General features: G+C 39.6%; 6 protein-coding genes across 11 annotated transcripts; 3 read left to right on the top strand and 3 right to left on the bottom strand.

Annotated features, from left to right (window-relative positions):
* Positions 1 to 5,044: 5,044 nt before the first annotated feature.
* LOC116331915 (N-acetyllactosaminide beta-1,3-N-acetylglucosaminyltransferase 3-like) lies at positions 5,045 to 8,801 on the bottom strand. The gene is made up of 2 exons (XM_039618732.1): positions 8,770 to 8,801; positions 5,045 to 6,317 (listed from the first exon to the last, which is right to left on the bottom strand). Exons 1-2 carry the CDS (start codon positions 8,775 to 8,777, stop codon positions 5,183 to 5,185), a joined length of 1,143 nt encoding a protein of 380 aa, XP_039474666.1. The 5' UTR covers positions 8,778 to 8,801; the 3' UTR covers positions 5,045 to 5,182.
* A 23,446-nt stretch (positions 8,802 to 32,247) lies between these two features.
* Positions 32,248 to 67,778, top strand: LOC116331906 (androgen receptor). The gene is made up of 8 exons (XM_031754735.2): positions 32,248 to 33,404; positions 41,284 to 41,435; positions 41,608 to 41,724; positions 53,377 to 53,655; positions 62,624 to 62,768; positions 66,253 to 66,383; positions 66,491 to 66,642; positions 67,131 to 67,778. The coding sequence occupies exons 1-8, from the start codon at positions 32,248 to 32,250 to the stop codon at positions 67,287 to 67,289; spliced, it is 2,292 nt and encodes a 763-aa protein (XP_031610595.1). The 3' UTR covers positions 67,290 to 67,778.
* A 7,133-nt stretch (positions 67,779 to 74,911) lies between these two features.
* On the bottom strand, positions 74,912 to 104,707 carry LOC116331905 (oligophrenin-1). The gene is made up of 24 exons (XM_031754734.2): positions 104,023 to 104,707; positions 102,727 to 102,822; positions 102,243 to 102,304; positions 101,505 to 101,576; positions 99,067 to 99,168; positions 98,847 to 98,957; positions 98,622 to 98,726; positions 98,405 to 98,531; positions 98,223 to 98,323; positions 98,021 to 98,112; positions 95,626 to 95,704; positions 92,673 to 92,706; positions 92,431 to 92,493; positions 91,797 to 91,871; positions 86,415 to 86,499; positions 85,937 to 85,995; positions 85,207 to 85,312; positions 84,917 to 85,076; positions 83,705 to 83,852; positions 82,726 to 82,953; positions 81,662 to 81,809; positions 80,868 to 80,918; positions 77,699 to 77,747; positions 74,912 to 75,907 (listed from the first exon to the last, which is right to left on the bottom strand). The coding sequence occupies exons 1-24, from the start codon at positions 104,174 to 104,176 to the stop codon at positions 75,896 to 75,898; spliced, it is 2,319 nt and encodes a 772-aa protein (XP_031610594.1). The 5' UTR covers positions 104,177 to 104,707; the 3' UTR covers positions 74,912 to 75,895.
* Positions 103,458 to 111,551, top strand: gjb1a (gap junction protein beta 1a). 3 transcript variants are annotated; one of them, XM_039618292.1, is made up of 2 exons: positions 103,458 to 103,543; positions 110,222 to 111,551. In XM_039618292.1, the coding sequence occupies exon 2, from the start codon at positions 110,236 to 110,238 to the stop codon at positions 110,956 to 110,958; it is 723 nt and encodes a 240-aa protein (XP_039474226.1). In that variant the 5' UTR covers positions 103,458 to 103,543; positions 110,222 to 110,235; the 3' UTR covers positions 110,959 to 111,551. The 3 variants fall into 3 exon arrangements, with proteins under 3 accessions (XP_039474226.1, XP_039474227.1, XP_031610610.1); XM_039618293.1 differs by lacking the exon at positions 103,458 to 103,543 and adding an exon at positions 108,086 to 108,178; XM_031754750.2 differs by lacking the exon at positions 103,458 to 103,543 and adding an exon at positions 108,783 to 108,821.
* Positions 111,552 to 112,336: 785 nt separating this feature from the next.
* gja2 (gap junction protein, alpha 2) lies at positions 112,337 to 116,980 on the top strand. The gene is made up of 2 exons (XM_031754749.2): positions 112,337 to 112,631; positions 115,045 to 116,980. Exon 2 carries the CDS (start codon positions 115,096 to 115,098, stop codon positions 116,152 to 116,154), a length of 1,059 nt encoding a protein of 352 aa, XP_031610609.1. The 5' UTR covers positions 112,337 to 112,631; positions 115,045 to 115,095; the 3' UTR covers positions 116,155 to 116,980.
* A 3,324-nt stretch (positions 116,981 to 120,304) lies between these two features.
* Positions 120,305 to 143,306, bottom strand: tbc1d8b (TBC1 domain family member 8B). 4 transcript variants are annotated; one of them, XM_039618288.1, is made up of 21 exons: positions 143,174 to 143,306; positions 133,714 to 133,824; positions 133,481 to 133,599; positions 133,138 to 133,363; positions 132,634 to 132,874; positions 132,039 to 132,246; positions 131,760 to 131,927; positions 131,488 to 131,649; positions 128,910 to 129,060; positions 128,550 to 128,764; positions 128,307 to 128,424; positions 127,926 to 128,211; positions 127,702 to 127,831; positions 127,503 to 127,601; positions 126,640 to 126,708; positions 126,290 to 126,530; positions 126,124 to 126,189; positions 123,876 to 123,968; positions 123,684 to 123,731; positions 123,479 to 123,576; positions 120,305 to 123,346 (listed from the first exon to the last, which is right to left on the bottom strand). In XM_039618288.1, the coding sequence occupies exons 3-21, from the start codon at positions 133,544 to 133,546 to the stop codon at positions 122,930 to 122,932; spliced, it is 3,102 nt and encodes a 1,033-aa protein (XP_039474222.1). In that variant the 5' UTR covers positions 133,547 to 133,599; positions 133,714 to 133,824; positions 143,174 to 143,306; the 3' UTR covers positions 120,305 to 122,929. The 4 variants fall into 4 exon arrangements, with proteins under 4 accessions (XP_039474222.1, XP_031610586.1, XP_031610587.1 ...); XM_031754726.2 differs by lacking the exon at positions 143,174 to 143,306 and adding an exon at positions 135,515 to 135,752; XM_031754727.2 differs by lacking the exons at positions 123,876 to 123,968; positions 143,174 to 143,306 and adding an exon at positions 135,515 to 135,752.
* Positions 143,307 to 144,179: the final 873 nt, after the last annotated feature.

Raw genomic sequence — 144,179 nt, 5'->3', positions numbered from 1 at the left:
GTGAGGTGCATGTCTGTGTGCGTGTGTATGGAGCCATTGGGTGCAGTCACTATATTCAATTCAATTCAATTTTATTTATATAGCGCCAAATCACAACAAAAGTCGCCTCAAGGCGCTTTATATTGTACAGTAGATAGCACAATAATAAATACAGAGAAAACCCAACAATCATATGACCCCCTATGAGCAAGCACTTTGGCGACAGTGGGAAGGAAAACTCCCTTTAACAGGAAGAAACCTCCGCAGAACCAGGCTCAGGGAGGGGCGGCCATCTGCTGCGACCGGTTGGGGTGAAAGAAGAAAAACAGGATAAAGACATGCTGTGGAAGAGAGACAGAGATTAATAACAGATATGATTCGATGCAGAGAGGTGTATTAACACATAGTGAGTGAGAAAGGTGACTGGAAGGGAAAAACTCAATGCATCATGGGAATCCCCGGCAGCTCACGTCTATTGCAGCATAACTAAGGGAGGATTCAGGGTCACCTGGTCCAGCCCTAACTATATGCTTTAGCAAAAAGGAAAGTTTTAAGCCTAATCTTGAAAGTAGAGATAGTGTCTGTCTCCCGAATCCAAACTGGAAGCTGGTTCCACAGAAGAGGGGCCTGAAAACTGAAGGCTCTGCCTCCCATTCTACTTTTAAATACTCTAGGAACAACAAGTAAGCCTGCAGAGCGAGAGCGAAGTGCTCTAATGGGGTGATATGGTACTACAAGGTCATTAAGATAAGATGGGGCCTGATTATTTAAGACCTTGTATGTGAGGAGCAGGATTTTGAATTCAATTCTGGATTTAACAGGAAGCCAATGAAGGAAGCCAAAACAGGAGAAATATGCTCTCTCTTTCTAGTCCCTGTCAGTACCCTTGCTGCAGCATTTTGGATCAGCTGAAGGCTTTTCAGTGAGTTTTTAGACATCCTGATAATAAAGAATTACAGTAGTCCAGCCTGGAAGTAATAAATGCATGAACTAGTTTTTCAGCATCACTCTGAGACAGGATATTTCTAATTTTAGAGATGTTGCGCAAATGGAAGAAAGCAGTCTTACATATTTGTTTAATATGTGCATTGAAGGACATGTCCTGGTCAAAAATGACTCAAGTTCCTCACAGCATTACTGGAGGCCAAGGTAATGCCATCCAGAGTAAGAATCTGCTTAGATACCATATTTCTAAGATTTTCAGGGCCGAGTACAATAACCTCAGTTTTATCTGAATTAAGAAGCAGAAAGTTAGCGGCCATCCAGGTCTTTATGTCTTTAAGACATTCCTGCAGTTTAACTAATTGGTGTGTGTTACCTGGCTTCATGGATAGATAGAGCTGCGTGTCATCTGCATAGCAGTGAAAATTTATGCTATGTCTTCTAATGATGCTGCCTAAGGGAAGCATGTACAATGTAAATAGAATTGGTCCTAGCACTGAACCCTGTGGAACACCATAATTGACCTTAGTGGGTGAAGAGGACTCTCCATTTACTTGAACAAATTGGAGTCTATTAGATAGATATGATACAAACCACTGCAGTGCAGTACCTGTAATACCTACAGCATGTTCTAATCACTCTAATAGGATATTATGGTCAACAGTATCGAACGCAGCACTGAGGTCTAGCAGGACAAGCACAGAGATGAGTCCACTGTCAGAGGCCATAAGAAGATCATTTGTAACCTTCACTAAAGCTGTTTCTGTGCTGTGATGAGCTCTGAAACCTGACTGAAACGCTTCAAATAAGCCATTCCTCTGCAGATGATCTGTTAGCTGTTTGACAACTACTCTTTCAAGGATTTTTGATATGAAAGGAAGGTTGGAGATTGGCCTATAATTAGCTAAGACAGCTGGGTCTAGAGATGGCTTTTTAAGTAAAGGTTTAACTACAGCCACCTTGAAGGCCTGTGGTACATAGCCAATTATTAGAGATAGGTTGATCATATTTAAGATCGAAGAATTAATTAATGGCAGGACTTCTTTGAGCAGTTTTGTAGGAATGGGGTCTAAAAGACACGTTGATGAGGAATTAATTATTGAAGTTAACTCAGAAAGATCAATTGGAGAAAAAGAGTTTAACTTAACATTGATGGTACTAAAAGTAGCTGTAGATAATATTACATCTGTGGGATGATTATTGGTAATTTTTTCTCTAATGATAAAAATTTTATTTGTGAAGAAGTTCATGAAGTCATTACTAGTTAACGTTAAAGGGATTGTTGGCTCAGTAGAGCTCTGACTTTTGTCAGCCTGGCTACAGTGCTGAAGAGAAACCTGGGGTTGTTCTTATTTTCTTCAATCAGTGACGAATAGTAAGATGTTCTGGCTTTATGGAGGGCTTTCTTATAAAGTAGCAAACTATTTCTCCAGGCTAAATGATGATCCTCTAAATTTGTGACACACCATTTCCTCTCCAGCTTACGAGTTATCTGCTTTAGGCTACGTGTTTGAGAATTATACCACAGAGTCAGGTACTTCGGATTTGAGGCCTTAGTTTTCACAGGAGCTACAGTATCCAGAGTCGCACGCGTAGTGAGGAGGTAAAATTATTAACAAGATAATCGACCTCTGTTGGAGTAGCGTTCAGATAGCTGCTCTGCTCTATGTTGGTACAGGGCATTGAAGATGATAACAGTGGGTGGATTATATTCTTAAACTTAGTTACAGCACTTTCAGAAAGACATCTACTTTGATAAAGTCTACTCTCCGCTGCTGTGTAATCAATTATTGTAAATGTAAATAGCAACCAGGCTCACACCTGCCTGCCTAACGAGCTCTGTCTCTCACTCTGCCAAGATTCATCTTAAACACTTCTCTTTCAACTGCTGCTGTGTCCACAGTGTTTGCTCTACAGCCATCATTTTACCCTCAAAACGTCGCCATCGTTGTTCTCTTTCCAACACTGTGTCTTTCAAAGCTCAGAGATGTAAAGTTTTTAAACTGTGTGGATCCAAGTGGCGGGATCACATTTTAGTCATTCAGTGATTCAAAGAATATGAACTTTTAATATTCATTCAGATGTTTTCTGACTCTAAATTTTCTTTTCTCATTACTTAGGTTTTTCTAATTTACAATTAAAACATTTTCAGCTATTTTCCAACTTCTTCTCTGTGCTTGTCAGCTTTTAGCAGTTCAGCTTTTTTGTTTTCAGGTGCAAATTTCTGTATTTGTCATCTCATTCAACATTTTTAACTTAAAATTACGCAATTAATTCATTTCAGTGAATACATTCAGATTCAAGCATTCACACTGCAGTTTCTTCAGAAAATGCACTTTCTAGTTTTCTTTTCCGTACGTTTTTTGGCATCTAACTCCTTCAAAACCATTCAACTTAGAAAAACCATTCAAACACCGTTAGATTCCTCTTCTTTTAGACATGACTGCTTCTACTTTTCTCATTTTTAACATTTATATTTTTAAAATTATTCAACTTTTTTCAACAAAAATTTCCCATGTATTTCAATGGGGAGACCCTTCAAATTCTCCTTCAACTTACTCCTCTTTCAACTCTAACTACTTCCACATACGTTGACATAGAGCCACCATTCAAACTTTAAAACGAAGCCAAGACATTGAACTATTCAACTTGTATTTATCTTTTCAATATCTATTATACTTTTTCTTCAGTTCCAGTTTAAGTTTCATCCTTTTTTTCAGCCATTTCAGAGTTTATAATGGGTGTGTATGGGACGGAATGTTGCTGCTAGAGTGAAACAGCTCAACTGCTAGAGTGAGAGGAGGGGGGGGGGATTAATCTTGAAATCTTCTCTTTAAACTGCTGCTGTGTCCACAGCGTTTGCTCTACAGGTATGATTTTACCCTCAAAACGTAGCCATCGCTGTCCTCTTTCATCAAATGTGTTTATTATTGCAATAGGTGTTATGGTTCTTTCATAAATGTCACCAATGCACAGCCTCGTCCCTCCAACTCTTCCATAGACTCTAATGTTAAAATGGCTCAGAAAGTTTGTCTGAAAATCAGAAGTACAGGCTGTCTTTACACTGTCACCACATCCATATAATAAACTCCACAGGCATGAAAACTGAGAATTTGGTAGACTAGACATTGCTGTCGCTCATGGTGAAAGAATTTTGTCAATACGACTTGTACTTTTCATTTGGGAACGATTTGTTTCGGGCTGACTTTTCTGTTCATTTTAAGCAGCAAAAGTGAGGTGCATGTCTGTGTGCGTGTGTATGGAGCCACTGGGTGCAGTCACTATAGCAACCAGGCTCACATCTGCCTGCCTAACGAGCTCTCTCTCACTCTGCCAAGATTCATCTTAAACACTTCTCTTTCAACTGCTGCTGTGTCCACAGTGTTTGCTCTACAACCATCATTTTACCCTCAAAACGTCGCCATCGTTGTTCTCTTTCCAACAGTGTGTCTTTAAAAGCTCAGAGATGTAAACTTTGCAAACTGTGTGGATCCAAGTGGAGGGATCACATTTTAGTCATTCAGTGACTCAAAGAATATGAACTTTTAATATTCATTCAGATGTTTTCTGACTCTAAATTGTATTTTCTCATTTCTTAGGTTTTTCTAATTTACATTTAAAACATTTTCAGCTATTTTCCAATTTCTTCTGTGTGAATGTCAGCTATCATAAGTTCTGCACTTTTGTTTTCAGGTTAAAATTTCTGTATTTTCATCTCATTCAAAATTTACAATTTCCACAATGTGCACAAAATAACTTCATAACTGAAGGATACAGTGATTTTGAAATATTTGTAAGTATATGCAGTTTTACTGTCCCGTTACCAAGCATTATGTTAATTATATAATGTAATTTTTCATTCACTCACTTTAAAGCACACACTTATTAACTTTAATTTGTAAATTTTCTCTTCTTGCCACTTGTAACCAGGAAGTATTTGATTAAACCCTGTATGCAGTGAATAATTACCCTCTTGTTTATGAGTTATATTCAGATACATCATAAGGCTTTGAGTGTAACAGACTATTGCACCTTGCCACATAAGTCCACACAATTATGTACAACCCCAGTTTAAAAAACTCAATAACACTTAAAGAAATGACAAAAAACTTTGTAGGTTTTAAAAGGGATCATTGAAGCAAAATAGTTTCTTTTGGTTGAGCCTGTATTATCCACACTGACATTTTATTGTATATGTATAGCAAATAAAGTAGAAATGAGTCATCAGCATCAATGAGTACAGAGAAAGTCATGATTTTTTTTAGCCACTAGCAAAGCATTTCAGATTAGGGTCATGTATCTTGTTCCACATGTAGTACATTTTTGCTGAAAGGAATCTGTGAACAAGTAGAGTTCCTCTATAATAACAAGGGTCATAGTCATCAGCTGTAGTGGAAGGAACGTGAAGTCCATTTATCCTCACTGCACCATGTGACTCTGGGGAAAGTCCTGCTTTGGCCAAACACATTCCTAAGTAAACATCATCAATGGGAAGAACAGTGATAGAGTGGGACATATTGTATATAACCAAAGCTGTGTAGCCAGATAAAATGTAACCCCCACCACTACAGTAAGGAGGATATGAGTTTGACTCATACACCTGAACTGGAACATAATATTTACTCCAGCTTTCTCGAATAGGGCCAACATATCGGATCACCCAGCCAGTAAAGAGGTGTTTCCGTCCATCATTGTCCTTAAGTTGTAGTAGATAGTCAACCATGTTGTCTGTGTTGACAAAGACATCATCATCGCCGTTTAGCAGGAAGCGAACATGTGGACAGTTTCTCTCCATCCATTCAAGAAAGAGTATTTGCTTCAAGGTGAGGTTGAAGAATGAGTCATTAAAGTCCCACTGAAGAATATCATTGTTCTCACGTTGCTCTAGTTTAAGGAGTGTGTTCAGTCTCTTTTTCTCAAAACCAACACCCGTTGTTCCTGAGATAAAAAACCTTCGGATCCACACACCATTGTGCAATCTCTCCTTAGCCCAGGTTTTGCGCAGTACTTCTCGGCGGTCGTAGTTCACAGGAGAGCTTTTAATGACCAGCAAAAGAAAAACATCCGAGGACCCTTCAGCTCCTCCACACTTATCAGGAATGTCCAGCAGCATGGGGAAATGTCGACAGTGGCGATAGTACAGAAAGTCTTTTATATGATCAGGAAGAGCACTGAAGTTCTTAATGCTAGCAACAGACATGTTTTGTTGACATCTTGACCAGGAAAAATGATGAGTTGGAGTGATTTGGGGTGGCTTAATGACATGATCTCTCCTGATTTCTTCAAGAAGTGAATCTTGGGAGTCTGCCATATTTTTACAGAAAATAGCAACGGTCAGGAGAAAGCCAGTCACCACCAGCAAGCTGCTTGCTCCTAAGATGGTCTGTTTTAAAAATCTGTAATCACAAAATATTTCTTATTAGAAATAACATTAAAAAGATAAGAGTGCATTAAATGTGTGTATTATATTACTATCTATTACTTTGTAGACACTTAGGTTGTAAGAATCTGAATCTAAATGGAGAGATGCCAAACTGTTTCGTTGATCTATTCTATTCTATTCTATTCTATTCTATTCTATTCTATTCTATTCTAAAAGATTTGAGCTGGAGCTATAATTTGCATGGAAAGCAAAGTTTTGAAATGTTTAAAAATCAGCATTGTATTTGTCTTTTTCAAAGTTCTAAAGCTTTCCATTAACAAGTTTTCTTAATTTTCAGTGTTTTGTCACTTCACAGGTATTCTAAACAAAAGAAAGATGGTTAGAGATTGTTTTAGCACACACAAAAAAGACTAAACAGAAGTAAAACTTTGTTGTATGCAAAAAAACAAGAAAAGGAGACAAAATATTTTCTTGCAAAAACCTTACAAGTAGGCGCGGTTTCTTGGAACCAAATTATCTACAGAATAACCGAAAGATGCCACTGGCAGCGGTGTTCTAAATAACACACACACACACACACACACACACACATACAGAGACACTCCCAGTCATGCTCAATTACTGGAGAAAGAAGGTTTCTGTTGAGAAATATTTCAAAACTGCATGCTTTGGTTCTACTGTTGAATCAAATCAGGTTTTACTTGCTTGACATTTGTGCTAGTCCTTTCCAAATTAAGGTAATGGGTAATGGCAGGTTAAGCGGAACACAGCTCAGGCAAAAAGCAAGCAAAAACTCAGTTGTAGGAGGAGTTTGGTGAGGCCATGGAAAATATGTAAATTCTTTTACATACACTCATCATACACACGTCATGGTAATTTGGGTAGGTGGTGGTTAATTATTTCTTTGAAATGTTTGTTTTCCACTGTACAGCATGTATATTTAAGAAAACTAGAATTGGGTCAACAAGTTTGAATCTATTTTGGATTGTCTCCAGTTTATTTAGGGTTTAAAATTGTACATATCTCATATTTGACCACTCTTTTTTGCAGAATTGGTGTAGTTCACTTTAACTTGTCTAGGATGGACCTAACTTTTAAAGCGGTTCAAAAAGGGGTGAAATCAGCGTTTCAGGAAGAGCATTCAAGAAGCCTAATGTTTGCCTATTTTAACCATTCCAAAACCAGTTCTTATGTGTCTTGGATCATGGAACACCTTGTTGGAACCACATTTCAACCGTCTAATGGTTGACTTCAAATGAAATTAAAGAGCTTGGAGGAAGTCCTCCTTTTTTGTTGTTCCTTCCACTGTACAATTTACAAAAATGACCAGCAGTTAAGCCCCAGAGTATGATGCCACCACCACCATGCGTGACAGCTGGTAAAAAGAGAAAAGACATTTGTGTACCTACAGCAAATAGAATGAGAAACTATTAACATTTTAAAAGAATAAAATCCTTCCTATTTTGCATTTCTAGTTCCAGTTTTTGTTTTACTTTTAGCAGCTATAATAACATAACTATATCAGCTGAAACCAAACAATTAACTACCCCAAGAACCTCAGACTAAAAGCATTTAAACAAATAAATATTAAATAAAAAAAACACTAAAGCAAAAAGAAGATTATATAACAGAGCTTCTAAAATTCCTAACACCCCTGACTCACTGTGCTGCCATTTCACCTTCTAATGCTCTGACTTTTCAGAGCCTTTCAAATGATCAAGCATTTAAGTTTTTACCTTTCAGATTAAACACAAAACTCTGCACACTTCAAACAAATGACACGAGTCATATTAGCTATTTACTCCATAAGCTGTTTCCTTGTTTGCCTTGAAATCACCCTATAATTATAGAAAGTATACAGGCATTTAAGACTCAGCGACGGAATGTGACACGATATCTTTGTCGTTACAAGGAATGTTCTCTTTTTGTTCTATGGACAAATATGTCTATGAATCACATATATATGTACATATATGTATCAACAAATGAGTAAAAACTTGTTTGTACACTATCACATAATGTGAAGTAGTGTTAAAAATATTTAAGAAAAACAATGGACTTAGCTGACTTCTTAAACAAAGAAAGGTATCATAAATGATATCTCAAGCACAAACCAGCTTTTCTGATTTCTTACAGAGTAGTTTGAGGTTGTTTTTTCTTTTATGTGTGTGCAAAAAGACTGAAAATGACATCACCTAATTATTAGAATATTAAAAGGAGTATTAATAAATATTCTTGTGATAAAATTTGAAACAAAATGAACAATATAAAATTGTTTTTAGTTTGTTTTGTTTTTACTTATTCTTAAATTTTCTCTTTTACTCTCTCTTTCGCTTTTTTGCTGTGTGTGTGTGTGTGTGTGTGTGTGTGTGTGTGTGTGTGTGTGTGTGTGTGTGTGTGTGTGTGTGTGTGTGTGTGTGTGTGTGTGTGTGTGTGTGTGTGAATGTGTAGAAGACAGCAGTTACCTTAACATACTGGTAGATGAGCTCACTTGGTAAGTATCCCTCAGGTAGTCAACAGAAAATGTGTGCAGATAAGAAACAGCTCCTAACTGAAGCCTGCAAGTATTTAGACTGGGTGTAGTCTTTGAGACCAACCCTAAACCCAAGTAAAACCATTCTTCTAAAATATATTTTTGTTATTATTTGATGTAGAATAAAATATATTTAAATAATACAAAGACACCTGTCATACCTTGGTGGTATTATAAAGCTAAAAGTTTGTGTTAGAGAGACGCAATCCAGGTAGCATTCTACAGCTTCTACGCAGAGACTGTCCAAGGTAAAACAAAAAGAGATCTCTCAATTTTAACACATGGCTTGCTTGTGTTTCAGCTTAAATTTCTACGTTTTAACTGGGATGGGATTGGGAACTACAATATTAATGTGATCAATATAACCACTATTCAACCATATAAAGAAATCCCCTTTCTCATGAAAAAGGCTTGTTTGTCCTATTAGGTCTCTTCAAACAGGACACACATTTTTTTAAGGTCTAAAAATCACAAATGTAAAAATCATATGTATTATGAAAATACAGTATGTGTTTTATTCCATGACACCAAGTTACCTTTCAATAAGTTCTTTCACAATAACTTAAACTGAATGTCGCTTAAAAGAATCGAAATGAAACTACTCCGTGTGAGGCATTCTTATGCCTTCTCTTATCTGGCTCATTTCCCTTGCTAAACAGCTATCCTCACATTGTCCTGCAAGCAACAAAGTGTGAAATCGTTCACTTGTTTGAACAAGCAAAGTCTTGATCCTTTTTGAATCATAGATAACATACTCAAGGAACTTAAAGTTGATATTTAATATGAATTAACAATTAATGATAACAAATCAGTCATCTGAAAATATTAAATACACCCCTGCATCTATCTCAAGATGAAATGATAGATTGCACTCAACCTGAAACTTCTAAGGAATAGAACTTTCTCAGCGAGTCACAGGCAAGTCTCTCCTATTTTTTGCCTTTGGCATTTGTAGAGTCTGGAAAATTTTATTGTTTAATATCCACCTGCTCACCAGTCTAAGGTTAGACTTACTAAATTAGACTAAATTGAGAGATCTCTGGTTTTTGAATCTATCAAGTAAATGACTACAAAGTTGTTCAAGTTCTGTCTTTCTTTCTTTCTTTCTTGGAAAATGGTCTGCCCTCAGTAAATTCAGAGTACTTGCTGCTAAAGGCAGACATATGCGTTAGGCCAAAGAATAATACTGCCTCAGGTGATATTTTTGCTAAATAAAATTCTGTAAAAAGAAAATTAGGTCTTATGGTAATGTCTAATTTAACTGTAGCCACTGTTTCAAAGAGGATGTTTATTTATTCAGAGAATGTGGAATATGTCCAAAACTTGAATAATATGTTGTGAAAAAAATCAGCACTCTCAAAGGGATGCAATTAATTATTCCTTGTTTTTTTTTTGTTCTGTTTTTATTTTTAGCAGTGAAACATAAGAAAAATAAATGCATTGAAGGGAAGCAAAGTTTGAAAAGTTGAAAGCAACTGACCAAAGAAAGAAAAAAACATCTGAGGAGCACAAGCTCGTGTTACAGACCGAATAACAAAAGGAAAAAAAAAACCCCTCTCTTCTTCACATTCCAAAAAGGGCTGAAATCAGCGTTTCAGGAAGAGCATTCAAGAAGCCTAATGTTTGCCTATTTTAACCATTCCAAAACCAGTTCTTATGTGTCTTGGATCATGGAACACCTTGTTGGAACCACGTTTCAACCGTCTAATGGTTGACTTCAAATGAAATTAAAGAGCTTGGAGGAAGTCCTCCTTTTTTGTTGTTCCTTCCACTGTACAATTTACAAAAATGACCAGCAGTTAAGCCCCAGAGTATGATGCCACCACCACCATGCGTGACAGCTGGTAAAAAGAGAAAAGACATTTGTGTACCTACAGCAAATAGAATGAGAAACTATTAACATTTTAAAAGAATAAAATCCTTCCTATTTTGCGTTTCTAGTTCCAGTTTTTGTTTTACTTTTAGCAGCTATAATAACATAACTATATCAGCTGAAACCACACAATTAACTACCCCAAGAACCTCAAACTAAAAGCATTTAAACAAATAAATGTTAAATAAAAAAAACACTAAAGCAAAAAGAAGATTATATAACAGAGCTTCTAAAATTCCTAACACCCCTGACTCACTGTGCTGCCATTTCACCTTCTAATGCTCTGACTTTTCAGAGCCTTTCAAATGATCAAGCATTTAAGTTTTTACCTTTCAGATTAAACACAAAACTCTGCACACTTCAAACAAATGACACGAGTCATATTAGCTATTTACTCCATAAGCTGTTTCCTTGTTTGCCTTGAAATCACCCTATACTTATAGAAAGTATACAGGCATTTAAGACTCAGCGACGGAATGTGAGACGATATCTTTGTCGTTACAAGGAATGTTCTCTTTTTGTTCTATGGACAAATATGTCTATGAAGCACATATATATGTACATATATGTATCAACAAATGAGTAAAAACTTGTTTGTACACTATCACATAATGTGAAGTAGTGTTAAAAATATTTAAGAAAAACAATGGACTTAGCTGACTTCTTAAACAAAGAAAGGTATCATAAATGATATCTCAAGCACAAACCAGCTTTTCTGATTTCTTACAGAGTAGTTTGAGTTTGTTTTTTCTTTTATGTGTGTGCAAAAAGACTGAAAATGACATCACCTAATTATTAGAGTAGTAAAAGGAGTATTAATAAATATTCTTGTGATAAATTTTGAAACAAAATGAACAATATAAAATTGTTTTTAGTTTGTTTTGTTTTTACTTATTCTTAAATTTTCTCTTTTACTCTCTCTCTTTCGCTTTTTTGCTATGTGTTTGTGTGTGTGTGTGTGTGTGTGTGTGTGTGTGTGTGTGTGTGTGTGAATGTGTAGAAGACAGCAGTTACCTTAACATACTGGTAGATGAGCTCACTTGGTAAGTATCCCTCAGGTAGTCAACAGAAAATGTGTGCAGATAAGAAACAGCTCCTAACTGAAGCCTGCAAGTATTTAGACTGGGTGTAGTCTTTGAGACCAACCCTAAACCCAAGTAAAACCATTCTTCTAAAATATATTTTTGTTATTATTTGATGTAGAATAAAATATATTTAAATAATACAAAGACACCTGTCATACCTTGGTGGTATTATAAAGCTAAAAGTTTGTGTTAGAGAGACGCAATCCAGGTAGCATTCTACAGCTTCTACGCAGAGACTGTCCAAGGTAAAACAAAAAGAGATCTCTCAATTTTAAAACATGGCTTGCTTGTGTTTCAGCTTAAATTTCTATGTTTTAACTGGGATGGGATTGGGAACTACAATATTAATGTGATCAATATAACCACTATTCAACCATATAAAGAAATCCCCTTTCTCATGAAAAAGGCTTGTTTGTCCTATTAGGTCTCTTCAAACAGGACACACATTTTTTTAAGGTCTAAAAATCACAAATGTAAAAATCATATGTATTATGAAAATACAGTATGTGTTTTATTCCATGACACCAAGTTACCTTTCAATAAGTTCTTTCACAATAACTTAAACTGAATGTCGCATAAAAGAATCGAAATGAAACTACTCCGTGTGAGGCATTCTTATGCCTTCTCTTATCTGACTTATTTCCCTTGCTAAACAGCTATCCTCACATTGTCCTGCAAGCAACAAAGTGTGAAATCGTTCACTTGTTTGAACAAGCAAAGTCTTGATCCTTTTTGAATCATAGATAACATACTCAAGGAACTTAAAGTTGATATTTAATATGAATTAACAATTAATGATAACAGATCAGTCATGAAAATATTAAATACACCCCTGCATCTATCTCAAGATGAAATGATAGATTGCACTCAACCTGAAACTTCTAAGGAATAGAACTTTCTCAGCGAGTCACAGGCTAGTCTCTCCTATTTTTTGCCTCTGGCATAGAGTCTGGAAAATTTTATTGTTTAATATCCACCTGCTCACCAGTCTAAGGTTAGACTTACTAAATTAGACTTGAGAGATCTCTGGTTTTTGAATCTATCAAGTAAATGACTACAAAGTTGTTCTCTTTCTTTCTCTCTTTCTCTCTCTCTTTCTCTCTTCCTCTCTTTCTTTCTTTCTTTCTTTCTTGGAAAACGCTCTGCCCTCAGTAAATTCAGAGTACTTGCTTGTTTTTTTTGGCAGTGAAACATAAGAAGGATAAATGCATTGAAAGCAACTGACCAAAGAAAGAAAAAAAACATCTGAGGAGCACAAGCTTGTGTTACAGACCGATCCTGAAGCAGCAATTTACTAAACAACAAAAGGAAAAAAAAACCCTCTCTTCTTCACCTTCATGCAGGACATCATTATGATTTAGGATTAAGTTGCACTCTTGCACAACTGTAGAAGTACTGGTGAATCACATTCTCTTTTACCTATTGCAGTGTTTCAGAAAATTTTAAATGAAAAGTAATTTGCCATATAAGTTGGTGCTCCTCAAAAAGTAGGCTCCCCACTGTAAGTACTGCCTTTGCCTACTCAGTGTGGTGCAGTGTGACCCTGTTCATTGTGGGTGTTGCACTCTCAGTGTCACTCTGACTTGTGCTTGGAGGAGCAGAGCATCCTTTTGGAAGAGACTGTTAATTGAGGTGGAAAGATGCTTGAAGGAGGATTACATGTTCCGTGTGTACGACGAAAAAGGTCCTTCAAATAAAAACATCACAGAGCTCAGTGAGCTCATTAATATGTCCATTCATTTTAAATGCAGCCATACTTAACTGAGGAAGAGACACTCATTACAGTGAGTGTTTTTGGTGGGTAAGGTATGTCAGTAAGCAATAAATAAGACAATGGAGAAAGGGTTTGTTTAAGGAAGGGGTGCACAAAATGCTGCGTCAAAATTTTGGACAGCACTCTTTTTTTTCTCAGGACATGTGTTGGCAGAGTGGAGAGGGACGAGAAAGCACACGGTATGAATTCACAGTGCAGATCATAAAGTTGTGGCCCCCACACACACACACACCCAAGCCTGACAAGAGGCGACTTCTTCTGGCTTCATCAACTGCTTCGGCAACAAAGAAAGAATTCTCTGATAGGACTGCCGAAATACAACTTTGTTTAAATTTTCACCAGTGGGACATTCAGACAAATGCAGGTTTGACTCTTTGGATCATTGCCTTTCTGACTCCTTCTAGTTCTAACATCAAGTTAATTCTCCCTGTCTGGATTTCACGATGTATACCAGTGGGCAGGGCTGGACTGGGACAAAAAATCGGCCCGGGCATTTTGACTAGAGACCGGCCCACCAGGTATTATAGGAAAAACCATAAAGCCTTTGAATGAAAACAAACACTGTTGTCACAGTGATGTATACTGTCTTGTTGGTACATACAGTGTTGGTCAAGTTACTTGAAAAAAGTAATCAGTTACTAATTACTGATTACTTCCCCAAAAAAGTAATCCCGTTACTTTACTGATTACTTATTTTCAAAAGTAATCAATTACTTAGTTACTTAGTTACTTTTAAAAAAGATGATTTACAACCTGAATAGGTGATAAAGCGATAGATCTTTCAGCCCAATTCTACTTTTTCTGCATAATCCATGATACAAAATGTAATCAAATGGAAACGTCTCTTTTTAAAACTTTAAACTTTAAATCTTTTAACATTATGCATCAAGCAAAAACTTAATTATATGCAACATTCTCTGACTGGAAGAAATTTGTTTAACAATTAAACCTATTTTCTGCACATTCCAGCATATAAAATAAAATATTTTTTTGTGTTTACACTCACTCTTTCAAATAGATGAAAGTAAAACACAGCAGAAAATAAATAAAATCAAAGACTAGCGGTCCTGTTGCTCTATTTTCACCTGTAAAGCAGGACTGGGTTAGGCGGAGGTTTACCCTGGTGCAGGTGTGCCGCAGCGGTCAGTGGAAGAATCATGCGAGTTTCTCTGTGAATTTCCCATTACAGTCGTGGCGCACTCGGTGCTTGCTTGGAAGTTTAGGGTTTTTTCGCTGTAAAAGAAGTTTTCTTCCCACGCACAACGGACACTAATGTTTTTGTCACTTTTTATGGAATCAAACTCAAAATAAGGTCAGTACTTCCACGCTTTGAACGCTGCATGCTCATACTCTCTCGCACTTGATATATTATGATCTGCACACAGCTGTTGTCACGAACGTCGCACTCGCTTACGTCACTGTCATGAGACATTCTCGCAAAAAATCACGGTTTTAGTAACGCAGTAACGCAGCGTTCCCTACGCGAAAAGTAACGGTAATCTAATTACCGTTTTTGCAATAGTAATCCCTTACATTACTCGTTACTTGAAAAAAGTAATCAGATTACAGTAACGCGTTACAAGTAACGGTGTAAGATCTCCACCAGGGACAGCCTCGCATCAAAACTGGACAATCGCTTATCGATTGACTCCAGGATGCCGACGATATCTTTGCCGGCAGGCGATGTTGTGCCGGGGGAGTCTGCCGGGCGATATCTTTTAGATGATGGCGTCTCAGTTTTGGCCGGGGAAGACATGCTCTGGGCCTTCTTCATTACTAAATCTTCGAAGCACCGGTCGATGTATTCTTGGAGAGCGTCTAAACTCTCCTCGTTGTTCTCCAGGGTGTTAGAGATGATAGGGCAGATGTTGTTAGTTATATGACAGTTGGTTAGTTTATTTGACAATACTGAAGATTAAAGAAACTTTGTTAAATTCTAGGCTACCATTCGTTTGTTTTGTTTTTTTCCGCCAAATCTCCGGCGTCTGACGTCACCTACAACATGGGTCCTTACCTTACCGCCGTTCAAATAAATTCTAACAACAGCTGATCAAGCTTAAACGTGCTGCTGTTGTTTAGTGCGACATCCGCTGGTTTCTTCTTTCTGGCGCAAAGTGGGAGATAAACAAGAGAGAAAAGCCGATCAGTTGATCATTGATCAGTTTCATGATTGAAGTAGAAACAGGAGAGGGAGGGGGAGAGAATGAGAGAAGAAGAGGCAGCTGTGCAGCAAAGACAGAATAATTCCAGCTGTGTGTCTTTTTCATTGTAGCTGAAGTCCGGGACAAACTGTGTTCCTTTTCACCTCACTACGAAACTAAATACGAGACCATTCCGTTTTTACAGGATGGTTGGCAACTCTAATAACTAACCTTATAAATAAAATAAGATAAAACAAGTTCAACATCAATAACATCATAGCACCCTGCGTCATGCTAGCTAGTACGCAGTACGAGTTATTGTAACTGACTGTAAAAAGTCAGCATAACGTAAATAAACTCCACCTAAACTTGGTTTATATCTGACCCAGATAGACTGCAGGTCATAACTTCTTACCTGAAGTTCAGTTCACCGCCTCGGGTCTCTGCTCCTCCTGCCTTTCCGTCATCCGCCTGCCAGCGTGTTGCATCTGCTGGCCTCCACCACTTGTTAATGTTACTGAATCTGTGGAAGCTCCGCAATAGCCACCACCAAACAACTGAGTTATTTTTACACATCTTCCAGCATCTGGACAATCCACCACCTTTCAGTGTTTATACCGTTATGGGGGGAAAAAAACGGGAAAAAAAATCCCATGGGCCCATAAAAACGAAAAATCACCATCGGCCCACCAGGCAAATGCCCGGTATGCCCGATGGCCAGTCCTGCTATGCCCGTGGGCCAATTCACTAGACAAACCTGTTCAGCTGCTTTTTAACGTAAATATGGAATCAGCCAATCACATGACAGCAACTCACTGCAATGGTGACTGTAAACCTGAAGCAGAAAGGTGATTGGCATCAACTAATAATAATAATAATAATAATGGATTGGATTTATATAGCGCTTTTCAAGGCACCCAAAACGCTTTACAATGCCATTATTCATTCACGCTCACATTCATACACTGGTGGAGGCAAGCTACGGTTGTAGCCACAGCTGCCCTGGGGCGGACTGACAGTTGACTTGTTTTACATGTTAATTGTTTTTAATCATCATAATGAGAACTGTCACCATGATGACAACTCTCATATACTGTGATGTCCTCATAAACAAACTGGAATGTAGAAAATAGCACTTAGCCCAGGTCAAAGTGCCCGAGGGCAAGAGAGAGACTGAGATGGTAAGAGTAGAGAAGAACAGAAAGAAAACAACAACAAGCTGCGCTACAGCCATGGCAGGACCTACTGTAATTTTTAAAAGACAGGGATAAATTTACTTACTCCACTATCTTATATTTGGCAAATTTCTGAGTGTGCTGAGTCATACTAGCTGCAAGTGAAATGTGTTAGCTAGGTTTTGGACGGGATAAAACATTCTAAACTGTGCATGTCTGAAGAGTTTCTTCTGTTTCAAGAGTCGACAGGTGCATAAAACTGAAAATCTAGAATAATGAAAGGCAAAGGAGAGGCTGATGGGTATGCGCCAAGATGCCCGCATAGCAGATATCTGCAAAATTATTACAGTGCTTTGTTGTTCAGAGCCCAAAGTTTTTAGTTGTGATTAAAATGTGTTTTTTAATTTGTCTTTAGGTTTGAAATATCACATTTGAATCTGACTTATTATATTTCTACTGAGAATTTGCCATTTTAAAGAAACGATACATTTGTTGACTGCACATCACATGACTCTCCTATTACGTGACATACCAAAGGTGCTATACTGGTTCGAGGACTGGGGACTGTACAGTTTGAGTACAGTGCCGTGTTGTTATGTTTAAGACTATCTGAGCTCAGCCACAAGAGGATGGGTACACTGTGGTTATAAAGAGATGGAAATAGTCAGCAACAAGGTAGACTGGTGTTTAAACCATGTTTATTTGGTATTGAGGGGCCCGAAGCTTGACAAGAAAATAGCCCCTATACCATTCCACCATCAGCAGCAGCCTGAGCTGTTAATACAATTTATGCATGCTTCTTTATACCAAATTCTGACCCTACCACCTGAGCACGAACAGAGACTCATCAGCGTCCTGTTCTTTGCTGAAAGGAGTGGCACCCAGTGTGGTGTTCTGCTGCTGTAAGCAATGTTCACGTTTTTATGCATTGTGGATTCAGACATGTTTTTCTGCATACCTTGGTTGTAACAAATTTGAGTAACTGTTACCTCCCTGTCAGGTTGAAGCAGTCTGACCATTCTTCGCCGACCTCTGGCATCAACAATGCATTTTTTATCCACAGAGAACTGCCAGTCATTGAAACCCTTCTCCTTTTTGCACTATTCTCTATAAACCCTAGAGATGGTAATGTTTGAAAATGCCAGAAGATAAATGTGATCTACTCAAACCAGCCCATCTGGCACCAACAAATATGCCAAATTCACTTAAATCACCTTTCTCTCCAGTTCTGGTACTTGGTTTGAAATTAAGCCGGTGGGCTTGACCATGTCTAAATCCACTGAGTTGCTGCCATGTGATTAGAAATTAGTGTTAATAAACAGCTGAACAGGTGTTGCAAAATAAGTGGCCAGTGCATGTTTATATTAAAACACATGAAAAATACAAATTATATTTTCATTATTTTTATTGTTTTAGGGCCATGCAACAATGTATTTTTGTTTGCTGTCAACCTAATCTGATGCGCTCTAAAATGGATCTGTGCAGAAAAGAACATATTCACAACCCCTTCACATCAAGATTCATTATGAAAAGACATAGCTGTGTAATCATCTTTTGGAGGAGAACCAAATCCATGTTTAAGTGTCTGGGTCCGGAAGTCCACTAACCAAATTATTGAAAATTTTAAAAGCTACTTTCCACTTGTTTTATAAAATTTTAAAATATAACAACACTTTGGAAAAGCTCCATTACATGTCATCTTACACTATTTGCTCCTTTTCTTCCTCACCTCCCTGTCATCTCCTCTTCCTGCCCTGTCACCATCCTTGTGATCTCTATTTCCCACTTCCTCTTTACTCTGAACAGCACACAGTGAACATGGTGTTTCTTACCATGATCCCTAAGGATGGATTATTAGTTTTTTGTGAGTGGCAGTGACTATTATATCAAGACACACTGACTCATCTCTGTACACTTCCACTATCTGACTGGCACTCATTTTCTTACTTCTATAGACTTAATTTTCCTCTTTTCTGAGGCAGCCCAAAAACTGACCAATGTTACCATCAGGTTTCCTGTGACTCACTGTGAATGAAACACTAATAAAGCTTACTACCACAAGCAATTCATGCTGTACACTATACAAAAACACTGCTGAACAAAAGGCTTGAGTAAACCCTTATTTCTTTATATTTTTCTTTCAGAGAGACAGATTTTCTTGATTTCTTTAAAGTGGTTTTTATCAGACTTTCTGGAGGTCTTTCCACGTTTTTTTTGTTTTTGTTTTTGTTTTTGTTTTTTGTGGACATGGGCTGCTTTTTTCAGTGATTTTCAGTGACTAATCCCATAGGAATGTTTTTATTATTGTTTGTTGCACCATGTAATACTGACCTATGAGCTATTCAAGCATAAAAAAGGCATCTGAATCAAGTGATAAACCAGTTTTATGTCTACACATAACAGACAACTTAACAAAGGACCAATTTTAGGTTGCATCTTAAAGTACATTGTTACTTGCAGTCGGTTGGAAAGACTCATCATTTGTTCCCATTTCTTTAGCACAGTTTGACAGACATACAGTATAAATTTTTTCATCACAAGGTGATTTTCAAAGAGCAATTAGCTGAAACTTGACATGCCCTGCATGGTATGCCCTTAAAAAATTTGAGGAGACTGGACCTTAAAATAATATCTATCTACAGTGGATGAATAGCATCTGAAAAATCATGTCCTTGAGAAGTAGGACACAGGACCAGAGACACCTGGCTCTTCAGCTGATCCATCTATGTTTTTCTGAAGCCTTACCGGACATCTTTGATATCAAAAATGTCAAAAATGATCTCACTGGAAAGGTGGCTATCAAGAATCTATTATTAAAGAAAGAAAACAGGGAAATATTATACAGGAACTGAACTGAACAGGTCTTAAGGAATTATTAATCCAAATTTGAAATGCTTGGGGCTACGTTTTAGCCAGTGGTATTGGAAACAGAAACATAACATCAGGTTTTCGATCCATCACACAATACCATGCAATATTATTTGGAAGGTATCTGAGTGGCAATGAAATCATATTTCAGCATGGCAATCATCCCAAACTACAAATGCATACCTGGTTAGAAAAATACAAAATTAAACACTATCAGTCATGGATTGGCCCTCCTTGAGAGAGCAAAACAAAAAAAGGCAGCCAACATCCAAGGAAGAGCACCAAATGTCCTTCAGGAAGACTGATAAAGTGTTCCTAAAGACTAGTTTAAAAAATCTACAAGAAAGCTTGCCTGCGAGATTTCAGGCTGTGTTAATGAATAAAGGTGGTCATACCAAATTACTGACTTTAAGACTTGTTGTAAAAGAAACAGGACGCACATTATATATTATATATTATATATTATTGCTAATATATATTGTAATATATCTATATCATGGCTAAAGCACTTCTGGATGGATGCAAACTGCATTTCGTTGTCCTGTACCTGTGACATGTGCAATGACAATAAAGTTGAATTCTATTCTATTCTATTCTATTCTATTATCTAACCAAAACTGCAGCAGCTTTTTTTGTTGTTGTTTGTTATAAATGTCTTTTAATATTAATTAAATTTACCACATTTCAACATTGCCAGGGTATACACTGGCTGATATGATTCTTTATATTTATGGATACAATTTAAAATAATTTTTAACACAAAAAGCTTACAATTAACCCGTTTGGGATTAGGGGTAGGGTTATATTTATGTGGCTATATTATTTGAATTTTGTCATTTTGGCACATCAAAAGGGGGAAAAGACAGAAGAACTATTAGGAACTATCAGAAATGCATGTTTGAGTTTTGGTTTGTTTTTATGATTAATTTAATTTTTTTTTGATTGTGTGTGATTAATAGTTTACAAAATTAATGCATTGTTGTTTGTAAAATTTATAACATTTAAGGTCTTCTTCCCAGAACAACTAATGCATTATGACTTTTATGGAATTAACAAAGAAGATAAACTTCATGTTTGTCTGGCAATACTCAGCCTTTAAAGTTTAAACAATGGAAACAAATTCAGAAGAGCTGATGGTAAAATGACACTGCAACAGTGACACCTGCAGGAGGGTTGAGTATCTTTCAACATGCTCAAAAAAATAAAGGGAACACTTAAACAACACAGTGTAACTCCAAGTCAATCACACTGTCCACTTAGGAAGCAACACTGATTGACAATCAGTTTCACATCCTGTTGTGCAAATGGAAATTATAGGCAATTAGCAAGACATCACCAATAAAGGAGTGGTTCTGCAAGTGGTGACCACAGACCACTTCTCAATACCTATGCTTCCTGGCTGATGGTTTGGTCACTTTTGTATGGTGGCGGTGATTTCACCCTAGTTGTAGCGAGATGGAGTCTACAAACCACACAAGTGTCTCAGGTAGTGCAACTCATCCAGGATGGCACATTAATGCGAGCTGTGGTAAGAAGGTTTGCTGTGTCTGTCAGCGTAGTGTCCAGAGCATGGAGGCACTACCAGGAAACAGGCCAGTACATCAGGAGACGTGGAGGAGGCCGTAGGAGGGCAACAATCCAGCAGCAGGCCTTTGTGCAAGCAGGAACAGAAGGAGCACTGTCAGAGCCCTGCAAAATGACCTCCAGCAGGCCACAAATGTGCATGTTTCTGCTCAAAATGTCAGAAACGGACTCCATTAGGATGGCATGAGGGCCCGACATCCACAGGGTGGAGTTGTGCAACACGGTGCAGGACGTTTGGCGTTTGCCAGAGAACACCAAGATTGGCAACTTCACCACTGGCACCCTGTGCTCTTCACAGATGAAAGCAAGTTCACACTGAGCACATGTGACAGACGTGACAGAGTATGGAGATGCTGTGGAGAACGTTCTGCTGCCTACAACATCCTCCAGCATGACAGGTTTTGCCAGTGGGTCAGTATTGGTATTCTTTGGGGGGCTGCACAGCCCTCCGGTGTGCTCACCAGAGGTAGCTTGACTGCCATTAGGTACTGAGATGAGATCCTCAGACCCCTTGCGAGACCATATGCTGGTGCGGTTGGCCCTGGGTTCATCCTAATCCAAGACAATGCTAGACCTCATGCGGCTGGAGATTGTCAGCAGTTCCTGCAAGATGATGGACTGGCCAGCCCGTTCCCCAGACCTAAATCCAATTGAGCACATCTGGGACATCATGTCTCTCTCCATCCACCAACGCCACGTTGCACCAGAAAATGTCCAGCAGTTGGCGGATGCTTTAGGCCATGTCTGGGAGGAGATCCCGCAGGAGACCATCCGCCACCTCATCAGAAGCATGCCCAGGCGTTGTAGGGAGGTCATACATGCATGTGGAGGCCACAGACACTACTGAGCCTCATTTTGACTTATTTTAAGGACATTACATCTAAATTGGATCAGACAATTTTTGTGTGATTCTGTTGTCAGCACATTCAACTATATAAAGAACAAAGTATTTAAAAAGAATATTTCATTCATTCAGATCTGGGATGTCTTATTTTTGTGTTCCCTATATGATTCTGTCTACACTGAGTCATCATCTAAGGCTGCAGGTCCATGCAGCTGCAAAATCAATCAAAAAACTATTTTTGATTATTAAATTATTTAAATTATTTAAAAATTATTAAATTATTTCATTGCTAAAATAATAAACCAGGCTAAGACTTCACTTTACATCCACTTAGCTAATGTACATATTCTTACAAAATTATGAACCAAAGAATTACATTGTTTGCATTTTACAGTAATGAAACAGGGACAGCAAAGTTGATGACATGGGTTATACCTGTTCCTGCTCAAGCGCATGCTTTCACTGATGCATGACAGCACTTGAACCAATCACCAACTGAACTGCAGTACACTGGAAGAACTGAGAGGACAATGTCTCAGTGTTTTATTCACTTCTGTTACATCACCTCCTGATATTTGAACACAAGTGTATCTGTTTGCATTCGTGTCACTGCTTTTGTGTTTATTTTTAATCACTTTTCAGTCAGATTATGTCTAAGAGAATTATTTTTCCCCATCCATTAAAGGTAATAATTTAACTGAAAAACCCCCCAGAAATACATCAAGCTTTTGTCTAAATTGTAAAAATCGGAGCATCGGGAAGCTGTCCACATACATCACAGGGAGGTATTGGTTTGGTAAGTGTCCGTTTCATTATTGACCACTAGATGGCGTCTACTAGGAAAAGTCAGACTCCCACTGAAGTCACTGTGGTCTTAATAAATGTAAGACTATCCATGACACAGAAAGACTTTATTTTACATGAATAAATAACACACATAGTCAGACATAATAATAAATTACTGTCCAGAACTGCACGGCCAAAAGAGGATAAATGTGACTGATTTTGTATAATATTGCTTAAAGATAGGCAGACTGTAATGTCTGCTGTGAAATCACATAGTTAAATAAAAACAAAAATCAAGCTGGAGAGAAAGGAGTGAAAAAGTGGCTATGATAGTAGCTGGAGAACAGATGACAGCAATGCAACTTTTTGGTTTCTTTCTCTGTTTTGACTGCCACACAGGTGCTACCATGTGCCGCTAGACTTGGGAACATGAAGTCAGCGACTGCTATATGATGCCTGTAATGTAATATAAACTTCTCTGCTATACAGAATTAAATATCTTGTAACAACTGCCAAGAACACTAAGCCAAAAAAAAAGAGAAGGTATTTAACAAATTCAAAGAGAGCTTTTGTCGTGTAAATATTCAAACCATATCTCTGTTGTTAATTTCATTCCAAGCGATGTCAAACTGACCTGATTAGGCTTCAGCTTTATTCAGATTGCTTTCTGTTTCCAATACACCAGTGCAGTGCAACTTTGCATTTTGTTCCCAGTGAAACCGCAATGTTCAAATCAAGACTGAGCACAGTGAAAAATCAAACTGGACTTGAGTCGCCCTCATCAGATCGCTATCTCTGAGGCAATCACCAGTGATCTGATGTCTACCGTCACGGTTGCATTAATTTTTCCATATGCATTTATTTATGCGTTACTGTTTCGGTGGCTGCATGTTGTAAGACCAGGCATTACAAAACAGATGTAGTCAGCAAAAAACTGATTCAGTGCGGGAAGGAAAAGCATCTGGGAAAATGAGTGTGTATTTGATTAAAATGAAAAAGCTCTGCAGCTAACTATGGAAAGCTGAACCTGGAATGATGTGGCAGCAAACCACATGAACTCAAAAGTGGGCAATGTACACGGTCCGGTTCAAAACATTTCTACTGTGATGTTAGGAAGGGTATATTTTGATTGCTCAGGGACTTTTCTTTTTGCAGAACCTTCTAGGATGTTGTTTTGCTGCGGAAACCGATGAAACACTGATATCAGTGAACTCCAGTGCATGAGATCTGGATGTGAGCATGTTTGAACCCATGTGCTTAGCACAAGTCGAGGAACATGTGTTCCAACATGATACTTTTTAGGTTACTTTTCCTTTTTTTCTTTTTTTCTTTTTTTTTGTCCATCCACTTGAAGAACTGAATTTTGTTCCAACAAAAGAGCAAGAACTATGAAGGCCGTGAATGAATGCCAGACGAAAACGTCCTCGATTAAAGAAAACACAGACAGCAACATTTAACACCTGCAAGTCGTAGTTTTTCCCCCTTGTCCAAGAGCAGCCTTGCTTGAGTCACCTAGCAAAAATTATATTTTGTGAGAGATTTCACATCTTGTGCTCAATTAAACTGACTTACCCATATTGTTACACTGATATTTTATTGTTACCTGACGTGTTTGCCCTGGCTTCACAATTGCTGGCTTTGGAGTGAGAAAATTGGGAGCCAGTTTCTTTCTTACAGTCTTTCTTCTTTTTTCTTAGCTTAAACATTTGGAAAGAACTGTCAAAGTCAAATTACTATTATTATTTTTCTACCGTCAGCAATGTATTAATCCTAATATTACCCTCAGTGTGGGGCTTAAAGAGGGTGCGGATAAAGGCATGAATGTGTGGGAGAGCGAGAAAGCAAGGTTTCTAAGAGGCAAAATGCCAAGGCTGAGATATTAGACCTTCTCCCGAAAAACTGAGAAATCTGGGAAAGTGGAATATTCAAGGTCACAAACAAACAGCATGTGAGTTCCTGGATTAAAAAAGAAAGAAAGAAAACACCCTGCTAAAAGAGCTTTAGCAAGGTGTTAAAGAGGTTGTTCCTGGCATTACTTGTAGAATAGCAGTAACACTTTAATGTTTTAACTCCTTTCAAGCCAAGATGTGAATTCCTTTTTTTGTAAGGATATTCAAAATGAGCAATAACTGTCTGTGGGTATGTGAGGGGAGACGTGCTGTCAGCATGGTGGTAACTGATGATAGGAGCACATGTATGGCCTTATACACAAAGACAAGGTAAGTCTAGACACCTGCCTGTGTCTGCAGTGATACACCTCTATGCACATATATGTAAGTATTTTAGTTATTATACCACAATCACTCTCAGCTAATAAAGAAATAACTAACTAAATAAATTAACTTTTACTTATTGCTATTTCAGCTCTGATGTAAGTAACAGGCTCATGTGGGAGTCCCAGCATTTTATCTCTCAGGCTGCACTGTAGAGGTGGTTGTCCCAGACAACATCAAGGTAAACACGGATCAAAAGAAGAGAGCCTTGGCAGACATGCTCTCTTTAGTAGCAAGCCAAGGCTTAGTCCCAAGGCCAAGGGCTTTTAATACTGTACTTAAACACTTAGTCGGCCTGAATGTTTTACATATAATATAATCTGAAAAATAAACTTTAGTCATTCATTCATACAATACTGTGGCATGATGTGTTTTTTTTTTTCATCTTGGTTCTTATTCATTGGCTTGGAACTACAATGTGCACTGCTCAAAATCCAGTTTCTGTGTGGGTCTAAGAGCAGGCTTTTGGCGGTTTGTTGGACAGTAGAAAGCTCAGCACAGCAGGAAACATAATGAGACAGTGAAAGCTGACTTGCAGGAACTGGAGTCTTTATCTGATTGAATGTGGGATAATCATTCCCTCTGATGTTTTTTCCGTTTGATTACATGATTACACTCAACAGCTGACAATAGCTCGTGTTATTAGATAATACCGCTACATTTTACACTTAATTTAAAACAATATTGTGACTGTTTGTTTGTTGGAAATCTTAAAAGTTGCTCATACAGCTATGTCACATTTCATCTTATCATCATGGCTAAAACTAAAAGATAATGTTGACAGCATATTCTAAAGCATAAACTGAAGTTAAAAGAGCCTCAATTTGCTCTGCTATTACAGAATTATGCTTAGCTAAAATGTTCTTTTTTTTAGCCGATGCATTTGAACAAGTTTCTGTTTATTTGTATGAAACAGCATTGTAACTCTTGTAACTTTCTTTGTACTCCCTTCACATTCGTTTCAGTTTTTTCCTTTTAATTTTGTACTTCATTGATGATCTTATGATTTAACCATAATTATTTGCCCTGAACATGCCTAAAAGCTGTGATTCCTGTTGTGCTTTGTGTCAGAAAAGCCTTGAGATTGCTCTAAACCCATGACCTACAATATGACATTTGACAAAAGAAAAGAAAAGAAGAGAAGAGAAGAGAAAAGAAGAGAAGAGAAAAGAAAAGAAAAAAGAAAAAAGAAAAGAAGAAAAGAAGAAAAAAGAAAAGGAAAGAAAAGAAAAGAAGTCCAAGGACTGTATACGGACACTCACACAGCAGCTTTTCATGGCGAGAGCTAATTTTATTATTCACTGGTTACTCTACCCAAATGTATCCTAATCAGACAAGAAGTCTGAATGTTGCAAATCATTTGAAGGGTTTCACTAGTGATGAGTAGCCTTGACATTTTAAGAAAGAACTAGAGGGTAAATGTCAGCATATTTCAAGAGACAAAAAGCACCAGCTAAAGCCCTGCTCTTCCAGAAACAGCTCAACAAGAATGGCCACTGTGTCAGAATGACAGAAGGCTGCCTCCCACACTGAGTCTTCAAGCCGGCCATGGGGGAAGTGGTCAAATAAGGAAGATATTTAAAAAAAAAATATTAGTGAAGGCCGCCTTTTGCGAAAAGTTAAGATCAGTACTCAGCCTAAGAAAAAAACTGTCATGATCAGTGTCAAGACAAATTCACAGTGCTGAGGACACAGCTCAAGCAGAAAACATGTCTCCAATGGCTATGTAGAACTGATGCTTTTTTATGTAAATGAGTATAATGGGCTATGAAGGTGTCTTTGGATCTACTCTGCAGTAATACAGCCTAAGTCACAGATGAGCTATTTTACAGCATGCAGTAAAAAGAAAGGAAAAAAAAACACTGGCATTTGCTACAGCAACACCAGAAAAGACAGAAACAAGCTGTTTCCAATCAAATCAATTATTGTGTGAAATCGTAAAACTAACAGACACAGTGAAGTTTACATATCAAAACTGAAACGTTGTACACTAGGGGCACAGTAAATGTGACCTAGATTTGTTCGTATATGTAAAGAGTAAGGACTGTGCGTATGTGGACTGTGATGGGTTGGGGCCAAAGGAGCACTGTGCATCATCAAGGGGTTGCTGCTTTAAAAGCCCCACTAGCTGCTTTTCTGTTTTGATTTATGTGCAACAGAAGAATAGTCCTCAATCATGAAATCTGGCAGCACCACAATTTGGCATGTACTGTTATTACAAGTTACCATTAGGGTTGCTTGCTTTACTATAAGGAATCCTAAATTCCAATTATTTCATCACAAGCAATAATGCATCGAATGCCCTCGTGATTGTGTGGAATGCAATATGTTTAGATCCTAATGTTCTCAGGCAGAGATAGCATCTGAAAGGAGGAGCTTCAGCTCATTCATTCAGGGCCAACCCTGAAGGCACATGGTTCAGCCCTGAATGAATGAGCGTTGGTGGACTCATGGCAACAAAAAGACTTATGGCAGGGGTGTCAAACTCAAATACACAGTGGGCCAAAATTCAAAACTGGAACAAAGTCACGGGCCAACATTAAATCTTCCTCCAGATATAAGAATGAATCTTTTCTTATGGACTCAAACAAGTTTTGCTGAAAAACTGAATATGGAACAAGCAAAGCTTAATACTAAACAATATATATATTAGCTGTATAATACCAGTAGGCCAGCATTAATAGTAATTTGGTATGGCTTCGCGGGCCAAATGTAATTAGGCTGCGGGCCAAATTTGGCCCGCGGGCCAGAGTTTGACACCTATGACTTATGGCAACAAAAAGAATAAGGAATAACTACTCTTACCAATAACATTCTGTTTCAGAATTATTTTTAAAGCTTAGGCTATGCTATATTTTTGTTTACTATTAATGAAGTGACTTCTATTCTGATTTATTTGCACATACACAGGTAGGACTGAAGGTGGCTCGGCATAGCTTTATGGCTTTACTCTGTTTCAAAGTAGAACTAAATATGTTCGGTTTTTTTACACTTCACTGTTGCTCTGTATTTCTGATGACAAAAGTACCAAAAACATAATCTTTTTTGTTGTTGTTATTTTAATAACTATAACTTCATGAATACCAAAAAAAAAACAAAAAACAGGAAAAATGAAAATGCTAGGCTTAAGTTACCAGTTATCATAACTAGCGCACTACAGAGTAGCAACATATCGCGTATTGTTGATTAGACCGAATTATATTTAAACGCAGTTATATTTAAAGTACATTTATACCTCCATTTCAAGTCTCAAATACATTTTTCAGTTTCACTCGGATTGTTTTGGTCAAAAATTACTTAAAAATGTCTGCTTTGATAATAAGGTCTCTATAATAAGATGCAGCCTCTGCAGTGTATTGACATGCTGAATGAAATGTTCCAAAATCTGTTAAAATAATATGAATCCGTAGACTAAAAAGACTATTTGATTCAGAAACAAAGAGCAGTTGAAAAGAGAATTCCATGGAGTTAGTTTTATACTTGCAGAGAAGTGAGGGATTTGCAGGAGATCGGCTTCGTAACAAGAATGGTCTAAACGAGAGGAAAGCAGAAAAATGCTGCATGAGTTTCTGTAATGCACTTCAAAGGTATCTTTTGTTTCTGGTTCAAACATCAGATTCCCCGGTTTGTATGACAGCTTTTCTGTTACTGTCTGAATTGGTATCCTTCAAAGGCATTCCAAAAATCACACCCACCTTTCTATTATCCTGGGAGTAGTAAATGAGCAAACAATGGGGAGATTTTAAAAACACAGTGAGTCGAGGCAGAGATAACCCGAATCGCATCACTGTGACATCGTCTGGGTTATTTTCTGTGTCTGTGTGAAAAGAGTGGAAAATGTTCATTCCCTCCAAGAAGCAAAGCAAACCTGCCTGTTAGCTCTGAGTGCATAATTGGCTTTAGTGTCACTAGTTAGAGCCATGAATTTTATGGAGGCGAAGAGAGTTTTGGACTGAAACTACTGAAATAAATACGCGCTTTAGGGTCAGACAGCTCATACTGTTAATAGGAGTTCAATGCTGTTTAATGACTATAGCTAACATTTGTTGGGCTCAGTTTTTGACACACATTTAGTGCTTTGTTTTGAGAATCAGTGACAGCTGAGAGGCGAACACACTGATAGCTTTGAGTAGAAAATGTATCCAACCGGTGTGCTTAGAATAATTATATGGAAAAAAGAAATTGACAGTAAGTTTTTCAGGAGTAAAGCTTCATCGCTGAAATCATATTTGATCGGACTCACTGCATTAAAAAGAGCCTGCGCATATCCATTGCTGGCTATATCTGGAAAAAAGTGGACCATTTCCAGGCTTATGTTCCAAAAAATGTGAACTGTGCCGTTGTTCTTAGCTGGTGCTGCATGCAATCAGTATTATAAAAGTGATGCTTTTAGAATGACTGTATAGATGTGAGGGATTTTACACATTTCCAAAATATTTTAAAAAGCCTGTTTTCTATTAAAATACTGAAAATATTTATATATATGCCCTATGGCCACTGTGCAATGGGTTTTTTTTTTTTCTTCAACTGCCTGGGCAAGGACTCCTTGAGTTCATGGAAATAATACTTGCCAGACTCAACTGGGCTTAACTTGTCCATTCTTATAAGAGTCTCTGAAGGTTTAAGTTACATTTGGAGGTCCAAACTTTACAAATCATGTGGTGCTTAAATTGAGGATTTAAAATGCCTCAAAACAATGAGTTAAATAGAAGAGAAATAAGCAACTATACCTTGGTTTACACTTGTTTCAGTGTACCATCAAAAAGACAGCATTCCTGTGTGCACTTCTGGCCAAAAGAGCTTACTTGTATTATTTTGGTGTTGGGCTTACCTTCTTTGGTTACACATGGGATATAGCAGCAGTTCTTTCAAAAAGACAGTTATAAAGAAACAAATGAGACATAAATTGCTATTTATTTTGTTAAAAGTTAACACCTGGATTATCTACCCAATGTATAGGTCTTAATGATTAGTTTGTTTGTTTGTTTTTTGAAAAAGGAACAAATAAATAAGTTTTTGATGACTATTATTATAAGTCACAAGACAAAAGGCAGCAAGATCCATGCTGATAAATCATACATAATAAGTGGTTTATGATTTTCAACCATTTTCTTCCTGAGTGGTTCCTGATTACCTCAGAACAGCCCAGTACAGGAAACGGTTCCTCGTTTATTAATAAATACTTTAAAATTAGTTGTTGTCTTCAGCCATCCCAAGCTGTCTTACAGGCTTGCTATTAAGCAATTCATTACTTCATCTTCGTGATTACGTGACTTATTATATGTTCCCTCAAAGTGAAGAGGGGGATCATAATACTGAGTACTCAATCGCAGCTTGTGGACTGTAGTAACTAGTAATTTTGTGCGCTTCAGTATGAAGTGTTACTGCCGTCTATATTAAACACACAGAACTGCTGCTGTTGTCTTTTCCATCTTATTGGGATTAAGTGTTTTTCAGTTATATGAAAATGAACTCACAAGCATGGCACACAATCTATGAAGCAATGTGATTGCCCATTTTGGAGGAGCAGGTTTTGCACCTGTGTCCATCATGTACTTTCTCATTTAAGGCTTTAGTTTGAGACCGTTGGGCTCTGAACCAGCTTTGCGCTGAATCTCACGGGATCCTCTGTCACCATGTTTCTACATTATGGATTACACGCTGTAATTTTAAGGTAACAGGAGCTGCAGCTCTGTTCAGTTTTCTCAGCTTCACGTTTAGATTCATGTGGCTCACAGACCACAGAACGCACAGAGTCACAAGACTTTGTTTCAAATTCATGTCAAGAACAAGACATTTTCAGAGACAGGATAAATTTTAAGGATGTGGGGAATTATTCTTATTTTTTAAATGATATGATCTATAAGAAGAATATTACATCTGAAGAGAAGTTAGGAGGGCAGTCATACTGCAATTGCACATATATTTTGGAGAAATTTGCCCGATATTTTACATATTGAACCTTGATAGACTCAAGTACCAGAGAAGCTCCAGACTTACAGTGATAACTTAAAGACATACATAATTTGCAAATTAAAGAGTATACTGAGGACATTTTGAGCATTCTATTTTGAATTTCTGGTGACTTTTGTCAATTTATGCTGGAAAAAAACATAGTTTTTTAGAATGGGTTGGGTTTGTGTGTCCTTCCTTCTGAAGTCCAGCCCTGTGCAAAGCAAACGTCAAAGTGAAGTTAAAAAAAGTGAAAAAATAAAAAATAAATAGCACTTTGTTAGTTTCTTTTACTCTGTAAGCCACTAAAAAGAGTCCAAGTCTGGATCTGAAGACAGGCCTCTGTGCGAGCTAAATAGTACCAGATCCAGCTTGTAAATCATCTTAAACAATTTGAAGTGGTTTTACAAATCCATAAACTGGACTTATATCTGCACCTGATGTTTGGAGAGCGTTTATTTAAAAGATTAATAATGACGCAAACCTTACCTATCAAAAAGGCTGAAGTCTTTTTTTTAATCCGACAAGACATAAAAAGAAACCCTGTGGAAATTTACTAAAAAAAAGAAGAAGAAGAAAGAAAAAAAGAAAGAAACAAGAAAACGCTGTGGTGGGCCCATAAAAATGTGATGGGCTGCACGCATGCAAGTCTGATGTAAAACAACCAGAGGCAGAAAGGCTAACATTACATAATGGAAGGTTTTTATTGTGTGAAGTCTTCTTAACATGCCTTTTGGCGTGGTGACAAATAGAAGTTTATTATTGAAGTACACCATTTGGCGCCTTGGTTTTATTGTAACCCATTGGAGGGGAAAGTGCCATGTTTGACGGACACAGAGTCCTTCCCTGAATTCCCTTTTAATCAACTACAAGTCGAGCGCCTGACTCTGAACATCTCAGTTTAGGAGGAGTTTGTGACTCCTGCGGCTCACCTAGGACCTTTTACCTAAACGCTTTTCACAACGTGCGAGTTGGGCTGTTGTGCTGCTGAGAACTGCGGAGACTTTTTGAAGTGCAAAGTCCAGTATCCTGGCAAAGCAAACACTTTCTGGGACATGAGCCAAACGACCAGAGAGTTATTTTGTGCCAAAATCTGGCCAGAGGATAGGAAATCATACACAGGCGACGTCGTGAGCGCTGCCAGTATGGCGCAAAAAACTGAAGAAAGTCGCGTCTATTTCACCAAAACCCCGGCTGGAAGCAGTGCCGCGAGTTTGGCAGATTCCGAGAATGCAAACCTGTACGGACACATTATTCCGCTAGCCTGTGACATGGAGAAACGCTGCTGCCAGACAGCTGCTGCTCCTCAGGAGGAGTTAAGCGCTGAGTGCCGAGTGGGCGACAGTCGCTCCTTTTCTGCCTGCGCCACAATCTCAGAAACAGCCAGGGAGCTCTGCAAAGCTGTGTCCGTGTCTCTGGGTCTGGCCATGGAGTCCGGTGACACGAGCGAGACGCACGTTTCTCTCCCCCAGTGTGCCGCAAATGACCAAATGAGCGCAGAGTATTTATTCGGGGTGGAAGCCGTGCCTGCGAACTGTCCCGGAGCCCCGGCTTCTCTCTCCGAGTACAGGTGTCCCGAGCGAGATGAGCGCCCGCCACACGACCACAAGCAACAGGTGAAAATGCTCAAAAGTTCAGAGCCCGCGGCGGCTTTTCATCACCTCAGTTCCACGGCGACATCTGTGAACGCGCAAAACTTCACGCTGTGCGAGGCTGATGACATAAGTCCGAAAGAGATAGATCATCTGGACATAGCGTGCGCTGCCTCTTGCCCTTACGCCCCAGCTGCGCCGGAGCCTTTGGCACAGTTCGGGCCCGCGGCTGCACAGAGACCGTGCAGAGCTTACAACCCCGTGGAGGAAGCGGGAGACGTCGGGGATGCCGGGGAGAATAGGTCCGTGGGGTTTCAGGCAGAACGGTACGGCGTCAAAGTCAAATCTGAGGGAAGTGCATCTGCAGGGGCGTTATGGGTCAGCAGGCCTAATTACAGCTTCGGCGACAAGTACAACTCGCAGTTTTGGGGGTCGAGGCAGTGCATGAACTTGCAGAGTTCGGGAGCGAACTCCGCGTTTATATGCAATCCATATGACGGGACCGTAATGCGCCGTGAACAGTGGTACCCTGGCGGGATGCTGAGGACGCCTTATCCCAACTCCAACTACATGAAGGGTGAGGTCGGCGAATGGCTGGATGTCACTTACAACGACACCAGGTGAGCTTTAGTTGGCTGGTAATAGTAATTTTACGTGATTACAATATAAATATGTATCTCATATCGCGGTATAACCAAAGGTTGAAAGGTTCTAGGTGTAATTGCGAGCCAAAAGGTCTACTTTATATATACATTCAAACTCAGGACCACAGGTTGACCCTCTGTCCCTTAGGGGGCTTGAGGGTCTGTCTCTGACCAGGATTAGATCACCAATCCACAGACTGACAAACAGCAAAAGGCAACTGATACTACAACACATATCAGTTTCTTTACTCCTTGCAGACAGCTGTTTATTGTGTGTGGTGTGTGTGTGTGTGTTTCTTCTTTCTTTGTTGTTGTTTTATTGATGCAGGAAACATTTACCCCACACTTGTTTTTTCCGGTTCCAAGCCAAAGTGGCAAACTGAACAGACTGTTTTAAAAAAAATTCCCTGCTGAGAAAATGTGTAGGCAGAAGTTTCAGGCTCCAATCTACACCTGCTTCACATATTTGGCAATTTTACAGTAACTCAGAGCTGCTGATTTTATACAGTGTGAAAGTCTAATTTTTTTTAAAAAGACAATAATTGAAGTATGCCAAACTCATTATAGCTACAGCAAAACTAGAAAACGACATCAAAGCGATATATGGAAACATTTTACCGACCTTTTTCCTCCAAACATTTGTAATGAATAAAGTGTGATTCTATTTTTAATATTTTTTTTTTCAGAATAAAGTGAATGAGAAGAAAAATCAATGAGATGTGTTGTATGTATTCAGATGATAGTGGATGTGTTCATTTCATAAAGTCAGATGAGGACACAGCATAAACATGGAGAAAAAGGAGAAAAAAAACACTGCTTGACTTTTTCTTCAAGTGAGTGTTGTTTGTTCTTTGACTATTGTAAATGTTAGTGCCCACAATTGTGAATGCTGACAAAAAAGATGAGGCAGTTTATAGACAAACATTTGTATTACCCGACAGTGACCTTGGTGGCTACCATCTGCGTACCTGAAAATAAGATTTAGTTTAACTTAATTTACATGTGCCACTGGGTGATGTTTATGTGTTGTTTCACATCAGCTTGGCTCTGGCTAAACATTCAAAGTTAGTGTGATAAAGAGCTGCAGACAGTCTTGTTTTAGCGAGAAGATTTCTATGTTTCTGTGGCACAAGAGTGGGAATAATTAAGATAAGATAAGATAAGATAACCTTTATTAGTCCCACACATGGGAAATTTGTTTTGTCACAGCAGGAAGTGGACAGTGCAAAAGTTATGAAGCAAAAATTAGAATGAAATAAAATAAGAATAAATACAGTACACAACTGTACAGAATAGAATAAAATAAAATACTATATACAGTAGAATAAAATATACAATACAAATAGAATACAAATGCTATATACAACTGAGTAAAAATACAACGATGCCAGAAAAGATTATTGCACATTAGTGTTATTGCACATTTGTGGATGTGTGTGTTTGATCAGTTAAAGTCTTTGTTGTGGAGTCTGACAGCAGTGGGGAGGAAAGACCTGCGAAATCTCTCCGTCCCACACCGTGGGTGCCGCAGTCTCCCACTGAAGGAGCTGCTCAGTGCTGTCACAGTCTCCTGCATGGGGTTGGAGATGTTGTCCAACAGGGATAACAGCTTAGCCACCATTCTCCTGTCACTCACCACCTCCACTGGGTCCAGAGGGCATCCTAGAACAGAGCTGGCCCTTCGGATCAGCCTGTTCAGTCTCTTCCTGTCCCCAGCAGAGATGCTGCCGCCCCAGCAGACCACACCATAAAAGATGGCTGAGGCCACCACAGAGTCATAGAAGGTCTTCAGGAGTGGGCCCTCCACTCCAAACGACCTGAGTCTCCGCAGCAGGTACAGTCTGCTCTGCCCTTTCCTGTAGAGGGCGTCTGAGTTATGAGTCCAGTCCAGTTTGCTGTTCAGATGAACACCAAGGTACCTGTAGCTGTCCACAGCCTCAATGTCCATACCTTGGATGTTCAGTGGTTGCAGTGGAGGATGCTTGTGCCTGCGGAAGTCTACCACCAGCTCCTTGGTTTTACTGGCGTTGATCTGGAGGTAGTTCAGCTGGCACCAGTCCACAAAGTCCTGAGTCAGTCCTCTGTACTCCTTGTCGTGCCCATCAGTGATGAGGCCGACTATTGCAGAGTCATCAGAGAACTTCTGCAGGAAGTTAACAACTTGTGTTGTTAACAACACAAGTTAACAAAAAACCCCAAGCCACACGCACAGTTGGTGCTTTCCTAGTTTCAAAGGTTTCTGAGTGTGTTAGGTTCTTAAAATCTCTCAACACATTTTAGTTCAGACTATTAAGTGTTAATTCGGCCCCAATGAAAACAAAGCACACAAAGTGGGCATGTTAACTGACCGCCATTGTGTGACGTGCATGCCACACAGAGGTGTTGTCTGCTGGTGTTGTGCAGAGCTTTCTCAAACCGCCTGTGAATTCACCTGGGTGAATGATTGTTAGTGGAGTCAGAAATGGGACACTGTTTCCTTTGGCTGTTAGTGTTCAGTACTGCATAGCTGTCTACATGGTGTAAAGTGAATTTCTGTACGAAGCTGCTGAGAGAAGGTGTAGCAGCGTGGTCTTTATCTACTTATCTACTGAGCAGTCAACCCAGGAAGGTCATTTTTGAAACCATATTATATTTACCCATATTTTTTTTAATCTATAAAAACATTTCCCAGAATTAACTTGTCAGTCTACTTCTCCTTTAACTTTTCATACTTTCACCCAGGAACTGATCCCTGTGTGTAGAGAAGGGTAATGGAAAGTTTTGTGGATCTTTTTCACTTAGACATTACTGGCTTTTACTTTTGTTCCACTTTCTCACTTCTAATGATTACATTGTGTTGCATTATTGTGAAACATGGCTAACAAACCTAGAGTAGCAAGACTGACTGCTGAAGAAGCCTTGAGGCAGATACTTAATGCACTGTGAAAACAGTTCAGTTGACGCCGTTGGGTTAGCTCAGGTTTAAAACAATAATTTACAATACTAGAACATGTGTCATAGATAGATCAAACGTGAGAGTGGTCCTTGTGAGGAAATGACTGCAGGTTATTTTTGATAAACACATTAAAAAAGGAATTCCTGTATAAAATGGAATAAAATGGGGTCATAGATGACCTCACTCCCTCTTTCTAGGCACTAAAACAGCTTGATTGCTCAAGGTTTAAACTGAAAAGACTCCCAGCCCTTGCATGCTTTACCTTCTGGCAGAAGATATATATTATTTTAGTTTTATGGTAATTTGCCTTGACTGAATGTTTACCTGTAGCGGAGGCAGCGTGGAGTGGTGGGAAGGTTATTCTCTAAATGTAACTGGTTACAGATTATTACTTACCATTTAAAAATGTAGCAAGTGTTTGCTTCATTAAAGCAGTGTCATCATTTGCTTTTTGATGACTTTTTACATAAATGATTTAGACTGAAACATCTTCTACAGGGTTTCCTCAGGTTTGATAGCCAGCATTTCACTGTTCATTGTATTTCACTGGTGGTAAACCGGCTTTATTCTGTACAGGGATGTTAGAGCCTTTTATGATTTCAGAAAGGAAATATTGTTGAATTCTAGCACTGAAAGGCATTCTTGGCCACCGGCCTTGTTGAGGTCAGCTCGTTGCAGGCATGGCAGACTCAGGATGTTTAAAGCAATGCACATTGTTTGATTGGCAGGCCTGAAACTGTGTAAACCCAAGCAGCAGAGTGAATCAAAACAACAAAAAGAAAGCACATGACTGTCAGGACATGAATGTCAGATCTGGAAATTGCAGATCAGCTGGTGGAGATGCCTCAGGATTGTGTAGAGGTCTATGAAAAGAATTGGCTATACCTCTTTTGATTTATCACCATAGTCAATATTGTCTTTATATTACTGTGGTCTCAATTGTCAGTTTCTGCTTTAGGTTATGACTACCACACATGCGTGCACACACACACACATACACCCAGTACACCATGGTAACCTTCACCTAGTCTCCCTTAAGTGCAATATTACCAAGTGCAATTGTTCTGATGCAACATAGTTTGTTATTCTGTTTTATATATTGTATTCTATTGTTTTTTTCTTTATTTTTGATGGTCTTAACTTTGTACTGTCCACTCTCTGCCGTGACCAAACAAATTTCCCACGTGTGGGACTAATAAAGGTTTATCATATCTTATCATGACAAGTCACTAACAGATGAGTGCAGTGTTCTCAGGTTCACAGTGAGATGTGGCACTTATGTTTGGTTTAAGAAAAAAACGAGATGGCAGCAGTAAAAATGTTCAGCATGAGGCTTTAAAAATGGACGTCCACAAACCGATTTAAGTTTCCTAATCCTATTTTTATATATAATCTATGACACTGTCAAACGAATGTAGCTTGTCTAGATATAAAGAGAGAGCTCTAAGGTGCGAGCCTTCTTACACTTGATGCCACTGACTTCTAAGGTTATTGACTGGCATTTTTGGAGGAAGATTCCAAAAGTAGGGATTCATGCACGGTGGCAAGATGCAAAGCAAGAACCTGATCACAATGTAGATAGCAAGTTAGAGTAACACAAAACAGAAAATTAGAGAGTGAAAGCAGCTGATCTGTGACAGATCAGTATGTCCTCACACTGGGTTCAGAGAGGTTATGTGGTTTATAGTTTAGACCATGGGGGGGTCAATAGGACACTGAGTGAGCGAGACATTGCTTAATGTCTGAAGCCCTTTCAAAACCCTGCTTATACAGTTTTCCAAGTCAAGCTTGTTTTGTCTTTTTTAGCTATCTATACACAACATAAACACGATTCAAGACTTAAGGTGCAGGATGTTTTGTACAATTGTACCAATACAAAGATGTTTGAGGAGCAGTGAATGGAACACTTTTGGATATTAAAAAAATACAAAAGTAGGAAAGAAAAGTTGAAATAAATAAATAACATAGCCAGTTGTAAACACATTCAGCCTTTGTTTAGCAACCAAAGCAATGATCTGCTGTTCATTTGCAAAAAGCTGATCTCTGCTGAACTCTTTTTCCTGTCACCACATTGCTAAAATCGCTCTTATGCCGTGAGCGAGAGCCTGCTGCTTTACCTTTTGTTGCTGCTTCTTAGATTTGGTTTTAACAGAAAGATTTTGTGCCTCGCTATCATTTAGTTTGGAAAAAATGCATTGCAGTAGTTATGTGCATATGTCGCAGTTTCACCTGCTGTGAGCATGAGTAACATCTGTGTGGTTTTACTGCAAAGCAGAGCTGAGAAAACTCTGGCATGCTTTTACCCATTTGGACCTCGTGGTAGTGAGCTGCACAGCTGGATGGAGTTATTTAGCCAGGCAATTATGTAAAGTTGTAGTTTTGATTAAATTCTGGGACTACGCCTGATGGAAAGTCAAGACATTTTACCTATCATGAGAAAAAATTTTTTTTTAACAAAATGCTTCAATTTTTCACTTTGTAGTTTAAAAGCAGTTAAATACAGTTTAATATTACCATGTGATATTTCTTGTTTACTGCACTTTGTCATTAATCCTTCCAGAGTTCCAATTTTAGACAAAGAGATTATTTATTGAAACCTTCACAGCATTAAAAACTGCATTTCCAGCCCTGTGAATACTGTAGACCTCAATGATTCGCAGCAGTTAAGTTTTCGGAAACAAACCCCAGGGGACATATATGGGATCAGAAGTGTGACGACGACAGCAGTCTGGTAGATGTGTGAAGGGTTCTGGTTAAAATCTTAGGAGTAGCTTTGTGCAGCAATGGTCATCTAGAAAAATAACTTGTGATTGGTTGATACCCTGTGACATCAATTGTACAGAAAGGTAGTGCAGAAAAATCTCATTTAAGCTGTAAAAGTTGTACAAATTGTACTTGTAGCAAAATACTACCTTGAGGTATATGCTTCAAGGTAAAGAGTAAACCTGAATAATAATATCTGTTCATTTAGGAAATATTTAAATGGTCACTATAACAATTATATTCAAATGTAATTATTCAGAAGATGACATCAGTGTGTTTAAAACGTCAAATGCTGAAGGCTATTCTTACACTCTGAGGTTCGTTTTTTGTATTTTAAAATTGCAATAAAGGTCAAATAAAACCATACAGCATGCAGTCAGACACACATAAATGCCACACTCCGCTGTGGTGTGTGAGTGAGCATACGACTGACAACAACAACAACAACCCCATGTGATGTATAAGTTGATATCAGGCATATTTACATGCATCTATTTTTCATCCTTTTGCTGAATTTTGGTCTGCCTAAAATAATTATTTTAATGGGACAGCCTGATTAGGTGGAAATGCCTAAAAAGTGTTTCTAACAATTTCTCTTTTGACTACATCATCTGGCCTGGATGTTAACACGTTCCAGATGATTGGCACGATAGTTTAGGAATTTTTCAAACATGAATCTTTTGTCATTAACTTTGCCCTAAAGCACCCGGGGTCCTAAAACCGTATGTAAACACATAAGTTAAAACAAGTGAGCGCCACACAGGTCAGCACATTTTCAAGGATTCACACAAATCCACAGAGTAACCAACTAGAATAACTTTATACTAGATACAAAATGTGCTCCCCATCAGGCTTTATTCAAGAAAGAATAAAGTCAGTCTCCCTGTTAAAAAAAAATAAAGAAACATGCGTATTGCACTTTTTCTACCAGTGAACCAATCTTGCTAGCTTCCTGTTTTCAATAAAAGAGTTATATGTGGTTAGCCCAGATAATTTGCCTATTACAGTGTCTTTAAGTACAACAAAAAGCTGCATCAGTAAATTATTTTTTAAAAAGGAAAGTACCGCATGCCTTAGGATATACACAATTATGTATAATAGGACTCCACATTTTGGCTGGCTGGGTTAAGAAAAAATTGTCACCTTCTCTGTTAACACATTATGTGCAAATCTGATCAGTTCAAGCTCTCATCTGTCAGTTAAATTGGGATTATTAGCGGCCTCTTTTGTTCTGTGCTCCGAGCATTGGCATATTGACATGCATATTTTTCACATTTATCATCAGCAGATCCTGAGCTACAAAAGAATACTAGGCTGCTCTGTATAATCTCAACTCTCATTGCTCAAACTGTCATCTCATTTTAATCACAACCCAGCCGGACCTACGTGTTGAAGAAATCTACTTAGACTTAGTGTGTTAGTGTTCTGCATTAAATAAATGTGAAGCTTTGAACAAAAGGGCCCTTCTTTAAAACACTTAAGTCTACTGTAACAGAGCTTATATAAAAATGAATTTAAATTAGATTTGCTACATATTATTATAAAGATGTCAAAGCCCAGATGCATGCGTGTCATGCTCGAGTTTTCCCATTCTGATGGAATATTTTATTTATTCTTAAAATCAGTCAGGACACAGTGAGGCTCTTCACTTCATCCTTGTCTCTTTTACACTGAACCTTGATATCTGAGTAGCACGTCACCGAGGCAGCGTTGTGTCTGAGTTGTCTCCAATCTCTCTGTGTTCAAGGTTGCAGCTCACTCAACTCACCCCAGCCCCCCTCCGTACCATAGCCACGGTCATTCAGTCTTTCCCACACTTTCATAAGTCATCATTGCCTGTCCTCTTTTTTATAACGACCTAACTATCTAATTATTAGAGTTTACCATGGGTCTAGGGTATGAGTAAATTAAGTAGCTCACAAAGTATGAGTTTAATTTCAAGATTTATTTTTACCAAATTGGCTATTAGACTAAAAAAAAAAGAAATTTAATAAAATAATAAATAATATAATATTGTCCTACAGCAGAGTTGTACCAAAGTGACAGAAAATCTGTCTAGCAGGAGCTTGTTTTTTTATCCCACATGTGGGATAAAAATGGTTTATGGTTTTATAAATGGCTTGTTTTTCGGGGGGGGGGGTTTGCGTTTGACTGCAGGTTTGAGTCCAGTAGAGAACACATGTTTCCCATGGAGTTCTTCTTTCCCCCACAGAGGACATGCCTCATCTGCTCGGACGAGGCATCTGGCTGTCATTACGGCGCACTCACCTGTGGCAGCTGCAAGGTTTTCTTCAAAAGGGCTGCTGAAGGTAAAGCTTAAAGCATCCAACTGGGCTGTGAGTTTTATGCCAGCCCACTTGAGATTCTAGCTCTTTATTCTACACCTAAACAGTTCCTGAAGAGTTTTATGTTTGCTCATGGTTGTCTTCAGTTTAAGTGATTTACATTTTTTTTTACATTGTCTCACGAATTCTCCTATAGGCAAGCAGAAATACCTGTGTGCAAGCAAGAATGACTGCACTATTGATAAGCTAAGAAGAAAGAACTGCCCCTCCTGTCGCCTGAAGAAGTGCTTTGAAGCTGGGATGACTCTTGGAGGTGGGATGGATTTTTGCAAAGAAGCAGCTAATACTTGTTGACTTGATGCCAAGGTTTATAATGGTTTATAATATATATATGTGTGTATATATATATATGTATATATATATATATATATATATATATATATATATATATATATATATATATATATATATACACATAGAAAGAAAGACTGAAAAAAAGGAGTGAGAGAAAGAGAAATAAAGTACTATACTGATATACTAAACACTGTGCATCGAATACCAGATGAACAAAGCACACTACAAAAAAAAGTGGAGCCCTAAAAGTGAAACTATTAATGGTTTCCTCAGACCAAGTATTTTATTCTTTCTACACTGCACATCTTATCTGGCTCTCTTCAATTGCAGCATCATCACAATAGGGGATGTTACTGATAATCAAGCCCCTGACTGAGCTGCCATGCAATTTAGACCTCTTCCATTCACTTCTTACTGTCACCAAGACCTGCTCGTCATATTAGGCTGTAAAGATTGACATGTAGTGGACTAATTTTAGTCTTGTGTTCAATTTTCACTCTCTTCCATTTTCTCATTCTGTTAACGGTGAAAATTGTACTGGAAGCACAAAGCTGACATGAGACATGTGAATTAAAGCAGCAGACATGCTGGTAATTTTGCCACCAGTCACTGACAAACCCATGGAGGGAAAATGTGATCTAATGCTGTGATTGTTAGTAAAAAGGGACACCTTTTCTGGTTGTGGCTAAAAAGTTCCTTTCACTTACCTTCTAATCACAGACATGTAATTCACTCTTGGCATCTAACAGGGAAATTTATGGCAATAATTCTGTGGAAGTGGAAGCAGAGAAATTATATATTTGGTCCTATTATCCCAGATGGTATTTTACTTGAAATGCTTTAAAGTCCTAAAATGCTTAGAGAATATGATGATTAATGTATTACCAAATGTCAAATCCACTGGCATCTATATGCCTTAAATAATAAGCCTACTACTAGATTTAATCTATTTGTTTCACTTCTTGTAGTTTAGAAGGTCTGCCATATTATGTCTACCATTTACTTTAATCATAATTCTTATGAGTGATTCTTATAATTTAAATTCCATATTTTTTCTGGAATGTTAATTACATCCACAAACAGATAACAAACAGCTACTTTCACCAAAGCATGATGGGAGTTTTATTTTGAGCAGTGACAGGAAAGCTCACTGCACATCTGCTGTCCCAGTGGAAATACATTACATAGAGAACATTAAACTGCCTAACATTCTTTAAAAACTTTGCAGTTTCAGAACCCAACCCCTGACTTCTTTGGACAAGAGTATAAGAGATGTGTATCACAATCTGCAAGTCAGAGTTAAACCTTTTTAAATTAATGGCATTGGGGCCATTCTGTCAAAGTTCCACTGCTTGTTTTAGTAATATTACTTTAGTTTTAAAAAAAATCACAGTCATGAAGTCAGTTTATTCCAGTGGTAAAAGTTATTCAGTTGTACTATACAGGATGATGTGCAGGCTTTATCCCAAAACAGGTAAGTTATTTGAATTGTAGGGTAGGGCTACCACAATGCTACAGTAAATATAATAGTGGTGTTTTATAGTTCTCCGTCTGCCTCAAGGTAAGTCAATCGTTCCCTATCAATTTGTTTTGATTACTGATGCTAGTCTTTACAAGTCAAATAAAGGCCCGAGGACCTGAATATAATAGACGGATGTTAAAATTCACGCTGGCTAGTGCTTCACAGTCAACAAACGAGAGTTAAATCTTCTTCTTTCTTTTTTTTAAAAGTTGAACAATGACAGACTGTTGAAAAAAGTGAATATAATTCATTGAAGTACACATTCTCAGAAGTAAACTATTTTGCTAGTAAATCCCAAAGTAGGTAAAGCATGGCAGAGTGTAGAACCAACCGTGGTAGGACAAAACAATCTTGGAGTCTAGATGCTGGTGATGGTGGAGATGAAGAACTAATATAGTGACTTAGATGGGGTGGAGATGAGTTGGAGCCGTTCATCCTGCCGTTCAGACAAAGAGTCCGAACGGCAGGGTGACAGAAGAGCACAGAGATTTGAAGCATGGACATCTAAAGACTGATTAGCTTGCAAAAGGAAGAAAATGACTAGCCCAGAGTAATGAAGATAGAATTGACATTGAGAGGGTGGGAAAGCAGAAGAAACAAGAAGATCACACAACAGCTCAAATGACCAAGAATTCAGGCAAGCAAGAGAATACAGATTTCATGTCATTACTTTTGTCAGAGTTTTACTTTGCAGCTGTACCATCCATTGGGTTGTATTCCTTTGTTTTGAACACCTAGAATTGGGCTTTGTCCAAAAGCAAGCAGTTCTTGTTATTGTGATTCTAGCACAGCCGTTCCAGAGTTCAAACTATAACATTAGTATTTCACATTTCTCTGTTTGCCTCAAGGTAGAACAACCTTTTCCCCAGCAATTTACCCTAATTCCTCCTGTCAGATTCCAAAGTCTTCCCAAGCCAGGCAGAGGCTCTGATCCCTTAAGAACTGTCATCCAAAATGGTTGAATTCAAGGTTACTTATATCTGCTATTGGAGCAACTTGGATTAGACAAAGACCTGAGGTTAGGGCAGCCAAGTAGTAACCTGTGAGGTGCTGGTTTGTGTCCCTGTTCGCATGCTCTCTCTGATTGATATATGTAACATAAATTCCAAAGATGTAGAATGTAAATCAGCACAGAATGCAATTATTTGCAAACCTCATAAATCCATATTTTATTTAAAAAGAACATATCAGATATTTAAACAGATATTTTACTTTTTCATAAAAAATAATAACTCAATTTAATCTCGGCACTACTAAACTTTGGATGGGGCAATAAAAAGCTGGAACCCCATGTTGCAACTAATTGGGTTAATTGAGAACATGTGAGTAACATGACCATTTCTAAAAAGAATATCATACAGAGTTTCTCGGGCAGAGATTCACCAATCTCCAAAAAAATGCATCTACAAATTGTGGAACAATTTCAGTAAAATGCTCCTCAACATAAAATTGAAGCCTTTGAACATCAAGCACCTATTATACTTATAATATAATATCATCATTGAAAGAGTCTCACAATCTGGAGAAATATCTGTTCGCAATGAACAATGCTGAAAATCAATATTAGATGCCACAATCTGAGTAATGTCCTCAGTAATGTCCTGCAAACCCCAGAAGATCTCAGGCTGCCCAGCACATGAAGCTGACTTTGGCCCCTGTTGCAAAAAGTTTGAGTGTTACATGACCAGTCCAGTTTGCCGTTATAAGGTCAACACCCAGCAATTTGTTCCTGACCCTGATGTTGGGAGTTTTCTCTGGAAGTCAACCACTATCTGCTTCAGATAACTGGTGTTTGAGTTCACACCAGATGACAAAGTCAGTGATGACCTACCTGTTCTCCAGATCATTCCCATCAGATACACAACCACTGATGACTGTATCATAAGAGAAGTTCTTGGAGGTGACATTTAGTGATGTTGTATCTGAAGTCCGATATAAAGAGTTAAAAGGAAGGGCGAGAGCACTGAACCCTGAGGGACCCCCATGCTGCATACCACCATCTCAGACACACCGTCCTGAAGCTTTGCCTCCTGTAGTTAGTTGGTGAGGTAGTTGATTCTCCATGGAGTAACATCATAGTCAACTCCTGCTCCTTCCATCTTCTCCCTCAACAGTACCAGTTGAATTGTATGAAAGCAGTGGAGAAGTCAAAAAAATATGACCCTCACAGTGCTTTCAGTACTCTCCAAGTGTGATCTGTGCAGGAGATAAATGTGTGCATTATCCAGCCCAATGCCAGGATAGTAAGCAAACTCCAAGGAGTCCAACAGCATGCTCACCCAAGGTCAGAGGTGGCTGAGGGGCATTCTCATCAGGTGGGACGTTAAGACCACAAATCTGAAATGGTTAGACTTCCTGTTGCTTTTCTGGTCTCAATCTTTTTTAGCTCCTTCATCAGTCGGAGGGAGAGGTGTAAAGTGAGGTGGGGAGAGACAGGGGTGGGAAGTGGTGTGAGAGACCAGACGTGAGAGTAAGATAAGGAATGGAGGGGTCAGGGTGCCTGGGATGGTGCGTTTGGTGAGAGACGGAAGGTGGGGCGATCGTGGCTCAAGAGTTGGCAGTTCGTCTTGTAATCGGAAGGTTGCCGGTTCGAGCCCCGGCTCCGACAGTCTCAGTCGTTGTGTCCTTGGGTAAGACACTTCACCTGTTGCCTACTGGTGGTGGTCAGAGGGCCTGCTGGCGCCAATGTCCAGCAGCCTCGCCTCTGTCAGTGCCAGGGCAGCTGTGGCTACAATGGCTACATTCACACATGTAGCCATTGTAGTCACCAGTGTGATGGCAAGCTACATGTATGGGTGGATGACTGAATGTAATGTAAAGCGCTGTGGGGTCCTTAGGGACTAAGTAAAGCGCTATACAAATACAGGCCATTTACCATTTACCATAGTGTCAACAGGGGCCAGAGCGTCAGACATCGGTGGAGGGTTCTTGGAGGGTAAACTCAATGAAACTGATACAATCTGCTACTCAGTTGGTCAGACTGTCAATGTAATTCCCATATGGACTGCAGATTACATCCCATTCTGTGGTTTTGAAGTCCCTCAGCCTCTCACTGGCCTCCTCTGACCAGATCTCCACAGATCAGGTAAGATTTTGTCATGGAAATCACCTGAGAAAAACTTCCAGAAATTACTGTCTGAACTTCAACGTGCATTTTGTTGTTCCATCAATAAATGCAGATTAAAGCTCTATCGTGCAGTGAAGAAACCATATGTGAACATAATCCAGAAAGGCTGTTGTCCTCTCTGGGCCAAGGTTCATTTAAAATGGGCTGAGTTAAAGTGGAAAACCATTCAGTGGTTAGACTAACCAAAGTTTGAAATTCTTTTTGGAAAACATGGAAACCTCTGGGCTAAAGAGGAGAGGGACACACTGCATCTCTGACAGTATGGGCATGTTTTAGTGCCTTTGGACTTGGAAGCGTACACATCTGGACAGGCACCAATGCTGAAAGGTATATACAGGTTTTAGAGCAACATATGCTCCTATCCAGACAACTTTTTCAGGCAAGGCTTGGCATATTTCAGCAAGATAATACTAAATCACTTACTGCAGCTATTAAAATAGCATGGCTTTGTAGACGAGTCTGGTTGCTGACCTGGCCTGCCTACAGTCCAGGCCTTTCACCAATGGAAAATATTTGGAGCGTCATGAAACAAAAATGTGACAATGAATACCCAGGACTTTTGAGCAGTTAGAATCCTATATCACACAAAGATAAGATAAGATAAGATAAGATAAGATAACCTTTATTAGTCCCACACGTGGGAAATTTGTTTTGTCACAGCAGGAAGTGGACAGTGCAAAAGTTATGAAGCAAAAATTAGAATAAAATAAAATAAGAATAAATACAGTACACAACTGTACAGAATAGAATAAAATAAAATACTATATACAGTAGAATAAAATATACAATAAGATAAAAATAGAATACAAATGCTATATACAACTGAGTAAAAATACAACGATGCCAGAAAAGATTATTGCACATTAGTGTTATTGCACATGTGTGGATGTGTGTGTTTGATCAGCTGCAAAAGTCTTTATTGTGGAGTCTTACAGCAGTGGGGAGGAAAGACCTGCGAAATCTCTCCGTCCCACACCGTGGGTGCCGCAGTCTCCCACTGAAGGAGCTGCTCAGTGCTGTCACAGTCTCATGCATGGGGTGGGAGATGTTGTCCAACAGGGATGACAGCTTAGCCACCATTCTCCTTTCACTCACCACCTCCACTGGGTCCAGAGGGCATCCTAGAACAGAGCTGGCCCTTCGGATCAGCCTGTTCAGTCTCTTCCTGTCCCCAGCAGAGATGCTGCCGCCCAGCAGACCACACCATAAAAGATGGCTGAGGCCACCACAGAGTCATAGAAGGTCTTCAGGAGGGCCTCTACTCCAAACGACCTGAGTCTCCGCAGCAGGTACAGTCTGCTCTGCCCTTTCCTGTAGAGGGCGTCTGAATTATGAGTCCAGTCCAGTTTGCTGTTCAGATGAACACCAAGGTACCTGTAGCTGTCCACAGCCTCAACGTCCATACCTTGGATGTTCAGTGGTTGCAGTGGAGGATGTTTGTGCCTCATGAAGTCTACCACCAGCTCCTTGGTTTTACTGGCATTGATCTGGAGGTAGTTCAGCTGGCACCAGTCCACAAAGTCCTGAGTCAGTCCTCTGTACTCCTTGTCGTCCCCATCAGTGATGAGGCCGACTATTGCAGAGTCATCAGAGAACTTCTGCAGGAAGCACTGGGTGGAGTTGTGGGAGAAGTCTGCAGTGTAGATGGTGAAGAGGAACGGAGCCAGAACCGCTCCCTGTAGGGCCCCGTGCTGCAGAGCGACCCTGTCCGACACACAGCCCTGAGTCCTCACATACTGTGGTCGGTCGGTGAGGTAGTCCAGAATCCAGGTAGTGAGGTGATGGTCCACCCAGAGTTCTCCAGCTTGTCCTTCAGAACCGAGGGAAGAATAGTGTTGAAGGCACTGGAGAAATCAAAGAACATGATTCTCACAGTGCTCCCAGCGGTCTCCAGGTGAGCGAGGGAACGATGTAGGAGGTGAATGACGGCATCATCCGCTCCAATGCCAGGCTGGTAGGCAAACTGAAGTGGGTCCAGTGATGAGCTCACAAGGCGCCGAAGCTGAGCCAGGACCAACCGCTCCAGGGTCTTCATCAGGTGGGATGTCAGAGCCACCGGCCTGTAGCTGTTGAGGTCCTTGGGGCGTGAAGTCTTTGGCACTGGTACAACACAGGAGGTTTTCCAGAGCTGTGGGACTCGTCCCAGCCTCAGGCTCAGGTTGAAGAGGTGCTCCATCACCCCACACAGTTGGTCCGCGCAGGACCTGACGACCCTCGAGCTGATGCCATCTGGACCCGCTGCCTTCTTGGCTTTAATCCTCCTCAGTTCCCTCCTAACCTGGGTGGTTGAGAGAGACAGGCTGGAGCCTTGTGTTGAGTGTGTATTGGATGCTGTTGTTGGGGGTGGGGAGGGGTGAGCAGGGTGAATAGAGGAGGTGTGAAGTGTCTCAGGTGTCAGAGGTGGAACAGCAGCAGTGGGGGTGGGTGAGTCTGCAGGCGATGTTGGAGACTGCCTCATGGCTGAATCAAGTCTGTTGAAGAAATGATTCAGTTCATTTGCCCACCTCACATCCCTCCCATCCCTCAGATGGGACAATGTTTATCTCCAAAGTCCAGGATCTGGTCTCCAGGCAAATAGAGACTGTTGTTGAAAGAAGAAGGGATACTACACTGTGGTAAAAACACTGCCATTAACTTAGTACATTTCGTTGGTTTAAAGATTTGATAATTTCCAAGTTCCCATGTGAATAAAATATGGGTTTTCAGAGATTCTGTTTTCATTTAGATTTTATACATCGTCCCAAACGTTTTTGGTATTGTCTAATAATTAACAAAGATCTTGATTTAACTAATATTAAAAAAACACTAATTTGTTCCAATTCATATAGCACCTGTACGGTTAAAGAACTGGAGTCATTTAGTCTCTCTAAAACCTCAGAACAACTTTTGTGTGACTGCCAAGATGCTTTTGACAAGTACTGATTTAACTAATCCCTTTATGCTGGCAGCAATAGCAAGATAAAAATCATCAATAAGTAAAGTTCATTTACTTATTTAATTTGATTTAATTTACTAAAATGCTATATAATATCTCACCATCTTCTCTTAAAAGAAAAAATCCTTGCACATTAGATATGGAACTAATTTTTATGTTGTTAGTCTGTTTGTTTAGTGCAGTCTTTTCAGAAAAACACACAAAAAACATTTTAAAACAGTAATTAAAATACTTAATGACAGTTGTAAGCAGTTTCTCTCTTGGTGCTTAGCAGCCAATCAGAAAACTCTCAAACTGATTTAACTGTAAATAACATGCAAAGGAGGGCATTACAACATGTCTTACCAGGATGAAGGGACAAAAACCGGAGAAATAAACTATAAATAATAATCAAATAATTCAAATAATTTTGAGTCTTAGAGAACAAATGAAAAACAAAAATACAAGAAGAGTTACAGCATGTTATATGTTTGTGTATTTGATTTATTTCTTTGTGTTTCCAAGTAGTTGAAACATGCGAATACGTGTTTGATTTATTTCCTTGTACTGAGGCCATAGGTAAACATTAGTACATGCGTGAAGAGACATGATGAACCTTTTCTTCTGACCTCTGTGTATTTGTTCTTCTAATCATGTCAAGAGGGTGTAGAATGGAAGACTTTATTTTTTTACTTTTTCTGCATTAGGTGGGTAAGATGTGCTCTTTGAGTGGGCTACAATAATGAAAAACAAAGAATCTCATTTAAAAATAGGTGACAGTGTGCTCTTGTACGTATTACCTATCCATATCAAAGCCAAATACCAGCAGTATATTCAGTTTCATATCTGAAGCATGTACTCATTCATTTCAGCTAACCGTGAATTCATTCATTCAACATAATTTCCTTAGGGATAAATAAAGTATGCTGATTCTGATTCAGCTCTTTCTTTCTCTTCCTATCAGTTTAAGCATGCATTTATTTCTCTTAGTTAACTGCTGAGCTTTCTCTGCTATATCTGTGTTTCCAAGTAAACACGCTGTGGTGTAAAGTCCAAAACGATCACTGAACAGAAAGTTTTAGATTTTCCCAGCGTTGATTCATTGTTTTAACCCTTCAAAGCTAAGCGTATCAAATCTGATACATGTGTTTTTGTGAGTCTTTGAGAATTATACATCCCATTCTGATTTTTTTTCCCCGTGAAAAAACTAAATAAATTGCATGAAAGAATTTCTCTTTAATTATATTATTTCATGGTTCAGAGTTAACTTCATATCTATTTACAGTTCGCTGGTATTCAAAGTAATACAAACATAAAATAGGAAGATCTAGTAAAGGTTTGATCAGCTTTTATTCTTACAGAAAAATATAAAATATATTTATGGCCAAAATGCTGACTAAGAAATGTTATTAAATGTTTTATTACATTTGTTATGTCAGTGCGCCCCAGGGTGGCTGTGGCTACAACGTAGCTTGCCATCACCAGTGTGTGAATGTGTGCGTGAATGGGTGGATGACTGGATGTGTAAAGCGCTTTGGGGTCCTTAGGGACTAGTAAAGCGCTATACAAATACAGGCCATTTACCATTTACCATTAAATGTTTTTTTAATCTAAATTTGTCACATCACAACAATGTAAAATGTTCAAGGTAATTACACACTTACATCCTAGAAATAAATTAACCTGATTGTAATACATACATTTATCCTGAGCATATTTCCCTCACTGTTTTTTGAATAAATAATTTGAATATATTATATTATTCCATTCAACTGAATTTGGATATTTAAGTTGCATTTTTCCCAAAATTGAAATCAAATGGCGAGTGGATGGATGGATGATATATATGATTCTGATCAAAATATTACATTGCTGTCCTGGTGATTTAATTACCATATATTATCATGGTATACAATGTAAAGAACTTGCATGTTGCATTTACAGTTCTTACGTTTGTATAGAAATGTGAGCATTTCTCTGGCACATGACACTTTGTGACTTGGTTTAATGTTCAGTTTTACCATCCTATCACGCTTTCATAATTTCAGAAACAAAATTTACAACTAATGACAAAACTTGTTTTTTTTTTTTAATTCTAACAAAAGCGATTAATCGACCTGGCAGAAAAAGACTGGTAAAGTTCGCCTGTGCAATTTGATTTGAGAGAAGATGGGTTTGTACTGGATAAGGGAGCAGCTTATTTACTGCCACTTTGAGCTGGAAATATTGACACGGATGCCAAAGCTCAGTATCCTGGTCAACGTATGCAAGTTAATGCAGGTGGTTGTCACTGATTTGACATATTTATTGTTCCTAGGCCAAATCTTTGAGCGTAACAAAGCCTGAATCCACCCTTTGGGTGTCTCTGTCTCTTTATATTGGCTTAAACTCAAGTATGGAGAGTGTCACCTTGGCTCAACCCAAAAATTTACATTGTTCTCTGCAAAGATCAGATGCCTGCCTGTGTCACTGGTTGAGAATCCCAAGGAAAAAATTTTAATAAACCATTTTTACTTGAAATGTTTGTTATTGGATCAGGAGTGGAAATGTGAGACTTACAAATTATCCATCTTATATAATCTGCAATTTTCTTTCAGCTCTGCCACTCCTGAGAGAGACTTAAGTCGTGTCTATAACTGGCAGCTCAATATTTATCAAACTGAAGAGCCAGGCTGCAGTTTTAATTAGACATTCTTTACACACAGAAGCTGCAAGAGGCAATTGCACGACAATTAACAGCTACTTTTTTACTGTCACTCAGCTTTGATAAAACAGATTAAAAATTTAATATGTTCCTCATAGTCTGATTCACCATCTTCTTGTCTTTTTTGTTTCCCCCAGACAATACAACAGATTAACTGTCAGAGAAATACATTGTAAAATTACGCCTGTACGAAAGATCCTTTTGCACTTCAAAAATCGCCAGAGCACACAAGTGTGTGTTCTTCAGTACACTCGTCACATTGTTGCCATTTGTATTTTCCTGTCACTCACTCTTCAGCAGGGCTGACATTCCCAAATGACAGGCTGAGCCGAAGCTTAACTGTTCATAAAACTGTTCTTGGAAAAAAATTATAGGTGATCTTAAATCTGACTGCTAAAGAACTAAATGTATTTGGCAGCTTCTCCTGCTCTAATTTGGTTTGTAAGTGCAGGTTGCCATATGGAGCAGCTGCTGCAGGATTTTCAGCATTTGTGGAGGAAGAAATTACAGCTTTGTTAAGCTCAAGATGGGAAACCAGTATGTTTACTGTAACATATAGTATTTGTTGTTGTTGCTTTTGTTGTCTTTGAATTCTTAAGATACAGACATTGCTCAACGAAACGCAATTGTAAGGTAGAAATGCACAATTTACTGAATTGCATAGTTAAAGGAAACATTTTAGGACTCTGCAAAGCCAAAAAGAAAAAAAAAATATTTTCATGTCCACATTACCAGTAAGGACTCACACATGATGACGACAGGCTTTCCATCAGACGAGACTCATCTGTTCAGTGAGTCTTCTTTCAAATGGAATATGATTCAATATTCTAGTCTATTAGTAGCACAGTATTGAGTGTTGTTGAGACAAGTTTAATATTTCTTTTAAAATAGTTACTTAAAGTCCACAGTTGCAGTATGGGACATTTCTGACATATTATTTGGAAAGTAGGAATGCAGTATTTTAGCAGTACTTGTATGGTCTGTTAATGCTTTGGTTTCCTATAACATATAAAAAAGGGCCATATGTTCCAGATGTCTTAGCCAGGCCTGGCGTGTGGGGATGTAATCAATTAATTTGATTAATTTTTATTGAACTCAACCTATCTGAATTATCATTGTGAAAAATAAATTATGGCATCAGCCAGCTGCTGTTAATAATAACATCATTTTATTCTGCAGATATGATTTAGCCAGAATGGCTGCTGCAGGATAAGAAGAAACCAACCCCTTGTATTGGTCCAGATGCAAATTTGGATTCATAACTTAAAAAAAAAATCTGTCAAACCTAAACTTGGTGAGAACTGTTACCTTTACAGACATGAAATCATTTATTTTTGTTTACAGCACGTAAGCTGAAGAAGATTGGACAACAGAAAAGCCCAGAAGAAGATCATGGTGCTCAGGATCCAGTGGAGGTTATCCCGAACGTCTCTCCTAAAACTGGTGTGCAACTGAACTCCCACCTGGTCTTCCTCAACATCCTGGAGTCCATTGAGCCGGAGGTTGTGAATGCGGGCCACGACTGTGGCCAGCCAGACTCCGCTGACACCCTGCTCACCAGCCTCAATGAATTGGGAGAGAGACAACTTGTCAAAGTGGTCAAATGGGCAAAAGGATTGCCAGGTAGGACAGTGGTTGCAGTGGAGGAGATAAGCTGATCTTTGTTGCATCTAAAAGCTAGTTATGCAGAATTTTAACCTTCATTAACAAAGTAAATGGCCATTTGGGGACAACAGAAATAAGTTTTGAGGCCCACACATAAATATTAGGTTTCTTCTTTGGGCTGCTCCCTTATACACAAGGAGTCATCATTAGCAGATGGATCCAGTTTGATCTTTAAGAGATTAGTACACCTGATGGCCTGTCTTTGTGTCTTTGCCCAGTCTCTAACAGAGGCTATCACTTTTAAATTAAAAGTTAAAACTGTAAGCAATTGGCAGACACAGAGCAGCATTAGTAATTGTGTTTAAGAAATACATGTAAATCTGCTCTCAGCTCTGTTAGGGCCTATACAAACTCCTGACAGAACTGTCTAGCCACTCTCTTTCACTGTGCTCATCCAACTGTATGTCACAGAAATGGCTCCATAATCTAAATTGAACATTTGTGCTGACGCAAACCTAACTATCCAAAAAGTTATTGTCCAAACACAAAACCTGGACTTCGCACCTTTGCGTAATTGGCTGGTGATTTTGTTGCACTGTCATTAACCAGCATGAAACTGGCTCGTCACTGTCTGTATGTGATTTGGTGCTGGCAATGTAAGGTTCTGTGGGTTTATGAGAGCTTTTTCACTGAAAAACAGCTGCCTGCTGATGAGAGCAAAGAGAGTGAATGAAACCAATACAATGAGGGAAAGAATGCCAAAATGCTCCAAAGAGCTCAGGGGAACTGAAGAGTGAGGTGAAGATTGCTATGGCTTTGTAACTACCAGCCTCTCACCACATACAAGTATTATTTGATCAGTCGTTAAGATGAAAAAAAAAAAAAAAAAAACCACGCTAAGACAAATTATTACTTTTTCTTCAAATTCTAAATATGATTCTTGTAAGAGCTGTCCAACCTGTAAGACAATGAAGCGAAAAAAGCTCTCCTGATAGATTTTGAGCTGCAACCTGTGGCCTTTTTTCTTTTGTCTGATAGGAAAAATGTAACAGGAGAAAAGAGGTGTCACTGTGCTCATACACCTGGACACAAAACCCAGATGGACTGTGGTGGTAGAGCTTGATGATTCCCCCCACCAAAAAAAAAAAAAAACCTAAATGGAAAAAGAAATCAGCTATTTTCCAGTCACAGAAAACTATTCTTCTCCTCCTACCCATAATTAAATGTTTGAAAAAAGTTGTTTTAATAATTTGCAAGCACACCCCCATATTAAAACACAACAACGAGGAAATTCAAACATGTGCAGCAGACATTGTTTTAATGACTGTGATTTTGCAGCTATGCCTGTAGGTTATTACATAGATGCTCTTGTGTGTGCACCATTCTGCAGTAGATATCATATGACCATTCATACAGGTACTGATGCCATTCAAAATGTTATACAGATGACTGATAATGAGATCTCAAAACCAGTACATGAAAGAATATTTAAAAGAATTATTAAGAAACTAGACATTCTAATAAAAAAGCCGTATTGACTGGAATGAAAAGAATTGGAATTTGCATTTGATGATTTCAGACCTCATGGGCAGGCTGTCCCACTGGTGTGAAGCATAAAATCTAAAAGCTGCCTCACTAAAAGTTTTTGACCTGCTCTTTGGAACATCAGGCCATGTGCCAGATAACCCGAGAGGCAGTTCTGGTGCAGATATAAGCGAATCACACAAATAGTCCGGTGACTTTCTGAACAAGCAGGAGCATTTTGCAATCTATACAAACACATTTAGTGGCACAGACAAATAACATTCAAGTTCAAAACAGGGATAATTTGTTCCTCACTCTCTGGTTCTATAGTCTACACTCTCAGAAAATTTTCAAACAGATGTCACTTGACCAAGCTGAAATGTTTTCTGATTGCTGAATTAAAGTTGTGTACTCTGGTCTTTGTGTACAGCTCAGAAAGAGAAACAGCCACACAGCCAAGTGTTTTTATTTTTTATTTAATTTATTTTTGCATCGGATTAAAAATAGATTTGGTGTCACGTTATACTTAATTATGAATCAAAGACAACACAAAAGTTTGTTGTTTAGGGGGAATTTTTATAGACTTTAAGATTTGTTGCTGGGGAAGTCCCTAGCCACAGCCTATTCATTCTTTCACCCATTCATGTTTTTTATTTCCCCCGTTGTGTCCTTGGAGAAGGCTGGATGCCTTCCATTCTGAGCAGCTGGAGAGACAAGAAGGGAGGGTATTCACTAACGGTTCACTAATTTCTTTTCTCCTCTTTCTTCCATTTCTCCGCCTTTTCTATAACTGTTTTAAGCCCAAACTGTCTGCATTTGTCCTGGAAAACAACAGACGCAAAATCCTTTACAACATTTCAGCTTCTGCAAAACTTGCTTGTTGAAGTAGAAATATCTGAGATTAAATGATTAAAGATTAAATCTCTTTATTTTTCTACTGTAACTCTGCATTCAAATTAGTTTTTACTACAGGACTCATTCTCCCAGTCACACACACACACACATTCAAGTGTTTTTTCTCTACCTAAGCACCTTCTTAGCATTCACACAAACACTCTGATTGATGCATCGCTTATTTTCAGTTAGTTTCCAGAGTGGATTTTCTTGTCTCTATAGTATGGAGAACATGTGTCAGAAGCAAGATTTAGAAAAGTCAGTAAATAATATTCCAAGTTCACTAAATCATTTCAGTTCAAAAGCCTAGTTTTTATTGTTGTTAACAAAAAATCTTTTCACATCTAATTTACTTTTAGTAGTAGTTTAATTTACTATAATAATAGTGGGGCATTGATCTACTGACCTTTTCTGTCCCATTCTAATTCCCAGCCACATGCGTCCCAGTTTTTTAAAAGATTAAAGAGCATCAGCACATCCTGTGTCATTATCATTGACTTAGTATAAAAGAGAGATGTAGCAATCATGACATCACCTACTGGTTTCTGAATTCTGAATTTTGAAGCCTCACCGTTTTGTTTGGTTGGAGCGACATTATTTGGACAAGAGGGTCTTGCTAGCCAAAACTGGTATGAAAAATTTCTTGGTGCTCTGTCTCCGTTCCCTGTGTACTGCCTCCTGGTCGCCACAATTCCTCCTGGGGAAACGCGCATACAAAAGGCAGCCGTGAGTACAAAACCTAACGGCAGACTGCACTAACCTTGCACATTGACTAAGACTGACGGGAAGTCACTCAACGATCCAGCGTCGAGGAGCTCTCAGCCACACTGTTTTGAAGCTCCTCTGACGAGGCTTGATCGGCGCCAGGTGTGCGTGGATTCCTGGGTGTGACCGGTCAGCTGGCAGGGCCACACCCACCAGGCCTAAAAGTGCCTGCCACGACCGCACCCTCACACACACGCACACACCCATAAACACCTGACAGTACACAAACACGGAACACAGGACAGCAGACACAACCATAATAACAATAATAATAATAACTACAATAGTAGTCCACATTGCTCACGGACCCCGAATCCCTGGAGCTGGGTCCGTGACAGTACCCCCCCTCTAAGGATCGACTCCCGATGACCCCAAAACAAAACAAAACCCACAACACAACCAACCCAGGGCGGGCGGCGGGAGGCACAGGACGGAGGGCCAAAACCAAGACAAGCAAAAACAACCAAAATGACAACCCCCCAGGTCACAGTCCCAAAGTCAGACCGCGCACCCAGCAGCGGCGTGAAAACTGTCCCCATAAAGCAGTTCATGTGGCCGAAAACCATAACCCAAGTGTTCAGGCGGCCTACCTTGGGTCCAGTGGCAGCAGCAATGTGGCTCGGGCGGGTGACCACGGATCCGGCAGCAATGGAGCGGCAGCTCCGGTGGCCTGCCACGAGTCCAGTGGCGGCAACGCTGCTGCATCGGCGGGCGGCCATGGGTCCGGCAGCGGCAGCGAAACAGTTCAGGTGGCCTGCCACGGATTCGGTGATGGTGGCGCTGCTGCATCTCCGGTGAGCGCCAATGTAGCACAACACACAATCCACGATATGCTGGCCGTGCTGCTGGTCGCGGAGGACGTGGCGGCCGTGCTGCTGGTCACGGAGGACGTGGCGGTCCCTCCGACTCACCGAGGTCTTCCTCCGATGGCAGTGCGGGCTCCTCTGGCTCACCGCGCTCCTGCTCCAGCTTGCTGAGCTCCTTATCAGGCGGCGCAGGCCCCTCCGGTGCTCTCTCCTGCCGCGACTCGCCGAGCTCCTCCGGCAGCGGCGCTGGCTCCTCCGGCTCGCCGGGCTCCTCTGCTGGCGGCGCGGGCTCCTCGCACTCGCCGAGCTCCTCTGCAAGCGAGGACGAAGCTGCTGCTGCGGGCGCGGATGACGACACAGAGGCAGGACCAGGCGTGGATGACGACACAGAGGCAGGACCAGACAGCAGCGGGACGGCCGCGGAACCTGACGGCAGCGATGCTGCAGGCGATGATGCGGATGCTGCAGGCGATGATGTAGAAGTCGCGGGGGATGATTCAGCAGGTGATGGCTGAACAGACTTCCCCGGACCATCAGCAGATGTGAGTATGTGCTGGCTGGGTCCTCCAGGACCCTCAGCTAACGAGGCCTGGTGCTGGGTGGGCTCCTCGGAGCCTCCAGCTGACAAAACTTGAGACTGGCTGGGTTCTCCCGAACCCCCAGCAAACGAAACTTGAGGCTGGACAGGCGACTCGGGCCCACCAGCTGGAGTAGATGCAGGGCCAGAGGCAATAGGGACCCCTGACTGAGGGTGAAGATGAGTGGCTGACTGAGCAGATGACAAAGCTAATGATTCCTTTACCAACTGAGCTATTGACTGGGCTATGGATTGTGAGGCTGAATGTGATGGAGCTACGTGCTGGGCAGCTGACGGAGCTACGTGCTGGGCAGCTGACTGAGCTACGTGCTGGGCAGCTGACTGAGCTACGTGCTGGGCAGCTGACTGAGCTACGTGCTGGGCAGCTGACTGAGCTACGTGCTGGGCAGCTGACTGAGCTACGTGCTGGGCAGCTGCAAGGCTACAGGCTGTGGTACGAGGTTAGCGTTCTCACAGTCCAATGAAAAAACAGATGAGGTGAGTGAAGATGAATTGTCCATATGACTCACCACAATCGGCTGAGGTAAAGTCAGGAAATCTGGCAGCGGTGAGGGGCGCCGGCGGCGCGAGCGTCGCTTCTTTGATGATGCCGGGGCCGGCGCGACAGGCTGAGGTTCCACCAATCGGCCGGACAGGAGAGCAGCTGTGTGGTTTTGAGCTGCCGGTCCTTTGTCTGCTGACTCAGCAGATGCCGGGGAGGTGAGTGGAGATGTGATGAGGTGCAGAGGGCGTGTGAACTGTTTCCCCCGCAATGGAGGGTCCAACAAGTGAGCCGCAAACAACGGTGGGGAAGCTATCTGCCTATGAAAAAAGAAATAGGCAGCAAGGGCTCCCAGGGAGGTCGCCACATCCTCCTCGCCCGGACAGCCCAAACCAAAAAGCAGGAACTTGCCCTCAGCATGGTTATAATCGAAATTAGTCTCTTAATGTCCAAAAAGCTCACAGATAAGGTGGTTGATGATAGGAAGGAATCAAAAAATATGACCTGTAAGTGTCTCTGATGAAGATCTGCCCCCTGGAGAATGCTCCGACAGTAGCTCCAGAGCTGGGCAAGCAACTTCTCCTGTGAGACGGTCCTTGAGTCCGCTGGGTCCATAATGGCTGGATCGTTCTGTCACGGTCTGGCAGGCAGACTGTGGGGATGTGAGGAATGAGGACCCAAAATGCAGAACTTGATGATGAAGGCAGTGCGTTTATTTACAGTGGTGAAAATCCAAACAACAATAAATCCCCCGTGCGATCCCGACTTCTGTTCCGTGTCTTCTCCCTTATCCCGTGCTCCGTGCTCTGTCTCCGTTCCCTGTGTACTGCCTCCTGGTCGCCACAATTCCTCCTGGGGAAACGCGCATACAAAAGGCAGCCGTGAGTACAAAACCTAACGGCAGACTGCACTAACCTTGCACATTGACTAAGACTGACGGGAAGTCACTCAACGATCCAGCGTCGAGGAGCTCTCAGCCACACTGTTTTGAAGCTCCTCTGACGAGGCTTGATCGGCGCCAGGTGTGCGTGGATTCCTGGGTGTGACCGGTCAGCTGGCAGGGCCACACCCACCAGGCCTAAAAGTGCCTGCCACGACCGCACCCTCACACACACGCACACACCCATAAACACCTGACAGTACACAAACACGGAACACAGGACAGCAGACACAACCATAATAACAATAATAATAATAAAAATAATAATAACTACAATAGTAGTCCACACTGCTCACGGACCCCGAATCCCTGGAGCTGGGTCCGTGACACTTGGATGGTCAGTGTTAATTTTGACAGCAAATTTTTATTTATTTAGGCATCTAAATGCTTTTAGTTTTAGTCGACTAAATATCATAAGATCATAGTAGACTAAACCTAAAGTTGGTTCAGCGTTCCTCCACACGAAATACAAAACATCTTTTAATGACATCAAATGTCAAATGATTGATAATCCTTCTTCACTGATATTTTTTATCACGTTTTGATGAGAAACAGGAAGTATGGGAGTTACATGAGCGATTACTTTTGATTGGATCTCGTCTCGTTCCAGAATATTTTCATCTCGTTTTTACTTATTGACACGTATGTACATTTTATCATAGTTTTTTTCCTCCTGGATTTTATTTATTTAGCTATCGTCTTGTTTTCTGAAGAAAAAAAAGGTAGTTGACAAAAACTAACAAAACTTATTGATCAATGCGTCTGTACATCATAGCGAAGTCATATTATTTGCCAGATAAAAATGGCAACACTAACATACTCTCGAGGTCCAGCTCAGTTAGTCCGTTTAGCAGTCGTGAAGATTACTAAACAGCGATGGACTAAACTCTGTTTTCTGGGACGTGTGTCTGTCAGATTGCTTACTCCCCTAACTTTAAACCATAACAATATCAAAATTGGATGTGATTTTACCAAATTAAGATGTACAAGTCCTATATGGTAGGAAATTACTTATACAGAATCATTTCTTTTGCTTGTTTCACTGTTCATTCTCTTTTAAGTCTTTTTTTTCAACCCAAGAACCCATTAGAACAAACAGTCACATAAAGCTCTGGCTATGGCAACTCTATAGCTCAATTGTATGGGCTCAAAATGTGGTCATAAATATTTTGTACTTGTAAATCAGGATTTGTATGTGTAAAAAGAATTTGTGCGTGCGTAAAAAAGATTTGTATGTGTAAAAAAGATTTGTGTGTGTGTAAAAAAGATTTGTATGTGTAAAAAGAATTTGTGTGTGCGTAAAAAAGATTTGTATGTGTAAAAAGAATTTGTGCGTGCGTAAAAAAGATTTGTATGTGTAAAAAGAATTTGTGCGTGCGTAAAAAAAGATTTGTATGTGTAAAAAGATTTGTGTGTGGACTTAGCCAAAAACCCCCCTGCAAGTTACAAGTACGAATTTTGACCCTATTTTTCTTCCTGTCATCTGATTGGTCAATGTCATGTCAATCACAAATGTAACAATCCAATCAGAGAACAGATGGGTTTGGCTGTCGGAGGGGCACTTTTTTGAACTGCAGGTCCTTGAAGGGTAATACAGTTTGAAGCTGGAGGATCTCTATATAAATATCCGATAGCAGCTAGGTCCCCTTACTTTCAGCAGCTGTTGAAAGGATAAAGTTGTGGTATGTCAGTGGTTAGAAATACCATTATTACTTTAGGATTAGTTTAACACAAAGTCAGGGCTGACCCGGGACCATTGCTGTGAGTCACAGTGCGCAGCATAAAGGTCCTTTCACATCGGACGCAGGATGTGCTGCTAATGCTAACTGCTAACTAAAAGCAAAGGATCCAGAATTTGTTGCGCTGGCTGCTGAGCTCTGTGGGTTTTGCAGCAGCTCTACCTGTACTAGATGCACCTGCTCCTTGTCGTTTCTATCTCTGACTTTATGTCCTCTACAACAGTTTCTGGTTTTTTGCTAGTTCTTCAAATGTTCAATAAAAACATGTATGCTAATTCATAACGAAGAAAGCTTTGTAATGAAGACTGTCATTTCCAAAACACTGCCCCCCCCCCGCGGTCCGCAGCGCTGTTGAAAAGCCTGTGGAAGTCCCTGTATAAAGCACGTAGACCTGTGACACAAAAATCACCAAACTCGGACGACCACAGACTGTTTTCCTTCGTGGTGATGAAGGAAAACGCTGGGTTAACATGTAAAAGGGCATGTATTCCTTCAAGGACCTGCAGTTCAAAAAGTGCCCTCCGACAGCCAAACCCATCTGTTCTCTGATTGGATTGTTACATTTGTGATTGACATGACATTGACCAATCAGATGACAGGAAGAAAAATAGGGTCAAAATTCGTACTTGTAACTTGCAGGGGGTTTTGGCTAAGTCCACACACAAATCTTTTTACACATACAAATCTTTTTACGCACGCACAAATTCTTTTTACACATACAAATCTTTTTTTTATGCACGCACAAATTCTTTTACAAATACAAATCTTTTTACACACACAAATCTTTTTTACACATACAAATCTTTTTCACACACACACAAATCTTTTTTACACATACAAATCTTTTTTACGCACGCACAAATTCTTTTTACACATACAAATCTTTTTTACGCACGCACAAATTCTTTTTACACATACAAAACTGATTTACAAGTACAAAATATTTATGACCACATTTTGAGCCCATACAATTGGTCGAAGAAGTGAAAGGCTGCCGGTTTCTGCCCATTTGGACAGTTCCCTTCATGTCACTCCCTTTGCTCGTTCGCTGCTCTTCAGTGTGCTCTCTACTACCTGATCAAATAAAGTCTGAAAGGTTCCCTAAAAAATAATTTTAAAAAGTGTATATAAAAATGCTGAGCCCTGGCACAATCTTCAAACTCACATAATCGAACAATGAGTACTTTGATAGAGTTTAGATTATTTCATTTTTGATTGTGGTTGTGTGTGTGTCCCCAGGTTTCAGAAATCTCCACGTGGATGACCAGATGACTATCATTCAGCAGTCATGGATGGGGGTGATGGTGTTTGCCTTGGGATGGAGGTCCTATAAGAATGCCAGTGGCAGGATTCTTTACTTTGCCCCAGACCTTGTGTTCAATGAGTATGTCCAGCTCTGAATTCTAGAATTCAATAATCCTGTGAAAGGATTCCATTAGTGGGTCACTGACATGCTGTGCTCCTCATTATATTAAGAGATCACCACCAGCGAGCAAGCAGCTGCTCTCATTTGCCTTCATCGCTTTATCTTCCCTTCTTTCTCTCATTTTCTTTCCTGTTCACAGACAAACAGAAAAACATATCCAGAGTTAAAAATGTAAAGCAGAAATAGTTTCAGGCTTTTTAAAAGAGCGTGTTCATCCAATTTTCTCCTTAGGTGTTCTTTTGTTGCTGTGAAATTAAAGTAAGGAACATTTTTTAGCATTCAGACTCTCATAACCCCGCAGAGTGCAGATGAATCCGATCTGAATATTTCAGACGTCAACAACAATGGTGATGTCTGTGTAAGAGTTAGTGGGGAATACTAATGTTTACAAGAAATGAATTCTTATTTAGCTTCATCAAATACTGACTGACACAGTCTGCTGGAAATAGAGAATACATTTCCGTTGTTGTCTGGTAAAAACAGTGTAAGCAGGTGATATACAGGATCCTTTTACACAATAGTTTTAAACAAGTGATAACTGTAGATCTTATAGAACAGCATATGTGCAGCAACAGTGCAAGTTTGTTACAGCCTCAAAGAAATGTACAATGTAAATACACCAGCCACTTTATTAGGTACAGTATAGCTGTTCAGTTTCAACAACTCATTACGTGTGTGTGTTACAATTACAGCTGAGACAACCTGCAAAGGTTTAGAAAGGGGAAGAAAGATGATTTAAGTGACTTTAAATTGGTGTGTTTTTTCAAGTGTTTTCCTGCACAGCCATCTCTACAGTAGGATTTACTGAGTTCAGAAAGTGTGAAATATCCAGTGAGTGGCTGTTCTGGGTGAATGTTGATGTCAGTGGGCAGAATGGAAAATGACTCAAACTGCTTTAAACTTATAAGAACGGAAAAATCATTCATAACCACTTGTAAGAACCAAGGTATACAGAAGAGCATTTCTAAACACACAATACGTCCAACTAGCCCAAGTTGGACATATTGTGTGTTCAGATGAGCAGTAACAGTGAAAGAAGGCACTGGATGCCTGAGTGCCACTCCTTTCAGCTAAGTGCAAGAAACTCAGGCTGAAATTTGCATGGACTCATCAAAATTGGACAACAGATAACTGGAATAATGCTGTTTGGTCTGATGAGTCTTGATATGTGCTGTAACATTTGGATGGTAGGATCAGAATTTGGTGTAAATAGCATGAAAGCATGGATCAATCCTGCCTCAAACAATGCAGCCTAATTTTGGTGATGGCTGCTTTTCATCGCACCATGTTACAAACCTCTGATCATCTCACACTGATTTCTTGAATATGATAAGGCGTTCGCTGTGCTCAAATGGCCTCCACAATCACCAGATCTCAATCCAGTAGAACTAATTTAAGATATGGTGAAACAGGAGATTTGTATCATGGGTGCGCAACCGATGAATCTGCAGCAGCTGTGTGATGCTATCAGGTTAATGTGGACCAAAATATCCAAGGAATGTTTCCAGCACCTTGCCATGAAGAATTAATAGTTCTGAAGGCAAAGGGGGGTCTAACCTGATACCAGCGAGGTGCACCTAATAAAGTGGCCAGTGCATGTAAATTTGAAAAATGTTAACTTAATCAGATGCTAGAATACAATGTCAAAATCAGGCTTTTATGCTCATAACCCATATGGAAAAGAAATAGTAAAAACTTATATGATTTACTCATGAAAGTGGCCACTTTCTCATTGCTTTCATATATTGTTTTAGTAAGTATCCAAAATATACAAGTTTCCATCCATCCATCCATCCATTCGCTTCCGCTTATCCTTTTCAGGGTTGCGGGGGGCGTTGGAGCCTATCCCAGCTGTCATAGGGTGAGAGGCGGGGTACACCCTGGACAGGTCGCCAGTCTGTCGCAGGGCTAGTTTTAATTGTAATCAACTCAAATAAGCGTCGCTTCTTTCTAAAAGAAAAAAGGCATATGTACTTTTAAGTATAAAAGAGTGCACGGATTAAAGAATGGAAAAGCATTGCCAAAAACTGGATCAGGGTTTCCAGACATTAAATGAGCTGCCTGTGAAGTAGCTAAACAGACAGGCATCATTTGGGGGGAAAAAAAAATAAAAATCAAAGCTACATTCAACAGCATGCAGAACTGATGTGACTTCAAACTGTCTTTTCAAAAAGTACAGCCGTCTACAGCCAAAATTCAAATCCTGCTAACTCACAGAAACGTGATTGTGACCCTTTGTTCAGTTGTTTTTCAAGGTGTGTCGAACCAGGAGCTCAACTTTTAAGGACAGATTTGGGGCTGGTGGAAACCATAAAAGTCAGAAATGTGGATAATTTAAACTAAGTGAAAGAAACGTGAGCAGCAGTGTTAATGCACTCAAGTACTCCTTGTCATCTTTGAAATTAGCTGCTTACCTCTCCTACTCCTCCCGAGTTGCCTGTCCTTTATGAGGGGGTAAAAACCCTATTACAGCCAACATAATTGGAGAATTAAGTCTCCCAAGAGCATGAATACATTTCCCACAGTCCCAGCACAGTCACATCAGATGTACATTTATCAGGCTTAATTTCATGGATATAATAAAACAGCATTACCACTTCAACATGAGACAGGCTATCAACTGCGATGCTATCAAGATAGAATTAAAGAGCAGTCATTTTCTCTTCAGTATCCTACTATCACCATGAATCGGGGAAAAAAACTTGCTCTAACCTACAATTTATTTTTACCTTGCCTCATAACTCATCATTAGCTTTTCCAGAAAGTCCAGTATAATTGGATTATACACTTCCCGGTTACTATTATTCATATATACCGTCACATATTGGAAACTCTGCATTTATTTCCTGTGAGAAAGTGAAAATTCAGCTCCATTTCATTTCTCTATTTCATGCCATTTTTTTTTCAATTTGAGTTTTTTCCCCCTAACATCTGTATTCTAATTCCCAAAATTTGCTTCATTCTGCCTTTATTTTCTCAGAATAAAAAATGTGAATATGTTCCAAACTGTCTTTTGCCGGCTTCATAATAAGTGCCAAATTGATTTCGTGTTAGAAGAGATGGCAAAGTTTGATAACAAATGTCTTCTTCGCCCATCATTCAGGCACGAACATTAAATTCCCAATCAGCTCTCATCATGAACTTTGAGCTTAGGCTGGATGACTGGATTTTCGTGTAAAAGAGTTTTGTGTGTTTTTAACTTCCTCAGCACTAATGTCAAAGATGACACAGCACAAATCTGTACTGTTATAATGTAATTCAAAGACAGTGTGCCTGATGGAAATGGATTTAACCTCTGACATTCTTTCCTCTTCAGTAGTCACTGATTACTGGAGAAATGTCCAAGGTGTAAAGCAATTTCTCCTTCACCTCTTGCGATTTGAACATTCCCATTAGGTTACATCCCCTCATCCTGACCTTTTTTTCCCCCTAACATTTGCAGACACAGAATGCACGTTTCCACCATGTACGAGCACTGCATACGGATGAGGCATCTCTCTCAGGAGTTTGAGATGTTGCAGATCACCCAGGAAGAGTTTCTCTGCATGAAGGCCTTGCTCCTCTTTAGCATTAGTAAGTACTGTTCTGCGTGCGAAAAATGAAAACATAAAGAAGTGGACATACAGAAGAGTGATTACAGTCAGAAATGAACGTGATTTTTTTTTTTCTATTTTCACCAGTTCCCGTTGAGGGTCTGAAGAGTCAGAAGTACTTTGACGAATTGCGACTCACCTACATCAACGAACTCGACCGCCTCATCAACTTTCAAACGACGACAAACACATCTCAGAGGTTCTACCAGCTCACGCGTCTCATGGACTCTCTCCAGATGGTGAGTTGGTGAGATGTTTCTTCAGGCTAAAAACAAAAAACTTCTTCCAAAAAGATACATTCATACTGTTGTAAACGTTCCTAAAAAGCCTCACTTGTCTGAGCACATGGATGCACTTTTACAAATTTGAGAGAAAAAAAATGGAACAGTGTAAAGCAGGAGCTGTAATTATATTACACTAAAACATTTGCTGGCAACACATCCAGTTAAATCACAGAGGACGGAGTATTTTAATAGCTCATAAAAAAACACATCCTTCATGCTAGTACTAGAAGAATCTGATTACTTAAAAAAAAAAATCTCAGAAGTGGTCTTCAAGGCAGGAAAAGGCCTAATGGATGAGTTTACCATGATTCATATCCTCAGATTTTTATGCCAGAGCGTTAACTGTGTGTATATGTGACTCATGTGCCCCAAGCTGTTGTCCAAATAATATGTGTAGTAAATTTCATCCACATTATGTAATTTTCTTTTCTCCTCTGTTTCAGACCGTAAAGAAGCTCCATCAGTTTACCTTCGACCTTTTTGTCCAGGCTCAGTCACTGCACACCAAGGTCAGCTTTCCAGAGATGATTGGAGAAATAATCTCAGTACATGTACCAAAGATCTTGACAGGTTTGGCTAAACCAATCTTGTTTCATAAGTAGAAGGAGATTTTTTTTAAATCAGAAAATGACTCATCTTGCAGCCTCCGTAAACTTTAACTAAGGCTTTAAACTGTTTCCCCACATCTTCAATCTGACTGCTTTTATTCCTGCCTTGTAATCACAGTTTTATTGCTCAAGGGGTTTGGGGTTTGGAGTGGGGGTTTTTTGTTGGGTTTTTTTTTTTTTTTGCCTTTTTAGCCATAATTGAGATTGTTTATTCAAAACTATTAAAGCTTTTACCTGAAGAGCTGTCTGACATCTTCTTATGACAGCTTTGTGGTTCATGAGATCATAAGAGGATTGTTTGTGTTTTCTGATGGAGGAGAGATTCAGCTTTACATTTGCAGTTAAGTCTGTAAAACATGATCACCTAAACCTAGCAGAGTAAAAACACTGACTGTTCTTTGTGACATTGTTATGTATAATGGACAAAGAAATTACAATATTATAAATAATATTTGGATTACCAAAGTAAATTTTTAGCTGCTGCCTTGCAGTTCACCTATTCATTTCATGTTTGTGAAAATGAGATTCCCGTATGGCTCAGTCACAAAAAAACCCCACATCCTTCATGCTACAGTAGTAAAATTAGGACTTCAACCTCTTTGTGACTTGATAGTTGATAGTTGCCCAATGATTGCATTTTATTTTTTTCACATATCGCGGTTGATTGCAAGTAGTTGTTGCAACCAACTATCCAAAGGTTAAGGGTGTTGCAGGCTCAACCTCTGGACAACCACTTTTGCGATCACAAAACAACTGCACACCTAGTGAGAGGCAACCAGTCTCTAAACAGTTGCAGTCTGACTCATACTGACTGCAATCTCTATCAGACTGGAGAACGTTTCCAAATAACTGCGGTCTAATTTATAAATGCAGACCGACTGCCTGCGTGTCGCCATCCGTCAGTCTATGCTCGCTATTTGTCGAGGAATTTTTGAATTTCTGTTTCAAATCTATCAATGAGGTTCTAGTGGAACTCTAAATGTAAATAGATAATGTGAATTTCTGTTTAATGTGAATTCCATTGTGTGATTTGTAACTCGTGGTAACAGATTTATGAAATGCCGCAGTTAATTGCCGTAACACAAACAGATTGATGCCGTTTTATTGCAGTCACAACAAAGGTACTTTAAAGACAGCAACCGACTGCGAACGGTCGCAGATTTGGTCACTGTATTTGAAGGGACCATTTCAAAGGCAACAAGATCACAATTTCATTGCACATAGCTGCAAAAATCTTTGTTCGTGCTGCAGTCTCCAGCCACTGTTTTCGTTAGTGTGACTAGCATAAAGGACCATAGTGCCATGCAGTAAACGGTTTGCAAGACATAGATTGTCTAAATCATTAATGGCTCAGGAAATCTAAAACATGTAAAAGTCTTTCCTGGGTAAAACGGCTGACCAGTGAACTTGCAGACTTCCGAACTGCCGGAAATTCAAATTCCATATCAATTACCGTCGATTCATTGATGTTTTCTTTGGTGACTAAATTCCAGTCCGGTGAACAGTCATAGGCCTAAACTTCTGCAAGAACTGAAAAAAATCTCACTTTTTGTGCACTGATTAGTGTAACTCTTATATATAATTGTCCATATTCTAGTTATGCCTCAATAAGTATAAAGAAACAAATTACAAAAATTATAAATCCAGTACAGCACTGATTTATTTGAAGCCTCTGACACCACAATACAATCCCTCATAGCTGTATATTCTGCTCATTTGACCCATTGTTAAAGTGTTTCTGACGCGTGATGTATACTCTCAGAAGGAGACAAGAACAGATGTTAAAGACAAGGTGAAAGATTCACATTCATTTCAAGCATTCTGTGAATTTTATTGTCCAGCACTCGAACATGATCAGTACTGTGATTGTTTTGAAACATAGCGTAGTGTGAAATTTCAGCAAAGTCATGAAAAAACTTTGTTTTAAATGAAACATCTGCTCACTTTGAAGTACTTTAATATTTAGACATCTTAAGCAGTACATTGACCTTGTTTGACTTGCAGACCACCACACAGAACCCACTGCTCTTTACAACAGCAAATATGCAGACTGGATATCTTTGTTTTATTTTTGGTTTTTTGTAAGTTAAAAAAAGACAGTCTGTTAAGACGTTTCGTTACCCACAGTCAGCGTAAAATGAACCTCCTTTCTTTAGTGACTTTTCTATCAAATGCAACAATATGATTTGGTTATTGGTGAATGTCTCATGAAAATATTAATTCATTATGCAACTAATGTTACAACAGATACATTGTCTTGTTTTATGCATGCAGAACTCTGTAAATGTAATGGGCAGCACGGTGGCACGGTGGTTAGCACTGTTGCCGCACAGCAAGAAGGTCCTGAGTTCAATTCCAACATCAGGCCGGGGTCTTTCTGTGTGGAGTTTGCATGTTCTCCCCATGTTTGCGTGGGTTCTCTCCGGGTACTCCGGCTTCCTCCCACCGTCCAAAGACATGCAACTTGTGGGGATAGGTTAATTGGATAAACCAAATTGCCACTAGGTGTGAATGTGCGAGCGAATGTGAGTGTGAATGGTTGTCTGTCCTTGTGTGTTGGCCCTGCGACAGACTGGCGACCTGTCCAGGGTGTACCCCGCCTCTCGCCCCATGACAGCTGGGATAGGCTCCAGCGCCCCCCGCGACCCTGAAAAGGAGAAGCGGAAGCGAATGGATGGATGGATGGAACTCTGTAAATATAGTGCCTTTAAAAAGTACCGATGTTTGGCATTGCCATGTACATTATTTTATAAGTTGAATGTGGCGACAAGCATCTTATTTTTCAAGCTAAAACAAAGATGTGACCAATTAGAAGCCTCTCGCAAGTGACTCATGAGAAGCTAACATAAGGTCATCAGCTGTAACAGACAGGGCTGCGTGTAGAATGCACAGCTCTTCGTCTGCACGACAACGCTGTGCTGACTGCTTCGCGCTGTGGCTGTCAGTTTTTACAGCAAGGACTGAAAGTCTTGTAGGGATACAAGCAAAAAAGGATGGCACCAAATACAGGCAAATACTGAATGATATTCGGGGTGCCAGAGATCTTAGATTGCAGCAGTAATGTTTTACAGAGCAACAAATTTCAAATGAAAGCCAAGTCAAAAACTGGAAGGCCCTTGGATGTGGAATGTAAGAATCCTTGACAGGCGCTGCTAAACCTCAGAGATTAAAACTAAGGAAAAAAATCTGTGGAATGCCTTGAAGATAACCGATTGCAGTCACTCAACAGCCGAAAAGCATTCATTTACAGAAATGGATGCAATTATACACATCTACATTTCATTAAAGAAGCGAGTGTTCAAACATAAGGCATTCTTTGCCTACAACATGGCCTATATGATGCAACTGATTGATGTAATTGAGACTCAACTGTAGCACATCCTGCCTTTTCACAATCAAGCTGCTCTGTGCTTACGCAAAAGTAACTTCTGTGGTTTCTTCTGCACCTTTTGACAAATCATTCACTTGATAATGTTTTATAACTCAGCACTTAACGAGTCCACATTCCTTTACAAGATTGTAGATGCATGCATTATGTGTTTGTGTAGTTGTATGGATAACTTTTTGCTTTACAGGAAGCGATGCACAGACATCCGTATATTACCTGTTTATCGTATACTGGCTGGTGGTGTAATTGTTGTTAAGTACACAGGACATTTATCAGAAGGCATGAGAACATTTTGTTGTACAGTGATTGACTGACTGTCATAGTCAGTTTCACAGCTCCTTTGTAGCCTATTCATTCCTAAGCTTTCGTGAAACCCTGTAAAGCATCCAACTTCATCTGCACAAATAAACATATTCATGCTTATAACTTGTCTTCTTGTACACTACTTGTTATGTAGAGTGACTAGGGGAGGAAAGAGAATACAGTGGACAGCTATGGGTTTAGACTGAAGGTGATTTGGCCCTCTGGAAGTTGCACAGAAACCAATTTCAGGCATGATGCAAACAAGACACCTTTCAGCAAACTGAATTTTCACAAAGCACATTGTCTTGAGAAAAAGATATTACATATGTAAGACTGCTGCAGCGGTTAAGAACTCATTAAATTAACTTTGGTTCTAAATATTGTTGTTTTATGCTGGTTTAGCTTTTCTACACATTTCACAGCGGGCACAGCCAACACAACAGTGCATTAATAAGACATAGATGCGTCTGTAAAATTTTGATACTGATTTACTCAAAGAAGGTCATGGTGTTTGTATTATTGCTGAAATAGCTGATATGTGCCCAGTGTACTGCATATTAACAGGGTTCTTTGTACATGCGACAGTAACTGTATATATTGATCAGTTTGATGTCTGTTTTTGTGTCCAAACACTTTTGACTTTCAAAGTTGTTTATTGTATGATTTATATCTTTTGTGATCTCTGTTTTTTCAAAATGTGTGTTTTTCAAAGGTGTCACCTTTTAAAGGCAATTAAAATATTTCTGACTCTGAAAGTGGGATATGTTTTCTTGGAATTTAAACTCTTCAGTCTTTTTACTACGCTCTACTGGAGCCTCAAAACTCAAATACAGATTTGTCTTTAACTAAAAAAAATTGTAATAATAATTTAATAAAAGTCCTATTTGGGTAAGAAAGGTTCAAGTTTTACTCTTTTTTTTAAAATTCAAACTTACAAAAACCTGCATTAAAGAAAGAAAATGGGGCAAATTAAGTTGAAAAGGGCAATTATATAAACTTATAGGCCAAAATCCAACTTTTTTCAATTAGTCCTTTATGCTGGAGTGGTATCACAACATAGACGCTGTGTGTCACATTTTGGCAATTTCCAGCTTTGCGTAATTCAAAATAATATCAAGAAGATGTCATTTCGTTGGACTTGGTGCAGTTGTTTAGTTTACCCTCCTTTTGAGCCATCTTTAGCCAATATTAAAGACATTCCTTCTTGTTGGCATCTGACTGAGACAAGGGTAGAAAAAAAAACTGAAGCAGGGTGTTTAAAGGAGTCAAGATTACTTGCGCAAAACCCAAGATTATTATTTAAAATTATTTTTTCAAATAATAAATGTTATTTTTAATATAAACATTTGTCATTATGACTGCATATATACGAAACAGAAAATAATTAAAAGCATAAGACTCCTTTAAATCTGAAAGTACAGGTGAAAAGTACTTTATATGCAATTCCATGATATCAGTGAGCAGATCTAGTGATGCATCACTGAGAACAGTGAGTAAGCGCTTCATTAAAACGCAGACAAACTAATTCCAAATGCAAGAGTGGAAAATGTTAGCACTGATTTTTCAGTCACAACACACATTCTTTTGTTCTTGTGTGTGCACTCTTCAGTTTGAGAGTCATGCGCTTGGCTGCAATTTAACAAAGCTCAAGGCTAAATAAATTGGCATGAAATCAGAATGGAAATTTCCATTGATGCTCGATGCAGTTCAACCATCCAATCCACTGCAGAGGAATCAAGGTATGGGGCGCAGAGAGATGGCTGGCAGTGTACACTGGAATGCGGAGGGAGGAGTGGACGGCAACATAAATACAATGCAAAAGTGCCTTTGACAGATAACCGCATAGTGCATAATGGTAGGACCCACTGTGCTCTTTCATTCCTAGAATATGTTAGTTCCACAGGAAGAAGAGCCACATGACCAGTTATGCTCTTCAGAGGATGGTTGAGGGTTTACAAAAAAAGATAATGCTAGTAGTCAGATAGTGCTGTGTGGTCACTTTAGGAATTCAGCGCCACAAGGGGAGATGCTTAATCAACATTTTATATGGGCTGAGGATTGGGGCCCCACTTCATTGCTACTGAATATATATTTTAATTGAGCATTTAAAGAAAATACAAAAATTTGTCGGGAATTCAACTTTTCATTTATTTAAAAAGAAAATTTAGCTTTTGAGTGTGTGTGTGTGTGTGTGTGTGTGTGTGTGTGTGTGTGTGTGTGTGTGTGTGTGTGTGTGTGTGTGTGTGTTGGTGGGGGTTCTAACCATACACACACACAGATAGCTTCTGACAGCTGTACAAGTTGCTAATATTCATTCTATTCACCTTTCATTTTATTTTCTGCCTGCGATTTGCTCTGAATGTTAGTGTTGTTGGTGTAAAGGCAGAAATTTCGAACATTTTATTCTATCAAAGTCTAGACAAACAATTATCTGACTTTATTAAGTCTCTCTTAAATGACTAAGAACCCTTTTTTTTTGCTTATCCCTGTGTTTTTGTACATATATTGTTATAATAGTGCAGGGGTCTGCAACCTTTTACACCCAAAGAGCCATTTGGACCCGGTTTCCACGCAAAAGAAAACACTGGGAGCCGCAAATACTTTTTGACATCTAAAATGGAGATAACACTGTATATATTGTGTTTTATCTTTATGCTTTGTGTGAACAACTAAGGTGTGCTGCTTATGAAATCCATGAAATGCTACAGAGAAAATTAAATTATATTTATGTAATCAACACATTTTGAACTCTTAAAGAAATATAACAAAAGGAAAGACACCAACCTGAACTAAAATGATCCATGTAGCAAACAAAAACTGTTGTCAGCCGCCACCCTTATATCGCCTTTGGGCTGTTGGAGCCTTGACCTGACTCTTAGAAAATAATTGGAAAAAAGCACTATGCTGCTGAAAAATGAAAAATAGATATTTGCAAAATTCTGCCTAAATATGTATTTTACCTGGTTAATGCGTGCGGCGGGGCGTGGTTTAAGCGCCGCTGCAGGGGAGGCGGACGCACCTGAGCGACACCCGCAATCACGCCTCGCTGCCTTTACGTCTGCGCTATCTATGCTGTTGTGTTGTCGGGCTGTGAGCTGAAAAGCTACAGCCGGCTGTATGCGTACAGCAACCGTGTGTGAAAAGTGCTCAATAAAGAGATGCTCAAAAGCATGCTCATGGAAACATCGTCGGGTCTGCCGTGATTTGTTTACAATGGGACTTCTGCTCCTGAACCTCTGCGCACAGAGTCCGCAAATCGGGGCTATACGAAGTCAGTTTACGCAGGACTGTCATCTGTCAGGCGTGAACGGTGTTTGTCTTTAACATAGTTCACGGTGGAGAACAGCTGCTGACATAATGTGGATCCGAAGATCCATAATTGGCCTACCTGGGGTTGAAAGTCTCGATAAATGCACGGCGTTTCGGCGGTACACGGTTTCATGAGTGTGACTCTTATTTTGAGCGATGAAAAAAATAATAGAATATAATTTTATTTTTATATTTCAATATCACAATAATCTTCCAATTTAGAACTACAAGTTAAAAAGAACTAACATAAATAAAATACACTTCAGCTAAATACTAATAATTTATTTGCCCAAACCACGCGGAGCCGCACTTTAAGGACTAAAGAGCCGCATGCGGTTCAGGAGCCGCAGGTTGCCGACCCCTGTAATAGTGGATGCTCATATTAAACATGGTTTTAAATAATGAGCAAGTGTATTTACACTCCCAGTGAAGTCAAAAGCCCAGGCTTCAAACACCTCTAAGCACTCAAGCTTCACAGCAACAGTTCTATTATGTTGATTTTGGTTAAATACTGACAAGACAGAGTGTTAACACCACACAAGTGATTAGATGTCATATGGAGGTAAAAGGAAAAAAATTCAGTAATGAATGGAAAACAAACACGTCTTACTCATGAGTCTGGTTTAGAAGTCCTTCAGTTTATTTTTCCTTTTTTAAAAACCAGAAATCAACCTGAATTTTAAAAGCTGGATTAAAAAAATTAAAAATTAAAACAACAGTAACAACAAACACGGAAAACAAGTGTAAAATTTACATAACAATTTTAAGAACACAGAAATGGAAGCAAAAACCCTGGAGTGTTATTTTCACATACTCTAACAGTCAAGTTTGTTTTACGTTTGAGCTGCATTAACGCTACCACTACATTCAGTGTGAATTAAAACTACACTGACAAGATCGGAGGTGACACCATAAATACTTCTCTGTAATGCCTCATAAAAGTGAGTTCGAAAAGGTTAACCGGAGTGTTTGCTTGCCCTTTGTCCAGATTGACAAAAATAGTATTTTTCTGATCAGTGTTTATGTTTTAGCTGGCTCGTCAGCAAAAGCACTTACATGACACACTGTAGTTTATCTTGTCGCAATTGTAATACGTGGGCCACTTCATAATCCTACTCAAAATCTAGCGAGAGTAAAAATTCACATTTACTAATGTACAATGATTAAACTGATTTAGACAGTTTTAAATGAATTAGTTCTCTTTGGAAGATTTGTGTTAGCAATGCAGACAAGTTATAACCAGTACTGCAGTTAACCCCAACAAACACAGTTGGTGTCATGACCAAATCAAACTATTAAACATTGTAAAAGGGCTAAAGAGATTTTATTTACTAAAATAAACAAAGGTAAATGATTTTTATGCCAGCCTATCTTTGGAATGCTAACTGAACACAGAACCAGTAACTTTGGGAGCTCCTTAAAAAGTCAGTCTGCTACGGCTTCGCTTCACAACAAGATTCTTACACGAAGTAATTCAATTAAGAGCTATTTCCTCAGTCTATTTTTACACAGACTGGATCGATTTAAGTTCATTAGTGGTGACTCCCTCCAGCTCGATGTGCTCCCAAAGGTCACATGGTGTCAGTCAGCCACATCTTCCTCACTTAAATTCCTAGAAAAAGGAACACAGACAGCCTGTTTCAAATATGGAAAGAATGTAAGAATATCTTTATCACCTGTGGTACCTGATGCAGTATACCAGTCATTAGATGTTGTTGTTTGAAATCTTAAATGTAAAGTTCATCCACTGCACAGCATACTACACAAATGTCACATGATACACCAGGAAGTGGTGTACAGAAGCCGTACATACTTTTTTGCATATTTGCCGCAGTTACACGTTTCAGATTGTCAAGCAAATTTTAATATTATTATTGCATTTATTGAGGGAATGTGTCCTCATAAACGGAGAATGAATCCATTAAAAATATACAGTATAGGGCTGGGACAGAGCATAGGATAGATCACAACTAGCTCGAGCTATAATGTTAACATTTGTACATATGTTAAATGATCATACGTCATGTATAATGTATATGTATGTGTAATGGCGATGTATTTTCATTATCATTTTATCATCATTTCTTTCTCCTCAAACACCACTGCTCTTGTTCCTCCCTCATCCTCTTCCTCCTCACCTCAAGCCTCTTCTCCTGAACACTCAGGGCTCTAACGCACAAAAACGTGCATAAATATGTTTGTTCATTCCTGAAATTGTCAGCAGATTAGATATGCAACCCTCCCATGTCCAGACAGCTGAGCCGGCTAAACAACAACAGCTGGTAATAAGCTAACATTATACCAGCTAATGTTAGGCTCAAGTGGTTTAAAAAAAAGTGTTAGATATACTTCAAACGCTGGCTAACAGTGGCAAAAACAGCAGTGCTTACTGAGAGAAAAGTTCATGATATCCTCAGCAACAACTGTCAGTGTACAGAAGCAAGTTTTCATTCATCAACTCACACCACACTCCTTTTGGGAAATTTACAGACTCCTCCAAGATAAACAGAAATGGACACATGTTGACATCTGAGATAAACAGTAAGCACTCACAGAAGATGAATAGTGGCCAGTTTTTATATTTGGGTAAAAATTAAAAATCTGAAGTACATAAAGTGTTGATATTATTTAAATATTTCATAATATACTCCATATTATTCAAATATGTTCACATTGAGTGTGTGCAAAAAAGTTTTTATACAGAAATAGTAATAGAAACATGCTGGTGGTCTGGGGTAGTTACAGAGTACAGTCTTAAATTCTGATAAAGGTGTTTGTCCTACAGCAGCCTCCATAGCTAGGGTTATGTGCTTGTATTGGGAGACTTAAGATGCAATTACATTTTCACAGTACTGTGAGAGCATCATGATTTGCTGCCCATCTGTAATGGGTGAGAGTGTAGGTGAGCATGTGGACAATCACAACTAACACACTATAAATTCAAAATACACATTATAATACTCCTGACTTTAACATACTAACGCTTGGTCAGGAACTGTTTCTAATTATATTTTAACACAAGGAGTACCTTCAATGTGTAAAACGGGATTTTAAATCCTATCTAGGATGACTTTTTTTGCACTCATTTTATTTTCAGTTTTATTTTTGGGGGGTTTACGGGGAAAAAGTAATAATATTTTGTGTTTAAATGTACCTTAAATGACACTGAGCACGCATTAAAACGTATTCAATATGAAAGCTTCTCTTCTTCAGCATGTCTGGAGCTGACAGATTCCACCTTACCACATAGAAACTTCAAATGTTAACATAGCATGTTGAGTGGCGCCCAGTGTGTTACAATGTGAAGGCAGGTGTATCCCCCACAAGCATCAGTATGTCAGGTTACTACTTTGGGAAAGACTGAAGAGCATTAAAAATACTGAATACATCTATTTATTTTTACCTCTTTTTTTACCGTCGTTACTGCCGATGTTGATGATGAACCCGCCGGACTAAGATACAAGAGAAAAAAACCCAACAAAAACAAAACATTACAAACACATAGACGGTTTAAAACACTATTTCACCAGCTTTTCAGACCTTATTGCGAATATAATTCTATTAAACAATAATCTGTAACAGAATGTTTACTGTTTTTACAAAACATTTCTTATACTAGGTACTAAGGCATTAGTAGCACGTATCCAAGTTCTGCAAGTTGTGTGCTTTTTTCTTCCCCCAGCACATTCCACAGATATTACATCCGACTGAAATCTGGGCAGTTCAGAAGCCAAATAACAACTTGAGCTCTTGACATGTTTTTCAAACCATTCTCGCTTCATCATGCTCATAGAGATGGCTGCAATAAGGGAATACCTCTGCCATGAACGGGTGTACGCTGTCCCCAACAATTTTAGGAAGTTGTGAAAAAGTTGTGTTAAATTTTACTTCAGCATACATGTCAGGATCCAAGGCTTCCCAGCAGAACGTGGCCAACAGCGTCACAGTGCCTCCCACTGACACCTGCTAATCAGGTAAATGACCAGGACCAGTCATCCATGTCATATGGTAAACATTATCCACCTCCTCCATTATCCACCTTATCCTCCATTGCACCACAGTCTAGCTCAGATGATCAGGTCCTTTAATTATTTCAAAATTGCTCTAACTACTCTACACAGCCACATATACAGGAAATACTATGTTTATGCTCCAGTACTTTCTGTGGGATCAGACAGCCAGCACCAACTGGGTACTAACCACTGCATAGCTGGAATACCCCAAAAGATGTCCTGACAAAGCCATGACATCATCTTCAAAAACTGAATGTTTACGAACTGCTTAGCCTCCCTTTTTGGCGTGTTTATATAAACTGGACATCAAAATCAAAGAGAACACAGTAAAGAACAATGAGGAGATAATCTTTCTTTGATAACACTCCCACAAGTTCTTCCCATTTGGACACTGTTTATTTATAGCAGCTACAGGGTGAACGGCAAGGACCTTAACTTGCAAATCAAAGCGCATGTGTCTTTTTCCACCTCACAAAAGGGCCTGTGAAAGGGGGCAGCCTAAGAGAACCCATAGGAACAGGTTTTCCATCTATCCACGAGTGTGTGTGAGGCTGTTCTATTTCTCACACACTCTCTCTCACACACTCGTAACACACAGTAGTCTGCAAGCTCTAAATGAGAGCAAACCAAGTGAACTTAAATTTATAAATAATTATCCAAAAAGTAGAACACCTGACACACAAAGTGACAGATTTACCAAGTTGGAAAAATCAGAGTGATACGCCAACCAGGAAAAAAAGTAGGAGTGGAAAGTTTTTCTGGTAACCGACTAAAAATGCAGCCACTTACGAACACACATGCATAAATTTGACATATTCAAAGTGTCTGTATTAACAGTGTGTTATTTCAGCACGATCTAAAGAAAACAACTACGACAGAGCAAACTGGCAAGACTGCAAGATACAGACCTGATGAAGCTGACAACTGACCTGACAACGCAGGCGTAGCTTTTAAATAATATTCAGACAAAAAGCTTTTAAACATGTTTCTCTGGGCAAACAACGCGGCAATTCAGAGCAGGAGAAGGAGGACTGTGTGAATTGATATTTTCTGATACAGGAAACACTGGGCGTCAGGACAGCTCCCACAGCTTTGATCAAGTCACCCACAGAAGGACCCCTTTATTAAAAAATAATAACTGTGTTTAACAGCTGATGTTGCGGATGTTTAGAAGTACACAAAACATAGTCAAGCATCAGATCCCAACTGATCTACATAGTAATGCTTCACAAAATTACTTTTCATCTGCATGTTGCATGATGCTTTAGGTATTTATAAAAGTCAAAGGAAAGACTCACACAGAGCTAGCTTTGGGTAATCAGTAATCCCTAATTACATTCAGTGACGCCTGAATAGGAACACTGTGCAACACAAACACTATTCTAGCACATTTCTAATAACAACATTTTAATTCAGTATTCAATTACATTTTATTTATATAGCGCCAAAGTACAACTGTCGCCTCAAGGTATTTTATACTGTAAGGTAAAGACCCTACAATAGTAAAGAGAAAGCCCCAACATTCAGCACTATAAAGCAAGCCCTTGGTGACAGCAGGAATGAAAAACTCCCTTTTAACAGGAACCTCTAGGAGCCATCATCTCTGGGTCAGGGGAAAGAGATGAGAGCAAGGAGACAGAACAGATGCTGGATGCCCTTCCTGATTTGCGTTTCCAGTTGAAATTGTGACCAGTGACCTTTGGCTTACCAAGCCAATGTGTTAACCACAACGCTACCAACATATCTGTTTGCATCATAACAAAAGATCTTCAAGGTAAGGATTCAAAGAAAAAATGAATAATGAAACTGTTTTTTGCACATTAATATAGACCTTTTGAAAAAGTAAAAAATTAAAACTTTGGACCTTGGGGTGCTTTTCACGTGTTACCTTGCCTATTGCAAACAATAGTAAATCATGTTGTGTTTATTTTGTATACTAATAGGGAAACCATTACAGACACATATGCAATTACGTAGATCAGCCTTCAAAATAACTGTGTCCAAACCTTTCCATCTCAAAACTTATCAATATCATATTTTTAACCCTTAACTCTTCTTCTCCATTTGCAAACAACACCTAAAAGCACATATGTTTTTTAATAAAGGGCAATGCATGTTAATTAACATTGCTTAAATGTGTCACATTTAACAATACAGGGTACTATTCTTCTGCAGCTTACAGTACAAAATTTAATCTCAGTGAGTTTAGGAAATCGTATTTAATATTTATTCAAAAATGTAATTAAATTTTGCAATACTGAGTGGGTTTTTGAGAGCCTTCTAGACTATTGATTGTAATTAGCTGCAAGCTGTCTGTGTCCAGCTGTCCAACAGTAGTTCAGAAAATCATGGCATTGTCTTAGGAGTAAAATTGCTATTTATGAACTGACTGTCTTTAATTTTACAGGGAAAACCCCCCACATGTGTACAGTTTTACTGACAATGAGTTGTACGCATGAATTTGTTAATCAGTCTTACCTTCTGCTTTTTTTAAATGAACGTCAGCTGTCATGTAAAAATATATATGCATGGTTACCTGATTAGAAAGCTTTCACATACCTGCCAACTTGCCTGGAGGCGTTTTCAAAAAACTTTGTTTTAGATGCAACGCTGGGGAAAAAAATAGTAGAGATGTTGACACTGTACACAGACAATATGATGCATTTAAAATTTAAAACTGTCATCAGTCATTGCTGTTGCAGCTGTGGTCATTTATTTTAAGCAGAGCCAACATGCTCTGTATTATTATACTCTAACAAGAAAAACAACTTAAATCTGACAAATCTTATTTTGGAGGCAGCAATAGATACTTCAATACTATCTTTATTTAGTAATGTGGCAATTTTTTGAAACAAACAGTTGCTTATTTAGAAACATTAGTGAGCAGCAGTCACGTTCCTTTCACCTGATGAATGGAGCCTAGTTAATAACTATCCTTTTAATTCTGTCTGTGTTCTCTTCTACCTCCAGAGGGAAAAAAAAAATCACAATATGCTTCATTACAGTTCCTAAAGTTAATTCAATCAGCTGTGTAGCTCTATGGCATTAACTAAAGACTTCTGTGCTGTTGCAGTGTGTCTTAAAAAGACATCATGATGACATCACTATCAGTAGTCTGCAGCAATGACAGAGTAGATTTGTGGTTTCATTGTTTTCATTCCAACTTGTGGCCTGTCTCTCAGCGTTAGTGTCATAATAACTATTATTTTGTGGTTTAATTAACATAGCATTGTGCACTGCTGAGTTACTGGAATTTTCATGTCAACCACAATTTAAGCTCAATAATTTTGCACACACAGTAGTTAAATATATAAGCATGTGGTAAGACTTTTGCATGTACGAAGAGTACTTACTAGGATGTGGTTGTGCCCTCACTGCTGGCTGCAGTTGGGGGCTTTTGTGGAGCAGGGCACCTGGACGGTGGCTCAGGAGGCCTAACTGGGGGTCTACAAATCTGCTGTTTCTCCGTGGACCTTGTTCTGGTCAGACCATCAGAATCTCCTGAACAAAATAACCCTTTTTTCAGTAGATTTCAGGAGATTGTGAGTTGGACTAGTTCACATAAAGTACATTTGTGCAGTTATTTATCTGAGATAAACTCCTGATATATTCAGTAAAGACAATAAACTTGACTTCACAAATGAAAGCACGAAATGATGTCATGTAATACTGATATTGTAAACACCACAAGCTGTAGAAAAATAGTGTAATCAATATTTGCTTAAATAGATGTTGTTCTCATAAAATAATCCTTTTATGAGTGCATAAATACTATAAATGGGCCTTCTTATGCCACTGGTAACTAAAATCAACACTTCTTCAATTCATATGATGGGCAGTTAACACATCAGGAAAGGCTTAAAATGTGCAACCAAGTTCATCCAGGCGACTGCAGTGCTTCATTGTCAGCTCTAAATGCTTGCGTAACACTTGCTTCATAAATTAACTCTGGAGATCTTCTACTATAATTGCTTCTTGCCATCGAGTTCTTTTTTAAAAAAAATAAAAAGCTCAGTTTAAACTTGTTTACTTCAAAAGGTTATGGCAGTGTATAATTAAATAATAAATTAACAGACACAGTGGCATCAAAGTTACAGCCGTTGTACACGCTGAAACGTGCAAAGTCGTAAACTAACACAATAGGTATCATTGTTACTATTAGTATAAAAGTAAAAGAAATGTGTTAATGATAAAAGAACAAGTCAATGGGAAAGATTAATGATTTTTAAATGCTACATGTAGCCACATGCTTTGTCTGAGAATGTTGAACATTTTCTTCCAGACTCAACTACCCAGATCTTGGCCAAAATAAACTACAACTTTGCTTTTCATACTCGCTGTATCCCTCTGTCCTCTAAGAGGCCTTTTTTCATTGCTGATGAGCACGTATGAGATAGGGAATTTTCCATTAAATCACCTTCTTTGGTAGTTGCCCCTTTTGCAGGTGTTTTTTTGCCCTGAAAGGATGGAACCCTGCTCACGTAGATCCCAGGCTCCCCGTTCCCTGCTGAAGAAGTATCAGATTCTGGTTGCCTGTCCTGACGGATAGCTCCTCTGGGTACTAATGCTTGTCTCTTTGGACGCTGTATCGGAGTGGGGCTCACTGGGTTTTCACCATCCATGTTGGAATTGTCACTCTGACCATCTGTTACAAAGAAGCAACATTAACAGTTTGGTTGCTGTAAATTAAAAACATTAAGCTTTAAGTTATATGGAAACATTTTAATCTATGACGTTAATCTGGTAAACCTTTATTATTAGAATAACTACAATGCACAGAAATTGATCATTTGAGCTCTGGATTAACCATAAAAAGCGTGTTATTTGGCCACATAACGCACACAATGCAGACATAGCAAGCTGCATGCACCCAAACTTTCTCTGCTACTGTCTATGAGAAGACAAGAGTCACAGCCACTTAGCAAGAGATTCAATAAAGCAGAAAATTGAATGATTTAGCCTGAGGCATTGAAAAAAAAAAATTAACGTGAGATCAAATTGTAGATACATTTATTTGTGCTCAAAATTAATTTTTTAAAAAAGGAAGCACCAAATTATTTTCTAACAACATTTGAAGATGATACAGATAGAGAATTATAATAGAAGAGAAACAGAATAGAATTTAATTTAACAAACAAATTCCACGTTTTGAAGTATGTAATAACTGCTTTGGCTGACGCACACGCACACACATATACACACACTACAATAAATCCTATTTCGAAAATGTCAAGAAATGACCCTGCAGGTACGAGTCTTTTTAAAGAATGAAGTGAATGAATTAATATATTTAAAAACAACATTTAAAAAAAAATCTACTGTATGCTCAGCAAAGACAGCATGGGATAATGATGAGGATGATGGTGACAATCAGGCCAAGAGAGGCTGATAATTACTCTCAGTGTGCTGGTAAAGCTCGTGACTAAGAGCTTGATAAACACGAGCCGGTCGCTTAGAGATTGTGATGGGTTGCCGTTTTCTCGGGTTGATCCGCGGGGGAGGGACAGGTGGGGCAATGCTGTCCTCTGGCATATGACTGAAGATCTGCAACCACATTGAAAAAAGAAAAAGAAAAAAGTCACAGTAACACTTTAGTTCACTTTTTCAGCTCCACAGAGTCTCAGCTGAAAGAAGTAAAATCTTTACATGATAAAGAAAAAAAGAAACTAGAAAAGTAATTTTTTTTTCTTAAGAATGACATTAACAAAGAGAGAGAAAAAAAAGCACAAATACCAAAGTAGAAACTTAATGACTAGACAGGTGACAAACACAAAGCTGCTTGTGCTGCACAAAGTCGCTTTAAAAGCATAGATGTACAGCAACCAGCAGGACAGTCAAATAACCTGGCTCAGTCCTAAGGACTTTTTTAGTTAACTCATATAAAACCCAAACCATAAAAACACCAATTTGCTGTTTTACTGGCAGTTATGTACAGGAAACTTCACAGCCTTCAGCAGCCTTGCCAAGAAAAAAAAAAGAGAAGAGCTTGGAAAGAAATCCTAAGCTGTGTTTTGTAATCCAAAACAAAGGAGGCAACATGTTGATTAGTCGGCTTTAAAGGTGCTGGTGGATTTTATTACCTTTGGACTAAGCCACGTTTTCAGTTTCCCCCTTTTTTCATACTTTACGTTAAGCAAACCACCAACAGTAACATACTTAACCCTTGTATGGTGTTCGTATTTTTGTTACTCAGCCAGTGTTCATGGGTCTGGTGGACCCGCTAGAGTTTTGGCTTTCCAATTAACACTATCAAACAATTTTATGTTAAATTACTCAACAGATGTTTACTTTATCCCAATTGCGAGCCATGTGAACAGCAAACATGGTTAATTTTTTCCTTTTACCTTTGTTCAATCACATTTATGAATTAATGTGCTTCTCGTTTTTTGTCAATAAAATGTTATAAAAAAAAATAAAATCAGTTCTAATCAAGTGTACATATCTTTATACCATATTTTGCAGGTTTTGATGGTATATACTGCCTAAAGGGGCAACGGCCTCTAAATGGCATGGGTCTCACAGACCCAAACACCATACAAGGGTTAACATACCTAAGAATTTTAATGGTCTCACAACTCTCTGGGTGAACTACATCACTTCAGCCGTACCTTTTTGCAGTGCTCTATCAGAATCTCAACCACGATATTTTGGAACTTGATATCCAGCATGGCCGCCACAGTTTCCTCCTTTGCTCTCATGAGTGTGGGCCCAAAGATAACCGCCATGTTTGAAGGAGTCATCAGGTTTTCGTCACTGTGGCTGCACACGCTGTCAACAAATGGAAGGCTGGGTTGAATAAACACTAACTCAAAACAGCCAGTGGCACACGAACAGAGCTCCTTCTAGAACGACAGGAAGAGCTGCTTTGCAAGCCGCATCCGAGTAAGCTCGCACTTACTTCACCAAGTGCTTTATAAGCATCTCCAGCATTTCCCGATTCTTTTCTGGCAGCTTGTAGGTAAGTGAATGGATTTCACTCAGTCGAATGTCCAGATTATCTGACTCTGTCACACAGACAAGAAGTTATAGAAATCATGATCATTTCATTTTCATTTTCTTTTTATGTCATCTCAATAAAATCAAATGTTCTGTGTTAATCACAACCAAAAACAGCATCCCCTTTCGAGAGAGAGTAGACTGGGCGACAGCCTTTCTGCACCGTCGTAAAACTAATAAAAGAGTGTCTCCAGAATGTCAGGCCATATAACGAGAAGCCCCCCATTTCCTATAATGAATGGCATTTCCAGGAACCTGAGGCCACCAGCTGCCTTAATGCAACATCCTGACAGAATGAGGCTGATGCTATTAAAGTCATTGTCTTCTTGGTTTTTACAGTATTGCTGTGTGACAGATAAAAACAAACAGGAGTCTCAGATTTCCTTTAGTGTCCAGAGTGATATAGTGTTGCCTGACATGGCAGTGAACCTCCAACATGCACAGTATTGATGCCTTCTTTTATCCTTTACTGCCCTTTTTCTTGCCTTATATAAATATATATACCATGTTAATATACATAACACAAGCCTTTGGTAAGTCTAGATTCAAGGAAAGATTTTAGAGAGGAGGCACACATTAGAACATAACCTCCCCCGGTCTTAGCAATGGATCACTTCCAAAACATGTCTTACTTGCAGCACACATGAGGTCTCTGTGCAGACTGTAGGTCATTAGAGGTTCAGACAAACTCCTGTGGATAAATAAGGACACACAAGTAAACACAAGGGCAATATAACTCACCACATTAAAAACACAACAAAGCCAAAAAGCAGTAATGAGACAGAGAGCAAGAGAAAGAGAGTGCATCTTCTGTCAAGCCCACATTTGTTACTGTGGTAATAAAAATGTGTTTCAGATGTGCAGATCCACATTTGTACATATTATACAATCAATGCTGGAAAAATACTTTTGGGATTTTACAACCCTGCGAGTATATATTTTGCAAAAGTGCATGTAAAAATAAAACTAAATCTGACTCAGGACCGATTAAAAGGCATTTAATAATAATAAGGAAATAATATAATATAATATAATATAATATAATATAATATAATATAATATAATACAATACAATACAATACAATACAATGTGTAAACACACACACATACCTGAGATAAAACTTCAAAGCACTTGTGACTGTTTTAACATCCCAGTCGCTGCTGTGGAGATCCACGTCTCCTGGGTTTGCAGGGTCTATGAAAGAACAGGAAAAAAGGCTCATGCTACCTTAATTACTCAAAGACACGTACTAGCTATGACATGTGTGGGCCATATTGTATAACAGATAAGCATCATGAGGACATCCGACAAAAAAGAGCAACACAAAATACAAAATACTACATAGAGTGCACTATACAGGTCATCGGATGTTCAAGATGGGCTTTACGTCTACCAACAACTGCTCACACTGCCAAACCAATTCACCGGACAATTATATCCACGCACTTTGGTTCTGTCCACCAGTTCAGAAGTTTTGGCGCGAGATATGTGAAGACTTATCAAAGTGTCTGAAATGTAACATTCCAACTTCCCCTTTAGTATGTTTGTTGGGCAGCTTAGATAATGTCACTCCGGAAAAAAATATAGCCCATATGGTTTTCACTGCCCTATGCATAGCCAAGAAAACAGTCCTCATGAACTGGAAAAATAAAAATAATCTTAATTCTAACCAATATAGAAATGATCTATTAGATCACATTAGTCTTGATACAGCCTCTGCCACCACATCAGATCAATTGCTCTGGGCTCCTTTGATCAGCTCCATCACCTAGTGGGGTGGGGGTCTTAGTTTGGTCCCACCTTCACTGTTATGATTGGTGTGGGGTAGGGACAGGCTTAGGGCATCGGGGGTTCCCCGGGAGCATCTTCCTTGGGGGCTCAACCCGGGTAGCGGTCATGGCCAATTAGGGGCTCTGTTGGCTCTTAGGTGACGGTTTCCTCGTGGCTGCGTGCAGCAGGGCTAGGGGAGGGTCTGTGCTGACGGACGTGGGTTACTGACCTGGTAGCCTGGCTGCCCCTGGGTGGGTCCGGGATGGGCGTGAGGTTCTGGGGGCGCTCCGTCTCTGGGCTGGGGCCCTGGCCAAGCCTCAGGGGCTTGGGTCCTGGTTGGTGTGTTGCGGGGTTGTGGGCGGGTGGGTGTATGGGGCCCAGTCCTGGCGCTGGGTGCCACCTGTGCATCGAACCACCTGGGGGCTCTTCAACTGGTGGGGAGGTTGTCACATCCTGCAGGAGCCTTCCTCTCTTCAGGAACTCTCTCTGCAGGAGGGGGAGATACAGGAGAGGTGGAGGAAGATCTCAGCCTGGGCGTCTATTGTCTTGTGTAGTCTGGAAGATGAGTGGATGATGGGGTGGGTGCAGTTTTCTCTGTGGTGGGGTCGGGTGGACTGTCCCGGGCTCTGTGGGGCCGGGAGGCGCTGCTCCACTGGGCCCCGGTCTGGATGGGCCTGGGCCCCCCTTTCCCTGGCGGGTTGCAGAGTATGGGGGTGCCTACTGGGGTCAGCTGCCTCCCTCTTCCCGCTCCACCACAATCACCCACACATGCAGGGCCTTGGGGTAGGGGTGTGTCACCAGGGTGCAGAGGAGACATCCCCCCCCTCTGTCCCCTTCTGGCTGCCTCTGCCTCAATTTTATCCCACAACTTAGACATTCACATTACTCACACTCTCATTACACATACATATAGGATCTTGGGGGTGGGCACGCTACACGGATTCCAATCACCATCAGGGTGTACACCTCACCCCTGACGTCGCTGCCCACCTCTCAATTTTAAATACACGTAGACATTGAGGGCCAGCAGGAGGGGCTATACGCTTACCTGCTGCTCTGGCAGGTAGCTCCATGCCCTCCTGGGTTTTAAATGCACCTTAGAACACACATACATCAACACTACATATGAGCGGGTGGAGGGAGGTTTGGAGTCTTCCTACACCCCGTTCTCTCGGACCTGCTGGAGCGGGGGGGCTAGGAGGAGGAGTTGGCCGTCCGACTGGGGTCTGGAATGTGGGGCCTCCCTGCTGCTGCGGAGTCGGGCGGTCTGCTTCTCCCCACCGCAGGGAAAAGGGTAACACCACCTGGGTCTGGGCGCAGTTTCCCCCCAGGGCAGGGGTACCTAGACCCGGGGCTTAGAGTGCAGCTTGGGAGAGTGATTGTGTGTACAGTGTCTCTCTGTCTGTCTCCACGTTGGGTGAGTGTTGAGAGCATGAGGGTGGGAATAGATGTTTGTATCTGTGTGTGCCTGTTCGTCTGTGTCTATATGTCAGGTTGGGTATCAGACCCCACCTCTCTGGGGACATCTCAGGCCCTCCAAGGTTTGAGGCCCATCTCCCCACCACTTCCCCTGCCGGTGGCAGACGCCCTCAGACATCGGTGCATTGGTGGTTCTTTGTGTCCGGGGTGGCGCCCAGGTACCCACCGGCTCACTCCTTGGCGGCTGCTTATCGGGACCTGGAGCCTGGGGCTCGCTCGGGCCACTTCGGGGATGGGGTGCCCTCGGCCTCTCGGCCCGGGCTCGGTCACTCAGGCACAGCTGGCTGCCGGTGGAGCTCACGGGCACGTCACTGCAACCCCCTGGCTTCTGCTCCGCGGCTGCTGAGTGACCCCTCATCTGGGACTCTCCTCAGCTCTTTCTGGGATAGTGGCGCGCTGCCCTCTGTTGGTCTTCCTTGGTCTCTTGTGTTCTGGGGGCCTCTGGATGTCTGGAGTTTTGATCTCCTCCATACCTGCTTCATGCCCTGGAGGTCGGGGCAGTGGCCCCCCACACCCTCTAGCAGATCATTACATGAAGGAACCTCTTAAAAACAAGCGCGTTCATGCTCACAGGTGTACACACGGGTGATCACACACACAAACTACACCCTTTTGGGCTCCTACCTCAAAGCATACTGTGCGCTGTCGATCTCACGTGCTGCACCATAAGGTTTAATATTTAGTATTTACTGTCATATTCCCATATATCATTGTGATCTTGTTTATTACTCTTGTCTTCTTCTGCTTGCTTTCTTTTTTCTTTCTCAACAGGTGATCCAGGTGATTGATATGTATTTTTTTTTTTGTCTGCTTATTCTGTTGGTTTTTGTTTTTTGCCCTTTTTCCCCCATCCCTCTTCTCAGGTGTTTTTTTTTTTTTTTTTTTTTTTCTTTCCCTCTTTCTCTCTCCCCTTTCTTTCCACCAGTCAAGTCTGTCCCGTATTCAGCAAGTGAAAATAAAATAAACAATAAAAGGTGAATCAGATGGACCATTACGGCAAGGCTGGGATGGTCCATTTGGTAAAGTAAATCTGTGGGCATCTTTCTTCGCCTTTAGACAATAATTCTGATGGCAAAAGAACCAAACGGGACAGGTTAAAAAAAAAAAAAAAAAAAAAAAAAAAAAAGAAAGAACAGAAAAAAAAAAGGCTCATGCTACCCTAATTACTCAAAGACACGTACTAGCTATGACATGTGTGGGCCATATTGTATAACAGATAAGCATCATGAGGACATCCGACAAAAAAGAGCAACACCAGCATTCCTTCACAGTTATATTTACACACATCTCCCCACACAGCTGGGGGAGAACGCCAGCTCTACAGCAAGCCCAAAGAACCCACTGTCTTCAGGAGCAGAGGGGTTTACTACAAGCAACATTAATGTGTTAGAGAGGTCTGGTGAGCTCAAAGTCAGCGTTTTAAGCATCACGAAGGTGGCTTTCTTTTTACCTGGTTAGTTACTATAGCAACTTGTCCTGACCTGATCCAGGGCAAGTTATGGTTTCAAATTGGCTGGAAGTGCCACTCTTTTTTTTTTTTCTTTCACCAAATTGTCAACTACAGTTACGACAGTGCAAAACATGCCGACTTTGTTTAGCATTCGGCTACTAATGCAGAAATTGATAAATGTTTTCATGCGTGATCCTAATCTGCTGCCAAGTCTATTCGGCACTGCTCGAATTGCAACTAAAAGAACAGAGATTTGAAAATTATTCAGTGGCAGCAGATGGCCAGCCCTCCCTGAGCTCGGTTCTGCCGGCAGTCTCTTCCTGTTAAAAAGGGAGTTCTTCCTTCTTCCCACTGTTGCCAAGCACTTGCTTACAGGGGATTGTCACATTGCTGGGGTCATGTTGGGTTGTTACCTTAAAATATAAAGCACCTGTATTTACAATAAATTCAATTAATTTTTTTTATTTGAATTATTTGTAGGTTGTTTATCACCAAGAATATTAAATCCCAAAAGTTAATTTCACTTTAACCTGACCAAAAATTCTTGGGTAATTTCCACATCTCTGTCATTAGGTTGTGGGAATGCATCAGATCTGAGTGCACTGATGTTTAAATGAATGAAGTTTGGTTTGATCTATTTTCTGTTTGAGCACACACACAAAGCCTGAAGCAGAAAGCCTAGAGTAAACAGAGAAAGTTCACACCACTACTGTGAAACACATTATTGGTGTTGAATCTGAATTGTTCTACCCTAATGAATAGTTTCTGAGCCTGAAAAGCAAAGCCCTAGCCAAGGTGCCTTAAACTAGCGTGGTTGCCCCCAGCTTGAAGTGTCACAACTGATGGACATAGCCACTGTGATTTCACCAACTGGTTTGTGCCATCCTGTAGTGAAGTCTGGAGCTGACCATTTTCATTGTCACCATCTTGCTGAAAGAGAGACAGCCCACAACTTGTGATTGACAAGTCGTTACTCGTTGAGCACATCCTGTTTTATCTTTCTGTCTGACTCTAAAAGGCATCATAATTTACAAAATGAACTTTACGTTCTGAAATCTCCTGAGAACCAGCCTATTCTGTATGTCCTCTGTAATAGACATTTGTTTTTGTTTTTGACTTATTTGAGCTACCTTACCAAGTCCCAGTGTACTAAATAGAGGACATCCTGGGCTTTCCATTGATATGTCATGTGTTTTTTGGGTGGCCTCTTTTAGCTCCAAAGAGGCAGGAAATTACAAAAAAAGTTACATTTGAAGATTCTTTTTTCCTTGGTTGTCAGGAGGATATGGCCTCAACCAATAGCTATGGTCTACTGCAGAACCGCAAGCACTTTACCAACCACATTGGTCGTCCCCTGCTGGATATTTTAAAAAAAAGAAAAAAGAAACAAACCCATCTTTTATGTACAGCCTGTGGCTGCAAAAACATATCCCAGTGGCAGACATATTACAAAATGACCCCTTATGGCTTCAGTGGCTAGTTTGAAGTCTTAAGTTAATTCTGTAAATTATGGTTTATTTAAGTGATGCTAAGTATCACAGTCAGCATTACAAATATGGAAAGGATCTCTTTTAAATAAAACTAACATGGCTAAAATGCTCAGCTACTGGCTACCATGGATAAAGCTTACAGCAATTTTAAGGTTGAGCCTTGCAGAAGCAGGACAATGAGTCAGCAGATGTTTCCCTGTCATGCCCAATCTAAACTTGCAGAACCTGTTGTGCTGTGTTAATGAGTCTAACAGAGTGAAACATTTTAAAAGGACAGATGTAGCAAATTTTCACAAGCTTACCGAAGAAGGCGTTTAAAAGCTTCTGCACTTGGATGTTGCTGCCAACCGTCCTGTACACTCCTTCCTGTGTGGCTCCTAGGAAGAAGACAGGGGGAAGGTTTAAAAAAAAGTGTGTGGACAAAAATAGAGCTGTGGAAATGCCCACATGATTCCCTTTGAGCTGATATTAATTACAGATGCAAAAAAAAAAATAAAATCTTTCTTTCACTAGTGTATTCGGTTTAAAACATAGACACGCTAATGTTTTTGGAGCTTAGCTTCATTCCAGTAAGATGAATCATGACACTGGAGAAAAATACTGTGACTGTAGGTTTTAATCATTAGGGTGTGAGTTTTAGCAACAATGAGCATGAAGGGAAGATGTGAAGAAGAGGTAAAAACCTCTGAATTTAATAGACCCTCACATAACAAGCAAGAGAGAGAGAGCAACGTGATGATTAAAATCCTTTATAATGTGAAAAATACTTCATTTCAGACAACTCTTATTATAAAGACGGACGTTTCTCACAGAGAGCAGCCCGCGGGAGTAGTGTCAATGTATCACACGTGACTCAACTACGCCCCCTTAAGGGAAAGAAGAAAAATTAAAAAGGCAAAAAAAAAGCAAGAACGATCCTTTAACAGAACCATTTACCTTCTGTTTCAATGTAATTGATGCACTTTCGCACAAACTTGAATCCAGTTTCATTCAGTTCCACTGTGGAAACAAAAAAATAAATTTACATTTACGAAAACGCCACAATTATCCAACACATACTTGTCACCGCTAAATGGATGCATTCAATGGCATGAGATGGAAAGCAGGACAGTATAGCATCTGTCCACATAAAATAATGTTACAGGTTTAGACATTGAAGAAACTGATGAGTGACTTACTTTCAGCTTGCTTGTGAATTGGTGAATGATAAATCTGAAATTTAAAAAAAAAAAAAGATGCAGTAAAAGAAAGTGAGGCTTGTGCAGAAAAATCGAACACACAGTGGGATTAATAAAATAAAATAAAAAACTTCTTTAAAATGAGAGGAAACAAACACTTGACAGGCACAGTGAAGGATTTCAGAGGAGTTGATAAGAATATTAACATGATTTTTGAGTTCTGCTTTGAGTTTAACTCATGAGCAGATTTAAGGTGCATGATAACAACAGTAATGAAGAAAAAAAAAAAAAGACACACTTCTACTTTGAATCCTTTTTTTGTGTGATCCTTGCCCTGAAATAGCTCACTGCCCTCCCCCTTAATGAACGTCAGAGGTCAGGGCCAGCTCCAAACCAGCAGAGACACAGACGCTTATGCAGGGCGAGCGTTTGTAACCACAGACAGCTGAAGTGTGAAATATAACAGTCACACACATAGTTCATCTATGACTGTTTATCCATACAAGTTTGTGCAAGGCGTTTTTTTGTTCATTACTTACAAATTCTAGATGTGATTGAAAACCCAATGCTAGAAAAGAACATTAGCTAACAATTAAAATGGACTTTTCCCTCCAACGTTTAGATGCTTGCTTTAATTTCAGTGGCTAGCACGAAACTTGCCAACATTTCTAGTTGCTTAGGAAACTTTGGAGAAGTGCATGCAGACATTTTTCTCCTATTCCTCTGCCAAAGTGAGAGCTGGGTCAGAGGTAGGTTTGCAGTGCTGTTTGTCTAACTGTCAGAAAGATGGCAAAAGCTACCAAGCCAAATTTCAGGAATCTTAGTGGAGAGATGGCATCTTGGAGCTCTTTTGTTTGATTTCATGGAAATCAGAGAAATTACAGAGAGCACTATACTCACTGGCCATTTTTTTTTGGTACGTATTGCTAGTACCAGGATAAACTGTTTTTTGCCATCAGAGCTGCCTTTATTCTTTGTAGCAAAGATTCAACACAATGCTGGAAACATTCCTCAGAAGTTTTGGTCCATATTGCCATGACAGCATCAACCTAACCACGAGGAGGGCCACATGACAGTGAATTCCTAGTGCCTGTCCCAAACCCAGTCAGGTGAGGAGGTTGGCGTCAGTGAGGGCATCCGGCATAAAATCTTGGATCCAGATGATCCAACCCCTAAAGGGAGCAGCTGAAAAAGGAAGATTGCATAGTAGCAGTCACATCCATGATGGAAATCTCCACCACAACTCATCTATTGGATTGAGATCTGGTGACTGGGGAGGCCATTTGAATACAGTGAACTCACTGTCACGGTGAAGAAACCAGTGCGAGATAATCTGAGCTGTGTCACATGGATTGTTATCCTGCTGGAAGCAGTAATCAGAAGATGGGTACAATGTGGTCATAGATGAATTGACACGATCAGCAATGTTCAAAGCTGGTAATACAGGGCTCAAAGTATCCCAAGAAAATATCCTCTGTATCATTACACCACCAGCAGCCTAAAGTGTTGATACAAGGAAGGACAGATCCATACTATGTTATTTATACTAGATACTTCTACTGTCCATTTCTGAGCCTGTGTATTGTAGCCTCAGTGTCCTCTTCTTAGCTGACAGAGGTCACGCCGGTGTGGTCTTCAGCTGCTGTAGTCCAGATGCTTTAAAGTTTGACTTGTTGTGCATTCAGAGATGTTCTTCTGTGTACCTTGATGTAATGAGTGGTTCTCTTAGTTACTTTTGGCCTTCTATGGCACCAACAATAAGCAATACTTAGTCACTCAAATCACCCTTTCTTCTGATGCTTGGTTTATACATTAGCAGATTGACTATGTCTTCATAGTCCTAAAGGGATGCAGTTGCTGTCATGTGATTGGTCAGATATTTGCAATAGTAAGGAGTTGAACAGGCATATCCAGTGGACTGCATAGTCTGCAGTCCACTGGAAGTTCACAGTACCACGTCATATTGGGCAGAAAAGCTCTTGTGCAACTTTCATAATATATAAAGAAGAAAAGGGGGAACTCTGCAGAAAAAAGGGTACTAAAAAGTGCGTTCTGTTATTTTCATATCCCCTGGCAATGACTGTTGTGTTGTGTCTCACACAACACCAATGCATTAAAACATGCGGGCAAGAGATGTGATGTGAGAACTGCAGAGAGCGGGCAATACTGAAAGCAAAAAATCATAACATCTACAAACATAAAGAGGAATTAACACTGGAATTTTGCTAGTAAAGGCACTTTTGTTACTTTGAACAAGTGAAGAGAGATGGTGGAGCAACAAGTTAGCAGCTTTGTTTGGGGGGGGGGGGTTCTGTTTTAAAGGCGGGGCTTCATTAACACTCGAATGTGATTTTAAGAATCAGAAAGCAAGAAAAAAAAAATCAGCACAAATTCAGCAAAAGGCTCTTAACTAACCAGGTGCCATCATTTAGGTGTACGTAGATGTGTGTGTTAATGTGAAAGTCAAACTTCACACAATAGCTCCCACATATGTAATAGAAAAGTTATAATGAGCTACCCGCTGCCTTTTTTCCTGCACTGCTTAACAAATGTCAAATTTGAGCAGCCATGCAAGTTAAATTGGAAAAAAAACAAAAAAAACCCAACAACAATTACGAAAGGGCAGCTTTTTGTTTTTCACATAAAGCATTTAAAATAACACACAGTTCCAGATTGTTTTCGCTGTTTGATGTTGTGAAGATAAAACATGTTTTGTTTTTTTGCGTGCAATCCAAATCTAAACATGCAGTTAACATCAGGCGATGCGGGTTTAGGAACCATCCAAGAAGATTAATTTGACACACAAAAAACAAGCCCCGTGTTAGACTGCACATGGAGGGAAACAGCTCCAGTGCAGTAGCCTTGCTGAAGGCACAAAATTGCTCGGATAATCTTTTTGGCCGTTAAGCTGTTTTCACAGAATAATCCTAAATGAAATGAGAAACAAACTCACAGGCTCTTTTCCATCCATGGCCTCCATCCACAACTTCCTGTCTCCCTCCGAAAGAGCCTGGAAAGTGACTGGCGTGTTTCTATGGAAACAGAAACAAATGACATTAAAAAGGCAAAGGTTGCAATTTAATCCTTCACTTAAAAGGGTGTACTGTTTCAATATCCAGCTCTTGTTTGTTTTTGTTTTTTGGGGGGTTTTTTTAAACACTCTTACACATCATACACATTCTCCTAGCAATTGAGGAGAGACAAAGTGTCTTTAAAGTAGCTGATTAAATCGCATGTGGCAGCGATGGGAACAAATTGAGATAAATAAGATGAGCATAAAGAGATGATGAAAACCCACTGCTGCAATCTGTCCTCTGCAGAAGCAACAAAATCCAGTGCCAGAATTTACAGCTTGCAGGCTACTGAATCAATTGTTAACCAAAACAACTGTGCAATGAGTTTAAAAGCTTGTTCTGCCAATTATGCTAATCCAGCAAACCCAAAAAACTCTTCCAAAATTCAAAATCCATTTTAATGATCATTATTCAACACAAGGCTGTGGAAGGCAGTTCTGAAATAATCCTTTTATTACTTACTACTTAGAATTAAAAATTAATGCATCAATACAGTAACAAAAATGATAATAATAATAATAATAATAATAATAATAATAATAATAACAACAACAATAATAATAATAATGATCCTTAGCATGTAAAAATGAAAGTATAACTTATATATTTTCACAGCTGAGTGGATAAAGGGGACATATAACTTTTAGAAGCAAAGACTCATTGTTGATTTTGACCAGTTTTCCAATATTTTAGTAGGTCAGTAATCTGTATTCAGGTTAGCATTAATAAGGTACTTTTTAGTCTTAATGACCACTCAAAGCACTTTTAAACTACAAGCCACATTCACCCATTGACACTGCAGTTTATTCCACTGCTGGAATTTATAATGGACCATAATTTCATGCGAAATGTGAATTTTTAAACAGTGCTAACCCGGTGCACAGACAGCACACTCACTCTGTTAGTGAGTGCTATTACTTGAGGCTAGGAGCACTGTGAAGAGTTACTCTTGGGTCTAATTATATGATGCAAAGATTAATATAAGACAGCAATTAATAACCTACAACCAACTCTCCTGAGTAGGTTAAACATCACGGCACACAATATTTTGCTCCTGTGCTGGACTTTTGAATGAAGGCGGGGGGCTCTGGCGGCTCCTCTGACAGGAACCGAGTGAGCCAAAGATGAGGCGTTAGATGAGGCTTGCAGGTGTTTTCCTGATGACAGAATAATTTGTGCTAGAAAGTTTGGGAGAATACATCTAAATTGAGATCAAAGCTCTGCTCTTCCGTAGAAACATCAACACGAGTGAGCCAAATGCTGACTTTTCTAAAAAAAACAGATGTAACAGAAATCAGAAGTGCATGAAACCAAAAGCGTAACAGGGACACGGTTGTGCCAAATATTTGATTTTTTTCTCACCAGTGCCTAAGGGGAGATGATTTATTGCCTTGGTATTGTGGTTTTACTTTACTATGAATCCAGAATGTTAACAAAATGCCATGATTTAAATAAGGCTGCAGAGAACTAGTTTAGTCTACACATAAAATTTTAACTCTCTCACACAAACACACACAGTTTGGATGCATCAGGGCCTATTTCGGATTCAGCATCTTGCCCACGTATACTTTGTAATGCACTTCATAGGACCGGGATCAAACCAGGAACCTCTAATATCTGAAACAGAGCCATCCCTAAATCTAAAGCAGCCAATCAAGCAGCAATCTGTAATTTTAACAAACAAACAAGCAGGTGCAAAACTGTCAGAGGATATGAGAGACCTGTAACAGTCTTCACTTTTAATTCACTTCCTCTAAGGTCAAAGGTTAGAGCCGGCTGCCTTTCAGGCACATTTGTGCAGGCTTTTCTTTGCCTGAACTCACAGCATTAGCTCTTACATTAGACAGCACTGCCACCTTGAGTTGCTCAAACAGCCGACTCCTGGTTATATTCAGTTAACAAATTGGTTTAACATTCAGAGCGATGTATTATTCAAGCTGCTTCTAAACCTTTTTTAAAAAAGAAAACCAAAATATTTTTACAGATTTCACGACACAAACCTGTTGTGTGACAGAGATCCCTGTGGCTTACAAGGCTATTAAAATGCATGTTGTCCTGACTGGCCTGCTTATATAAATATGAGCCTGCTGTGTTCCATCCTCGGAAAGTTTGCCATCTGTTTCCAGCGCCAGCCCTTTGCTTAGGGATTGTTTGGGCTACACTCCATTAAGCCTTCACACCATGTCCTTGTAAACCACCTGTTCACCTCGCTGCCTGAATCTGTTTATCCCATAAGGCTTTTGTCTCACAGTTTCTCAGCTTGTTTGCACTAACCTCTCGATAGTTTCCACGTCAAAGCAAAAGCGCTTATCTATGGATTCTGTCTTCCGGCGGATGCAGGATTTCAGTGTGAGCTGTGTAGGGCCCTTCAGGTGAGGACAGAGAGTTGGAAAGTAATCAGTAAACATGATGGAGACAATGACATAAGAGAAAGTCTTCTGAGGAAATTTGGTGTTTGCTGAAGGTGGGTCAGCACCTGTTTAGTCGTAGTCTTCTGTTCACAAGGTACCATGACTAGCACTCTCCCCTCTTTCTGATACTTACAATAATATTTGACCCATGTCATACCCAGAGCCCCTGGAGGAATAGAAAGCAGTTTTTTAAAAAGAGCCTTCAGAAGCAACTAGGTTCCACATAAACATATAGCAACCCACTTACGCTTCTCCTGACAGTACAAATAACCCTCCATTGGAAAATTGTGCATTTTATAGATCTGGGAAGGCCGTTTCATCCTTTTCATTAGCTCCTCCAACTCCTCACAAGTGCTTTCATAGTGGTTTCTTGTCTGCAGGCAAAACCGGAAAGTACTTAAAACAATGTATGTGATTTAAGGAAAGTGAATTTTGCTAATGGCATTGTCGGTAACAGTGCTTACGTTCTGCAAGCTTAGCTGCAGTTCTTGCTTGTAAGGCATGAAGTCCTGAGTCATCTCCACTGTCAGGTTGTTAAGTGTTAATATGCTGTGAAGAAATGCCAGCACCTGTCCAACCAGTGCGTGCATGACATACAACAAGAGTCAAAGCAAACAATTCATGAATGACACCAGGAATATTTCCTCAATGTTTTGTCATGTGCGTGGAAGCACAAAAACAGCACTCACCGGCTCCACCACGTCAAACTTCTTCCTGTCCTGAACCTGGTGTATCTGGTATACGTACTCAACTGAAGATTCATAGAAGTTTGCGCGCTCTTTTTCTAGGAGTTCATCAGCCTATTGGAAATTCAACAAAAACATATATTTTTTTTTTTTTTTTAAATGTTTCTCACCTCTATATTTCACTACCCAACTGATGCAAAGTATTTGTTGTACTTCAACTGACCTCTTGAAGCTGAGTTTCTCTCTTCTTGGCAGAGAGATTCAAGTGTTTGTCTAATTGGGAGTAATATTTTTCACTCTCTTTATCAAACTTCTTTTTCTTTTCCTGCAAAACAGATTGTAGGAAAATATTATTTATTATTAGAGACCACCAAACGCTCCACTGTGCAGGTCAGTACTGCCTTTTGCATTGCATTCACAGTTCCAAAGTCACCTCTACAAGTCACATTGTGTAACAGAGAACTTTTCCAAATCACCTGTTTGCATGTTTCTTTCTTTTTGTTGTAGAATTGTGGCTTATAAATTTGAAAATGCATATAGCTGATAACACACTATCTTGAATCTGCTGCTACTAGCTATCTGCTATCAGTCAGGCTCAGCCTAATGCTAAAACCTGTAGATTATATCTCAATATTAAAATGCCAATACTTGTCAACTGTCAGCTGTAACATCTAAAAATAAATGTGTTTTGACTGTATTTACATGAAAAGTTAGCAAGTGAGCTGAAAATATTAAAAAGTTAGCTAAAATTAGCAAAATACAAAACACACTAGCTAAACTGATAATATACAAATAATAAAATAAACATTATGCAACAGTTTAGGTACAGTAGTAGGAATAAATCCTTAAAAGTTCAAAATCACGAAGCTCAAACAATATAACTTAACCAACATTTGCTAAGTTAGCGAACTAAAAGTAATCAAAAATGGTAAAGGTTTTCTTGTAAGTGCTCACTAAATGACAAATGACCAGACAATAAAAAAGTACAATAAGTAAAAATACAGACAGAACCGTGAAAACATCAAAATGTAAACACTGAAACAGATCAAAGACCAGATTCAATAGCTAAATTGTAACGTTAGTGGATGCAAATTTGATTTGACATACCCTGTGATAAAGTCGCTACAACTAATTGTTCACTGTATTACTTTATCAGTCTCTCATGTCATAGTGGAGGAATTTTGTCCCACCCTTTTTTACAACATTGCTTCGGTTCACTGAGGCGTTTAGGCATTTATTTACGTACAGCTCTCAGCCGCTGCTACACCTCGATTCTTTTCTTTGTGGATTTGCTGCTGTGCTCTAAACCTTTGTCTTGTTGTATGTTGTTACAATTTGGCCCAAGATTTAGCTGCTGGATTGACAGCTGACCATTTGACTCTAGAATACTTGGATATATAGAGAAGTTCATAGTGGAGTCAATAAGTGAAAGTGCCCAGGTCCACAAAGTGAAGATACATCCCTTTGGTCTTGTCTGTCCAAAGGACATTGTTATGGAAGTCTTTTGGTTTCTCCAGATGCAACTTAGCAAACCTATGCTGTGCTACCATGTTCTTTTTAGAAAGAAGAGACTTTCTCCTGAAAAGTCTTTTAAATAAGAAATACTTATTCAGAATTTTTGTAATTGTGCTGCCAAGAACTTTAACATGCTAACTGAGACATGTAGAGACTAACATGTAGTTCCTATTCTTGCTTTTTTTTTTTGAGTTTTTCAAGTTTTCTCTAGAGCAGCAAAGTGCCAAAGTGATGCTCAGTTTGATTAGCAGCACCTGGATTTTACTCATTCATAATTCTTACGGAAACAGTAAAGGTGGGCTTAGTTTTTCTCAGTACTGACTGTAGATAAATGAATATAATTTTTGACCATTTTTTCTGTTTGTATACCTTAAGAATATGTACCCTGATTTTATTAAGCAGTACATCAATTAGGGTGGGGCTTTGCTACATTTAATAATTGGAATCATTAAAGAACTGTAAACAAGAGTTCTGCAATACAACAACTCTGAATGTGTTTTTATTAAAAAAACATATTTTCAGAGTTATCTCAGAAATACATATTTAACTAAATCTAAATACATAAGCAAGATTTACATGAAACAGATGCTTAATGAGAATATTTTAAATATGAGACTCCCAAACATCATTTAGAATAATCACAGTATAAAATCCTAACTTTAATGATATCACCTTAGAATGAAATTAAAAAATTTGTTGACCTGCTCTCAACTACTGAGAGTACGCACTTAAAACATCTGCAATATCCTGTCTTTAAGACAGAAGAGAGCTTATTGTGCTTCAAAAATAGTTCATACACAAATACGGGGAAGTACCTTATAACATCCTGTTTGGTCTTTGTAGGAAGGAGAGGGAGGTTATATATACTTTAATGTCAGTCTGCCCCAGGGCAGCTGTGGCTACAACAGTAGCTTGCCTCCACCAGTGTGTGAATGTGAGAGTGAATGAATAGTGGCATTGTAAAGCGCTTTGGGTGCCTTGAAAAGCGCTATATGAAATCCAATCCATTAATTAATTAATTAATGACCTGATTGTCCATGCAGAGAAGCACATTTTGAAGTACTGAAGTTGATCGAGTGCTTCCAGTGCCATTTACAGGAATGAGCCATGATGTCACTTACAGGACAGGGTAAACAAACAACTTACTTTTGTTACTCCTATTTGCTCCTTTCTGAACTTCTCCAAGGGCTTGATGAGTAGATCTGATGCATTCTGAACCTGGACAGGAAAAAACAAACCATTACTGGACACTCCTAAACATACTGTGTTTGTAGATTCACTTTCTAACATAATGTAAAGAGTTTTGAAAATCAATAAAAATCTATGCACTTTTCAACAAAAAAAAAAAAAAAAAAAAAAAAAAAAAAAAAAAAATCACAGTTCTGAGCACCTGCTTCAAGTTCAATTAGCAAGATGACCTCCGGTTTTACAATTACATCTCTATCTGGAGAATCCAGTTGAACAGGAACTGCTTCTCCCATTGTAATAAGCTGCCTTGTATGATTACTTGGAGAATAATAAAGTGTGTGAATCAGCAAAAACTGAAGTGACAAAACTTGCATCAAAATTTCTACAAACAGCAGGCCAATATGGAACCATTAACCAAAACGAGAAGAAGAAACCCAAGAGGGGAACTGATACCAAAATGATTACCAGCATTACACTTCACAGTGCTTGCATACAGCCACACCTTTACACAACTGACACGTCTTGTGTGACAAAATGAACACATTAAAGATGGCATCACAGCAAAAAAGAGAAACAGAATGCATTATTGGTTTCCTTCAAAGCAGTATCATTTTTAGCACAGGATAAATTATTGCGGTGTCCGATATCCAGTTCAAGCAGCATGCAGAGTCAGCATGGAGGAAGTTGATAACCCACCAGCATCATCCTGTCGTGCTCCACTTCCTGCAGAAGTCCGGCAAACTCCTGGAATGACTGTGCTGGGGAGGAAAGCACCAAAAGAGGATAACTTTGCATGGTGTTATCGAAACTGGCTGAGTCAGAGGACACATTAGGAGCAGCAGCAAGTGTCATCTGCAGCAGCAGATGACACTTGCTCAGAACTTTACAGAACTCATTTTATGATTTATGCTCATAGAATTTCCAGTTATTTTTATGCACTTTTTCCATCAAGCTCCAAGGCAGGATATAGTGGCGCACACAAAGCCTTATGTTTCCTCATATCCAAATTCTGAGGCATTACCAGCCGACAGCCAAAAGTGCTGTGCTTTCCACCGAGTTCAAGCAGGGAAACTCAAACGTAAAAATCTACAATAAATTGGAATATTTCTGGCCACGTATTTACTCTGACTGCTTAAGACCTCGAGCACAATCCAAGGCAGTGCGCCTTTATTACTCTTACCAATGTTAATCTCATCATCGGTCAGTGAGTCGCCGATGAAGTCGAACTGGAACACACTGAGAGTCTGGGAAAACTTCTGTACTGCCAAAGAGTATCCTGAAAAAGAGAGAAAAGAAAAACACGAAGCATAATGTGTAATTAATGACAAGTTACATTTTCACTGCTTTTAAATTCAGTCCAGTTCTCATGAATCTAAGCACAGACCGAGATTATTAGAAGTCGGCGTTTCATTTTTCCCCTGGTAGGAAACCGTAAAGTATGAAAGACATCCTTGGCAGGATTCGGCAGCAGCGTAGCAGCCAGTATGTGGTTGATAATGCAATACATTATCCCTGTCATGCCTGGCTTTTATTATCAAAACAAAACAGAGCCCTTCACATCACTGCTGTAGAGTATTTAGTCCAGGGAACTTGGCTAGCTGTATCTAGCCTCATACTCTAAATCCTTCTTTTTTGCTGTGGAACAATTGTTTAATGTTCTTTCCATTAGCCAATTGTGCTTTCCCTCCCTTTCTTCTTGTGCTTTAGCTCTAAAGAAATCATATTTGATGACAATCAGTGCTGAGGCTGAAAAAGCATTAAAGGACATGAGCATTCTGATGAGCAGGATGACATGAACACTGAAAAATGTTTGGGGGGGTTGTTGGGTTGTGTTGCTTTCCATGGACTTTGTCCCAGCAACTCGTGACCTCTGACTATTATCTGGATTTACTATAGGACCCTCACCGCTCTCCAGCACCACTACAGTACCTACAATGAGGGTTTCTGTTTTCGAGGTGAACAGCTTTGCCATTCAGGATTTCCACAGCAGTATCTTGGTGAGTCAAACAAAACAAATAGTGTCCCCCCCAGTGGGTGCCACGCTGACCCAAATATACACATGTACAGTTCTGCGTCTGCGTGGCGTCCCTGGCTCTGACCCATACGATCAGTGGGATTGGTCCCACCTACAAATGAGCGCACGGAGAAGTGGAGAGGCGACGCACGGACTGATGCAAGCCCTCCAAAAAGGAGACAGCTGTTCGGGAACAATAGTGCTGGTCATCCTGCACATCTGCAGCTCTGTGGCCTCTCAGTTAAAAGCTTGCTTTTTTCCTTCTCCTTTTTTTGTGGCTTTTCCCTGGAGAGCAATAACAACTCCCTGAATGCTCCTCTCCCACATAAATATACACGTTATCCTCCAGGCCTTCGTAAAATAACGGAGGGGCGGGGGGGGACTGATGCTGATCCTTTGGCATCAGAGCCCTAAATCTACATACAAAGCGCAAGAAAGAGCAATCTAACTAAGCATGCTCACCCTTGATTGCAGTGATCACACTATTCCCGTCTTTGATCACTTCTTTGAGGAATTTGTTTGTCCTCTCCAGCTCCAGCTCGTAGCACTTGAGAGTCTCTCTGAAATCCGGACTGTCCAGATAGCAGTCGCTGAACTCCAGCGGAGGATGAACCATCTTGTGCACCGCTCGACTTTATAACACAATAGAAACACTGAGTTCGCTTTCCACAGAGGCGCTGCTTACGCTCGTCCGTGGCACACACCGCTCATTTCTGCTCACTTGAGGCTACTCCATGCATTCCGCTCCGAGGATCGAAAACCATCGTGTCCGTGGGAGCCTCCGGCAACGGATGGTTACAAATAAAGTGATCAAAACAGTGAATGCCCGCAACCTAGGCTCACTTCCCTCTTTTACTCGTCCGCGCTGCTAATGCTTCGGTTTAATTGTATCCTGGTGCCCCGACCACTTTTTTGCTCCTTACCGTGCGATCCCTCTGACCGCGTCCCATTCCAAAATTCCCACTTAAATGACACCTCACTGTTCTTTCTTAAATAAGCTTTCCATCGCTAAAGTTAAAAACCCGCTCTTACTAACCCCTTAATGTGACTTAGTGAGTATATGTTCTTTTTCAAGCGATATTATAAACATATCTGAGTCCCATATCCTGACTAAAAGTCAATGACAAAGCGCAATGGATCGTACCCAGCTGGCAACAGAAACACAAAAAAACTCCCCTTTTCCACACCCAGGAGGTTCTTAAAGGGCTCGCTGCACACTTGGAGTAATTTGTTTGCTATGGATGCTGCGTTTAAGTGCAGTTGGAAAACACATTCACACTTCCAGACAGACGGATTGCTCCTGCATTCAGGTTTAAGTACAGGAATATTGCTTGTACAAGCAGATTCACGGCACTTAGCTTATACTTAGGTGTTTCCTTTACAGCAGTCAGAGAACTTATTTAAATCCCACACTGGGATAAAAAGGACATACTGCCCATTCTGTTTATGGCATACAGAGAGCAACGTGAACCAGAGTCAAATTCCTTGTTTGTGTGCACAAACTTGGCTAAATAAAGACGATTCTGATTCTATAGTAAACACAGTGGAGCGAGTAGATGATATGCCTAAATATGCCCGTCTCAGCATTTCCTTGGTTACTTGTTACTGCAACTGCTCTGAATCACTATAATCACTTTTGTTATATGTGCAGACATGTTTCTGTCAGAGGAGGCCTGAGCTGAGGAGTTAGAGGCTAGAGCGAAATTGCCGCACAAATTTCTTCAAGGGCTCTCTCGCAATCTAGAATGTAACAGTACTGAGCTTATGTACAAATCTTGGGAACTTCTACTTTATTTTTCTCCTGCAGCTTTATTCTTTTACTCCAGCACACGTCAGAGGAAAACACTGAACATTTCATCTCCCTGCTTTAACCTAACAGCCTTAGTTTTGGAACAAATCCATTATTTATTTATTTATTTATTCATTTATTGTAGAGTAAAAATCGGTGAATATTTTAAAATTGATTGGACTTTGATTTTATCTTTGACTGCCTGAGGATAAGAAGAAAAAAAATCAGATGATGATTCTGATGATGATGATTCATAAAAATAAAGAAATCATCCGCAGCTGTCAATGGCAAAGATTTCATACAAAATTGTCTTGTTCCCATTATTCAAACATTCTTTGTAATAATTTTGAAACAAAAAACACTCTGTGAGGCTGTCACGTTACACATAGTATATTGTTTATTTCTCCAGATCAAACGAATTGTCCTGGTGGTTAATCGAACAAATACTCAGCAGATGAATGAGCCTTATACAGTACAGCACACAGTACAATGCTCTGCTTTTTACATTTACTTAAGTAAATGATCCTGCGTCATTGCTTACGTGTTAATTATTAATCCTGTGTATCTCCACATGTGGCCTTTGGCTTTACTGGAATGTTGCACTAACTCTTAAAGACCTGTAGATGTCAGCCTCCAAATTCAACTGAAGTAAGCTTGCTAATGCACACATGCACAAATTCAGTGCTTTGTTTCATTAAACCCACCAGTTGCATTACAAGTACACAGAATTTAGTGTCTGCATCTTTGGGGCTTGATCAGTTTTGCTTGATGTGCAGTTCAGCAGAGTCACAGCCTGTGTTTCTAATGTCAACACCGCGAGTCTTTGTAGAGGTTACAAGACAGTAGAGATCCCCCTGCAGCTGCGTGGAAATGAAAAACCACTTAAATCAACAGTACAGCAGAACAGAGTTATTTATAATAGGTGCAAAGGATCCGTTCATGCTGACTGTCTCCTGCTTTGTGACAGAGCATGTAACATCTGGTTGGAATCAAGGTCCAGGAAATTAATAGTAAGCGTATTGACCCTTTGAGTGTGTGTGTGGTCCGAGCACCAGATTTAGATAACTAAAATGAAAATAAGAACTAGACTTTTGAAGGAAATTTGAAGGATATTTCTAAAACCATTTTGCGAATATATATATATGGTGTCTGCAAAACAGCGAGACAGCTGCTTTCAAAAAGTTGTGTTTTTTAATGTAATACCTCTGCTGATTTTCCTAATTTTGCCTCTGACACATGTCTGTCATACAATAATAATTAAAAAGAACAAAAAAACTAAACTGAAACATGAAAACCCCACCCTGGAAATGAACTGAAACTGAAGTGACTTAAAAACAAAAAGTCAAAAGGAGGTATATATTTCAAGTTTTGCAAGTTTTATGAGTCACAGTACTTTCAACAGTATATTGTAAAAGGAAAAAACTATTACTTATGGGATATATTAATATGCCTAAAAAAACATGTGTCAGAAATTGCACCTTTATAGATTTCCTGACACTAAAAAAGGTCAAATGAAAATTCAGAGTAAAGGTTAGAAGGTAAAGGAGATTTAATGTGATAAAGAAAACATGTTAAATTTGATACAGTTTTAACTGGATGCATGGCACAGGTGGCCATTGGAAAATTGGAAACTACAACCATTCGGGTGACTTTTACTAGAATTCAAGGGTTAAAGTGTATTTTCGTCAGTTTAAGCATCATTTCAACATTTCCAGAGTCCTTTCTCTTATGCCAAGGTTTTTAAAGATGTCACTCACCCACAGTTCGTCTCATACTATGACACAGCAATGCAGATACATGACAATACATTCTTCTTTGTTAGTTTTAGTCATCATAGCCAACTAAACGGCCCTAACACTGACAAATTATGACAACTGATGTCATGAAATATAACAGCTGTCTTAAATTCTCTAAATATTTCATACTTTTTTTCTCTTTTTTTCTCTTTATCATTATTATTACTGCTATTTTCTGTTATTTTCTTCTTAATTGCACACTTCCATATGCTCATGTAAAGCTGAGGAGCACGAGCCAAAGAATTTCATTATGGGTAATTGTGGCTACACTGTTTATCTGTACATGACAATATAAAACTTGAAACTTGATACTAATTATTAGAAAACAACTATAAACTAGTAAAAATGTCTGAATATACTAATGAATAGTTTGTCATATTCAAATCAGCTCTTTTGGATTTTAACTGAGACGAGAAGTGAGCTCAAAAGTTACTCAGTTCGAAAAGTTGCCAGTTTTTTCCCCATCTGTGAAAATGCCTCAAACTGGATTCAGCTTCCACTGAGTACACAGTAAACACAGTCATTGACTGGTTCAATCAGTGGTTTAGCATTAGGATGTAAAGGTCGAGAAGAAACACTAGATGAGAGTCTGATTCTTAGGATAACAAACCCTTGTCCTGTTATCTTTAGATTTTGAGGCTCATTCTTTGTTGAAGACCTTTATGTTACGCTCCATATTACGTCAAAACTGTCCCCCACTTCCTCTGCTCAGCAGCACACTGAGGACAACATGACAGACCACAGTCCCCACACAGATTCTTCAGCTGGGCAGAAATTAAAACGTTTGATCTGAATTCTGAAGCTGTTTGTTTGCGCTGCCTAAATGGGGCTATTGTATGCAAATTCTTTGCACAGAGGCATATGACCTCCCCAGTGCAGGGCAGTGGCTAGTGTGAGGGAAATCATTAGCAATGCAAAGTCATGGTGCTCTGATACTCTTGTTCACAGTCAAAGACTGGAAAAAAAAAACATCTGATCTGGTGATGCCAACTTAAATGTTTCTGGATGCACTTTATTTAAAAGCAGAGCTAAGGTAAGTCCATTTTATTGATGACTTTGTTACTACATCATGTGGCTGCGCAGATGGACAGTTTGAATAGTTTCTTTTCAGCGTATTCATTTATTCTGTGCTCATGGGCAAATCCTGCTTAGCTGTTAATGTCACTTCACACTATATTCACAAGATATGATTAGGATAAAAAAGAAAACGAGACTTTTTTCCAAACATGTTCTTTTTGAGAGTTTGTACAAGAAGTGATAATCAGACAACATTATTTATTTGCAGTCCTTGTTAGTTGTTTCTATCTGCACTTTGCCTGATCAGGGAATTGTGTGAATACCTTCTAAGCTAAGAAGTAGACGAGTCCTTCTCTGTAACTTATCAACATCTTTTAGGAGCACAAATGATTTTCCTGCCCGTGAGTGGTGACTATCACAGAGTCTGTTAATCCAGCTACAGTTGCTCATTTTGCATGCAACACCATAGCTACTGGTGAAAGCATGTCACATGACACATGGTGCCAGACCTCAGTATTGCACTCTTAAGTGGGCTGCCAGCTGCAGAGGGGGGCAGAGAGGCTTTTTTCCTTCTCTGGACTCACATCCATGCCAAACCAGCGGGTCAACATTGTCCTTCACGCTGCCTCCTATGCCTCTTACACCTCCAGCTGAGCCCGGTAACAACTCTGACATTTACTCTAGACTCAGACATTACAGAGCTATCAGTAATGATCAACACCAAGGGGATCAAACACGCTACAAATTAAGCCTAAGAAGAATCATAGGCATAAAAAAAAAGCATTACTATTAAATTTACCAAATCCAACCAAAGTGTGGCTGCACCATGTGCTCTGATTTCAGTCAAGTGTGCAGGTTGCTATTATTTACAGTGAATAAGTAAGACAGTACTGTGTTTGTTAAGTTTTAAGTTTGCTGTTGAAAACTGGAACTGAAGATGTCCTTTGTGTCTGACTTTGACATTCAGGAGAACTTTTAGAGAATTTTTAGAGAGTTATATTTTTTCTTCTTCTGAGTTTGATGCATAGATCATTTTCAAGTGCATAATCTTTTCCATAATATTTCCTGATCATTTTCAAGCAATAGTCTTAACTATTAAGTGTCACTCTAACACCTTCAGGAAGAGCTGATGCAAAATAATTTCTCATAATCCAAATATATTCAGTTTTATGTCACAGAAGGCAATAAGTACAAAAAATCCTCACAGCACAAACTGGGGTGGGGGATTTTCTGCTTTAAAAAAAAGCCTAAACAGCTTTTCCATTCAGAAAATTAACCAAATGATGGATCAACGAATCTTTTAGTCCGTAAAGCTGCTGTTGTGAAGTTTACTTGTACTGAAGGGCCAGTAATTTTGTGCCTGTTATGTCACAAGATGAGATTTGTTAGTGATTTTCTATAAAGCAAATTTTAAGTCTTTTTAGAAACTTCAAAGGGATTTTGGTTCAACATGCAAGAGTCAAGAGTCCTGCAAGTCCTGAGGAGTTAATGTGATGAAGTAATTTATACATCAGGGCGAAAGGAGGATATACCGAACAGAAACACAGGGGGACTGATCCCGGGTAAATTTGCATTGGTCAACTCTCAGACTACAGCATTACACAAGGGATTTACTGTACATCATTTGCATTGCTTCACTTGCTGATTTTTGGTTCTGCTTTTTTGGAAACAAATTGTCTAAGTGAGAGCATGGCAGGCCTTTTTTTTTAGGAAAGATTTAGGAAGCCTTCGTTTTGCCGAATGGGTACATGTGAAGAAGACAGTCTTATTTGAATGTCTAATCTCAAACAGTAAGAATTATCATAAGATCAGATCAGAGAAACTCTTGTCATAGCAGCATACATACAACAGACAACAAAGCAATCATATGAAAAAGCAGAGAAACATAAAAATGAATATAAAAGGGAGATGATTTTTAATCATTTTTGATTAAAAATAATTTTGATTAGGATTTGTGTTACATTATTGTGTTGATTTACAGTAAAATTGTTTTATATTAAAAAAAATGTTTAATTACAAAAAAATGATATCATATGATTTTTGTGTTTGTTTGTTTCAGACCCGGAACCAAAGATGAACTGGGCATCATTTTATGCTGTCATTAGCGGTGTGAACCGCCACTCCACCGGCATCGGTCGCATCTGGCTCTCCGTGCTCTTCATTTTCCGCATCCTGGTCCTCGTGGTTGCAGCCGAGAGCGTGTGGGGCGACGAGAAGTCTGGCTTCACCTGCAACACGCAGCAGCCGGGTTGCAACAGCGTCTGCTACGACCACTTCTTCCCCATCTCCCACATTCGACTCTGGGCACTCCAGCTCATCCTGGTCTCCACTCCTGCCCTGCTGGTAGCCATGCACGTTGCCCATCGGCGTCATGTCGACAAGAGGCTCTACAAACTGTCGGGCCGGTCCAACCCCAAAGACCTGGAGCAGATAAAAACCCAGAAGATGAAAATCACGGGGGCCCTGTGGTGGACATACGTCATCAGCCTTTTATTCCGTATCATCTTTGAGGTCACTTTTATGTATGTGTTTTATATGATCTACCCTGGTTACAAGATGATCCGGCTGGTGAAGTGCGACTCGTACCCTTGTCCCAACACGGTGGACTGCTTTGTGTCGAGACCCACAGAGAAGACTGTCTTCACCGTGTTCATGTTGGCTGTGTCAGGTGTTTGTATTCTACTCAACATTGCCGAGGTGGTCTTCTTGTTGGGGAAGGCTTGCAGCAAGCATTTGCACAATGCTGGAGACTCGACTATGGGGGCTTGGATTCAACAAAAGCTTTCCTCATTCTAACAAAATGCACAGCAGCACAAATGGGACGTATAAGAGACCGTTCAGGTAACAACTACTGATTTAACTTGTGAGGTTTATATCACGACGATGATTCACCGATTCAAATGCAGAAAGCTTGCAGTTCATGTTTCGGCAAACATTTCTAGTTATAATGGACAGCTTGGTGTTTGTCTGACTGCAAATCAGTTAAACAACACTTAATAAACCAATATTCCAACTGACCACATTACAGCCTCCAGCTATCATGGATTTGTTTTAATCTTTCATCTTGAAATGAAACTATAAAAGCTGCCCAAAGCCATAGCAAAACTTCCAGTTGGTTGAGAAAAGTATATTGTGGGCATGGTCATTAATAATATTTTGTTATTTATGTGACACATAATCAAAAACATTGATATGAGTGAAGTTATACTAATACATGCATGTAGTAAACATGTTACACTTCATATGTATTGAATGGGGCAGTCAGATTATTTAATTTGGTGGTTCAATACTTTCACATGGAAAGACAGTAATAGAAAAAAACTTGAATTGCATTTTTTTGTGAAGCTTTTTTAACATGGTGATATTTCTATTTAAATGTATCATTGAGAAAGTGGATGTTTCTATATTGTCCATAAACAACAGAATAAAATCAACCAGACTTTAAACTAACTGTGCCGTTTTTACCTACTCGGTTAAAGGGGATTTGTTCCGACACATAACAGATTGAAGCTATTTAAGCGTACTCTGACAGGACTTCCCGGCTCTGCGGAAATGTGATAGAATAAACGACCAGCGGGCAGCGGTTAACGATGGGTACATATAAAGCTGAGGCCACAGAGGTGCCAGTGTCAGAAGTGTGACTGAGGGAAATAAAACATATGAACAAAACATCCTCAGACATTTAACCCGATCAACCCCACTGTATGTGATATCTTCAAAGCCACCTGCGAAGAACCGTCTCAGGTGAGTGTTATTGGTCTTGGTGTTATCAGTGGACCCACCATGTAGGAGTTTCAGTGAGGAATGAGGGTGGTTCTCTTTTTATGGAAGCCATCACCACACGTCATCTGTACAGATTTGTATTGTACAATTGTACTTGTGTACAGGTGAATAGTTGATGCTGATGCTTTAATAGAGAGAATTAAGTCTAAATAGCATAATTAGGTTATTACACCATCCTCCGTATGCATGCATCATTTTTTTCAGGTATTCCTCCATGCAGTCTTCCTCCATGTAGCACTGAGGGATGGCTCTGCGCCATCTAAAGCTCGTCCACGCAGTCATGGGTCAGATCACCATAAAAGTGGCAACAAAACCACTCCCTTCACCATGAATTATATTTAGAGCACATTGGTATGTAGGCTTAACCTGCTTTCTCACTGGACTCCTCAGCTGCCACTCAGTTCAACAGAAACACCTCTTGACAGAGAGGATTTTAGACTTTTCTTCTCACAGGAATGTTTTCATCTGTGCTGAGACAAGACAAGGGGTTTAGCTGTGGTGGCTTGTTGAGCACTGGGCATTGATAAGGTCAGAGTAGGAGGGAGGGCACTGGGCAGAATCCCAGTGAAAACTGCCTGAGAGAAGTTTATCTTTGGTGCTGCAGTTTCCTCAGTGGCTCAGGAGAACATGGCCTCGCTGTGAAGTGAAGAGGTCACCAAGTGACTGAAAGAAATGAACTTTATCAGGTAGGTCTTTCTTAATCTTTCTGGGATGTTACTATTGCTTCGCTAGCAGAATTGTTAGGAAGAAAAAATATGAAAAGAATTTTGAACAGAGTGAAAGAACTCCACATTCAGCTGTGGAAAAAGAAGTTGATCCATGTGACCATGTCATATGGATTTAAATTTTGTGATTTGTTTTTTGATTTTTTAAATAATCACTCAGGACATTTTTAAGTATTTTTTTCAAGTTTATTTCTTTTCTAAACCGTAACAAATATGCCATGAGATCTAAACTAGACACCTAATTCTGGAGTCGGAGTACTGTGTCACAAGATCTGTGTCGATCCTGAGAGTCTCACCCAGGCCGCTCCGGGGCTTTCTCTCAAACACAGTCATCTGTGTCCCTGCACTTTTTATCAGATCGTTCTGACAAACATTTATGAGTACAAACGGGTGAATTCATGATAAGCATTCTCTGGGAAAGTCGAAAGTGGGATTTCTCAAGTACAATACTAAACGGATTCATCATACTATATAAATTAACTACATATCTAAACAGTCAAGCAATCAAACAGTTTACAATGAATATGTGTTTTGTTTTGTTTTTAAATTAAATGTGTTTAAAATGTAAAAACCTTGAGATTAATCAGTTTTGTTAAAACTGCACTTGACTGATTTTATGTCATGTTCTCACATTTAAATGTGTGGCACACTCCTCGTCATAATTGTAAGAAGGTTCATTAAAAAAGTCTGAACAACACTAATGGCAATGTTATCAGTTAGTTATCCAATATGGTATTGTATACTGAAAAAGTACAAGTATGACAACATAGGGGAATTTTAGATTTACATACAAATTAGACTCATGTACCCATGACCCTGTGCTATGGTGAATTATTGTGCTATATATACAATAACATGAAAAGGAAAGTTCTTATAGGACCCTATGTAGTCCTGCAAAAAAATTAAATGCACCTTCACTATTTCCACAGGAGCTGAGAAGGTAAATACCAGCTAGATACTACTAATAATACGTCTTTAAATTAATAACTAATCAAATAATCATCAGCAAGTGAGACCACCTCTATAAAAGTAGAGGTTTTGGCAGTTTTAACACAGTGCCACAACTTCCCTGGATGCCCCGGTGTCAAATGTGAAATTTTATGATATTTCATTTAGAAAAGGTCCAAACAAGTATGACTTGCTTGGAAGGGTTTCCAGGAAAAAGCCTCTTCTTTCTGCAAAGAACCTGGCAGCATGCCTTAGGTTTGCAAAGTTGCATCTTTGCAAACCTAAGCAAAAACCCCTTATACCAGTTGTCAAGCACAGTGGTGGAGGGGTGATGATTTGTGCTTGTTTTGCAGCCACAGCATCTGAGATCCTTGTAGGCACTGAGATGACCATGAACTTCTCTGTATAGCAAAATATTCTAGTGTCAAATATTCTAGGTCATCTGCCTGACAGCTAAAGCTTAGCTGAAATTGGCTCATGTAACAGGACAATGGCAGTAATTCACTAATGTGCATGGAAACATTCTCACCCTGAGCAAAAAACAAGTGTGCACTCAAAATCTCTATCAGAGTTATGAAAAGTTGGCAATGGAGTATTTTGTTCTTACCCCCATGGATATGTTCTGAACCAAGAGGGGCTGTGCAATGTCCATATTATCTGCGTACTGCCATGCTCCCATTTCTCTATACAGGGAAATATGTTTACCTGAAGGTAAATTAAAGAAAGTGGAGACAATATTGTAAGATAGAAGCCTGAAGCTCTAAGGAAAGAAAGCAGGACAAAGTCTACTGAAGAAACTGAAACAACTGTGAACAGAGAGGAAGCCAGAAAAAGCACAGCTCTGAATAAAGAAAAATGCCAGGCACCGGTTGAGATATGAGAAGTTCTGAAAATCGTTCCCCATCCAGTACTGATGGGATCACTAACTCACTTGGAAACTCTTTGGAAAACTGACTGGCTTCTTCTTTGTACACACTTGTTTCAGTTTCGTCAGTTGACTATCTCCTGCTTCTTTGCTTTCTCTCCTGCAATATCATTGCAATTTTCTCTGCTTCACCTGGAAATACACATATTTCCTCATATAGAGATTTAGAATTCTGATTAACATATAAACTATTGTATGAACAAAACAAGCTGGTGGGAACGTTTCCTAAGCCTGATTCTAATTTTGCATGCACAAATATGAGAGCTAACAAAATCACTTATCACCTTATAAAAGTCCAGTCAGTCAATCAACTAATTAGTAAATATCATCATTTCATTTACTAAAGCTTGTCACGTTACCATATCTAATCAGTGGTTATTAGTAAAGATACCAACTGTTTTTATGGTAATAAGTGGTGTATTATCTTATTTTCACTGAGTTACATGACAGGTGTAGTCTGCCATATTACTTCAAATAAAACATTTCCCCCTCTCCTTACAGGCCTTTCTCCTGGTTTTGCCAATAAAGCTGAGGGGACAGTTGTAAGACGGTATGGCAGACTGGAACTTGTTAGGGAAGCTGCTTGAAAGTGCTCAAGAGCACTCCACTGTAGTGGGCAAAGTCTGGTTGACGGTGCTGTTCATCTTCCGCATCCTGGTGCTGGGGGCTGCTGCTGAGAAGGTGTGGGGCGACGAGCAGTCCAGCTTCACGTGTGACACCAAGCAGCCTGGTTGTCAGAACGTCTGCTATGACACAACCTTCCCCATTTCTCACATCCGCTTCTGGGTGATGCAGATCATCTTTGTCTCCACGCCCACTCTCATTTATCTTGGTCATATCCTTCATTTGGTCCGTATGGAGGAGAAGGAGAAGCAGAAACAAAAGGAGCTTGAAGACCAGCAGCAGGTACTCTGCCATAAGGACAAAAAGCCCTCAGTTAAAGACAAACAGGGCCATGCACGTTTACAAGGTGCGCTGCTGCGGACCTATGTCTTCAACATTATTTTTAAGACCCTGTTTGAGGTAGCGTTTATTGTAGCTCAGTATTTTCTATATGGCTTTGAGCTCAAGGCCATGTACACCTGCGACCGCTGGCCTTGCCCAAACATGGTGAACTGCTACATCTCCCGCCCCACTGAGAAGACAGTCTTCATCCTTTTCATGCTGGCTGTGGCCTGCGTCTCACTGCTGCTCAACCTGGTGGAAATGTACCATCTAGGTTTTACAAAGTGCCACCAGGGTCTTCGTTACAGGAGTTCAAAAGCCGCACGTGAAGGTTCCAAAGCCCTAAGTGAGCCGGCCATGCCCTTTGTCCCAAACTATAACTATTTTGGAGGTCATTCTGCTGTGCCTGAACCTTTCCCTACAGACTCAAAGTACGGCATGCCAGAACCAAACTCTGCTTACAGCCCCTACAACAGCAAGGTGGCCTACAAGCAGAACAGAGATAATATGGCTGTGGAGAGGAAAGGCAAAGCGGAAGAAAATGATACGAAGGGGAGGAAAATCTCCAGTCCTGTCCTTGAGATGTCCATCGAAAATCAGCGCAGAAACAGCCAGTCAAGCAAGCACAGCAACTTTAAGAACAGGATGGATGACCTGAAGATCTAAGAATCTACTGAATATTAATGCAAGAAGACTCAGGAAAAACTGGAGACACCAACATGTAATAATATATAAAATATGAGTGTGAAAGATGTTAGGGGAAAAATTAGGTAAACACAAAGCAGATAAAAGACTGGAAGCCAAGATTTAAGAGTACTCAGGGAGACACGCTGGAGGCAGAGCATGTGTTAAGTAAAGTGTTGTGATTATAATGTGAAAAATAATAACAGCAGGCTTTAGTGAAAACATCTTACAACTTCAACTGGAGCCACTTCTTAGATCAGATAATCTCCTTATGTTAATAGCAAGGAAGCTCATAAGAAAAGAGCAAGTGTTTAGAATGCTGGTTTAACCTCATGACACTATTTTACTTTGTTTCCACTCTGAGTCTGACAGATACATGTGAAAAGAAGGCTTTACTTAAACTACAAATTATATTTTTGTCATTGATGATCTTTCATATTTGTGTGCATATTTTTATGCAGACCAGGTAACTCAAAACATTTTTGTTTACAGCTGTATTACTTAAATGAGTACTGTGAGATGAGAATAGAAGATAAAATAAGCAATACTGGACTAATAAGAATGTTTTACTGAAACAAACTCTGTGTTTTTTTTTTCCATGTTATTGATTGTTGCTGTTATTGCTTAAATTACTGCAAAAATATTTACTTATTGATGAAGATTTAATACAGAAAGTACTTATGCTGGGATACAGGCATCCTTGTAATATATTTGTGATGTACTTTGATTAAAATCCCCAAAACAAACAAGTGTTTTTTCAAAATCCCTGTTTCAGAATATCAGATGTACTCAAGGATCAAAGTGGGATTTCTATGTTTCTTTTAACATAGTGCTTCCGGGTTAATTAGTGCTCTCTATTTCATATTTTAGTATTGAGAAGCACTTTGGTGTACCTCTGGTCTTTAAATGTGGTATATAAATAAAGTATTGATTGATTGATTAACTGATTTGGCAGGTTGCAGAATTTTAAGACTGAATTAAATTTTTCTTTCTTCTTTGTACAGTTTGTGATCAGGTGATACTATACTCATTTCTCTTTGTGAATTTTCACAAGATAGTGGGAAAAATGTTTCATCACTCATTCAACTGACTTCTTCATTCTCAGAAATGAAGTGTCAAATATTTCTCCCATTGAAAACATTACGTCCAGATGAACAGAATCAACCTTTTGGGATTTACTTACCTGGATGATTGAGCATAAATCAAAATATATTTCAATTTGTTTAGCAAGACAGCAAGACATTTCGTAATTTGAAAAAAAAAACAACAACCCAAAAACCTATATAGATGTCACATACACACTTTTGCAGCTTTTTAAGGATGCAGTCAATGATTGTGTGATGCAAATTAAAGTTTTAGCCATACAAAATGTATTATTCATCTCACAGCACAGCAAATGTCACAGTTCCCGAGCCAAACAACAGCAACTTGACATTCATGCAGGCCTCATATGAGATGAGTAATACTACAGGGATTATGAGACCGTTCATTCACTTAATTTGTAATTAATATGTGTAATATGTTTAGATTTCAAGTATCTGGAAAGTGTGATTGGCAAAGTTTGGTTTGGATAGTCATGGCATTGTGAAGGTTTTAGTCTTTCAGTGGATGAAGCCTGAGAAATGGTTTACATACATCCAAGGCAAATCCTTTCAGGATATGGTCAGTGGGGCAGTTTGCTGGTGTACTTAAAGTCTTATTTAGTTTAATCGCTGAATACTATGCTGCTCTGAGTGTTCGAAGTTAGCCTATGATGCAACATTTCAACATTCGAATCCTGATGGGAGCTGGGGTTTTTCTGTCCAAGAGCTGTGTTGCAATGTTAACTCAATCTGCAGTATATCAGTGCAGCCCTGCTATATTTTTTTTTTACAAGAGGCTGTCACATTAGCTGCTCAGTTTTGACCAGCTGCACCAAGACACATACAGATTGAGGACAGTGTGGATGGACCCATTTCCAAAACACATGCCATCATACTGGTGAGAGCTATGCTTCAAAGGCTTCCTGTCTCCGAGCCCAAAATAACTCACAAGCACACTTGGGGGAGGATTGTGGGTGAAACTGTGGGTAGGGAACCAAAATAGCAGTCTGTTGCAAACTAAAATAAATACAGAATAGACAGTTCATCAAATTATGAAGCTGCACATATGCTTGGTAAATCATGATTCATTTAGCCAAACACTGATTGGACTTCAAGGGCAGTCTGTTTATTCATTCATTCATTCATTCATTCATTCATTCATGTATTTGTTCAGGACTGTAAATGAAAAAGTTTTGTAGTTTATTTGATTTTAACTTTTTATCATATGTATTTTATGGTCACAAGTCATACTGAGAGAGATCGCGTTTTAAACACCAGCAGCATCACGCTGGTTTAGCTAAAATGAGGGCATGATCTCTGCTAATGCAAATGTTATAAACCAAAATAAAATATCTCAGATTTCCAAAGCAGGAAAATCTTCCTTGACAGACCCAATGGGAAACTGAACAGGTGATAGGGGTCATTAGGTTATGAACTTTGGGCTAACAACCATATGCAACCAAATCTCTGAGCCAGAATAGTATGCAGAGACCATTCATCATAGAGTGCCACTGTTCCTCATAAATCAGGATGACAGTTCACGCTTTAGGACAAGTGAAGGATGGGATCTTTTACTGCAAAACTGATGACTTATTGTGGGCCTTGTCATATGACCCCATGTTTTTATGAATTCATGCTGTGTTGCAAGTGAGCTGTAAACTTGTAAATGCCCAACACGAGGTCTTTTACAGGCCAGGCTTTTACACACTAATGGAAAAGACTCATATTATGCTTCTCTTTTTGAAAGTCACTAAAAGGTGACCTTTAAAACCCCAACATACTGTACATATCATAGGAGGCCAGAAAGTAGGCAGCTGTTTTGCGTGTACTCTACTGTATAACAGCATTGTATTCCCACAACACGCCAATGCTTTTAAAGCTCTCGTTTACTGTTCAGGAAACTGTGTGCATTATAGCGTTATATTCTTGTAAATAGTTTCCCAGAGACCATACAAGAGGGGAAACCTTTTAGCTTTTTATGACCTCCTGATGTCGAAGGGAAAATGCCAGTAAGTGCAAATATTTCTGTTGTTTGTTGGTGCTGAGGAAGAATACTAAATATATATCTATATACATATATATATATCTATATATATCTATATATATATATATATATATATATATATATATATATATATATATATATATATATATATATATATATACATATATATTTAGTATTCTGACCATATCCTATATATATATATATATATATATATATACATAGTTTTCAAGTCTATCACTTTGAGTTGATCAGAATATTGTTGGGCAATAATTGGATATGTAAATATTTTTGCTGTGATAGTTTGAGCTGCTTTTTATTTGCAGGAATGAAAAGGTTCCATCTACATCTACAGACCTCAGGAGAAAATCTTTCTCCTTGCCAGGAAGTGTGTTTTACACAATTAGATCAACACATCTCCGCCAAATGTTACTGTATGGAAATCTTTAATCCCCTAACGTCTAGTGTACCATATTTGATACATAAATAAATGCACAATTAATTTTCAAAGTATTTTTTTAATGCCAGATGTGCCAAATACAATAAAAATTAAAATCCTATATGGAAATTAAAATGTCATTAAGTTTTTTAACAATTAAAAAAAAAAAAAATTTTTATAATTTTTGATGTTAACAAATATCTTTGTTAAATATTAAAATAAAGTATTTATTCAAGACCTTTCTTTATTCATTTGATGTGACATTTACAGTGTTGTTTATCTGTCCCTCCTCCAACTCCAACTGAAATCACTGGTGCATTGACATCAACAGCAGTGACTGATGATTGTCAAAACCATGTTGCGTTTTGTAGCTTATAGCAATGCTGACCCTTTTTGCTTATGGAGATTCTTAATCAGTTATGATAAAAGACTGTCTTCTATGCTCTTCTGCAAAAATAAACAGAACTATCCCCATATGGTATCACACTGACTAAAATAACCCACACAGGCTGAAGCTTAAGTGTCATGAATATCAATTAATTGCGTGTAAGTCACGTGTGTGTGTGTGTGGAGGGCACATTGTGAGCAAGAAATAACGGTGGTCACGGATGATCATTCATAGAATCTTTACTCTTTATTCTAGTACATCTGTATGAGAATAAAAAATATAATCAAGCAAGTAAACAGAAATATCTCAGCATCAGATATTGTGCAAATCAAACATTCAGTCAAAAGCCATAAACAACAAAAGCTATAGACGATGAGGATATGGTTAACCATACTTATTCAGCAGTAGCAGCTGGAGTATTATCCATGCCAACTGTATACACGCTCATGCTTAATGGGAGAACTGCCAGCATGCCAGAGAAAGACTTCCAACCCTCTGAATTCTTCCTTCCTCCCAATTTGTGTACTTTCTATCATTTTCCCATGAAAAGGAAAACACTGACTATAAAAAAAAAAAAAAAAAAAAAAAAAAAATCATTGACACCATCATTTTTCAGAAGTGACACCTGAATAAATATGGTTAGGAAACTGTGCGCATCAAAAAGTTTCTCTTAATCACTGGTCTAACAAAAAGAACAACAAATGAATCCTTGAAAGCAAACTTGACTTTTTTCTTCACTTATCTTTAATAACTCGTCAAGTAATCAGAAATTGACAAAGCATGCAATAAATCATAATCCATGTAAATCCTTTTACATTAAATTGCAGGCAAACAGTCAGATTGAAGCATCACACCAGGTCAGCGGTGATGTGACCTTTATAAATAATGAACTGAGTGGCTGATTTGAAACATTGCACTATTATCAGTTATTGATTTCTCCTGCTGAGATTGTCAGTAGTGTTTCAACTCTCTGGTCAGTGCTGAGGTCACTCATCAAACTTTGGATTTAAGATCAATGTAGCGTATCATGATAGCTTCATTGCATTGATCATTATCTCCAATTTGAAACACTTATTATCAATTAGAGCAACTGATGTTATGAATATAAAGTATGTCTAAATAATGCAGTTATTACACAAAAAGCACTTATGATTGGTCCCTAAGTCCTAAGTAAAAAAAAATAAGCACTTAAACAGGAAAATAAATCTTTCTCCTCATATGGCAAAAACTAAAATATAGGAAACAGAGGACTGCAGCTGCACTTAAGAAGCATCTAAAGCACTGTTTTTAAAAACACAGGCAGAAAAAAAGCTTTAAAACTGTGTGAATTTGGCCCCTGGAGATGACAAGCTGTAGCTGAAGTAGTTACAACCTCTCTGAACTCATGCTTTGGAAACCTGGCCAAAACACAGCCATGTCTAAAGCTTGTACATCTCAAACAAGTGCAAATTATTCACATGCTGAAGGTATAAGAAGAAGCAGCAGCAGGAGAAAATTGAAAATTATAGTGATTATACTGTCACTCTGTAGCAAGCGGTAATGGCTGTTTGTCAAAGGCTGGCATAATGTGGCAACTCCAGTAACTATGCTACACATGCTTTATGTTTTAGTGTTACAGAGAAGATACAATCTGTGTATCACATATATTTTGTAATGTCCCAGGTTGAAAAAATATCCCTTTCCTCCTGTTCATTTTACACAAATGTCACCCTGAGAGTTGATAACACAAAATGTCCTTCAAACAGTTCAAGGTGTCTACAACACCCTCCCAGATATATTAGATTCTCATTCAAACCTTATATATACACATAATAAACAACTATTGAACTGACCTTTATATGCACAATGCCGCGCTAACAGGAGCATAAAATCCTACATATACGGACGTAAGCAACAACACATTAACCAATCACGCTGTGATTTAGAGGAGGCAGATTACTCACCTGCAGCTGCAAGGTGGACTTTTTTTTCCCTTTACATGTTTTCAAGTATGACCCACATGAAATTCCCCTAATCCTGACATGTTTACCATTTTTGTGTGCTGTTATTGGAGGAGAGACACAGATGAGTGAGCTGTGGCAGTACAGCATCCTCCTTTGTACATTATTGCAAATGCATCTGCAACTGCAGTGTAACCTTTCATGTTGTGGCGTCTTCACTCAGATAACGAGCGAGTTCAATTCTCAGCTACCAAGGACAACACTGCAACTTGTTCTCAAACAGCCATAGTACTGTTTACTTCATGCCTGCGTTAACTAAAAAGCTGCACTCTCATAATTTATGTTTAGAGCAAAACGCACATGAGACACTGACGTCAGAAGACACACTAGCATTTACAGTAAATTTCACTTTACAGCAGTGATAGCTAATTTGAAAGAGAACATACATGGAGATCTCCAACCAGAGAATCCTCTTGCTGACTCCATCATGCTGGTTACGTCATTTATTATGTAGGTGGATTCGAGAGAGAAGGAGAGGGACAATCCTTTCTCTCGTGTTAGTGGAGATTAGCGATGTGCTTTATAAGATGCTGAACTTTTTTTTTTTTCTCTTAACAGAAAATCTGAAGAAACTGTGGCCGGGTGAGAGAGTGGATATGAACATGAAAATGTACTGCACATTTATGACCTGTTACAGAATAGTGTTTGTATGCGTTTCATTAGTCTCTGATGTTCTTCATCATCTGCGTGACAAACAGGTCTCTGATGATTCACATCCTCCGCATGTGTGATAGTATCAGTAGACAGCAATCTCACTCTGTGTCACACTAAATCCACCACCCTGTTCAAGTGGAGAAAGGAAATTAATGGAAACTTGTAGGTTTGAATCACGAGCAAAGTGTCAGTTCACTTATTGGTCTTTGACTTCAGCTGGGCGACCTTAGCTTGTCCAAGCTTCGTCTGAATATCGACAGGCCTCTCAAAGAAGCTGACTATGGCCGGTTCATTGAGCAGAGATGCTAAGACCTGCTCGAAGGAAAACGACCACTCTGTCTCTGAGAGGTCTTGACTGTTGTGGGAGCTGGAGGTGTCAGAGCTCTCCGGGGTTGTGGAGGACTCTTCGGTTGAAGACTCCTCGCCAACAGTGGTATTGGCAGGCTTTTTGGACTCGGGCGGGCTGCTCGGCTCCTGCAGTCTCCGCCCCACCTCTTCCATCCTCAGGAGGAGGCTGGTCACATGAGCCACGGCTCGGTACAGCAACTCCTCTTCGGGATCACCATGAAAAATGTTGTACAGGGTCTTGGAGAACTGGATGAATTGAGTCTGCAATGGAAATCATTCAAAAAAAAAAAAAAAAAAAAAAAAAAAAAAAAAAAAAAAAAAACAGGTTAAATGAGTCAATTTATTGTAAAAAGATGAAGTCCCGCGGACACAACATAGCATGGTTTGAATTACCTGATTAATTCTGGGCAGGTCTTTGATGGATTCCTCTTTCTTTAATATTTCATTCTGCCATTGTTTCAGATAGGCCTGCAGGTCAACCTTCCCTCTTCCTGACAGTTTAATTGACAAACTTAACTGTGTTACAAGAAATTATAATCCTCGCACTAATCATGTTGGGGCCATGAATCATTTGTTGTAAATTTGGGTGTAATATTACCTCTTTCAGGGCTTTTCCTTATCACACCATCTTCTGGAAGATCAAAGGCTGAAACAGGGAAGCAGCATGTAAACAAACTGTAGAGAAAAATGCTTCCACGCAAGTGTTAAAACAGAATTATTGCAATATTTAGTTAGAAAAGAGGGAATTAAATTGGAGTTTTGAGGAAAGACAAGAGGTAAAGTAGCTAACCAGTGAGTCTATTCAAGTGAGAAGAGTCTTCAGTCACTGGAATAAAGTGCTGGATTCTTTGTTCCTTTAAGTGCAAAGGACTACCTGTGAAGGCTAAAAGATAGTGTCTGTAAGTGCACTGAAAGGAAAGAAGAGACAAAGGAGAAAGAGAATCCACAAGAGCAAAGTAGAGTTTAGGGCCAGATTTACTAAGCCAGTTTGTTTCAATATGGAAACATTATTTACCAAGAGCAGCACAAAGGAGTCAACAACGCATGCAGATCTGATGAGGATCTACTACCAACCAAAATAATGGTCTAAAAGCAGTTTTTTAATGCATGTGGTTGTCTCTTATGAGAGAAAGAGTAGCAATTCAGATCTATGGAAGACAGCTGAGGGAGAATCAATAAGAATCTGATTTAAGGGTGAACTCTGGTACAAACTGATGGAGACTGTGAGGGATCTTAAAGGTCGAAGGAGCATTCTTTTTGTAAGTCAGCTCAGGTTTATAACCACATTAAGTTGAAATTTGTGTACAACAGCTGACCTACAGGCCGTAGACAAACACAAAGCATTTACATTCAGATTCTGGATGATCCATGTGTTCAAGTTATTGTGCCACCTCCGTAAAGACACAAATTTCTCTGAGGTTTTGAGCATTATTTTTGTATGCCATATGAGACTGGAGCATTTTATTAATTGCCACTTTAAGCTCTGCTCCATTATAGCAAAACAGCAGAGCTGAGGTCCAGAAATATAGATCTAAACATGTGATGAATACATTATATCCTTTGTATGATTCCCTTCTACATTGTTAGCATAGATGTTAAATCCACACAGAGGTATCCAATTTTTAGATGGCTTAAAAATAGCAGTGCATAGAATTGTTTATATTAAACATGCTACAGTATTATTCCATGCATCAAAAAAAGAAACACTCAAAATATGAGTGTTTCCTTTTTTTGCTCCACCCTGAGCCACGTCTACACGTGGGTGCATGTGTGCATGTTGGTTTAAATGCGTAGATTAAACAACTCCCATCACAAGCAATGTAATATTATTTTCATGATAACTTTGTGGTGCATAAGCCTAAATATTGCCACATAAGCTACACATTGCACTCCTCTCAGCAAAAAGACCAACACCAACCTCTGAAAGCAAACTAAATAAGAATAAATGGAGAAAACATTTCCACAAAATTTCCAACAATTAAAGTGTCCTGCATTATAAAATACTACAGAGCATAAAGAACAATGCAGACTTCCCCAGGGCTCTAAGTTAAAAAGGTACAACTAGACATGCTCAGTCACTACAGCCAATGTAACCGAGTGGTTACTGCTTTCCGCCTGAAAATGATAAGCGACTAAAGCTGCTCCACAGCTCTTCTGAACTGAAAAACCTGCAGCGTCTCAGCTCTGAACAGCACATGACTCCAATCATTTCAATGTAGCATTTGGCCCAGTTCCAGTCCCTCTTATTCATACAGAGGAAGCAAACAAAACAGCGCTCAGTGGCAAATTTGAAGTGCGTCTCCACCATCTTGTTTAGACTGTGGCACCAGGATGTGACCTGTCCTTGGTGCTGAAGCAATGTGCACTTTCCATGAGATACAAAATAAGCTTTGCTGCTTGATGTTCACTGGCCTGGCACATCACAAGCGGTGACTCAGTGCTCATCTGCTGCTAAGCTGTCAGTTGTAATTTGAGCAGCACAGTCTCTCTTTCTGAAGAAACTAGCCTACTGCTAAATGCCCTCACAGCTCCTTAGACCCGTTGTTGCCATGGCAAACTCTTTCACTCAGCATACGCTATTCTTACCCCTGCCTTCAACAAGCATCACGCACGTAAGAGTCACACATTCAAGGACACTTTCTTCCCCAAGGCAATGTGCTCACTCAACAAATGCTGGGTTATGGGCTGAATTATTGAAATGACAACTCGTGTGCATTTCAGCCCAGCAGACCACAGACTGACGTAACTATGTGACCTTTCATTTCACTTTGGGCTGCTTCTGTCAGTCTGCTGCTGCAGTGTGCATCAACTGTATAGATTCCAGTCTGAAAACATTTGCTGCATTTGAACCTACAGCAGTTTGTCATCACCATAGACACGGTGTGAAAGAAAGGGGTCAGAGGTTAAAGACAGTGTTGTGTAGTTTACGAGAGGCAGATGAAAATCAGATAGCAAAATAAAGGGCACAGGGTCATGAGAGAGAAGTTAACAATCTAGTCTTAAATTGAGATTGGTTTTATTAGTTGTTCATCACTTACCCGGTGGCAGGTGGAGCTTGAAGAGAAATTTCAACTTATTTGTGAAAGATCCAGTGTATAAAGTATCTACGAGAGAAGCAAAAGTTATAGTTTGAGCAGTGCAGTAGCAGCACAGCACTGAGGTTAAAAGTTTTATTAGAACAGAGCAGAGAACCAACAAATGTACCAAGGGCACAGCAGAATTCTTTAAAGTTAATGAGACCATCCTGGTTCTCATCTATCAGGCGGAAAACCCAGAGGGAGAGGGTGCTCTTGATGCTGCAGAAAGCCCAGGGCTCCAGCAGGGAGAAGAGCATGCTGAACTGTTGAAAACCCAGCTGGTACTGCTCCAGATAGGCCAGACTGGGGTCATGATGAAGCAGAGCTGGGCTGTTCATTGTCCAGTAGCAGCTGAGGAAATGCTGCCTCTGGAAGTAGATAAACAGAGAAGGAAGCATGACCTATCCATCTTTCTCATTCTAATAAACAGTTAAGCATGGTGGCAATAAAGATACAACATTAAAGTTCATGACTCACTTTGAATAAATTATAAAGCTCATCCAGTTGTGAGGCACTGAATCTGACATCTTGGGACACCACCCGGATCTGAAAACACATTTGACCTCATTATTAAGGCCACAGTAATAATTCAATTAAATCTATTAATTATTTTCACTCATATTTTTCACACATATTGAGAAGCCTGTTCTAACTTGGCAGATGTGTTCCTGGTGACCAGAGTAAATGCAGAGGGCAGGTCTGACATCATTTGTAAGAGCGATTCTCATATTTTGGTCTAAGGACACTAAGTTATCTGTTTCCCCTAAAATGATTGTTGCCTGCTACACCATGTGTGCTGGGCACACATTGATGGCCATGTTTGTTTGGAGTTTGTTTTGAGGACAAAATTGATATGAATGCATTCTCAAGCTTCCCATCCCTATTTTTACCTGTCACAACTAGGCACCCTAATCCAAGTCCTGCAAACAGGACTCTGAAGGGGTGAGGGGGAAATAAAATGCAAGTCAGCCAGTAAGTTTTCACTGGTCTAAAACTGCCACAAAAACCTGAATAGATATAAAATATACTGTATTTATATATAAATGTATATAATATACTGTGTGTAATTGTATTTTTTTACCCTGTATTTATACATGACAATAAAGTTGAATCCTAAAAGTTTTTTTTATTATATTTTATCTAATTTTACTATTACTACTTGTCTTTGGTTCCAGTTGAACAAATAGTTCCCAAGACAGCTGCAACCCACAGTCAGTCCATTCTACACCTTCATTTGTCTGTTTAGGGGGCATCTGTAATATTTAGCTTAAACAAAATTATAACTTGGGTAATACTGTGTCCGAACAGGCCCCTGTACTAGTTACTCTAAGTTTACTTACCACGTTTTGCTTGGTTGTGTCCTCCAGTGTTTGAATCACATATAGTTTGTTTCTTTTTCGTGAACTCTCAACTTCCTCTGAACGGATATTTCCATATTTCTGCAAAGACCAACATAACTTAGTTAAAATATTGAGAAAAAAAAAAAACGGTGGGGAGGTTGTCTCTAATCGGTCACAAACTGAAAGAGCAATGTTATACCTCATAGGCCTCTCGGATCAGCTCACTGATATCTACGCTGATGTGAGATGCTTTATCATTATTGCCTACTGAAGCTTGCTGCACTGTCGGGGGCAATGGGCTGTCTTTGTTTGTCACACTGTCAAAGAACCTGGAACAACATCAACAGACAAAGAGAGAATGTTATTTACAGTGTAATAATATTTAAAAAGTCTCGGACCTGCGTCATTTTTGTATTCACAGACTTGTTGAGGATGGTGACAGCTTCTGCGTCATCGTGGCAGCTGATCAGAGCCTCCATGTTGTAGTCCAGCACGGCCAGGCCGAGCTGCAGGATGGCTTTGATTCCGTCGTAAAAAAAACAATCCACCACGTTCACGGCGCTCTCTATGGGCAGCACGCTTATGAAAAGCGTAAGAAACCAGGACAGAGACACGGAGGAGAAGAAGCTCAGGTCTGTCATGTGTTCTACCAGCTGGGGGAGGTTTTCTCTAATCAGATCTTCGAACACAGCCTGGTCAACCAAAGCACCTGACAAAATATTTCCATAATGAGACTTTGCTCCTGACATAATTAAAATGCCACGCTGCCAGATATCCAGCAGAAGCCAATGTTTCCACTCTCACCAATAATTCGGCGGTTGAAGTAATCTGGCAGCATCCTCTCACAGACGGCTACCAGCAGCCAGAAAGCCTCCTCTTCTTTTGCATACAGCAGGAGAACCGAGGTGAGAATGTTCATAGCCTGAACAGGAGAGAAGTAAACAGTATGGTTTTAATAGGCTTCTCCTACCTCCTAAGTACACAATGGTATAATGTATCATCACAAGAAGCAAGGAGAGGACATATTTCAACAGTTATTTTAAGAACCTGGCAGTATCCAATTTTAGGGTTCCTGTAGGCATAGGCAGTAAGGACTCTGCGAAGAGCTGAGATTCCTGTGTCGCTCTGAAAGGCTGGGTGCTCAGGGAGAGAGCGGTGCAGGTCTCTTTCAATCTCATCTGTAGCCAGAGTGCTTGTGCCCAGAGACTGTTCAACCAGCTCAGTGTAATAGCCGGGGTGAGTGGCCATGTCGTTTACAGCCCCTACAGAGTGTAAAAAAAAGCCCCCCACTCGGTTTAAAATAAAAACGTACTTCAGTAGATGAAACTTTCAATCACACAAGGCTTCATTAACCACTGACTGATGCTGCTCGTCGCTATACGGGACATGGTGACTTTGATGTACAACCTGAGAAAAGCATCCACAGCTCTCCCCTCAAGGCCTCAGGAACTCCGCGCACAATCAAGTCTCGTGTCTTCCTGGTAAAGAACATACTTGTACCACGTCCATACTCAGAGAAATGGATGTTCCAAGACTGCTCCTTCATCTTCTCTTTAAGCTATTAACCCAGAAGTATCAGAAGAAAGTTTAAGTTTGAGACATGATTGTATACATGCACTTTCTACAGGGAGTGCAGAATTATTAGGCAAGTTGTATTTTTGAGGAATAATTTTATTATTGAACAACAACCATGTTCTCAGTGAACCCAAAAAACTCATTAATATCAAAGCTGAATGTTTTTGGAAGTAGTTTTTAGTTTTAGCTATTTTAGGGGATATCTGTGTGTGCAGGTGACTATTACTGTGCATAATTATTAGGCAACTTAACAAAAACAAATATATACCCATTTCAATTATTTATTTTACCAGTGAAACCAATATAACATCTCCACATTCACAAATATACATTTCTGACATTCAAAAACAAAACAAAAACAAATCAGCGACCAATATAGCCACCTTTCTTTGCAAGAACACTCAAAAGCCTGCCATCCATGGATTCTGTCAGTGTTTTGATCTGTTCACCATCAACATTGCGTGCAGCAGCAACCACAGCCTCCCAGACACTGTTCAGAGAGGTGTACTGTTTTCCCTCCTTGTAAATCTCACATTTGATGATGGACCACAGGTTCTCAATGGGGTTCAGATCAGGTGAACAAGGAGGCCATGTCATTAGTTTTTCTTCTTTTATACCCTTTCTTGCCAGCCACGCTGTGGAGTACTTGGACGCGTGTGATGGAGCATTGTCCTGCATGAAAATCATGTTTTTCTTGAAGGATGCAGACTTCTTCCTGTACCACTGCTTGAAGAAGGTGTCTTCCAGAAACTGGCAGTAGGACTGGGAGTTGAGCTTGACTCCATCCTCAACCCGAAAAGGCCCCACAAGCTCATCTTTGATGATACCAGCCCAAACCAGTACTCCACATCCACCTTGCTGGCGTCTGAGTCGGACTGGAGCTCTCTGCCCTTTACCAATCCAGCCACGGGCCCATCCATCTGGCCCATCAAGACTCACTCTCATTTCATCAGTCCATAAAACCTTGGAAAAATCAGTCTTGAGATATTTCTTGGCCCAGTCTTGATGTTTCAGCTTGTGTGTCTTGTTCAGTGGTGGTCGTCTTTTCAGCCTTTCTTACCTTGGCCATGTCTCTGAGTATTGCACACCTTGTGCTTTTGGGCACTCCAGTGATGTTGCAGCTCTGAAATATGGCCAAACTGGTGGCAAGTGGCATCTTGGCAGCTGCACGCTTGACTTTTCTCAGTTCATGGGCAGTTATTTTGCGCCTTGGTTTTTCCACACGCTTCTTGCGACCCTGTTGACTATTTTGAATGAAACGCTTGATTGTTCGATGATCACGCTTCAGAAGCTTTGCAATTTTAAGACTGCTGCATCCCTCTGCAAGATATCTCACTATTTTTGACTTTTCTGAGCCTGTCAAGTCTTTCTTTTGACCCATTTTGCCAAAGGAAAGGAAGTTGCCTAATAATTATGCACACCTGATATAGGGTGTTGATGTCATTAGACCACACCCCTTCTCATTACAGAGATGCACATCACCTAATATGCTTAATTGGTAGTAGGCTTTCGAGCCTATACAGCTTGGAGTAAGACAACATGCATGAAGAGGATGATGTGGACAAAATACTCATTTGCCTAATAATTCTGCACTCCCTGTATGTACCACTGACCAGTTGTTTTCTTACATAATGCTTCAAAATAAGCATCTGGAGGCATTACAAGATGGATACTGAGGGACAAGCTGTGCTTCTAAAAGGCAGCACACACATATTTTTTTTTTAATTCATGTATTCTTCATCTGATTTCATAACAACACCCAAGAACTAATCAGTCATCCACACTCAGGGCAGACCTTTTCATGAGCCTACCTGAACCACAGAACCCCATTTGGATCTACATACAGTCCCAGGTCTGTCTGACATTATTTGTAATAGCTGAGCAGACTTGACCCTGATCAAACTGTACATAACAGATGTGCTGTGTTTACACTGTAAATAATATCAGCAGCACACCAGTGCTCATTATTATACTTTAAAAGGGCAAAGAGCATAAGTTGTATTCAATAATCCAAAAATTGCTAAACTCATTTCCTCATCAGGGGATTAACCATTCTGTGTCAATCAGGAAATAACATAAAGTCTGCATGTATTTTACCACACATTTTAGCTAAGAGGATAGATTACACGAGTCACAGGTTAGATGCCTATGAATGTTACAGTTTTATTTTGACTTTGTAGATTTATTAAGCTTGTTAATAATGTGCAAACTCGACACTGATGGAGTCTTTGTCCTAGATTTCAAATAATAATAATAATTTTGCTTTTTTGGGTTTGGGCACAAATCTGAGCACCCATGAAGATGGCTGTTGCACACTTGAACGTGCAGGTATATTACAGTTACGCCACTGAATGTGATGTGGTGATTTTATACAAAATGCCAGTGAAAATAGATTAACTTTGTTGTTTACCATTTTGGGATCAAGGTTTTCAACATCCTGGGGGTGGAAAACAGTCATGAGAGCCTCAGTGCTCACGGCCTTGCTGCTGTCTTTCTGGCCCACCATTAAAGTTACGTCCTCTGGATTGTCCTCAAAGTGGTTTATGAGAGACTGACATTCTCCCCGTATGGCCTTCATGACAAAGACATTAATCATTTTCAATGTCAGACACCTTTGCAAACTACAGGATGAAGTTTAAAGAGAAGCAAAATGGCACAAATGAAACAATCGCAGCACATTACCTCTGATGAAGCAGAGTGCTGTGGGCTGGCATTAATCCCACACCTACTACGGATTGTATTGGCAAGCCGCTGATAGTCCCGCACCTCAGAGAAACGCAGCGCCCTCTTGCCACGCACGCACACCGTTAAAGCTCTGCTGCTTGAGTCTGGTTTCTCAACGTTAACAACCTAGAAGACGGAAATGAGGAGACAGTCACACATGAGGTTTTCTGCTGTTCATCAATATTTTGGGGTTTTTTTTGTTTTTTTAAAGATAAAACACTTTTTGTTTGACTTTACCTCTCGCATTGGAATAATGACATGGCACTGACTTCCATCCTGACTGGCAAAACACAGGTAGTTCTCAGACAGACAGATCTTGCCAAGCGTGTTAAAATGGCTGAAGGGAACCCACAAGAAGCTCTCGTGCACCTCTAACAGGTTTTCCTCTTTGGGAAGCCTGAAAAATGTCCTGAATTGCTCACTCTTTGCATTAGCTTCTAGCCCTCTGTGGAAACAGAAAAGCACAAACATCACATTTAGGGTTGCTCATCAGCCTCAAGCCTCTCATTCACATCAGTCATCCAGTTACATCTATTTCAAAATGATCCACACTCCTTAAATATTATCATGACCATAAAATAACAGGATGACTCCCTTGTCGACTGGGATCAAATGAAAACAATGGGAAAAAGTAAAAAAACACTGGAAGTTTCTTTGAAGAACTGGCACTGGCAAGCTCAGGCGTGACTTGGTTGGCAATCTTGGCAGGTCACACCAAACATAAACTCTATCCGACTCAAGTCATACTTTATGTTTACTCTGTTTCTTCAACTTGGCAAGTGGCACTAACAGGATCGTGTGAAGCTGCACTGCGCAGCATACCGAATATTACCTCTTTGTAATCTGCAGCGGGTCAGACAGCGCTGGCTCTCTCTGGAAGGACTCTTTATCAAAAAGACGCTTGATGGAGTAGTCAGCCAACTGTTCCATGATGACGAACGTTTCGTTCAGGTGCATCAGCATGGAGAAGTAGTGATCCTCTCCGTGAGCCAAAACATGGATGCTCTCAGTCAGAATTACATTAGAGGTTTTCTCCAGCCTCCAAAGCTCATCCCAGGAGATGACTAGTTTCACTGCACAGTCGCCATATTTTAAAAAAAAAATGAAGTGATTAAAATTAATTGCTGATAACAAAGAAAAAATAATAATAATTCTTAAAACCTAAAAAGCTGTCATTACCTAGAACTATTTCCTACAAAAGAACTACTAAAAGAATCTGATGCCATAAAAACCCACTATGACAGCAATTAGCAGCTGTCACACTCTTTATTACCACCAATCAACTATCTAAAGACAGGCGGCAGCACGTGCTATGAATGGCAGAGAAATTGCTTACCCTCAGCTCCCAGAAGGTATGAATAGAAGCACAGGAAGTTTGTGCTGAGGTAGAGCCAGCCCTGGCAGGGTACTTTTCCTTTCCAGTAACTGCATGAGTAATATGTGACCAACTTTTCCCCTGGTGGCAGCTCAAACCACTTCTCAAACCTCAAGTGGGCTTCTCGAAACTTCTCGGGATCATCCTCCTGCACTAAGCATGTCTTCCCCTCTTCGGCAATAAGACCCTAAAATGTGACGCACACAGGGTTACTGCAGATTGTTTATATATTATGGATACAATAATAAAGCAAGTAATCAACATTTTTGGGGATTAAAAAAAATAGGTCTTCCTGAAATCTCACTCTAATCTTGCCCTGTACAAAGCTGGTGACGTCTTCGCTGGAGTCAAAAACAGAGAGCGTCCTCATAATGTTCTGCTGCAGCCAATCCCAGTGCTGAACAATCTCCTCTTTGGTGACACCTGACCAAATGTTAAGAGGAAAAAACATAATACTGAGGTCAGCTTAATCGAAGAAATGTTGCAACTACTAGAGAACAGACAGCAATATTGACATGAAAATGCAGAGGGGCGTACCGCATGCTATTGACCAGTACACTTGTGAGTCTGGCGTGTGGTGCAGAATGCGATAAGGGGCCACTTTGGAAGTGGAGTCCAACACAGTATCCAGGGTTCCTACAAGGAGGCCTGTAGCATAAAGTACAATGATGTATAAAAAAAACCCCCAAATATCAGATTTACACATGAATCCTAATAGAAGCCTTCAATAACTTGAATTTCTTGCCCATCAAAAATGACATAAACAGCACTGTGTGGTGAATCATTTGCCTTTAGTTAGTCTGTGCAGGACTATCCAGTCATTGTTCATAGCTACATCTCAGACTGTGTTGAACTCATACTGACAGGGGAAATGAATGATCCCCCAGCTCCTCGTCAGGCCTAAAATTAGCTAAATCTGTTACCTCTACAACTTTTCTGACATGTCCTCCATGAATAATTGACAAGGTCGAAGTGAAACAACTATCCTATGCATCGCGCCAGCATTAGACAGGCCACCCTGCTGAACAGCGCCAAATATGCTCTAACAATGAGCTACCAAGTAGTAAAGCATTCAGCAGATCAAACAAACACACTTTGCAGCGCAGAGCATGGTGACAACACTTCAGATGTAAAGTGCCGTTTGCTTTGGAGAAGGGGGGGGGGGCATACTATTTAACCTCCATTATTATTAACCCTGACAGTTAGGACATCAGTACATTTCTAGCCACTGAGAACATTAATAACAATCTAGTAGATGGTAATACATAATCTACAAAAGCTGGATGTATTAGAAGTATTACTCTGAGTTCCAAGTCAGTAAAGAAGGTTCTGTGGGTTAAATTGGAAACTTACTTGGGACTTGGGAGGAATTTAAGGACCTGAGGATAAACTTGATGTTGTATAATCTGCAGGAAAATACTACTATTACCTTAGCATTATTAAAAGGAAATTAGGCTCATAATAATTCATTTTCCCTCAGAAATACTTACCAAAACAGATTTTCAGCATATACAAATTAATATTAGAATTAATAGAATAACTCTTGGTTTCACAATCCTGCACAGAAAAAGCCACTTAAAGCAATCCTTTATTCTTTTTTTTTTTTTTTTTTTTTTTTTTTAGATCAAGCGCAATTAAAACCTCCAGGAGTTGCAGTCAGTCTCATTTTAGTGACGCCACACTGACTACTGAAGTAAGTATCGGCGTCTCTCCACAAATTGGCTGATGGGTTTGCTATCTGGGGAGCTGTCTCTGACACAGCAGTGACATTACAATTGCCCAGGTTTAATTTCTGACCTGCGTTAGAAAAAGGTGCACTGAACCAAGTCACCAGCAGAGTGGAAGTGCCCTTTTTAAACCAGGAAAATCAACAAGCAAAATACTTCTGCTTTTGTGGGTTGTTGGGTGACACAACAATGCCTTAAAAAAAGTGAATACAGCCTGTAATATAGGCCCCCAGGAAATGAAATTAACGGTGTAGCGGACAGACTGCGCCCCCTCTGAGCCCCCTCACTGTCAACTTTGCTGTAACAAACAACAAACCAAATGAGCCAATGAACTGACACGTACTACGTAAACCAGCTGTTCAGTACTTAAACTGACTCAAGTAATTTGGACCCATATCTCAAACCTGTTGCAAAGACGCTTTCCCTTTTTTTTCTCTCTGTTGAGGAGTAGGCTGTGTAACAGCACCCGCCCTAACAGTGGCAGACATCTAGTTAGCTAGGCAAATTCTCAGCGAGTTAACCAGCTATTAACTTGAGTGTTTCCTTGTGGTTTGTGAAGCCGCCGCAGCTGTCCCGAAAATACGAGGTGACAACAAAACCGCGAACGTTACCTGTCAAACCGCCACCACCTTCTCCATACCCTCGTCTCCTCTGCAGCACGAAATACTCGTTATCCTTCTCGGTGACCCACAATTTAAAAGCATTTTTCAGCAGAATCTCTTCGGGTTTGAGCCACATGGTTCTAATGTCGCCAACTTATCTGTCAAACCGACTTGACATGTCACGGTTATCACTAACGTACCCCGACAGCAAACACATAGACATTTGTTTGCGTCCGAATCCCTCCCTTCCCACGTCGACAAGAAATGCTGCCAAAAGTGCAAGGCATTGTGGGATTGTAGTTTCTGACGAGAAGTAGGCGCTGTAGGCGGGTCATACTGCAACAGCGCAAATATACTACAGAACTGTACTGTAAGAGTTTGCAGACATCTATAACGTCATTGCTGATCTTTTTAATTTTTTGCAACACATTTTAAACAAAGACTGGATATAATAAAACAAGTATACCCTATAAGCCCTATATTGTAAGGTGTAGGCACTATACATCTACTGCATTCTCCCCCTTTCTTCCAAATGTAATTTTTAAAGGAAAAAGTGTAAATCAAATTATAAATATTTCACTAATGAACTGCTAACGCATTCCCTCCACTTCCATAAAATACTATGGGTCATAACACTGATTAACAGAAATTTCCTTTCTATTACCTAATGATTTGCAGATGTGTAAAAAGATGAAAGGTGGCATGGGGAGTGGGATCAACAGGAAGTCAGAATATCTGATCAAAATAAATACAAAACCTAAAACTGTTAGACAAAAAAACTGCATTGCACCACATAAACATCAGTTTATGAGTTTAAACATCATTTTGTATTGAATAACAGTTTTACCATCTAATGAAACACTATGTAAACTCTTTCCTTAAGAAAGTCATAATCCTAGCTTTTTTTATTTAGGTAAAGGCTTTAGCAACAAAACATACTTAAAGTACCTAAATTAAAACCTAAAAGTGCTATCATTATGCAGAATGCTCATACTCAGACTCACGATTATATTATGTAATTACAATTGTTGATTTATTAATGTGTACTGTTTCACTTTGATTAGTTATTTCACTTTAATGTTGCATGACTGTCTGTGATTTGAATTATATGCTGCTGAGTAGCTTTATATACAGTGAAACAGCATCATATGCAACTGTTATTAGTAAGTATGTTTAATATGTGAAAAATAATAAGTAATTCACATCTTAACATAAATGGGATGGAGCCAAAGTATATCCATACAACACTGAAGTAGAAGCAAAAGGTAGCATAACATAGAAACAAATAAATAAAGTAAATCTGTACTTGAGTAGATGTACTATGTTAAATTTCAGCTATGTTCCTATCCATAGATAGAACTTCTGGGCATGCCTCAGCACCTCACACAGAAAGTGTTTTGTTTTTCATCTGCATGGCAGGAAGTAGTAATGTCAGATAATCAATTAATGTTGGAGAAAGCATTCAATAACCAGCATATATCTGTAACAGTATTCTCAGATAAATTACCATCACTTTGTTTAGTACCTTCTAACGATTTGGTAACCTATCTTTTAACCACTTCTGCAAACAAACTGTGCCTGACTTTATCATAATACATTACATGGTGACAATCGAACAAAGCTTATAATTACTAAACGGGGTAGCAGTGGGAATGTGAGCATGATTTTGGAAGAAATCATAGAATTCTAGGAAAAAAGGGTGGGAAAATGTTTAGCAGCTGTTTCTGTCTCTCTTTCCAGTGGTGTCCATTTGTTGGTGACAAATGTTGCTGGATAGTGATGTGGACATAAGCATACCTAACTGAGTGTGTGAGGTAACATTTCCAGCAGTGCTTGCAGTTGTAAAAATACTATATGCACTGCTAGATGAATATTATGACTGTTACTGTTTTAGGAGTAATAGATTATTGTTTTTACTCCTGTTTTTTGTTTCCAGATTAAAACTATCCATTCATCCATCCATTCGCTTCCACTTATCCTTTTCAGGGTCGCGGGGGCGCTGGAGCCTATCCCAGCTGTACACCTTGGACAGGTCGCCAGTCTGTCGCAGGGCCAACACACAGGGACAGACAACCATTCACACTCACATTCACTCGCACATTCACACCTAGTGACAATTTCGATTATCCAATTAACCTGTCCCCACAAGCTGCATGTCTTTGGACGGTGGGAGGAAGCCGGAGTACCCGGCGGGAACCCACGCAAACACGGGGAGAACATGCAAACTCCACACAGAAAGACCCCGGCATGATGCTATATAAAATGAATAAAATGTTTGACTTTGATTTGTGGGGAATATATTGTAACGTTGAGGCTAAATATCTACGTTAACCTCCATCCTTAAAAAAAAAATCAAAATGCTCTCATTTTGTATGTCTATGCTTTAAGATCTGCAATAGTATTGTATTCCTAAAAACAGGAGTATAAGATTTTAAATGATTAAAATAGTGCTTCATTTTGTCATCTCCATGATTCTGCCATCACTGAAATTTATTCTGTTTATACAATGTCTTTAAATCATTCACAATATCAATAGTGTCTCCCATCCAGAGCAACATTTGGAAATTTGACATTTGACACATGCTGCTCCCTCTGGTGGTTACTGCACTACATTCAGCCACAGACCTTTACTGAGTTTACAGAAAATGCTGCACTGACGAAGAACTGTGATCTATATCCTACTATGTAAACAAAGTAACACAATGCCCTTTCAAATAAATATGCTAACAGTAGACTAAGCTTTCATTTTTCTTCCATTAACTTAACTATAAATTAGCATAAATAAATATCAGAGGCCTAATTAACCTGTTAAGACGCAAAGGGCTTTCTGAGCTTCCTGCTTGAAAATGACATGCCCCCAAAAATTGAGTATTTCTCTGCAATTACAAACTCTGTGTAAACAATCGTGATATCAAAATAAAGCTAACACTTGTGAGATTTCATCAGAGGTGTAAATATTACAGCAGATGTTACTGTGTGAAAGTTACTGAGGCTGGAGTACAGAAAAAGTAAGTACATCTTTTCCCTCGCCAAAATTATGTATTTATTTTTGTGGAATATGTGGAAGAACCTTACACAGCCACAACAGCCTGGGACCTAGTAGTAAGTAGTAAATCCACAATTTAAAAAAAATGCTTTTATTATAAATAATCCTGGTGTGGATTAGTTACTTACTTAGTTACTTACACAACAAACCAATGTTTTACAGAAGAGTGCTCATCTGAGTTTTTGCAGACCCAGAGTGAAGTTCACACAAGTTCAGCTTTCATCACCTAATCAGTACGCCACTGAAGCAGACCCACTCTGCTCTGTCTCTGAAGATTCACCATGAGAAACTGGTATTCCTTGCTCCAACTGTCCACAATATGAAAGTCACAGGAAAAACAGAGACATGTCTTTTTTTTTGTTTGTTTTAGCCCACTGTGGTGCCACTTAAAATCCTTGTGTTTGAACACTTCAATTCTGCTTTAACAGCAATCCCCTGATATGCAGGGAAACATCAGGGTTAGCAAACTCACAGTCTTCTTTCTCTGGTCCACATGTGTGATATTTATGTTTTTGTCCATCAAGCCACTCTATAGAGCTTCACCGCAAGTAATATTTAATTGCAGCAGAGAATGCAGCGAAGCCTCAATATCCCAATATACCATCCCGTAATCAACTGTGTACAAAAAGTCAAAAGTGCCTATCAGGTATGCTGGAATCATACACGTTACCATCAACAATATCCAGTGGCGGTCCTAGCCTGTTTGGCGCCCCGGGCGAACACTTCCTCTGCCCCCCCGCACACACACACACACCCACACACACACACACACATAAAACCTATTAAGGATTATACATTAACATAAGACTGTTGTCAGAACCATACTGAGTTTCACCAGAGAAACACACACACACACACATATGAAGAGAGAGAGAGTAGGGGAGACTGGGGATAGTTGTAATGTGGGTCAGTTGTAACACTTCCAATTTCTCCAATCAGGACTAAGTTTCAAATGATGTGACTCATCCTGTGCATGCCCAGTTCAGTTCTGCTATCACATGTGAAAAATCAGCACATTTTGTCAAACACAGACAATTTAACACAAAAAAAAGTAATTTGTATGCCAAAAAGTAAGTTTTTCTACTTTATTTCAATTTCTAATAGCATTATCTGCTTTGCAGTTAAACTCATCAAACTTAAATTATGTTATTTGTATGTCTATGGGGATATATTCTGTGTAGGTCTTTAGTGCTAATGTTTTAGCCGTTGGCTGTAATCTTAGCTAGTTCATGGCTATAGGAGTCTGGGTCAGTTGTAACAGCAACAGTCTGGGTTAGTTGTAACAATAATGCAGATGTTACAACTTACCACACTATTACTTTAACTTATATTAAACAAGTTGGGGCAACGACATCAGCAGAGAGAGGTTCACTGGTCGCCTTTGTATATGTGGTTAATGCCATTGGCAACACAACCACTGTTTGTGTTCCCACACATACATTATGCAGACCACTGTGTCAGAGATGGACCAGTAGGAAGTATTGGTAGTGGAAATAAATCAGGATGGGTGCAAGAAACAGATTTCCTCATCTTTCTGAAGCACTTTGCAAACCACACTAAGGTAAGCCATGATAAAAAGTAATGGAATTGCGATGCTGGTGCACAACTACATTTTTTAGCTTCATTGTTATGTTCAAAAGTTGTTGCAAGAGTTGTAGGTTATAATGCCCACTGAGCCAATGAGGCCAAACTCAAGGAAGACCAACCAAAATTAATGAAATATTCAGTTCCAGAAAATTCCATAATTTGTCTTTTTTGGGGGGTTGGAATATGTTCAAAAGCTAGATTTCTGCATTCTGTCACACACACATAGCTACATAAATGGCTCTAAGTGCATTCATGTGCTGAATAAAAAAGATTACATGTTAATGTTTTGTCAGTACGCTTATTTCATTGTGTTACATTTCACCCCAGGATATGTTACAACTAACCCAGACTATGGGGTTAATTGTAACATTTCACTCTTTGTGTTTGAGACCATACCATGCAATGGGTAATTGTGCTGCAGAGAAAATAGCTGCACTATTTAATAGCAGAGACATGTAAATACTTTGCATTACATTTTCAATCCACTACCTTAAAAGAGCTCCAATTTACAGACAGAAATGTCAAAAATGTTACAACTATCCCCGGTCTCCCCTATGCATTGTATGCAAACGGCTACCAAACAGCCATCAAAATTCGTCATACAATGAGAACAGGACAAATCAACAATTGACAATGACTAATTAATATTAAAATCTGTAACATAATGTATTGTTTGGAGTTTAGTCTGATACTGTTACTATTTTTACCATTTCTTCTTGGAGCAACTGTAACCCACATAGTCAAAGGAGTTTGCAAAGAAAAGCGTCTGGACTTCTTTAAGTTGCTTGAAGACGTTTCACCTCTCATCCGAGAAGCTTCTTCAGTTCTAAGGTCAAATGGCCGAGAGTCCCAGATTTAAACCCAGTGGGAGTATCCCCCCCAAGGAGGGACAAAGGACCCCCTGGTGATCCTCTAATCACATGCGCCAAGGTGTGAAAGCGGGTGTGGGACCTAATCAGCCAGGGTTTCGGGTGAGCCCATTGTGAAACCTGGCCCCACCTTGTCATGTGAATTCCTGAGGTCAGATGGCCCAGGATGTGAGTGGGCGTTAAGGCGTCTGGGGAGGGAACTCAAAACTGGATTATAGATGGCAGACAGTTGGTGTCGTAAACCACCGCCTCTGTTCAAAGATGGTCGCTCACAGTGGACATAGATGGCCTCTTTCACTCCTCTTTCAAACCATCTGTCCTCTCTGTCCAATATGTGAACATTGGCATCCTCGAAAGAGTGACCTTTATCCTTAAGATGCAGGTGGACTGCTGAGTCTTGTCCTGTGGAGGTGGCTCTTCTATGTTGTGCCATGCGCTTGTGAAGTGGCTGTTTGGTCTCTCCAATGTAGAGGTCTGGGCATTCCTCGCTGCACTGTACAGCATACACCACGTTGTTCAGTCTGTGTTTAGGAGTTTTGTCTTTCGGGTGAACCAGTTTCTGTCTGAGTGTGTTGCTGGGTCTGAAGTACACTGGGATGTCGTGCTTGGAGAAAACTCTCCTGAGTTTCTCTGATACACCGGCTACATAGGGGATGACAACGTTGTTGCGTCTGTCTTTCTTATCCTCCCTCGCTGGTGTCTGATCTTCTTTTCTGTGGCTCTTTGCTGACTTTATGAACCCACATAATTTCCTTAGGGATTAATATTAAAGTATTCTGATTCTGAGTGTTTCAGTATGACCTGCCATTATCCAATCACACATCTGCTTACCTGTATCTTTTGCTTGTTTCTCCTCCTCTTCTTTTCTCTTTTTTCTAAACTGAGCACCTGATGGCTTTGAACTTTTCTTGTCCATCTTCCATTGGTTTTAATTTTGCACTCCAGTATGAACACAAATCCCCCAACTCGAGGATCACCACAACATAACCTAACAGACCTACACCTTAGTTCACAGATTCACTTTGTATAGGGTTTATTTGTGGGATTTCACACAACCCAGGATTCAAATCATGAATACATAATGGGCTTGGATTTACAACATTATGAATGAAATGTGCTCTATCTGGAAGCAGCCGGCCCCCCTCCCCTGTCGACAGGTTGTGTGTGAGATCATCAAACTGTAAATTATAAATTATAAATTGTTATTGATCCCTTTACCCCTAGTCCTAAAGTGTATATTTATTTTCTTACTCTTCTTATATTTATTGTTTGTTTACTTGCACTGCTGTAACTGGAGCCTCATCGTCTCGATACTGGACTGTATGTAGCGGAGATGACAATAAAGTTTACTTTGACTTCAGCAGCGAGCAGGCGCACCGAGGGCTCTCGCGCTCACTTTACGCGTATAGAAAAAAAACATCGGTGCAAATTATAAGTCTGTGTCTGGTGTTTTAGTGTTTGTTGGTTTGTTTTTATTTTGCGAGTTGGTTATTAGATGCTGCTCCAGCCAGCCAGAGTATTCCCGGCCGCCCCGCCCTCTCCTCTCTGTGCCGCAAGCAGCAGGCGCAACCGGAGGGCGCCCTCCCAGCAAATGAGCGATAGAAAACCGCTCGGTGTCTATGCCATTCCCAATATGCGCTGGCTGATGTCGGGGCAGCATGAGTTTTTTTTTGCCCGTGATGCCGCCCCGGGCAACCGCCCGTGTCGCCCGTATCAAAAAACCGCTACTGACAATATCATTGTGATTGTTACACACTTAAAGAAAGTTTACAACGAGCAACCTGTGCCATACATGGGTAAATGTGTAGTAAATGGTAATGCAGTAAATCTGCCTAGTATGATATTAAATACATGATACACTTACAACTTCATAGGTCTCACATAGTTTGTAACGAGCCACCGAAAGCACCACCGGCCACTGCCGACGTAAATGCGCGTGGATACCGTCTGTGCGTGAGTGAAGGCAGCGACTCGGCAGAGCAGCTCCTGTGGAGGTTTGGTTAAGACCATACTTCTCACCCGGCATGCTTACGATGTGCAGGGGCATCTGGATTTATGACACGAATTGCTAGTGTCGTCATCATCAGGTGTAGCCACTTGAAAAGACTAGAAATTGGCGTAATGCATTAGATGCTGGCTAGAGCGCAGCTAGAGTCTATAACTTACCGTAAACATAAAAGAAATGCCAGTTTCCATAAAAAATAGCGGACTTTCCGGCTGCTTCGTTGTCCCGTTGTGTGTTGTTATTTTGGCGCCATCTTGTGGTCTCTTTCTGTCCTATAATTCATTCAAGGCTTTGTGGAAAATGCTTCACCTGTAAAAGTTTCAGAGTCACCGGTGACATTTTTTTCATCAGCAGAACGTTGACCGTCATCAGAATGAACCAAATTCGATGACGTCACAAAAGTCAGAACAAAGGACAATCAATAAAAATCTTGACTTTGATCTCCGAAAAGTTCGCATGCGTTCCTCACAGCAATTAGTAGCGATTAGTCCACATTTGCTCCGTGTTTTTAAACAGTTTGCTAAAGAGATTTGAAATCCTTTTCAAGGACATTTTAAAAGTTTTAAACCGTGTACCGACCAGTTTCCTCCAGTCTATTGTAGCAGACTGTTTTCAAAAAATGGATAGAGGAGACCACTCACAAAACCATGATGGTGTAGCACAAAACGATGTTGGTGTAGGGCTAGCGGTCGATGAGCTGGGTTTGGCACTGCTGCAACGGGAAGATCTTGTAGAAAATCACATGATGCTCCCCTGGCTTCAAATCGATCCGTTCCGCGGTGTAGTTGTTAATCAACTGCCACAACATGAGGAGGCGGTTGATGTTCCGGTAGGAGGCATCGAAAGAAATCCACCTCAGGAAATAGAAGGACCCTGGTACAATAATGGAGCAGGAGACTTTGAATTAAACCCAGCTGAGCAAGCAGAAGATCCAATTATTGAGGAAATGAGGTGGTGGGAAGATGAGGGATCTGAGAGCGACACTGAAAGTGGTCCTGATAGTGACACAGATGATACAGATGACACAGATGACAGTGATGACGATGGAGACAATGGCCAGGATGCTCCTGTGTTATTGCCCCCCAGCCCAGTAACAGGAGGTTCAAGGAGGAGACCAAGGGAGGAGGAGGAGGACGAAGAAGAAGATGGGAGAGCTAGAAAAATGTT

The sequence above is a fragment of the Oreochromis aureus genome, linkage group 10 (genome assembly GCF_013358895.1).
Source record: "Oreochromis aureus strain Israel breed Guangdong linkage group 10, ZZ_aureus, whole genome shotgun sequence".
NCBI lineage: Eukaryota > Metazoa > Chordata > Actinopteri > Cichliformes > Cichlidae > Oreochromis > Oreochromis aureus.
Note: the sequence above shows the minus strand (reverse complement) of the source record. Positions and strands in the feature narration are given on the sequence as shown.

Excerpts from the sequence above, each read along its gene's own strand:
- LOC116331906 (XM_031754735.2), top strand. The coding sequence starts at position 32,248 with ATGAGCCAAACGACCAGAGAGTTATTTTGTGCCAAAATCTGGCCAGAG. Across the intron at positions 41,725-53,376 it reads AGCTGGGATGACTCTTGGAG|CACGTAAGCTGAAGAAGATT; the intron begins GTGGGATGGATT and ends TTTTGTTTACAG. Across the intron at positions 62,769-66,252 it reads CCAGACCTTGTGTTCAATGA|ACACAGAATGCACGTTTCCA; the intron begins GTATGTCCAGCT and ends TAACATTTGCAG.
- LOC116331905 (XM_031754734.2), bottom strand. The coding sequence starts at position 104,176 with ATGGTTCATCCTCCGCTGGAGTTCAGCGACTGCTATCTGGACAGTCCG. Across the intron at positions 92,707-95,625 it reads CCATGGATGGAAAAGAGCCT|ATTTATCATTCACCAATTCA; the intron begins GTGAGTTTGTTT and ends TTTAAATTTCAG. Across the intron at positions 85,313-85,936 it reads AGACCTCATGTGTGCTGCAA|AGTCAGATAATCTGGACATT; the intron begins GTAAGACATGTT and ends TCTGTGTGACAG.
- gjb1a (XM_031754750.2), top strand. The coding sequence starts at position 108,794 with ATGCCTCTTACACCTCCAGCTGAGCCCG. Across the intron at positions 108,822-110,221 it reads TACACCTCCAGCTGAGCCCG|ACCCGGAACCAAAGATGAAC; the intron begins GTAACAACTCTG and ends TGTTTGTTTCAG.
- gja2 (XM_031754749.2), top strand. The coding sequence starts at position 115,096 with ATGGCAGACTGGAACTTGTTAGGGAAGCTGCTTGAAAGTGCTCAAGAG.
- tbc1d8b (XM_031754726.2), bottom strand. The coding sequence starts at position 135,641 with ATGTGGCTCAAACCCGAAGAGATTCTGCTGAAAAATGCTTTTAAATTG. Across the intron at positions 127,602-127,701 it reads TGATCCGAGAGGCCTATGAG|AAATATGGAAATATCCGTTC; the intron begins GTATAACATTGC and ends TGGTCTTTGCAG. Across the intron at positions 123,732-123,875 it reads TCACTTGAATAGACTCACTG|CCTTTGATCTTCCAGAAGAT; the intron begins GTTAGCTACTTT and ends TCCCTGTTTCAG.